This window comes from Coregonus clupeaformis, chromosome 33, assembly GCF_020615455.1.
Source record: "Coregonus clupeaformis isolate EN_2021a chromosome 33, ASM2061545v1, whole genome shotgun sequence".
In the NCBI taxonomy this organism is placed as follows: domain Eukaryota; kingdom Metazoa; phylum Chordata; class Actinopteri; order Salmoniformes; family Salmonidae; genus Coregonus; species Coregonus clupeaformis.
This window is the reverse complement of record NC_059224.1, coordinates 17473518-17578347: the sequence shown is the minus strand read 5'-3', so window position 1 is coordinate 17578347 and position 104830 is coordinate 17473518. Positions and strand designations below refer to the sequence as shown.

The 104830-nt window shown below is 45.2% G+C and overlaps 3 protein-coding genes across 4 annotated transcripts; 1 reads left to right on the top strand and 2 right to left on the bottom strand.

Moving 5' to 3' along the window:
* The first annotated feature begins 20030 nt into the window (after positions 1-20030).
* LOC121548710 (trichohyalin) lies at positions 20031-43034 on the top strand. Its single transcript, XM_041860246.1, has 7 exons — positions 20031-20231; positions 20470-20516; positions 20645-20738; positions 22398-24189; positions 24377-24524; positions 25595-25702; positions 42563-43034. Exons 1-7 carry the CDS (start codon positions 20183-20185, stop codon positions 42644-42646), a joined length of 2322 nt encoding a protein of 773 aa, XP_041716180.1. The 5' UTR covers positions 20031-20182; the 3' UTR covers positions 42647-43034.
* Positions 43035-43087: 53 nt separating this feature from the next.
* Positions 43088-57556, bottom strand: LOC121548711 (tRNA (adenine(58)-N(1))-methyltransferase non-catalytic subunit TRM6). Its single transcript, XM_041860247.1, has 12 exons — positions 57286-57556; positions 56801-56931; positions 56583-56692; positions 53986-54077; positions 53800-53883; positions 53519-53643; positions 45361-45531; positions 45103-45275; positions 44896-44981; positions 44086-44188; positions 43680-43766; positions 43088-43579 (listed from the first exon to the last, which is right to left on the bottom strand). Exons 1-12 carry the CDS (start codon positions 57390-57392, stop codon positions 43412-43414), a joined length of 1437 nt encoding a protein of 478 aa, XP_041716181.1. The 5' UTR covers positions 57393-57556; the 3' UTR covers positions 43088-43411.
* A 4172-nt stretch (positions 57557-61728) lies between these two features.
* On the bottom strand, positions 61729-79286 carry LOC121549247 (fermitin family homolog 1). 2 transcript variants are annotated; one of them, XM_041861102.2, is made up of 15 exons: positions 79128-79286; positions 72638-72795; positions 71484-71717; positions 70795-70938; positions 69703-69889; positions 69418-69520; positions 69179-69286; positions 68618-68746; positions 68335-68384; positions 67801-68032; positions 67604-67680; positions 67365-67512; positions 66447-66571; positions 66154-66295; positions 61729-62593 (listed from the first exon to the last, which is right to left on the bottom strand). In XM_041861102.2, exons 2-15 carry the CDS (start codon positions 72786-72788, stop codon positions 62420-62422), a joined length of 2004 nt encoding a protein of 667 aa, XP_041717036.1. In that variant the 5' UTR covers positions 72789-72795; positions 79128-79286; the 3' UTR covers positions 61729-62419. The 2 variants fall into 2 exon arrangements, with proteins under 2 accessions (XP_041717036.1, XP_041717037.1); XM_041861103.2 differs by having other exon boundaries at positions 72638-72792.
* Positions 79287-104830: the final 25544 nt, after the last annotated feature.

Below are 104830 nucleotides of genomic sequence, written 5' to 3'. Positions count from 1 at the left end.
ATGAGCTAGAGGAAAACTTGGCAGGCCTTAATCACATATTATTCCCAAACGTGACTTCTAACAAAAGTTTCTCTGGGGTGAACTAACCCTTTAACAGTGAGAAGGAAAGAGCAGGAAATTACTGGCTAGGCAAAATTCATTTTTCATTGATATAACTAAATATCAGACCAAATCTTTCAGTTTTTATGGTAATGCTGATGTGTTTGGGTTAATTTGCGGAGCAGCACAGTCAGGCACTTAGCAGTGATTTACACTGAGTGTACAAAACATTAGAACACCTTTTTAATATTGAGTTGCACCCCCTTTTGCCCTCAGAACCGACTCAATTTGTTGGGGCATGGCCTCTACAAGGTGTCGAAAGCATTCCACAGGGATGCTGGCCCATGTTGACTCCAATGCTTCCCACAGTTGTCAAGTTGGCTGGATATCCTTTGGGTGGTGGACCATTCTTGATGCACATGGGAAACTGTTGAGTGTGAAAAACCCAGCAGCATTGCAGTTCTTCAGACACTCAAACTGGTGTGCCTGGCACCTACTACCATACTCCATTCAAAGGCATTTAAATATTTTGTCTTGCCCATTCCTCTGAATGACATACATACACAATCCATGTCTCAATTGTCTCAAGGCTTAAAAATCCTTATTTAACCTGTCTCCTCCCCTTCATCTACACTGATTAAAGTGGATTTAACAAGTGACATCAATAAGGGATCATAGCTTTCCCCTAGATTCACCTGGTCAGTCTATGTCATGGAAAGAGCAGGTGTTCCTAATGTTTTGTACACTCAGTGAAGTGAAGATGCTCTTTACCAGAAAATGAAATGAAAATGTTAGGAGCTGAGACGGAGAAAAGCTATTATCCCTTGGTAGCATATTGTAAAGAAACTGTGCTACTTTAATGTTTAGGGCATTTAACATGACACTGTCGTTCTATTCAGTCCTACAGGAGAGGCCCAAACAAATATAAAATCCCACTTAATATCCCATTGTACATTATCCTAAGTGGCCAAAAACAAATGGGGTGAGCAATTCTGTGAACAGTTACAGTGTATAATATAGTGCCAGAACCACAACACATAAAAACATCAATTGAGAGAGAATCTCCATCATGGGTTCTGGTACTGTGGCTATTATCACCCAAGGATGAAAGATGCATGCATCACGCTGGACATTATAGGGAGCCATGGGGATTGTAAAGCACCCTGCCTTTCCTCAACACCTATGTTGATATGGTGATATTTTATAGCTGTTACCACACAGCATGTTGATATGGTGGTGTTTTATAGCTAGCTTCTACCACACATTGGTGTTTCCTGAAAGGAAGTTGGAGGGCTTGTAAGAACTTCTCTCAGACACGGGAGAGGATATTGATGCACTTGCCCCCAGGAGAAACTAGTTACTTTCTCCATCAGAGATCCATCTTCATCCAGCGTGTATCCTGCCTATAGTCCTGCAGCACAGGACCAGCTAGAAAACAAACCCCACGTCAACTCCAATCTGTGCCACAGTTTAGTGAGGGTAGAAACAAACTGGATTGTTCCTGGAAATTGCCATTGACCTGACTCCAGTGGTTAGTGTCAATCTCTGAGTTGTGAGACAGTCACTATTACTAAGACATGGGTGAAGAATCAGGTTTTTACCACATCATGTCCTAATGGTTGAGCTGTGTGCAGTCTCTACCTCCATCCCCATTCATCTCTACAGCCTGAGGGAAGAAGATGTTTAACAAAACAATCTAATTTACATCTCTCTCTCTCTCTCTCTCTCTCTCTCTCTCTCTCTCTCTCTCTCTCTCTCTCTCTCTCTCTCTCTCTCTCTCTCTCTCTCTCTCTCTCTCTCTCTCTCTCTCTCTCTCTCTCTCTCTCTCTCTCTCTCTCTCTCTCTCTCTCTCTCTCTCTCTCTCTCTCTCTCAATTCAATTAAATTAAATTCAATAGACTTTATTGACATGGCAAGTTAAATTATTTACATTGTCAAAGTATACATATAAAAAAAATGGTGGGACCAACAGCAATAATAATATTCACATTTACATAATTTAGCAGACGCTCTTATCCAGAGCGACTTACAAATTGGTGTATTCAACTTATGATAGCCAGTGGGAAAACCACTTTTTTTTTAAAATGGGGGGTGATGGGGGAGGGGGGGTGGTAGAAGGATTACTTTATACTATTCCAGGAATTCCTTAAAGAGGTAGGGTTTCAAGTGTCTCCGGAAGGTGGTCAGTGACTCCGCTGTCCTGGCGTCGTGGGGGAGCTTGTTCCACCATTGGGGTGCCAGAGCAGCAAATAGCTTTGACTGGGCTGAGCGGGAACTGTGCTTCCGTAGAGGTAGGGGAGCTAGCAGGCCAGAGGTGGATGAACGTAGTGCCCTCGTTTGGGTGTAGGGTCTGATCAGAGCCTGATGGTAAGGAGGTGCCGTTCCCCTCACAGCTCCGTAGGCAAGCACCATGGTCTTGTAGTAGATGCGAGCCTCAACTGGAAGCCAGTGGAGTGTGCGGAGGAGCGGGGTGACATGAGAGAACTTGGGAAGGTCGAACACCAGATGAGCTGCGGCGTTCTGGATAAGTTGTAGGGGTTTAATGGCACAGGCAGGGAGCCCAGCCAACAGCGAGTTGCAGTAATCCAGACGGGATTAGGACCTGTGCCGCTTTCTGTGTAAGGTAGGGTTGTACTCTGCGAATGTTGTAGAGCATGAACCTGCAGGATCGGGTCACCGCTTTGATGTTAGCGGAGAACGACAGGGTGTTGTCCAGGGTCACGCCAAGGTTCTTTGCACTCTGGGAGGAGGACACAATGGAGTTGTCAACCGTGATGGCGAGATCATGGAGCGGGCAGTCCTTCCCCGGGAGGAAGAGCAGCTCCGTCTTGCCGAGGTTCAACTTGAGGTGGTGATCCGACATCCACACTGATATGTCTGCCAGACATGCAGAGATGCGATTCGCCACCTGGTTATCAGAAGGGGGAAAGGAGAAAATTTATTGTGTGTCGTCTGCGTAGCAATGATAGGAGAGACCATGTGAGGATATGACAGAGCCATGAGTCATCAAGCCACGGAGCAGGAGGGGAGGACCGGGCCGGCCGGGAGGATAGGGGACAAAGAGAGTCAAAAGATGCAGAAAGAGAGGAGGGTTGAGGAGGCAGAATCAGGAGATCGGAGGGAGAAGGATTTAGCAGAGGGAAGAGATGATAGGATGGAAGAGGAGAGAGTAGCGGGAGAGAGAGAGCGAAGGTTGCGATGGCACATTACCATCTGAGTAGGGGCAGAGTGAGTAGTGTTGGAGGAGAGCGAGAGAGAAAAGGATACAAAGTAGTGGTCGGAGACTTATACTCCCCTATCATTAACATTGACATTTTAGTCATTTAGCAGACGCTCTTATCCAGAGCGACTTACAGTTAGTGAGTGCATACATTATTATTTTTTCATACTGACCCCCCGTGGGAATCGAACACACAACCATGGCGTTGCAAACGCCATGCTCTACCAATTGAGCTACATCCCTGTAGTTGCAGTGAGATTAGTAGAAGAACAGCATCTAGTAAAGATGAGGTCAAGCGTATTGCCTGCCTTGTGAGTAAGGGGGGACGTGAGAGGGTGAGGTCAAAAGAGGAAAGGAGTGGAAAGAAGGAGGCAGAGAGAAATGAGTCAAAGGCAGACGTAGGGAGGTTAAAGTCACCCAGAACTGTGAGGGGTGAGCCATCCTCAGGAAAGGAACTTATCAAGGCATAGTAGTAGTAGTGGAAATGGGATTTCCATTAATAGCAACTACAACAACAATATTAATGAGAATAACAATACATTAAAGCAATAGTAGTCGACCAGTCTCAACATGACTGAGAGGACACATGACATGGTATGAAAGCCAAAACAAAACAGGAAATATTATTGACATAACAGTACACTTTTCACTGGCTGTCCCTCAGGTAGTGGCAGGAGGACACATACAGTGGGGAGAACAAGTATTTGATACACTGCCGATTTTGCAGGTTTTCCTACTTACAAAGCATGTAGAGGTCTGTAATTTTCAAAATCCAGAAAATCACATTGTATGATTTTTAAGTAATTAATTTGCATTTTATTGCATGACATAAGTATTTGATCACCTACCAACCAGTAAGAATTCCGGCTCTCTTGGTACAGAAACCTTTGTTTGCAATTACAGAGATCATACATTTCCTGTAGGTCTTGACCAGGTTTGCACACACTGCAGCAGGGATTTTGGCCCACTCCTCCATACAGACCTTCTCCAGATCCTTCAGGTTTCGGGGCTGTCGCTGGGCAATGCAGACTTTCAGCTCCCTCCAAAGATTTTCTATTGGGTTCAGGTCTGGAGACTGGCTAGGCCACTCCAGGACCTTGAGATGCTTCCTACGGAGCCACCCCTTAGTTGCCCTGGCTGTGTGTTCAGGTCGTTGTCATGCTGGAAGACCCAGCCACGACCCATCTTCAATACTCTTACTGAGGGAAGGAGGTTGTTGGCCAAGATCTCACGATACATGGCCCCATCCATCCTCCCCTCAATACGGTGCAGTCGTCCATCCCCAAAGAATGATGTTTCCACCTCCATGCTTCACGGTTGGGATGGTGTTCTTGGGGTTGTACTCATCCTTCTTCTTCCTCCAAACACGGCGAGTGGAGTTTAGACCAAAAAGCTCTATTTTTGTCTCATCAGACCACATGACCTTCTCCCATTCCTCCTCTGGATCATCCAGATGGTCATTGGCAAACTTCAGAAGGGCCTGGACATGCGCTGGCTTGAGCAGAGGGACCTTGTGTGTGCTGCAGGATTTTAATCCATGACGGCGTAGTGTGTTACTAATGGTTTTCTTTGAGACTGTGGTCCCAGCTCTCTTCAGGTCATTGACCAGGTCCTGCCGTGTAGTTCTGGGCTGATCCCTCACCTTCCTCATGATCATTGATGCCCCACGAGGTGAGATCTTGCATGGAGCCCCAGACCGAGTGTGATTGACCGTCATCTTGAACTTCTTCCATTTTCTAATAATTGCGCCAACAGTTGTTGCCTTCTCACCAAGCTGCTTGCCTATTGTCCTGTAGCCCATCCCAGCCTTGTGCAGGTCTACAATTTTATCCCTGATGTCCTTACACAACTCTCTGGTCTTGTCCATTGTGGAGAGGTTGGAGTCTGTTTGATTGAGTGTGTGGACAGGTGTCTTTTATACAGGTAATGAGTTCAAACAGGTGCAGTTAATACAGGTAATGAGTGGAGAACAGGAGGGCTTCTTAAAGAAAAACTAACAGGTCTGTGAGAGCCGGAATTCTTACTGGTTGGTAGGTGATCAAATACTTATGTCATGCAATAAAATGCAAATTATTTACTTAAAAATCATACAATGTGATTTTCTGGATTTATGTTTTAGATTACGTCTCTCACAGTTGAAGCGTACCTATGATAAAAATTACAGACCTCTACATGCTTTGTAAGTAGGAAAACCTGCAAAATCGGCAGTGTATCAAATACTTGTTCTCCCCACTCTATTTGGCTGCCAAAATTGCACATTTTGGCTTTTCACCCAATAAATATTTGATTTTTTCTTCCTCTTTTATAGTTTCAAATTCTTTGTAGTGATTGATAATTTTGGGAAAGAAAGATTCTCTTAGGTCTGAGTATTTGTCACAGTGTAATAAGAAATGCAGCTCTGTTTAGAGCCAAATAGCATTGAAGTTTACTTAGATTTTTTGTGGTATCTTTCCAATAGGTGATATATTTTTATTTTTGCTTTGTGATGATTTGGTTGGGCCAGATTTTCTGAGTGCTGTCCTGAGGCTCTATGAGATTGGTTTTGGTTAGTGAACTGAGCCTCAGAACCAACTGGCTGAGGGGACTCTTCTCTTGTTTCATCTCTTGACATAGTAGAGCTGTGTGATGGAATGTTTTGGGGTCACTTGTTTTTAGATGGTTGTAAAATTTGATGGCTTTTTTTTCTATTCGAATAAGGAGGGGGTATTGGCCCAATTCTGCTCTACATGCGTTATTTTGAGTTTTTCTTTGCACTTGCAATACAGTCTTGCAAAACTCTGCATGCAGTATTTCGATTGGATGTTTGTCCCATTTGGTAAATTCTGTATTAGAGAACGGACCCCAAACTTCGCTGCCATATAGAGCAATTGGTTATATACCTCTCTCTCTCTCACACACACTCTCTCTCCCCTCACTCTCTTTCCATCACCCTCTCCAGGTCATAGAGACAGGTCTGCTGGCTCTCCTGTCTCCTCACCTCTCCACAGGCCTCTGAGAAAAGAAAAACCCTTAAGAATCAGTGTCAATTTAATCCAATGTGCTGAAAGGCCACTGCCTGTGGTATGGCCAGATTGGAAAGGCATCTGTCATTGTGAATGGTCCTCGTAAACAGAGAAGGGGGAACGACAGTGCCAATATCAATCAGTCATCCATCCCAAGGTGTTGGTTTTGGTGAATGTGTCTTATATCTAATCGTAACATGATCTGAGAGCTGTCAATAGTATCAAATTACAATCCAGTATCAATACGAGATTAATGACGATCTAGGATCAATACAATTAAGTTACGATGGAGAATCAACACAGCTAACTACCCAGGGTGAACACAACTAAATGGCAATACAGGAGCAACAGTATTATGTGGCAGCCCACACTAGTGGCTTGTATTTTATGAAAATAAAATATATAATGTAAGGTTAGGTAAAGTAAACTGAGATATTCCAGCATGGTCACACAGAGAGACCTGCGCAGGACCAAACAAATAAAGACCACTGCAGCAATTGCCTGTAAATAAAAGCCCAAAGCTCTCAAGTGTATGGATAGTGGTATGGTACCTTATCTTCACAAGCAATTAGTGCTTCAGATTTTAATATCATCAGGAGGGTCTGGGGTTATTTTTTATTACCAGATTGAATATATACATATACAGTACCAGTCAAAAGTTTGGACACACCTACTCATTCAAGGGGTTTTCTTTATTTTTTACTATTTTCTACATTGTAGAATAATAGTGAAGACATCAAAACTATGAAATTACACATATGGAATCATGTAGTAACCAAAAAAGTATTAAACAAATCAAAATATATTTGATATTCTTCAAAGTAGCCACCCTTTGCCTTGATGACAGCTTTTCACACTCTTGGCATTCTCTCAACCAGCTCATGAGGTAGTCACCTGGAATGCATTTCAATTAACAGGTGTGCCTTGTTAAAAGTTAATTTGTGGAATTTCTTTCCTTCTTAATGCGTTTGAGCCAATCAGTTGTGTTGTGACAAGGTAGGGTTGGTATACAGAAGATAGCCCTATTTGGTAAAAGACCAAGTCCATATTATGGCAAGAACAGCTCAAATAAGCAAAGAGAAACGACAGTCCATCATTACTTTAAGACATGAAGCTCAGTCAATACGGAAAATTCCAAGAACTTCGAAAGTTTCTTCAAGTGCAGTCGCAAAAACCATCAAGCGCTATGATGAAACTGGCTCTCATGAGGACCGCTACAGGAAAGGAAGACCCAGAGTTACCTCTGCTGCAGAGGATAAGTTCATTAGAGTTACCAGCCTCAGAAATCGAAAATGATTTACACCTCAGATTGCAGCCCAAGTAAATGCTTCACAGAGTTAAAGTAACAGACACATCTCAACATCAACTGTTCAGAGAAGACTGCGTGAATCAGGCCTTCATGGTCGAATTGCTGCAAAGAAACCACTACTAAAGGATACCAATAATAAGAAGAGACTTGCTTGGGCCAAGAAACACGAGCAATGGACATAAGACCGGTGGAAATCTGTCCTTTGGTCTGATGAGTCCAAATGTGAGATTTTTGGCTCCAACCGCCCTGTCTTTGTGAGATACAGAGTATGATCTCCGCATGTGTGGTTCCCACTGTGAAGCATGGAGGAGGAGGTGTGATGGTGTGGGGGTGCTTTGCTGGTGACACTGTCTGTGATTCATTTAGAATTCAAGGCACACTTAACCAGCATTGCTACCACAGCAATTTGTTGACTTCGGACTATCTGCGCTCTTCCAGTTGTGTAGTATGAGTCTAGCCGCAGCAAGAAAACCCACTGAGGCAAGACCAAACTCTTCTTTGCTAATACCTGGTGGTAAAATAGATATATCCCCTAATAAGCACAGCTGTGGGGACTCTGGGATAGGCTGTCCCACCCAGTCTTCAAGCTTATTACGAACCTCCTTCCAGAAAGGGAGCACCATGGGACATTCCCATATAGCATGCAAAAAGGTACCTACTTTACCCTTGCATTTCCAGCATAAATTATTTTGCAATAAACCCATTTTATGTATCTATGAACAATCTTATAATATGTACATTTCCCCTTTGTATCCCTGGTACACCACCCTACATTGGAAACAATATTTGTTCATACATCCTCCTCAATGTCACAATTAAGATCCCTCTGCCAAATCAACCTTACATTTTCACAGTTTCCATATTGTGCATACGAGTCTCTTTTATAAAACACTGAAGCGGAATGTGATATTCCTGGTAACATTAAATATTGTTCTAACAAGTTTTCATCTCTCTGGAGGTTAATACTCAAAAGAGACCCCATGCAGCTCCTTAGTTGTAAGTATTTCCAGAAATCTCCCTTATCTGGCAAATAAAATGTATCCTTCAGGTCCTGATAGGACATAAGCACTCCTCTCTCATATAGATCGCCTAGTGCATACAGGCCTTGTCTAAGCCATACCTCCCAGATAAATGAATGTTTTCCTATGCAAACTGATGAATTATGCCATATGGAAGAATATTTTTGTTTATTCTGGGAAATTCCAAGCATTTTATGAATCTTAACCCATACCTCTTTGGAATGTTGTATGATTGGGTTAGCGTCTTCAGTTGGCTGCCTCTGAATATTGTTTTGTGATAAGGCCTCAATAGGCTTTAAAGAGGCTGTGATAGACCTCTCAATCTGAGTCCATCCCAAATGGGAATCATAATTGCCCCAGTGTCTTGCCAATTTGGCTTCTTCAAATGATATGTTGTATAATTCTACATTGGGTAATGCTAGTCCTCCTCTATCCCTTGGAGCATATAACTTGTTCACATTTATTCTGGGTTTTTTCCCATCCCAAAGATAATCGTTAATCATTTGATTGTACTGCTTAAATAGTAAGAGAGAAATGGTCACAGGCAGCATCATGGATACATAATTAAACTGTGGTGCCACAACCATTTTAACAGTATTTATTTAGCCCCATAAAGTAATATTAAGCAACCTTCATTTATCAAGATTATTCTTTTATTTTTCTGTAGTAGTGGCATCATATTCATTTGCATGATATTCTGTAGTTCGTTGCTCAGTCTTATACCCAGGTATTTCATCCCTTATGGTACCCATTTGAACTGAAATGAAGTAATTGCAACAGGAGGACATCATTTGGATACAGGCATAGCCTCTGACTTCTTCCAAATAATCTTGTCAAAAAGCCCCACTCCACCCTATCGAATGCCTTCTCCGCATCTAGGGAAAGGGCTGCCACCTGAGTATACTCTTTTTGACTCAGCCACATGAGGTGAAGCAAATGTCTAAGATTGTCTGTGGAGGTTCTACTTTTTACAAATCCCACCTGATCTGTGTGAATAATATGAGGTAGAACCTTCTCCAGCCTCATGGCTAATACTTTGGAGAGCACCTTACAATCAACTCCGATTAAACTAATGGGGCGAAAACTCCCTGGGTCAGTGGGGTCTCTATCCTTCTTGAGAATTAATTAAATGAGTGCCGTATTAAACGTGTCAGGTAGCTGCTCCAGTTCCAGAACTTCTGCGTACATCCCATAACCTTATTAACCTTATGGAAAAACCCAGGATCCTCCTTGTTTGGTGCATAAATATTCCACATATTAACCTTACTACCATTTACCAGAGCCTCAACACAAATCATTCTACCTTCCTCATCCTTATGTTGTTTTAACATGACAAAATTAAACAACAGCATGTTTTTTTGCTTGAAAATGAGTTATGAAAAACCAGCCCAACCCAATCCCTTTTCAATTTAGCAGCCTCTGAATCAACCAAATTAGTTTCTTGGATAAAAGATATATCAGCTTTTTGGGTTTTGAGAAGACATAAACATTTCTTCCTCTTAATAGGATTATGTGATATTCCATGAAATTGTCTTTGTATATGTTTTAGACATTTTTCAAACCTTGCATATTGGGTGTTAGAATTATATTGAAAATCAAACCAGATCGAATATTAAAGTTCACAATCCTGGTAGATTTGTATTCTACTAAACTGCACATTTATAATTGTTAGACTGTCTGGGTTGAAGCAATGAAGCAATCTCTCATCAAGATGTGCAATCTCTATTTTAACCCTTGCGCTTGTGCATCTGGTTAACAAGTATATCAAGTTCATAACATATGTATTTTTTGTGTGTGTCTATAAAATTAGAAATTAGCTGAGAAAGAGAGGCATTCCTTTTCTGACAACCCACTAAAGTATTTGTGAAATAAAGTTAGTCTTTGTCTTCACAGTGAAAATGTAGTATAGCGAAAGCACAGGGAATCCGGACAAAGAATCAGATCAATTTCAATTTCCTAATTTCCGAAACCATCCAGGCGTATTTTTATTTTTATTTTTTATTAGGATCCCCATTAGCTGCTGATAAGGCTCTTCCTGGGGTCCAAACAGGAATAAAACAATACATCAATGTAAAACAATAACCTACAACATAAATAAAACAATACATCAAACCAGACATTGTGCATTATACATACAGTATGTACATTGCTCCATTACCACACATTTACAGTATAAAATGTACCACATTACAATATTACAATGTGTGGCTGTGTGTAGAGTGTGTGTAGAGTGCGTATATGCATGTGTGTGTGTCTCTTCACAGTCTGTAAGATCAAGATCGGAAACAACACAAGCCTATGAGGCTATAATTGTCATTTTAATAAGCTAATTGTGGCCCTGCTTCAGCTGTTGATTGACCAATCAGGGGACAGTTGAATTGGCTGTGGATATTGATTCCTGCTGGCCAGACAGTTTTGTGTTTATAAGGCTGCTATATTGCGTTAACACTTTGAGATCCATACTGATGTTGGTGTTATGAAAGCCCAGGGAAGGAGAGCACGTTTAGATGTAGCACAGATACACATTCCCCATTAATGTTTAATGGGCTTTCAAACCACAGAAGCTCAGTGTAGAGGGGGAATGTCTATGTGGACTGGGTGAAGGAATGACCTCACTCTTATGAAAACTACTGTTGTCCTAAAGGCACTATCATAATCTCTTCGTTTGAAACTACAACGGAAAGACTTTCTATTCTGCTTCTCTGCTGATGAGTTCACCCATATGGGCCAGCATAATTATAATGCTGACTTGGGGAAATGATATTGTCGATGTAATTACGGTAAATTACAGTATGTGTCTTGAAGAGTTAGAGCCATAAATACATAAATTGATCAGTGGGCAGAGAAAGATAATTCGGTAGAATATACCCCCGAGGCTTGTTGCATTGGATGTCAAGCATTAACAAAAAGGATTACTGTAAGCTTTGACAAAGAAAACATTAAGCACTATACAGTACGTTATTGAACTGGGATGCATCAGCTCCTGGAACATATGAAGAAATACACTTCCTTTGATATTTGTCCTAGTTATGTACCTCTATTATGTAATCATCACTAGATTTTTATCTCCCTTTCAACTCTTTTCAAGTATTAATTAGTACACTACACAACCAAAAGTATGTGGACACCTACTCGTCGAACATCTCATTCCAAATTCATGGCCATTAATATGGAGTTGGTCCCCCCTTTGCTGCTATAACAGCCTCCACTTTTCTGGGAAGGCTTTCCACTAGATGTTGGAACATTGCTGCGGGGACTTGCTTCCATTCAGCCACAAGAGCATTAGTGAGGTCGGGCACTGATGTTGGGCGATTAGGTCTGGCTCGCAGTCGGCGTTCCAATTCATCCCAAAGGTGTTCGATGGAGTTGAGGTCAGGCTTTGTGCAGGCCAGTCACACCAAACTCGAAAAACCATTTCTGTATGGACCTCACTTTGTGCACGGGGGCATTGTCATGCTGAAACAGGAAAGGGCCTTCCCCAAACTGTTGCCACAAAGATGGAAGCACAGAATCGTTTAGAATGTCATTGTATGTTGTAGCGTTAAGATTTCCCTTCACTGGAACTAAGGGGCCTAGCCCGAACCATGAAAAACAGCCCCAGACCATTATTCCTCCTCCACCTATCTTTACAGTTGGCACTATGCATTCGGGCAGGTAGCGTTTTCCTGGCATCCGCCAAACCCAGATTAGTCCGTCGGACTGCCAGATGGTGAAGCGTGATTCATCACTCCAGAGAACGTGCTTTCACTGCTCCTGAGTCCAATGGCAGCGAGCTTTACACCACTCTAGCCGACGCTTGGCATTGCGCATGGTGATCTTAGGCTTGTGTGCGGCTGCTCGGCCATGGAAAGCCATTTCATGAAGCTCCCGACAAACAGTTACAGTGGGGACATTTTTTATTTAGTCAGCCACCAATTGTGCAAGTTCTCCCACTTAAAAAGATGAGAGAGGCCTGTAATTTTCATCATAGGTACACGTCAACTATGACAGACAAATTGAGAAAAAGAAATCCAGAAAATCACATTGTAGGATTTGTAATGAATTTATTTGCAAATTATGGTGGGAAAAAAATATTTGGTCACCTACAAACAAGCAAGATTCCTGGCTCTCACAGACCTGTAACTTCTTCTTTAAGAGGCTCCTCTGTCCTCCACTCGTTACCTGTATTAATGGCACCTGTTTTAACTTGTTATCAGTATAAAAGACACCTGTCCACAACCTCAAACAGTCACACTCCAAACTCCACTATGGCCAAGACCAAAGAGCTGTCAAAGGACACCAGAAACAAAATTGTAGACCTGCACCAGGCTGGGAAGACTGAATCTGCAATAGGTAAGCAGCTTGGTTTGAAGAAATCAACTGTGGGAGCAATTATTAGGAAATGGAAGACATACAAGACCACTGATAATCTCCCTCGATCTGGGGCTCCACGCAAGATCTCACCCCGTGGGGTCAAAATGATCACAAGAACTGTCAGAATGCGACGGTGAAATGCGGTAGGCAAAGTCAAATGCAGGACACAGAGCTTACTGGAAACGTACTTTACTTGAAAGTAACCAGAGAAGAAAACATTCTCCATACAAGGAGGAAAAACAACCCGCACACGAACACTGCCGATGATGAATACAATAACACTCAACACGCAATGAACGACAAGAGGGTTAAATAGGGAATACAATACAACGTAATGGGAAACAGGTGTACACAATCAGGACAAAACAAGTCAAACACCGAAACATAGATCGGTGGCAGCTAGTGGCCTGCCCGAGCAAGGAGGAGGAGCAGCCTCGGCTGATTCCGTGACAAGAACGGTGAGCAAAAATCCCAGAACCACACGGGGGGACCTAGTGAATGACCTGCAGAGAGCTGGGACCAAAGTAACAAAGCCTACCATCAGTAACACACTACGCCGCCAGGGACTCAAATCCTGCAGTGCCAGACGTGTCCCCCTGCTTAAGCCAGTGCATGTCCAGGCCCGTCTGAAGTTTGCTAGAGTGCATTTGGATGATCCAGAAGAGGATTGGGAGAATGTCATATGGTCAGATGAAACCAAAATAGAACTTTTTGGTAAAAACTCAACTCGTCGTGTTTGGAGGACAAAGAATGCTGAGGACAAAGAATGCTGAGAACACCATACCTACTGTGAAGCATGGGGGTGGAAACATCATGCTTTGGGGCTGTTTTTCTGCAAAGGGACCAGGACGACTGATCCGTGTAAAGGAAAGAATGAATGGGGCCATGTATCGTGAGATTTTGAGTGAAAACCTCCTTCCATCAGCAAGGGCATTGAAGATTAAACGTGGCTGGGTCTTTCAGCATGACAATGATCCCAAACACACCGCCCGGGCAACGAAGGAGTGGCTTCGTAAGAAGCATTTCAAGGTCCTGGAGTGGCCTAGCCAGTCTGCAGATCACAACCCCATAGAAAATCTTTTGGAGGGAGTTGAAAGTCCGTGTTGCCCAGCGACAGCCCCAAAACATCACTGCTCTAGAGGAGATCTGCATGGAGGAATGGGCCAAAATACCAGCAACAGTGTGTGAAAACCTTGTGAAGACTTACAGAAAACGTTTGACCTGTGTCATTGCCAACAAAGGGTATATAACAAAGTATTGAGAAACTTTTGTTATTGACCAAATACTTATTTTCCACCATCATTTGCAAATAAATTCATTAAAAATCCTACAATGTGATTTTCTGGATTTTTTAAACTCATTTTGTCTGTCATAGTTGACGTGTACCTATGATGAAAATTACAGGCCTCTCTCATCTTTTTAAGTGGGAGAACTTGCACAATTGGTGGCTGACTAAATACTTTTTTCCCCCACTGTATTGTGCGGACGTTGCTTCCAGAGGAAATTTGGAACTCGTAGTGAGTGTTGCAACCGAGGACAGATTATTATTACGCGCTACGCGCTTCAAGACTCGGCGCTCATGGTCTGTGAGCTTGTGTGGCCTACCACTTTGCGGCTGATCTGTTGTTGCTACTAGACGTTTCCACTTTACAATAACAGCACTTACAGTTGACGGGGCAGCTCTAGCAGGGCAGAAATTTGAAGAACTGACTTGACGGTGCCACATTGAAAGTCACTGAGCTCTTCAGTAAGGCCATTCTACTGCTGATGTTTGTCTATGGAGATTGCATGGCTATGTGCTCAATTTTATACACCTGTCAGCAACAGGTGTGGCTGAAATAGCCGAATCCACTAATTTGAAGGGGTGTTCACGTACTTTTGTATATATAGTGTAAAACCCTCTCACAAAGACCTTAAAGGAGCAATCTGTGATTGCTACAGTCATGGTCAAAAGTTTTCAGAATGACACAAAAACTAATTTTCACAAAGTCTGCTGCCTCAGTTTTGATGATGGCAATTTGCATATACTCCAGAATGTCATGAAGAGTGATCAGATGAATTGAAATTAATTGCAAAGTCCCTCTTTGCCCAAAAAACATTTCCACTGCATTTCAGCCCTGCCACAAATGGACCAGCTGCCATCATGTCAGTGATTCTCTCATTAACACAGGTGAGAATGTTGACGAGGACAAGGCTGGAGATCACTCTGTCATGCTGATTGAGTTAGAATAACACACTGGAAGCTTTATAAGGAGGGTGGTGCTTGAAATCATTGTTCTTCCTCTGTTAACCATGGTTACCTGCAAGGAAACACGTGCGTCATCATTGCTTTGCACAAAAAGGGCTTCACAGGCAAGGATATTGCTGCTAGTAAGATTGCACCTAAATCAACCATTTATCGGATCATCAAGAACTTCAAGGAGAGAGGTTCAATTGTTGTGAAGAAGGCGTCAGGGCACCCAAGAAAGTCCAGCAAGCGCCAGGACCGTCTCCTAAAGTTGATTCAGCTGTGGGATCGGGGCACCACCAGTGCAGAGCTTGCTCTGGAATGGCAGCAGGCAGGTGTGAGTGCCTCTGCACGCACAGTGAGGCAAATACTTTTGGAGGATGGCCTGGTGTCAAGAAGGGCAGCAAAGAAGCCACTTCTCTCCAGGAAAAACATTTGGGACAGACTGATATTCTGCAAAAGGTACAGGGATTGGACTGCTGAGGACTGGGGTAAAGTAATTTTCTCTGATGAATCCCCTTTCCAATTGTTTGGGGCATCCGGAAAACACCTTGTCCGGAGAAGACAAGGTGAGCGCTACCATTAGTCCTGTGTCATGCCAACAGTAAAGCATCCTGAGACCATTCATGTGTGGGGTTGCTTCTCAGCCAAGGGAGTGGGCTCACTCACAATTTTGCCTAAGAACACAGTCATGAATAAAGAATGGTACCAACACCTCCTCCGAGAGCAACTTCTCCCAACCATCCAAGAACAGTTTGGTGATGACCAATACCTTTTCCAGCATGATGGAGCACCTTGCCATAAGGCAAAAGAGATAACTAAGTGGCTCGGGGAACAAAACATCGAAATGTTGGGTCCATGGCCAGGAAACTCCCCAGACCTTAATCCCATTGAGAACTTGTGGTCGATCCTCAAGAGGCGGGTGAACAAACAAAAACCCACAAATTCTGACAAACTTCAAGGATTGATTATGCAAGAATGGGCTGCCATCAGTCAGGATGTGGCCCAGAAGTTAATTGACGGCATGCCAGGGCAGATTGCAGAGGTCTTGAAAAAGAAGGGTCTTTGACTATTGGCTCTTTGCATAAACTTAATGTAATTGTCAATAAAAGCCTTTGACACTTATTTTGTATTCTGGCATCGGGACCACCAGTCCTTGTTTCACCATCTCTGCCTACTGCCTACTGTATATCCTGCACCACACCTGGGTCACACCTCACACCAACCCTTACACATAGGCACTTCTCACTTTCTCTGGTTCACACAGACCTACATATAGGACTGTGTATCACAGATACACCATTATCATTTTCCAATCGTTTTTTTATTTAGAGAGAGAGAGAGATTGTGATTCAAATGCAAAATGGAACCAGGTTTCTGCAGTCTCATTTCTATGAGTCATTCAAATCTGTGTCTGTCCATAATATATTCCAAGGGTGATGCTAATTTCTAACCAGGAGAACTGAATGACACAGAGATGAGATGGAAGGATCAGCTAGTAATTAACAGATACTATTGTAATCAGGCATCAGCTAGTCTAGTCTACATATTCATTGAGTATTACCCAACTGCTGCAAAATTATTATTCTCTGAATCTCCATGAGGTAACTGTGTACTAGTTTGGTCTCTGCTGATGGCCTGTTGCTATCATACAGACAGGTCCTGATGTGGAGTATATTGATAAGGCATCCTAAGTTACAATGGTGATTCTAGAAGCGTGGGGATTGTAGTCATCTGGTGTGGGAGTGGAGAGACAATAGCAGTGGGCACTACAAAGACACAGAGACAAAGCGGCCTGCTCCAATCGTCAGTTTCCTGAATGCATAAGTAATCAGAGAGCTTTGAAATCACACCTGCACAGGTCATAATGACCCTACTCCCAATTTGTCTCCTCCCTAGTCTCTCTCCTCCCCCACCTCCCACTCATCCCTCTCTAGCAACAGTCGATTCAACTGTATCTGAGAAGAGATCCTAGTGTTGCAGAGGGATTCATTATATGTTCTCTAAGTAATAATTTGATCGGAGTAGTAATCAAAGTTTTGCCCCCTTGCAGGCACAAAGTGGTGTTTCCACGGTTATTTCCAGATAACTGTAGATGTGCTTGTACTGTAGCTGAATGTTTTCTGAGGGAGTGAATTATTTTTGAGGGAGCTGAACATTTTCTAAGGGAGCTGAATGTTTTCTGAGGGAGCTAAACATTTTCTGAGGGAGCTGAATGTTTTCTGAGGGAACTGAATGTTTTCTAAAGGAGCTGAATGTTTTCTGAGGGAACTGAATGTTTTCTAAGGGAGCTAAATGTTTTCTGAACTAGCTGAATGGCCTACATGAATTTTCACACTGATAAGCCAAGAGGTAACACAAACAACCCTAAATTGAGATGGAGAGAAAAATGAATCTCCATTACAACAGAAAGTGCACTCAACTGAGAACTCACATAAAAACAAACAATGTATCTTTTGACCCTAGACAACATCACTACACAGACTGCTCCATTGTTGTAGTTGCCTGATGCATCATCATCTCTATCCCTCTTGAGTCGGAGAGGAGACAAGTGTAATGTATCGTCGGCACAACGATCAAAGCTCCAATTGGCTTTCATGGTTCCTTTCTTGTGCCTGGTGCTTTTTGTCCTTGCATGTTAATGCCTAACTGGGATGAAAGGCCAGAGTTGGTTACCGTACACGGGGACAGTTCAGAAGCTTGTTGACAGTATCTGTCTGAATGCTTTGGGCTCCTGTCCCAATCCCCCTCCACTATTTATGGATGGATGAAGTATTAATTGGGATCTGAGCACTGGGAGAACACGCTCACACAGAGGCATGTGCACACACACACACACACACAGGCATGGATGCACACACACACGCACACACGCACACTCACGTTCACACACACGTAGCCTTTGGGGAGCATGATAACTTTATAATTCATTGCATCTGAGCTCGTGAGATCCTGCGTGGGAACCTGTATAGGCATAGCAATAGGCTTCATTCACACTCATAGACATCTCTCTCTCTCTGTTTTTCTCTTTCTCCCCCCACCAACACTCTCTCTCTCTCTCTCTCTCTCTCTCTCTCTCTCTCTCTCTCTCTCTCTCTCTCTCTGTTTTCTCTTTCTCCCCCCACCAACACTCTCTCTCTCTCTCTCTCTCTCTCGCCTCTCTCTCTCTCTCTCTCTCTCTCTCTCTCTCTCTCTCTCTCTCTCTCTCTCTCTCTCTCTCTCTCTCTCTCTCTCTGTTTTCTCTTTCTCCCCCAACCAACAACCAACACTCTCTCTCTCTCTCTCTCTCTCTCTCTCTCTCTCTCTCTCTCTCTCTCTCTCTCTCTCTCTCTCTCTCTCTCTCTCTCTCTCTCTCTCTCTCTCTCTCTCTCTCTCTCTCTCTCTCTCTCTCTCTCTCTCTCTCTCTCTCTCTCTCTCTCTCTCTCTCTCTCTCTCTCTCTCTCTCTCTCTCTCTCTCTCTCTCTCTCTCTCTCTCTCTCTCTCTCTCTCCTCTCTTAAGCCCTAGATATTAATTTAAAATGTAATATTGGTGCCATATAGATTCAGACTTGGCAGAACCGTTAGTATATGTAAAAAAGGAGGCTTCAACTATTGAAAACCAAGAGATCATCATCAGATATCCAGCAAAACAGTATCACTACAAACCCCCACTCTTTCTCCTGCCAACCAGCTCTGAATAATGTATGCTTCTCTGTTAAATGCTCTGTTTTTTTTCACAACATTATCTGTCCTGACAGCCCTCACATCCCAGAAAAAGGCATGCTTTGAGCTGAGAGCATGACTTCCTGTGTATTTGTAAAAACTGCACTAGTTTGTTTGGTCGGCTAATTTATACAATATTGGATGAAACGGAATGAGATATGAGAAAATCAATAGATTAACTCAGTCAACAGGCATTCCATACAATATGAATGGTAAACATTAAGGAGATGAACATTTTAGAATCAGCAAATGCTGTTGAATACTATTGAGTTACAATTGCCATTCTTTAGGCTACATGTCTGCAATATTGTGTACCCTGCCTACTGCACTATTGTCGCCTATAGAATATTTACTGCTTACTTAAATGGCATGTTCTGATAGCCTACAGCTATGAATTACTCACAGATGGTTGGCTATATACTGAACATAGTGTCTCTGAAATGTATAAGAGATTATGTTTTACTTAGCTCTTGCCTCTACACACTCAGGGGAGGGGGGTTGGGATGGTTATGCTAAAATATTTAAACATATCCTAAGCAAAAGAGAGATGATGGAAGTATTGCATCACTGTGCTCAGATTGATGAAAACTACTGTAACTGGGGGACTCTGTCTTCCATGATTAGTTGTTGTTGTATTTCAAAAGCAGCATATAATGAGGATTGTGAAAAGATAGCATCATATTGGAATATATGTATTTCTTTATATTGTGGCTTCCCCAGCTGTGAAAGCAATATGATGTCAGTGTTTGTTTACAAGAACTTGGGTTAATTAACCTTGCACTTGCCTTTCATAAACTAACACTTGCACTTGACCCCCCCAGACCTGAACCTTTCTTTAATGAAATTAAACGTATTGTTTTGCACCCAATTCTGTGTTGCTGACCACTAGCCTGATGTAAACACACTGACACAGCTTAGAATTGTGTTGCCAGTTGTTGCATCCCTCAAACAACTTTATTAAAAATACTTTTGACATCTTGCTGTAGGCTATTGTCTCAAGCATTAATTTGGATGGATCTGATTAAGATTAAGCATTAATTAGATTAGATCTGATTAAGATCTAATCTAATAATGACGCAGGTGACGTCCACATCCCTCCTACACCTCTATCAGTTCAGTCCTGATATATGGTGTGCCTCCCCCTACTTCTCAGACAACAAGCGTCCAGCTACCGCAGCAGAACCCACACAACCGCTCCAATACGGACGGATGGAGAACGGGAGCTGGCTTGGCGGTGCTGTGTTTTGAGTTTTTGCTTTAGTTATCAGCTCTTTCTTATGTCATTTCTACGGGGAGATATTCTAATTCTTCCATGATGAAACTTGTGTTTGTTTTTGTTGTGGTTGCGTCTTTCTTTGCGGGTAAGCTATGGGTAAATTCAAAATGTTTCATTGTGCGTGTTCTGTAGGGGTTGCGTGTACTGTAACGTGTTTCAGAACTACGGAGAGCGCCACTGCGTGAGAGTAATGTTTTTATAATTGCTCATCTGTATCAAATATTTATTTTGCAAAACTAAATGGAATGTAATACCCTATAGTTATGGAGAAGTTATTTTCAACACAGAACCACATTCTGACCCATTTTCTCACGAATTTACAGAACATCTATCACTTCCCGTTGGAAAAGAACGACAGCGAGAAGATGTGGTACGGAACATGTTTTTTGTCTCTTGTTGAATAACTCAAATTGAAAAGAAATAGCATTATTATATAACGCAAATTGCACTGTATGCTTTAATGAGAATCGTGACAGGTTGTTGGTTACTGTATTTCAGGTAACACGGTGCTTGGTTGAGGTCCTGTCCAAAGCACTCACCAAACCTGACTCTCACCCTCTGGATCAGGAATGCAAAGATATTCTCAAAGCAGGCAAGTAGTCTTTACATGATTAGTTGTTGTATTTCAAAAGCAGCATATAATAAGGATTGTGAAAAGATAGCATCATATCATTTCAGAAACTGTGAAAGCAAGTGTTTGTTTACAAGACTGGGGTTAATGAACCTTGCACTTGCCTTTCATAAATGAACACTTGCACTTGATTCACTAGCCCCCTGCCCCTCCACTAGCACTGACTTTGCTGATAGCTACTTTATTGAGGAAAAATGTGGTTGTCCCACCTAGCTATCTTAATATTAATGTACTAACTGTAAGTTGCTCTGCATAAGAGCATCTGCTAAATGACTAAAATGTAATATGTTGGTCTGCTGTGATGCTACCAATAAATCACTTTCACCTGTCTTTCTCTGTAATGTCAATGGAAATTAAGGAAAGGAGACGAGCAGATGAAGCCACTTTAGACTATTGAGATGCAGCCCCCATGTTGACTGGAGGCAGAGATGGTGAAAGAATGAGTACAACCAGAGATACCAGTACTGTATATAATGACGAAATGGTCTTGTCCCAGCCCTAACAATGGGAGTCATTGTCCCAAAGGCGGGAAGGCAGGTGGTCTGCTTATCGGTCTGCTTATTGCTGTATTGCCACGTGGACAGATTTTGACGGGAGTGGACCATCTCGTTTGACAGTAATATTACACAGGGTTAATGCTGTAGGTCAGAGGACTCAGTGAGGCTTCGGCTACCACAGAGAATAGAGATGGAGAGCTACAACCTGGCAACCAGCTGAGGCTACCACAGAGAATAGAGATGTAGAGCTACAACCTGGCAACCAGCTGAGGCTACCACAGAGAATAGAGATGTAGAGCTACAACCTGGCAACCAGCTGAGGCTACCACAGAGAATAGAGATGTAGAGCTACAACCTGGCAACCAGCTGAGGCTACCACAGAGAATAGAGATGTAGAGCTACAACCTGGCAACCAGCTGAGGCTACCACAGAGAATAGAGATGTAGAGCTACAACCTGGCAACCAGCTGAGGCTACCACAGAGAATAGAGATGTAGAGCTACAACCTGGCAACCAGCTGAGGCTACCACAGAGAATAGAGATGTAGAGCTACAACCTGGCAACCAGCTGAGGAGATATGAATAGAGAAACCTACATTTGTCATTTAGCAGACGCTCTTATCCAGAGCGACTTACAGTTAGTGAGTGCATACATTTTTCATACTGGCCCCCCATGGAAAACGAACCCACAACCCTGGCGTTGCAAACGCCATGCTCTACCACTGAGCTACACGGGAGCCAGTAACCTAGATTAGCATTCGCTTCTGTATTGATGTAAATTCTACTTAGCTGAATTTAAATATGCCACTATGGGAGACAGATAATGCCTGGGCTTTCTCCCTACACTGTTGAGTGCCATTTTACAATGGTCACCTAAATTAACTAATCAAGGGTCTATGAGTAGCTGATTAGTTTAATCAGGTGTCAGTGCAGGGCTGGAACAAAAGTGGCAGTGCCTCTGAGTAGCTCTTCTGTCTCTGTAATGTTTTAATTGAGGGGGAACTTGCAGAGCGGGGCTTGAATTGGACAACATTAGACAATGACAGAGTAGTAGAAACTGTGGATATTGTCAATACACTATTGAATGCCCTTTGAGTGTCTCTTCTCTTTCCATCTCCTGTACAGGTGTCCAACATGCTGCTCCTGTGGAGAAGAAAAATGATGAGGTGCAGACCCATGAAGAGGAGGGCAAAGGTCCTGAACCTGAGCCTGAGGTTCCAGGGGCCAACGTGAAAGACATCGAGGCCCTCCTGAAGTCTGTGGAGGAGAAGAGAGAGACACCTGAGGACGAAGACCGCAGCCAGGAGTCATGGGACCTCAACGACGAGAAGGAGAAAAGGATTTGGAAACCAACGCACAGGTATCATCATAAGAAACCCAATCACAAACGTGATGAGGAGGTTTCTGAGGAAGTGAGAGAAGACCCGGACGAAGAACATAGTCAGGAATCCTGGAGCCTGGGCAATGAGAAGGAGAAGAGATATAGGCCTACCTATCGGTACACCCCAAAGAAACACCACAAACGAGATGAAGAGGGTTTAGAGGAAGAGAGAGAAGAGCCAGATGAGGAACGTAGTCAGGAATCCTGGAGCCTGGGCAATGAGAAGGAGAAGAGATATAGGCCTACCTATCGGTACACCCCAAAGAAACACCACAAACGAGATGAAGAGGGTTTAGAGGAAGAGAGAGAAGAGCCAGATGAGGAACGTAGTCAGGAATCCTGGAGCCTGGGCAATGAGAAGGAGAAGAGATATAGGCCTACCTATTGGTACACCCCAAAGAAACACCACAAACGAGATGAAGAGGGTTTAGAGGAAGTGAGAGAAGAGCCAGATGAGGAACGTAGTCAGGAATCCTGGAGCCTGGGCAATGAGAAGGAGAAGCGATATAGGCCTACCTATCGGTACACCCCAAAGAAACACCACAAACGAGATGAAGAGGGTTTAGAGGAAGAGAGAGAAGAGCCAGATGAGGAACGTAGTCAGGAATCCTGGAGCCTGGGCAATGAGAAGGAGAAGCGATATAGGCCTACCTATCGGTACACCCCAAAGAAACACCACAAACGAGATGAAGAGGGTTTAGAGGAAGTGAGAGAAGAGCCAGATGAGGAACGTAGTCAGGAATCCTGGAGCCTGGGCAATGAGAAGGAGAAGCGATATAGGCCTACCTATCGTTACACCCCAAAGAAACACCACAAACGAGATGAAGAGGGTTTAGAGGAAGAGAGAGAAGAGCCAGATGAGGAACGTAGTCAGGAATCCTGGAGCCTGGGCAATGAGAAGGAGAAGAGATATAGGCCTACCTATCGGTACACCCCAAAGAAACACCACAAACGAGATGAAGAGGGTTTAGAGGAAGAGAGAGAAGAGCCAGATGAGGAACGTAGTCAGGAATCCTGGAGCCTGGGCAATGAGAAGGAGAAGAGATATAGGCCTACCTATCGGTACACCCCAAAGAAACACCACAAACGAGATGAAGAGGGTTTAGAGGAAGAGAGAGAAGAGAGAGAAGAGCCAGATGAGGAACGTAGTCAGGAATCCTGGAGCCTGGGCAATGAGAAGGAGAAGAGATATAGGCCTACCTATCGGTACACCCCAAAGAAACACCACAAACGAGATGAAGAGGGTTTAGAGGAAGTGAGAGAAGAGCCAGATGAGGAACGCAGCCAAGAGTCCTGGAGTCTGGGAGATGAAAAGGAGAAGAGAGAGGAGGATGAGGATGACAGAGAGAAGAGGATTTGGAAACCAACTCACAGGTACCACCACAAGAAGCATCACAAACGCAATGGGGATTCCTCAGAGGAGGAAGAAGAGGAACGAAGGAGCGATTCCAATGAACACGAGGAGGAGAAGAGGCACGGAGATGCCGAGGAGGAGGAGGAGGAGGAGAGAGAGAGGGATAGGCAGGAGGCTCTGAGGTATGTACTGTATCTATGTATTCATATATTTTCCTTTCAGAAACTGTTTTCCAGGCTATAAATCTTCAACCATAAAAATGTTACCAAAGGACATTTTAGACACATGCTTTTGAGACCAAGGACTTGGCTTAATCTGTGTCCGGGAAACCGGCCCTGAGCATAAGTTGTGCTGGTGTTTGTGTGACAGATACCTGGCGGAGAAGAGGAGTGAGGTGGAGAGTCGTTTCCTGGGGGAGGGCGAGGTGTATGAGAAACGTACTCCATGGGCTTACAGAGGATACTACCACCCCGCCTGGTGGAAGAGAAGTACAGAGCCACACACACCATCGCATAAGGTTTCTATGTACAACCTATTATAACATACCTTGTTAGACTGGACTACTGCTGTATTAGTTTGTATAGTTTGAGCTATTTCATGATTTTTTCAATCACTTTTATTGTTCTTTAATCATTTATATATTAAGGTCCTACTTTAAATCACGTTCAGCTTATAAAGGCTTCATAAAGCCTTCACAATGCCTTTATAAGCACTACATAAATGTGCTACAAAGCCTCTATAACTGTATGTCATGCTTTATGAAGGGTTAATAAATGTGGCATAACTGTGTGACATAATCACCAATGTCGTGGATCCCAGGAAGAGTAGCTGCTGCTTTTTCAACAGGTAATGGGGATCCTAATAAGATACCAAATACCAAATGTCAAATATGATATATACCTGTGCTTTATAAAGGGTGACATGTTGTGCTGAAGGATTTAACACGCTCCAAAGTGAAGTCATGTTAGTCACATTACACCTAATCTCGTTCCAAGACACCGCCCAAATGCACGGAACGTCTACTGGACCAACACATAAAACTTGGCCTTCATTAGGGAAAGAGGTGGGCCATCCTATAAATGTTTTAGAGTAATATAATATACACAATTTAGCAGACGCTTTTATCCAAAGCGACTTACAGTCATACATGCATACATTTTTATGTATGGGTGGTCTCGGCAATCGAACTCACTATCCTGGCATTGCAATGCTCTACCAAGATGCATGACAAGGTTATAAATGCTTTGTGAAGCCTCAATTTAATATGATTTATAAAGCCTTTATTAAGCGGTGCTTATGCCACCTTTTATAAAGCACAGGTTTATGTCATATTTGACATTGGTGGTAATGTCACACAGTTATGCCACATTTATGATCCCTTTATAGCGCATGACATACAGTTATAGATGATTTGTGACACATTTATGTAGCGTTTATGAAGGCTTTCTGAAGCCTTTACGAGCTACACGTCATTTAAATCGGGACCTATATTAATCTATCGTTATGCTTATCAATGGTTTATTTTGATTGTTAATTGTACAGAGATGTTTTAATACACTAAAGTGTGATGTGATTTGATTGGCAAAGATGGAGGAACTGGCGAAGCTGCTGACCTATAAGGATCCCCAGCTGGCCAGTCAATCAGAACCGGCGGAGGAGGAAAAGAAGAAGAGTTTATCTCTAACCCCAGAGGAGGTAACATTTGAGCATCACAAATAACCTTTACGAAACATGACATGACACAGAACAATTAAATGGTGAATTACCATATCGTAAGCATCCTCTTCAACTTGTCAGATAAGATCTCTTGAAAGATGACATATCACAAGGTTTTGGATGTTTTATGCTCTTATAAACAGACACCAAAATCCTGTTTTTGTTTTGAAGTAAGAAAACCTTTTGCAAGCCAGGAAAATGATGAATCGGTCCAAAATTGGATGTTGCCCTCTCTGTAGTCTGCTTTGGGAAGAGACTCTAACCTCTCTGTAGTCTGCTGTGGGAAGAGACTCTAACCTCTCTGTAGTCTGCTTTGGGAAGAGACTCTAACCTCTCTGTAGTCTGCTGTGGGAAGAGACTCTAACCTCTCTGTAGTCTGCTGTGGGAAGAGACTCTAACCTCTCTGTAGTCTGCTGTGGGAAGAGACTCTAACCTCTCTGTAGTCTGCTGTGGGAAGAGACTCTAACCTCTCTGTAGTCTGCTGTGGGAAGAGACTAACCTCTCTGTAGTCTGCTGTGGGAAGAGACTCTAACCTCTCTGTAGTCTGCTGTGGGAAGAGACTCTAACCTCTCTGTAGTCTGCTGTGGGAAGAGACTCTAACCTCTCTGTAGTCTAATGTGGGAAGAGACTCTAACCTCTCTGTAGTCTGCTGTGGGAAGAGACTCTAACCTCTCTGTAGTCTGCTGTGGGAAGAGACCTTAACCTCTCTGTAGTCTGCTGTGGGAAGAGACTCTAACCTCTCTGTAGTCTGCTGTGGGAAGATACTCTAACCTCTCTGTAGTCTGCTGTGGGAAGAGACTCTAACCTCTCTGTAGTCTGCTGTGGGAATAGACTATAACCTCTCTGTAGTCTGCTGTGGGAAGAAACGCTACCCTCTCTGTAGTCTGCTGTGGGAAGAGACTCTAACCTCTCTGTAGTCTGCTGTGGGAAGAGACTCTAACCTCTCTGTAGTCTGCTGTGGGAAGAGACTCTAACCTCTCTTTAGTCTGCTGTGGGAAGAGACTCTAACCTCTCTGTAGTCTGCTGTGGGAAGAGACTCTAACCTCTCTGTAGTCTGCTGTGGGAAGAGACTCTAACCTCTCTGTAGTCTGCTGTGGGAAGAGACTCTAACCTCTCTGTAGTCTGCTGTGGGAAGAGACTCTAACCTCTCTGTAGTCTGCTGTGGGAAGATACTCTAACCTCTCTGTAGTATGCTGTGGGAAGAGACTCTAACCTCTCTGTAGTCTGCTGTGGGAATAGACTATAACCTCTCTGTAGTCTGCTGTGGGAAGAGACTCTACCCTCTCTGTAGTCTGCTGTGGGAAGAGACTCTAACCTCTCTGTAGTCTGCTGTGGGAAGAGACTCTAACCTCTCTGTAGTCTGCTTTGGGAAGAGACTCTAACCTCTCTGTAGTCTGCTGTGGGAAGAGACTCTAACCTCTCTGTAGTCTGCTGTGGGAAGAGACTCTACCCTCTCTGTAGTCCGCTGTGGGAAGAGACTCTAACCTCTCTGTAGTCTGCTGTGGGAAGAGACTAACCTCTCTGTAGTATGCTTTGCGAAGAGACTCTAACCTCTCTGTAGTCTGCTGTGGGAAGAGACTCTAACCTCTCTGTAGTCTGCTGTGGGAAGAGACTCTACCCTCTCTGTAGTCTGCTTTGGGAAGAGACTCTAACCTCCCTGTAGTCTGCTGTGGAAAGAGACTCTACCCTCTCTGTAGTCTGCTGTGGGAAGAGACTCTAACCTCTCTGTAGTCTGCTGTGGGAAGAGACTCTACCCTCTCTGTAGTCCGCTGTGGGAAGAGACTCTAACCTCTCTGTAGTCTGCTGTGGGAAGAGACTAACCTCTCTGTAGTATGCTTTGCGAAGAGACTCTAACCTCTCTGTAGTCTGCTGTGGGAAGAGACTCTAACCTCTCTGTAGTCTGCTGTGGGAAGAGACTCTACCCTCTCTGTAGTCTGCTTTGGGAAGAGACTCTAACCTCCCTGTAGTCTGCTGTGGAAAGAGACTCTACCCTCTCTGTAGTCTGCTTTGGGAAGAGACTCTAACCTCTCTGTAGTCTGCTGTGGGAAGAGACTCTACCCTCTCTTTAGTCTGCTGTGGGAAGAGACTCTAACCTCTCTGTAGTCTGCTGTGGGAAGAGACTCTAACCTCTCTGTAGTCTGCTTTAGGAAGAGACTCTAACCTCTCTGTAGTCTGCTGTGGGAAGAGACTCTACCCTCTCTGTAGTCTGCTGTGGGAAGAGACTCTAACCTCTCTGTAGTCTGCTGTGGGAAGAGACTCTAACCTCTCTGTAGTCTGCTGTGGGAAGAGACTCTAACCTCTCTGTAGTCTGCTGTGGGAAGAGACTCTAACCTCTCTGTAGTCTGCTGTGGGAAGAGACTCTAACCTCTCTGTAGTCTGCTGTGGGAAGAGACTCTAACCTCTCTGTAGTCTGCTGTGGGAAGAGACTCTAACCTCTCTGTAGTCTGCTGTGGGAAGATACTCTAACCTCTCTGTAGTCTGCTGTGGGAAGAGACTCTAACCTCTCTGTAGTCTGCTGTGGGAATAGACTCTAACCTCTCTGTAGTCTGCTGTGGGAAGAGACTCTACCCTCTCTGTAGTCTGCTGTGGGAAGAGACTCTAACCTCTCTGTAGTCTGCTGTGGGAAGAGACTAACCTCTCTGTAGTATGCTTTGCGAAGAGACTCTAACCTCTCTGTAGTCTGCTGTGGGAAGAGACTCTAACCTCTCTGTAGTCTGCTGTGGGAAGAGACTCTACCCTCTCTGTAGTCTGCTTTGGGAAGAGACTCTAACCTCCCTGTAGTCTGCTGTGGAAAGAGACTCTACCCTCTCTGTAGTCTGCTTTGGGAAGAGACTCTAACCTCTCTGTAGTCTGCTGTGGGAAGAGACTACCCTCTCTTTAGTCTGCTGTGGGGAAGAGACTCTAACCTCTCTGTAGTCTGCTGTGGGAAGAGACTCTAACCTCTCTGTAGTCTGCTTTGGGAAGAGACTCTAACCTCTCTGTAGTCTGCTGTGGGAAGAGACTCTAACCTCTCTGTAGTCTGCTGTGGGAAGAGACTAACCTCTCTGTAGTCTGCTTTGGGAAGAGACTCTAACCTCTCTGTAGTCTGCTGTGGGAAGAGACTCTAACCTCTCTGTAGTCTGCTGTGGGAAGAGACTCTACCCTCTCTGTAGTCTGCTGTGGGAAGAGACTCTAACCTCTCTGTAGTCTGCTGTGGGAAGAGACTCTACCCTCTCTGTAGTCTGCTGTGGGGAAGAGACTCTAACCTCTCTGTAGTCTGCTGTGGGAAGAGACTCTACCCTCTCTGTAGTCTGCTGTGGGAAGAGACTCTAACCTCTCTGTAGTCTGCTGTGGGAAGAGACTCTAACCTCTCTGTAGTCTGCTGTGGGAAGAGACTAACCTCTCTGTAGTCTGCTGTGGGAAGAGACTCTAACCTCTCTGTAGTCTGCTGTGGGAAGAGACTACCCTCTCTCTAGTCTGCTGTGGGAAGAGACTCTAACCTCTCTGTAGTCTGCTGTGGGAAGAGACTCTAACCTCTCTGTAGTCTGCTGTGGGAAGAGACTCTAACCTCTCTGTAGTCTGCTGTGGGAAGAGACTCTAACCTCTCTGTAGTCTGCTGTGGGAAGAGACTCTAACCTCTCTGTAGTCTGCTGTGGGAAGAGACTCTAACCTCTCTGTAGTCTGCTGTGGGAAGATACTCTAACCTCTCTGTAGTCTGCTGTGGGAAGAGACTCTAACCTCTCTGTAGTCTGCTGTGGGAATAGACTCTAACCTCTCTGTAGTCTGCTGTGGGAAGAGACTCTACCCTCTCTGTAGTCTGCTGTGGGAAGAGACTCTAACCTCTCTGTAGTCTGCTGTGGGAAGAGACTAACCTCTCTGTAGTATGCTTTGCGAAGAGACTCTAACCTCTCTGTAGTCTGCTGTGGGAAGAGACTCTAACCTCTCTGTAGTCTGCTGTGGGAAGAGACTCTACCCTCTCTGTAGTCTGCTTTGGGAAGAGACTCTAACCTCCCTGTAGTCTGCTGTGGAAAGAGACTCTACCCTCTCTGTAGTCTGCTTTGGGAAGAGACTCTAACCTCTCTGTAGTCTGCTGTGGGAAGAGACTCTAACCTCTCTGTAGTCTGCTTTGGGAAGAGACTCTAACCTCTCTGTAGTCTGCTGTGGGAAGAGACTCTAACCTCTCTGTAGTCTGCTGTGGGAAGAGACTAACCTCTCTGTAGTCTGCTTTGGGAAGAGACTCTAACCTCTCTGTAGTCTGCTGTGGGAAGAGACTCTAACCTCTCTGTAGTCTGCTGTGGGAAGAGACTCTACCCTCTCTGTAGTCTGCTGTGGGAAGAGACTCTAACCTCTCTGTAGTCTGCTGTGGGAAGAGACTCTACCCTCTCTGTAGTCTGCTGTGGGAAGAGACTCTAACCTCTCTGTAGTCTGCTGTGGGAAGAGACTCTAACCTCTCTGTAGTCTGCTGTGGGAAGAGACTAACCTCTCTGTAGTCTGCTGTGGGAAGAGACTCTAACCTCTCTGTAGTCTGCTGTGGGAAGAGACTACCCTCTCTCTAGTCTGCTGTGGGAAGAGACTCTAACCTCTCTGTAGTCTGCTGTGGGAAGAGACTCTAACCTCTCTGTAGTCTGCTGTGGGGAAGATACTCTAACCTCTCTGTAGTCTGCTGTGGGAAGAGACTACCCTCTCTGTAGTCTGCTGTGGGAAGAGACTCTAACCTCTCTGTAGTCTGCTGTGGGAATAGACTCTAACCTCTCTGTAGTCTGCTGTGGGAAGAGACTCTACCCTCTCTGTAGTCTGCTGTGGGAAGAGACTCTAACCTCTCTGTAGTCTGCTGTGGGAAGAGACTCTAACCTCTCTGTAGTCTGCTGTGGGAAGAGACTCTACCCTCTCTGTAGTCTGCTTTGGGAAGAGACTCTAACCTCCCTGTAGTCTGCTGTGGAAAGAGACTCTACCCTCTCTGTAGTCTGCTTTGGGAAGAGACTCTAACCTCTCTGTAGTCTGCTGTGGGAAGAGACTACCCTCTCTTTAGTCTGCTGTGGGAAGAGACTCTAACCTCTCTGTAGTCTGCTGTGGGAAGAGACTCTAACCTCTCTGTAGTCTGCTTTGGGAAGAGACTCTAACCTCTCTGTAGTCTGCTGTGGGAAGAGACTCTAACCTCTCTGTAGTCTGCTGTGGGAAGAGACTAACCTCTCTGTAGTCTGCTGTGGGAAGAGACTCTAACCTCTCTGTAGTCTGCTGTGGGAAGAGACTCTAACCTCTCTGTAGTCTGCTGTGGGAAGAGACTCTACCCTCTCTGTAGTCTGCTGTGGGAAGAGACTCTAACCTCTCTGTAGTCTGCTGTGGGAAGAGACTCTACCCTCTCTGTAGTCTGCTGTGGGAAGAGACTCTAACCTCTCTGTAGTCTGCTGTGGGAAGAGACTCTACCCTCTCTGTAGTCTGCTGTGGGAAGAGACTCTAACCTCTCTGTAGTCTGCTGTGGGAAGAGACTCTAACCTCTCTGTAGTCTGCTGTGGGAAGAGACTAACCTCTCTGTAGTCTGCTGTGGGAAGAGACTCTAACCTCTCTGTAGTCTGCTGTGGGAAGAGACTACCCTCTCTCTAGTCTGCTGTGGGAAGAGACTCTAACCTCTCTGTAGTCTGCTGTGGGAAGAGACTCTAACCTCTCTGTAGTCTGCTGTGGGAAGAGACTCTAACCTCTCTGTAGTCTGCTGTGGGAAGAGACTCTAACCTCTCTGTAGTCTGCTGTGGGAAGAGACTCTAACCTCTCTGTAGTCTGCTGTGGGAAGAGACTCTAACCTCTCTGTAGTCTGCTGTGGGAAGAGACTCTAACCTCTCTGTAGTCTGCTGTGGGAAGAGACTCTAACCTCTCTGTAGTCTGCTGTGGGAAGATACTCTAACCTCTCTGTAGTCTGCTGTGGGAAGAGACTCTAACCTCTCTGTAGTCTGCTGTGGGAATAGACTCTAACCTCTCTGTAGTCTGCTGTGGGAAGAGACTCTACCCTCTCTGTAGTCTGCTGTGGGAAGAGACTCTAACCTCTCTGTAGTCTGCTGTGGGAAGAGACTAACCTCTCTGTAGTATGCTTTGCGAAGAGACTCTAACCTCTCTGTAGTCTGCTGTGGGAAGAGACTCTAACCTCTCTGTAGTCTGCTGTGGGAAGAGACTCTACCCTCTCTGTAGTCTGCTTTGGGAAGAGACTCTAACCTCCCTGTAGTCTGCTGTGGAAAGAGACTCTACCCTCTCTGTAGTCTGCTTTGGGAAGAGACTCTAACCTCTCTGTAGTCTGCTGTGGGAAGAGACTCTAACCTCTCTGTAGTCTGCTTTGGGAAGAGACTCTAACCTCTCTGTAGTCTGCTGTGGGAAGAGACTCTAACCTCTCTGTAGTCTGCTGTGGGAAGAGACTAACCTCTCTGTAGTCTGCTTTGGGAAGAGACTCTAACCTCTCTGTAGTCTGCTGTGGGAAGAGACTCTAACCTCTCTGTAGTCTGCTGTGGGAAGAGACTCTACCCTCTCTGTAGTCTGCTGTGGGAAGAGACTCTAACCTCTCTGTAGTCTGCTGTGGGAAGAGACTCTACCCTCTCTGTAGTCTGCTGTGGGAAGAGACTCTAACCTCTCTGTAGTCTGCTGTGGGAAGAGACTCTAACCTCTCTGTAGTCTGCTGTGGGAAGAGACTAACCTCTCTGTAGTCTGCTGTGGGAAGAGACTAACCTCTCTGTAGTCTGCTGTGGGAAGAGACTACCCTCTCTCTAGTCTGCTGTGGGAAGAGACTCTAACCTCTCTGTAGTCTGCTGTGGGAAGAGACTCTAACCTCTCTGTAGTCTGCTGTGGGAAGAGACTCTAACCTCTCTGTAGTCTGCTGTGGGAAGAGACTACCCTCTCTGTAGTCTGCTGTGGGAAGAGACTCTAACCTCTCTGTAGTCTGCTGTGGGAATAGACTCTAACCTCTCTGTAGTCTGCTGTGGGAAGAGACTCTACCCTCTCTGTAGTCTGCTGTGGGAAGAGACTCTAACCTCTCTGTAGTCTGCTGTGGGAAGAGACTCTAACCTCTCTGTAGTCTGCTGTGGGAAGAGACTCTACCCTCTCTGTAGTCTGCTTTGGGAAGAGACTCTAACCTCCCTGTAGTCTGCTGTGGAAAGAGACTCTACCCTCTCTGTAGTCTGCTTTGGGAAGAGACTCTAACCTCTCTGTAGTCTGCTGTGGGAAGAGACTACCCTCTCTTTAGTCTGCTGTGGGAAGAGACTCTAACCTCTCTGTAGTCTGCTGTGGGAAGAGACTCTAACCTCTCTGTAGTCTGCTTTGGGAAGAGACTCTAACCTCTCTGTAGTCTGCTGTGGGAAGAGACTCTAACCTCTCTGTAGTCTGCTGTGGGAAGAGACTAACCTCTCTGTAGTCTGCTTTGGGAAGAGACTCTAACCTCTCTGTAGTCTGCTGTGGGAAGAGACTCTAACCTCTCTGTAGTCTGCTGTGGGAAGAGACTCTACCCTCTCTGTAGTCTGCTGTGGGAAGAGACTCTAACCTCTCTGTAGTCTGCTGTGGGAAGAGACTCTAACCTCTCTGTAGTCTGCTGTGGGAAGAGACTCTACCCTCTCTGTAGTCTGCTGTGGGAAGAGACTCTAACCTCTCTGTAGTCTGCTGTGGGAAGAGACTCTAACCTCTCTGTAGTCTGCTGTGGGAAGAGACTAACCTCTCTGTAGTCTGCTGTGGGAAGAGACTCTAACCTCTCTGTAGTCTGCTGTGGGAAGAGACTCTAACCTCTCTGTAGTCTGCTGTGGGAAGAGACTCTAACCTCTCTGTAGTCTGCTGTGGGAAGAGACTCTAACCTCTCTGTAGTCTGCTGTGGGAAGAGACTCTAACCTCTCTGTAGTCTGCTGTGGGAAGATACTCTAACCTCTCTGTAGTCTGCTGTGGGAAGAGACTCTAACCTCTCTGTAGTCTGCTGTGGGAATAGACTATAACCTCTCTGTAGTCTGCTGTGGGAAGAGACTCTACCCTCTCTGTAGTCTGCTGTGGGAAGAGACTCTAACCTCTCTGTAGTCTGCTGTGGGAAGAGACTCTAACCTCTCTGTAGTCTGCTTTGGGAAGAGACTCTAACCTCTCTGTAGTCTGCTGTGGGAAGAGACTCTAACCTCTCTGTAGTCTGCTGTGGGAAGAGACTCTACCCTCTCTGTAGTCCGCTGTGGAAAGAGACTCTAACCTCTCTGTAGTCTGCTGTGGGAAGAGACTAACCTCTCTGTAGTATGCTGCTGCGAAGAGACTCTAACCTCTCTGTAGTCTGCTGTGGGAAGAGACTCTAACCTCTCTGTAGTCTGCTGTGGGAAGAGACTCTACCCTCTCTGTAGTCTGCTTTGGGGAAGAGACTCTAACCTCCCCTGTAGTCTGCTGTGGGAAAGAGACTCTACCCTCTCTGTAGTCTGCTTTGGGAAGAGACTCTAACCTCTCTGTAGTCTGCTGTGGGAAGAGACTCTACCCTCTCTTTAGTCTGCTGTGGGAAGAGACTCTAACCTCTCTGTAGTCTGCTGTGGGAAGAGACTCTAACCTCTCTGTAGTCTGCTTTGGGAAGAGACTCTAACCTCTCTGTAGTCTGCTGTGGGAAGAGACTCTACCCTCTCTGTAGTCTGCTGTGGGAAGAGACTCTAACCTCTCTGTAGTCTGCTGTGGGAAGAGACTCTAACCTCTCTGTAGTCTGCTGTGGGAAGAGACTCTAACCTCTCTGTAGTCTGCTGTGGGAAGAGACTCTAACCTCTCTGTAGTCTGCTGTGGGAAGAGACTCTAACCTCTCTGTAGTCTGCTGTGGGAAGAGACTCTAACCTCTCTGTAGTCTGCTGTGGGAAGAGACTCTAACCTCTCTGTAGTCTGCTGTGGGAAGATACTCTAACCTCTCTGTAGTCTGCTGTGGGAAGAGACTCTAACCTCTCTGTAGTCTGCTGTGGGAATAGACTCTAACCTCTCTGTAGTCTGCTGTGGGAAGAGACTCTAACCTCTCTGTAGTCTGCTGTGGGAAGAGACTAACCTCTCTGTAGTATGCTTTGCGAAGAGACTCTAACCTCTCTGTAGTCTGCTGTGGGAAGAGACTCTAACCTCTCTGTAGTCTGCTGTGGGAAGAGACTCTACCCTCTCTGTAGTCTGCTTTGGGAAGAGACTCTAACCTCCCCTGTAGTCTGCTGTGGGAAAGAGACTCTACCCTCTCTGTAGTCTGCTTTGGGAAGAGACTCTAACCTCTCTGTAGTCTGCTGTGGGAAGAGACTACCCTCTCTTTAGTCTGCTGTGGGAAGAGACTCTAACCTCACTGTAGTCTGCTGTGGGAAGAGACTCTAACCTCTCTGTAGTCTGCTTTGGGAAGAGACTCTAACCTCTCTGTAGTCTGCTGTGGGAAGAGACTCTAACCTCTCTGTAGTCTGCTGTGGGAAGAGACTAACCTCTCTGTAGTCTGCTTTGGGAAGAGACTCTAACCTCTCTGTAGTCTGCTGTGGGAAGAGACTCTAACCTCTCTGTAGTCTGCTGTGGGAAGAGACTCTACCCTCTCTGTAGTCTGCTGTGGGAAGAGACTCTAACCTCTCTGTAGTCTGCTGTGGGAAGAGACTCTACCCTCTCTGTAGTCTGCTGTGGGAAGAGACTCTAACCTCTCTGTAGTCTGCTGTGGGAAGAGACTCTACCCTCTCTGTAGTCTGCTGTGGGAAGAGACTCTAACCTCTCTGTAGTCTGCTGTGGGAAGAGACTCTAACCTCTCTGTAGTCTGCTGTGGGAAGAGACTAACCTCTCTGTAGTCTGCTGTGGGAAGAGACTCTAACCTCTCTGTAGTCTGCTGTGGGAAGAGACTACCCTCTCTCTAGTCTGCTGTGGGAAGAGACTCTAACCTCTCTGTAGTCTGCTGTGGGAAGAGACTCTAACCTCTCTGTAGTCTGCTGTGGGAAGAGACTCTAACCTCTCTGTAGTCTGCTGTGGGAAGAGACTCTAACCTCTCTGTAGTCTGCTGTGGGAAGAGACTCTAACCTCTCTGTAGTCTGCTGTGGGAAGAGACTCTAACCTCTCTGTAGTCTGCTGTGGGAAGATACTCTAACCTCTCTGTAGTCTGCTGTGGGAAGAGACTCTAACCTCTCTGTAGTCTGCTGTGGGAATAGACTCTAACCTCTCTGTAGTCTGCTGTGGGAAGAGACTCTACCCTCTCTGTAGTCTGCTGTGGGAAGAGACTCTAACCTCTCTGTAGTCTGCTGTGGGAAGAGACTAACCTCTCTGTAGTATGCTTTGCGAAGAGACTCTAACCTCTCTGTAGTCTGCTGTGGGAAGAGACTCTAACCTCTCTGTAGTCTGCTGTGGGAAGAGACTCTACCCTCTCTGTAGTCTGCTTTGGGAAGAGACTCTAACCTCCCTGTAGTCTGCTGTGGAAAGAGACTCTACCCTCTCTGTAGTCTGCTTTGGGAAGAGACTCTAACCTCTCTGTAGTCTGCTGTGGGAAGAGACTCTAACCTCTCTGTAGTCTGCTTTGGGAAGAGACTCTAACCTCTCTGTAGTCTGCTGTGGGAAGAGACTCTAACCTCTCTGTAGTCTGCTGTGGGAAGAGACTAACCTCTCTGTAGTCTGCTTTGGGAAGAGACTCTAACCTCTCTGTAGTCTGCTGTGGGAAGAGACTCTAACCTCTCTGTAGTCTGCTGTGGGAAGAGACTCTACCCTCTCTGTAGTCTGCTGTGGGAAGAGACTCTAACCTCTCTGTAGTCTGCTGTGGGAAGAGACTCTACCCTCTCTGTAGTCTGCTGTGGGAAGAGACTCTAACCTCTCTGTAGTCTGCTGTGGGAAGAGACTCTAACCTCTCTGTAGTCTGCTGTGGGAAGAGACTAACCTTTCTGTAGTCTGCTGTGGGAAGAGACTCTAACCTCTCTGTAGTCTGCTGTGGGAAGAGACTACCCTCTCTCTAGTCTGCTGTGGGAAGAGACTCTAACCTCTCTGTAGTCTGCTGTGGGAAGAGACTCTAACCTCTCTGTAGTCTGCTGTGGGAAGAGACTCTAACCTCTCTGTAGTCTGCTGTGGGAAGAGACTACCCTCTCTGTAGTCTGCTGTGGGAAGAGACTCTAACCTCTCTGTAGTCTGCTGTGGGAATAGACTCTAACCTCTCTGTAGTCTGCTGTGGGAAGAGACTCTACCCTCTCTGTAGTCTGCTGTGGGAAGAGACTCTAACCTCTCTGTAGTCTGCTGTGGGAAGAGACTCTAACCTCTCTGTAGTCTGCTGTGGGAAGAGACTCTACCCTCTCTGTAGTCTGCTTTGGGAAGAGACTCTAACCTCCCTGTAGTCTGCTGTGGAAAGAGACTCTACCCTCTCTGTAGTCTGCTTTGGGAAGAGACTCTAACCTCTCTGTAGTCTGCTGTGGGAAGAGACTACCCTCTCTTTAGTCTGCTGTGGGAAGAGACTCTAACCTCTCTGTAGTCTGCTGTGGGAAGAGACTCTAACCTCTCTGTAGTCTGCTTTGGGAAGAGACTCTAACCTCTCTGTAGTCTGCTGTGGGAAGAGACTCTAACCTCTCTGTAGTCTGCTGTGGGAAGAGACTAACCTCTCTGTAGTCTGCTTTGGGAAGAGACTCTAACCTCTCTGTAGTCTGCTGTGGGAAGAGACTCTAACCTCTCTGTAGTCTGCTGTGGGAAGAGACTCTACCCTCTCTGTAGTCTGCTGTGGGAAGAGACTCTAACCTCTCTGTAGTCTGCTGTGGGAAGAGACTCTACCCTCTCTGTAGTCTGCTGTGGGAAGAGACTCTAACCTCTCTGTATTCTGCTGTGGGAAGAGACTCTACCCTCTCTGTAGTCTGCTGTGGGAAGAGACTCTAACCTCTCTGTAGTCTGCTGTGGGAAGAGACTCTAACCTCTCTGTAGTCTTCTGTGGGAAGAGACTAACCTCTCTGTAGTCTGCTGTGGGAAGAGACTCTAACCTCTCTGTAGTCTGCTGTGGGAAGAGACTACCCTCTCTCTAGTCTGCTGTGGGAAGAGACTCTAACCTCTCTGTAGTCTGCTGTGGGAAGAGACTCTAACCTCTCTGTAGTCTGCTGTGGGAAGAGACTCTAACCTCTCTGTAGTCTGCTGTGGGAAGAGACTCTAACCTCTCTGTAGTCTGCTGTGGGAAGAGACTCTAACCTCTCTGTAGTCTGCTGTGGGAAGAGACTCTAACCTCTCTGTAGTCTGCTGTGGGAAGAGACTCTAACCTCTCTGTAGTCTGCTGTGGGAAGAGACTCTAACCTCTCTGTAGTCTGCTGTGGGAAGATACTCTAACCTCTCTGTAGTCTGCTGTGGGAAGAGACTCTAACCTCTCTGTAGTCTGCTGTGGGAATAGACTCTAACCTCTCTGTAGTCTGCTGTGGGAAGAGACTCTACCCTCTCTGTAGTCTGCTGTGGGAAGAGACTCTAACCTCTCTGTAGTCTGCTGTGGGAAGAGACTAACCTCTCTGTAGTATGCTTTGCGAAGAGACTCTAACCTCTCTGTAGTCTGCTGTGGGAAGAGACTCTAACCTCTCTGTAGTCTGCTGTGGGAAGAGACTCTACCCTCTCTGTAGTCTGCTTTGGGAAGAGACTCTAACCTCCCTGTAGTCTGCTGTGGAAAGAGACTCTACCCTCTCTGTAGTCTGCTTTGGGAAGAGACTCTAACCTCTCTGTAGTCTGCTGTGGGAAGAGACTCTAACCTCTCTGTAGTCTGCTTTGGGAAGAGACTCTAACCTCTCTGTAGTCTGCTGTGGGAAGAGACTCTAACCTCTCTGTAGTCTGCTGTGGGAAGAGACTAACCTCTCTGTAGTCTGCTTTGGGAAGAGACTCTAACCTCTCTGTAGTCTGCTGTGGGAAGAGACTCTAACCTCTCTGTAGTCTGCTGTGGGAAGAGACTCTACCCTCTCTGTAGTCTGCTGTGGGAAGAGACTCTAACCTCTCTGTAGTCTGCTGTGGGAAGAGACTCTACCCTCTCTGTAGTCTGCTGTGGGAAGAGACTCTAACCTCTCTGTAGTCTGCTGTGGGAAGAGACTCTAACCTCTCTGTAGTCTGCTGTGGGAAGAGACTAACCTCTCTGTAGTCTGCTGTGGGAAGAGACTAACCTCTCTGTAGTCTGCTGTGGGAAGAGACTACCCTCTCTCTAGTCTGCTGTGGGAAGAGACTCTAACCTCTCTGTAGTCTGCTGTGGGAAGAGACTCTAACCTCTCTGTAGTCTGCTGTGGGAAGAGACTCTAACCTCTCTGTAGTCTGCTGTGGGAAGAGACTACCCTCTCTGTAGTCTGCTGTGGGAAGAGACTCTAACCTCTCTGTAGTCTGCTGTGGGAATAGACTCTAACCTCTCTGTAGTCTGCTGTGGGAAGAGACTCTACCCTCTCTGTAGTCTGCTGTGGGGAAGAGACTCTAACCTCTCTGTAGTCTGCTGTGGGAAGAGACTCTAACCTCTCTGTAGTCTGCTGTGGGAAGAGACTCTACCCTCTCTGTAGTCTGCTTTGGGAAGAGACTCTAACCTCCCTGTAGTCTGCTGTGGAAAGAGACTCTACCCTCTCTGTAGTCTGCTTTGGGAAGAGACTCTAACCTCTCTGTAGTCTGCTGTGGGAAGAGACTACCCTCTCTTTAGTCTGCTGTGGGAAGAGACTCTAACCTCTCTGTAGTCTGCTGTGGGAAGAGACTCTAACCTCTCTGTAGTCTGCTTTGGGAAGAGACTCTAACCTCTCTGTAGTCTGCTGTGGGAAGAGACTCTAACCTCTCTGTAGTCTGCTGTGGGAAGAGACTAACCTCTCTGTAGTCTGCTTTGGGAAGAGACTCTAACCTCTCTGTAGTCTGCTGTGGGAAGAGACTCTAACCTCTCTGTAGTCTGCTGTGGGAAGAGACTCTACCCTCTCTGTAGTCTGCTGTGGGAAGAGACTCTAACCTCTCTGTAGTCTGCTGTGGGAAGAGACTCTAACCTCTCTGTAGTCTGCTGTGGGAAGAGACTCTACCCTCTCTGTAGTCTGCTGTGGGAAGAGACTCTAACCTCTCTGTAGTCTGCTGTGGGAAGAGACTCTAACCTCTCTGTAGTCTGCTGTGGGAAGAGACTAACCTCTCTGTAGTCTGCTGTGGGAAGAGACTCTAACCTCTCTGTAGTCTGCTGTGGGAAGAGACTACCCTCTCTCTAGTCTGCTGTGGGAAGAGACTCTAACCTCTCTGTAGTCTGCTGTGGGAAGAGACTCTAACCTCTCTGTAGTCTGCTGTGGGAAGAGACTCTAACCTCTCTGTAGTCTGCTGTGGGAAGAGACTAACCTCTCTGTAGTCTGCTGTGGGAAGAGACTCTAACCTCTCTGTAGTCTGCTGTGGGAAGAGACTCTAACCTCTCTGTAGTCTGCTGTGGGAAGATACTCTAACCTCTCTGTAGTCTGCTGTGGGAAGAGACTCTAACCTCTCTGTAGTCTGCTGTGGGAAGAGACTCTAACCTCTCTGTAGTCTGCTGTGGGAAGATACTCTAACCTCTCTGTAGTCTGCTGTGGGAAGAGACTCTAACCTCTCTGTAGTCTGCTGTGGGAAGAGACTAACCTCTCTGTAGTCTGCTGTGGGAAGAGACTACCCTCTCTCTAGTCTGCTGTGGGAAGAGACTCTACCCTCTCTGTAGTCTGCTGTGGGAAGAGACTCTAACCTCTCTATAGTCTGCTGTGGGAAGAGACTCTAACCTCTCTGTAGTCTGCTGTGGGAAGAGACTCTAACCTCTCTGTAGTCTGCTGTGGGAAGAGACTCTAACCTCTCTGTAGTCTGCTGTGGGAAGAGACTACCCTCTCTGTAGTCTGCTGTGGGAAGAGACTCTAACCTCTCTGTAGTCTGCTGTGGGAAGAGACTACCCTCTCTCTAGTCTGCTGTGGGAAGAGACTCTAACCTCTCTGTAGTCTGCTGTGGGAAGAGACTCTAACCTCTCTGTAGTCTGCTGTGGGAAGAGACTACCCTCTCTGTAGTCTGCTGTGGGAAGAGACTCTACCCTCTCTGTAGTCTGCTGTGGGAAGAGACTCTACCCTCTCTTCTACATAACCATGCAGAAGCCATATGCTTATCTCTAGGAGACCTGGCTCTGGTTGAGGCTTCACAACTCAAAATGAGCCTTGATATTCTACAACGGAAACAGCCTGTGTGTGAATGAGCGTAGGTACAAATGCATAAAGAGAAAGGCCCCCTTTGACGCCAAGCATGTCCTGCTAGATAGTGGAGGTGGCTCACAAAGCAAATTAATAATGTAATGAATATATTATTCTGCAACTCATTGTTCTTTGGCACTGACAGTCTTCAAAGTGATGAGAGATAGTAGGCTAAACAAGAGATGTGTGTCCCTGAAAGAAATGGTGTCCTCTGCACTGTGGGATTCATCTGCAAGCAATAAAATGACAGGTTTTGAGAATGTGCATCTAGCTGCAGAGAAGAATGTTACAATTTTTCCTCTCTCTCTCCCTCTCTTGCTCCCATGGTTTTATTGGCTGCAGCAGCGATTGCACCAAAACCTAAGTTATTACATCCCCTCACAACCCACCCCTATTAGAGCTGATAGTGGCCGGCCCGGGTATAAACTCTCTATCATGCCACTTGCTCTGGATCGAAGAAATACAATGGGGAGGGGGGAGAAAGGATGACTCTAGGGTATTCTTTTTCATCCTGACAGTCTTCAGACTACACTGCAGCAGCATCCCCTACAATGGGACTCCGGTAGTGGGAATATCTACACTATTGACTGTTTTAAGATCCAGGGAAAGTAGTGGCTAATTAAGGGGATAGTCAGATTCCAAGAGCAAGGGGTTTAATTGAAGGGCTTGCACTTTGACAGAAGGGATCAATGCACACAATAAATGCTGTTTTGTGAGGTTTCACACTATTACCAATGTGTTCTTTCTTCCTTGGATAGAGGCCAAAATGAAGCTACACTGAACAAAAATAAACGCAACATGTAACAATTGCAAAGATTTTACTGAGTTACAGTTCATATAAGGAAATTAAAATAAATAAATTAGGCACGAATCTATGGATTTACATGGCTGGGAATACAGATATGCATCTGTTGGTCAGAGATACCTTTAAAAAAAGGTAGGGGCGTGGATCAGAAAACCAGTCAGTATCTGGTGTGACCACCATTTGCCTCATGATGAGACTGTTGATTGTGGCCTGTAGAATGTTGTCCCACTCCTCTTCAATGGCTGTGCGAAGTTCCTGGATATTGTCGGGAACTGGAACACGCTGTCATTCAGGTCGATCCAGAGCATCCCAAAAATGCTCAATGGTTGATGTCTGGTGAGTATGCAGGTCATGGAAGAACTGGGACATTTTCAGCTTCCAGGGATTGTGTACAGATCCTTGCGACATGGGGACTGTACATTATCATGCTGAAACAAGAGGTGATGGAGGCGGATTAATGTCATGACAATGGACCTCATGATCTCTTCACGGTATCTCTGTGAATTGATAAAATGCTATTGTGTTCATTGTACGTAGTTTTATGCCTGCCTATTCCATAACCCCACTGCCACAATGGGGCCTCTGTTCACAACATTGACATCAGCAAACATCGCCCACACGACGTCATACACAGTGTCTGCCATCTGCCCGATAAAGTTGAAACCGGGATGAATCCGTGAAGAGCATACTTCTCCAGCGTGCCAGTGGCCATCAAAGGTGAGCCCACTAGTTGGTTACGACGCCGAACTGCAGTCAGCTCAACACCTTTGTGAGGACGACGAGCACGCAGACGAGCATCCCTGAGACGGTTTCTGACAGTTTGTGCAGAAACTCTTTGGTTGCGCAAACCCAGTTTCATTAACCTTTTATTTCAGCTCATGAAACATGGGACCAACACTTTACATGTTGCGTTTATATTTTTGTTCAGTGTATTTAGCAGTAATAATGCTGTCTGTGTGTTTTCAGGAGAAGGAGCTGGAGAACATAGCAGCTATGGACATGGAGCTACAGAAAATCTCTCAGAAGATGAATGAGAACAGGAGTGACTAGATAGAGGACAGGCAGAGGCAGACAGACAGGGATGCTAAGCTACTATCTCAGTGTGCTAACCTTGTGTAACAAAATAGTAAAAAGAGAGCTGTAGACTGATCCGTCAGCGTTCCTGACTAAAAAACATACAAACATCTAAGAGCCTTGCCGCAGATTCTGCTGTGTTAACCTTTGCACCTGTGAAATGTTGATGTTATCAAAAGAATCAGCATGGAGACTGTTTAGTTTATATTAGATAATATATAAGTATAATAGTATAAAGATATATGCTTTGCTAATTTGTCCAGATTTCTATATATTTAAAGTATGCGTAACAGTTTTGTTCAAACTTTTGAATGGTTGTTTGTTTGTTTCTTCAGTCTGCATTTAATTAAATGAATTATTCTAACACGTATCTCAGGATTTTAATACCACAGGAACAGAGTTGGTTTTCAAGAGTAATAGTATTTTAACAGCACTGTATTTATTGAAATTCACAGATGCAGTACAGTTACGAGGCTGTGATAGCAAATGGCTGCTTTACATCATCACATGGCACTTTTCTGCTAAAATAATATTAAATACAAACAAAATGCTGCATTTGGGAGCTTAGAGCTTTGGAGAGCAGCTCCAGGGCTGAATAACAGCCGTGATAGTTTATAACTGGTCTCAGGAGGAGGGAGAGAGATTTTAGTGATTCTATCCCCACCTCCACAAGTACACGTATATCAAGTCATCAATGATTTAAATTCCACAACCTATGGGCACCCCTCAATAGTCTAACTGTCATCCCTCTGTGGTCTCTGTGAGTTTCAGTCTCTTTGCGGCCGGCTCTTCTGCAGTTGTTGAGCAGGTCTTCGCTTTAGTCGTATCCGTAGCAACTGTTGTCCCGGAGAGGAGGTAGCCCCCGCCCCCACTCATTAGCAGCATGGGGTGCGTCCTGTTAGGCAAGACCTACACACAGAGACAAGAAGAGGTCAGAGGTCAAAGCTAGTGCTGGTACTACAAACATGGACGCTTCCACAGGGACCGTTGTACAGTTTGATGCTTATACCTGGTAATGTCTGATCCATGAATCGGTGAGTCGCAGGCTGACTGCTCCGCCTTGTTCCCTGAGCTTTGAATAGCACTCTATCAGAGGCTGTAGAAGAGAGAGACAGACAGAAATGACAACAGTTTTAGTAACCACAGAAGAGCAACAGAGTGAACATGACAGCGTGAACATGACAGGGGTGAGAACACCTAATACAGACTAGACTACAGACTTATATCACTGAGCAATTACCCACTGGAGAAAGACAATAAATGTACTTCTGTATAAATGGCAGTACACTAGGGTCTACTAGAAACAATAATAACAGTAAAAAAGTAACAAGCTTATTAAATACACTACTTAATTAAGTACACAAGACACACTAGAGCACACTAGGAAGCATACTAGAGAACACTCAAATGCATACCTCTTTGTATTGAGAGTACACTACAAAGGGCCTGGAGGGGGCGAGGAACTTGATGAGGCCCAGTAGAACTGGACAGGGGTGGAACCGACTGGCTATCACCAATCTGAGGAGGAGAACCAGAGATATACTGTAGAACTAGACAGTAGAACCCAGTAGAACTGGACAGGGGTGGAACCGACTGGCTGTCACCAACCTGAGGAGGAGAACCAGAGATATACTGTAGAACTAGACAGTAGAACTGTTGCTTTCACCTAACCAATTTTGTGAGATTAGTAATTACTTCAAAGAAGGGAGGATGGAAGAAGGCCTGTTGAAAGTATCGGAACTCAGGTGTAGAGAAAGACTAGGGATGTAGACTAGTTGTTTCCATGTTAAAGGTGACCTGGAGAAACATGAGCTTCCCCCAATTCCTCAACAAACCAATCAATTATCATGGGTTCAGATAACATCTGCTGTAGGCCCCAACATCAATCATCTTTAACTAGACATGTCACACCTATCTCACTTCGGATCAAGATTACTGCTAAGCAATCATCTTTTGTTCCTCTTGTGTTGAAATGAAGATGTTAACATTGACATGTTTGACTGATTTCAGACAGCGCAAGACAACACCAACAGGCAACACCACGACAGAGTAGAAACTGTCAGGGGTGTGTAATCTTAGTGCCAAAAAGCTGTTATACAGTTTATTACTGCTTATACATGTCTATTAACAGCACATGAATGGTTTAGAGTTCTAGAATTCACTCTGTAACCTAGTGTCATTAAAACTAATTGAAGGAGGTGAGAGAGAGGAAAGAACAGACTGACCCGTCAGCGTTCCTCCCCTTCAGCACGCCGGCAGCAGCAGATAGTTTCTTCCTCTTCTCCTCAGTCTTCACAATCTTCTCCTGGGCCTGAAACACAACATACAGTTGCTTGTCAATTGTACACCGTTTAAATCTTTGGAGCACACAAGCACCAGGAAGTGACACAAATAACAGAGACTACTTGCTGCTTCACTATGTGTTGTCATACTCTGATCTCTCTGCGTTTCTCCCTCTCCTCTCTCTCCTTGTCCTCGGCAGGGTCTGTACTGGTACTAGTCTCCATACTCTGGTCTTCTGTGTCTGGACTGCCCCCCTTGCCTTCTGCCTTCTCTGGGTCAGTCTTGGTCAGGTTGGACTTGTCCCCATTGGCCTGTCCAGCATCTAGAGTTGTGACAATATTTCAATCAATTCAATAGATGAGACAGTATAGCATTGTTGGTCTGTCAAAGGATTATATCCCACACACCTGTGTCTATGTCTTTGGCCTCCGTGTCCAGTGTCCCTGCCAGCAGTGCGTTGACGTGACAGATGGGAAACTCATGGAGCGTGTCGTGGAAGTGGGAGGGGAACCCAAAGCTCTCTACCCCCGCCCTCACAGGACCTCCTCCTGGGTACATCTGCACCACTGACCCATAGCCTGGAGGAGAGAGGAGAGAGACACAATGTGAAGATGGATGTGTCTGTTTGGTTGTCTTCAGATGAATGCAACATTACAGGACATTCCGATTGAAATGTATTACATAAAATGTTGACTGCTGATATACACTACATGACCGAAAGTATGTGGACACCTGCTCGTCTAACATCTCATTCCAAAATCATGGGCATTAATATGGAGTTGGTCCCCCCTTTGCTGCTATAACAGCCTCCACTCTTCTGGGAAGGCTTTCCACTAGATGTTGGAACATTGGTGCCGGGACTTGCTTCCATTCAGCCACAAGAGCATTAGTGAGGTCGGCGTTCCAATTCATCCCAAAGGTGTTCGATGGAGTTGAGCTCAGGGCTCTGTGCAGGCCAGTCAAGTTCTTCCACACCGATGTCGACAAACCATTTCTGTGGACCTCGCTTTGTGCACGGGGGCATTGTCATGCTGAAACAGGAAAGGGCCTTCCCCAAACTGCTGCCACAAAGTTGGAAGCACAGAATAATCTAGAATGTCATTGTATGCTGTGGCGTTAAGATTTCCTTCCCTTCACTGGCCTAGTCCGAACCATTACCATTATTCCTCCTCCACCAAACTTTACAGTTGGCACTATGCATTTAGGCAGGTAGCGTTCTCCTGGCATCCGCCAAACCCAGATTCGTCCGTCAGACTGCCAGATGGTGAAGTGTGATTCCTCACTCCAGAGAACGCGTTTCCACTGGTCCAGAGTCCAATGGCGGCGAGCTTTACACCACTCCAGCTGACGCTTGGCACTGAGCTCTTCAGTAAGGCCATTCTACTGCCAATGCATTTCTATGGAGATTGCATGGCTGTGTGCTCAAACTTATACACCTGTCAGCAACGGGTGTGGCCGAAATAGCCGAATCCAATAATTTAAAGGTGTGTCCACATACTTTTGTATATATAGTGTACTTGCTATTCACGTCATGAAGAAGTAGTCCCCTAAACCATTCCCACCTTGAGGGAAAACCACTGCTGTTCGCCATCTGTGCCCATTCAAGATCCATTAAATCTAGATTTATGTAGTTATTACATCTAAACAAACACTTTTTTGGGTTCTCATCGGCTTACAGTGTTGTTTTGATTATTGCTTGAACAGTCGCTAAGATAATATTTTTTTCCCTTTATTCAGATTACAACCTCTCCCTTTCAGTTATTTGAAAAGGAAATCATCTCCCAAATATCACTATTTCTAAAACAACCATAGAAAGTTGGTTGCAATTTAAATGTAATCCTCCAGAAACGACAGAACAAATAATGCAACAAATATTGTGGTTAAACTCAAATATGCTAATTGATAAGAAACCTTTTTTTTTTTACAAAATGTTTAAAAAAGGTATAATCTTGACTGGTTGAGTTATGTCGCACACGCAGCTAACAAAAACATATGGAAATGTCTGCTCTACCCAAAATTACAACCAAATAATTGCAGCCTTACCGCAAAAATGGAAGAGGAAAGTGGAGGGGGAAAAGTAAGGAACTTGTCTGTCGGTCTTGCATTAAAGAACATAATTGGTTAAAGAAAACTGTGATAAATAAAAAAGTATACCAGTTTCATTTAAGGACCAAAGGATGACAGCCGTCCCATATAGATTGCAAAATAGTTGGGAAGAGATTTTTGACGTACCGATCCCATGGCATAGTGTTTATGAACTGATATGCAAAACGACGCCGGATTCAAAGCTTAGAATTTTTCAATTAAAATTATTATATAAAATTCTTGCTACCAATAGAATGTTATTTATATACAATCTTCCCAGCTCTGCAGATTTTGCTGCGAAGAGACAGAATCATTAGATCATTTGTTTTGGTACTGTCCATTTGTAGCTTGTTTTTGGACACAGGTCCAGGAATGGCTAAAGGATTGCAATATTTACCTGGAGCTAACCCTGCAGATAGCATTACTGGGTGATCTGAAAAGTCATAGTCAATCGATCAATAATATAATAATATTTTTGTTTCCAACAATATAGTTTTTTGTAAAACATCACAGTACAGTTGAAAAATATATGGCAAATAGAAATCCAATATGGATGGTGTTAAGAGATAGATGGGTGGTGTTGAATGGAGTTGAAAGATGGGACTAATAACAACAAGATAACTAATAATGTAAGCATACTGTGTCCATAATAAGTATATAGGTTATAGGTTGAGAGCTTTTGTGAAAGAGCACAGTTATAACGATATGGCATATAGAAGCAAACCGGATGGACATCATGAAAATGATCGGAGAGGTTGAGGAAGTTCAGGAGTAAAAACAAACAAAATATAATTATTGTAAAATTGACTGTGTCCATAAAATTTATATAGTATGTATAAGCTTGAAGTAGAAGAGGCCTAAGCATTGTTGTTCAGTAGTTTATTCCAATTAGGGAAGGGGTTGTGGGGTTGGAAAGTAATGAAGGGAAATAAAAATTTTGCAGTGGGGAAAAAAAGTATTAGTCAGCCACCAATTGTGCAAGTTCTTCCACTTAAAAAGATGAGAGAGGCCTGTAATTTTCATCATAGGTACACGTCAACTATGACAGACAAATTGAGGGAAAAAAATCCAGAAAATCACATTAATTTTTAATAAATTTATTTGCAAATTATGGTGGAAAATAAGTATTTGGTCACCTACAAACAAGCAAGATTTCTGGCTCTCACAGACCTGTAACTTCTTCTTTAAGAGGCTCCTCTGTCCTCCACTCGTTACCTGTATTAATGGCACCTGTTTTAACTTGTTATCAGTATAAAAGACACCTGTCCACAACCTCAAACAGTCACACTCCAAACTCCACTATGGCCAAGACCAAAGAGCTGTCAAAGGACACCAGAAACAAAATTGTAGACCTGCACCAGGCTGGGAAGACTGAATCTGCAATAGGTAAGCAGCTTGGTTTGAAGAAATCAACTGTGGGAGCAATTATTAGGAAATGGAAGACATACAAGACCACTGATAATCTCCCTCGATCAGGGGCTCCACGCAAGATCTCACCCCGTGGGGTCAAAATGATCACAAGAACGGTGAGCAAAAATCCCAGAACCACACGGGGGGACCTAGTGAATGACCTGCAGAGAGCTGGGACCAAAGTAACAAAGCTTACCATCAGTAACACACTACGCCGCCAGGGACTCAAATCCTGCATTGCCAGACGTACTGGCTTAAGCAGGGGGACACATGTCCAGGCCCGTCTGAAGTTTGCTAGAGTGCATTTGGATGATCCAGAAGAGGATTGGGAGAATGTCATATGGTCAGATGAAACCAAAATAGAACTTTTTGGTAAAAACTCAACTCGTCGTGTTTGGAGGACAAAGAATGCTGAGTTGCATCCAAAGAACACCATACCTACTGTGAAGCATGGGGGTGGAAACATCATGCTTTGGGGCTGTTTTTCAGCAAAGGGGCCAGGACGACTGATCCGTGTAAAGGAAAGAATGAATGGGGCCATGTATCGTGAGATTTTGAGTGAAAACCTCCTTCCATCAGCAAGGGCATTGAAGATGAAACGTGGCTGGGTTTTTCAGCATGACAATGATCCCAAACACACCGCCCGGGCAACGAAGGAGTGGCTTCGTAAGAAGCATTTCAAGGTTCTGGAGTGGCCTAGCCAGTCTCCAGATCTCAACCCCATAGAAAATCTTTGGAGGGGAGTTGAAAGTCTGTGTTGCCCAGCGACAGCCCCAAAACATCACTGCTCTAGAGGAGATCTGCATGGAGGAATGGGCCAAAATACCAGCAACAGTGTGTGAAAACCTTGTGAAGACTTACAGAAAACATTTGACCTGTGTCATTGCCAACAAAGGGTATATAACAAAGTATTGAGAAACTTTTGTTATTGACCAAATACTTATTTTCCACCATAATTTGCAAATAAATTCATAAAAAATCCTACAATGTGATTTTCTGGATATTTTTTTCACATTTTGTCTGTCAGTTGACGTGTACCTATGATGAAAATTACAGGCCTCTCTCATCTTTTTAAGTGGGAGAACTTGCACAATTGGTGGCTGACTAAATACTTTTTTCCCCACTGTATGTGGTGGAAGGGTTTAAGAAGTGTGGCCTCTTCCCTTTTGACCCTTCAGCCATTGAAGGGTCCCGTTTAATGCCGTCCCGGTCCCTACCGGGTCCCACCACCGCCTCTCCTGGAACCAGCAGCACCGTGCCGTCCATCAGCACCTCCTCCCCAGTGACCACAGAAGGACCCTCAGCCCCTGCTCCATTCCCAGCCCCTGCTCCAGTCCCAGCCCATGCTCCAGTCCCAGCCCCTGCTCCATTCCCAGCCCCTGCTCCATTCCCAGCCCCTGCTCCAGTCCCAGAAGAGCACCCCCTAATAGAGGGGGGGGCTGATAGCGAAGGACCTGGGGCACATCCTTACTGTCCTGAAGTATCGGCTGGACCGATACAGAAGACTCCCTGTGGTCGCCACATGCCTCACCGGGGAGGAATACACGCGCCAGTGGCAGGAGAGGGGTGAGAAGGAGAGGGCCGAGGTCCAAGGCAGAGGAGAAAGAGCGTTGGGCAGCCCTCAGAACACAGAGGGCACAGGAGAGGGCTGCCATGGATGAGACCATTGACGCCATCGCCTCTGGTGGACCCCCTGCTAGAACCACTCCTGACAGCTGCATCACCACTGCCAGTGCCTCCCAGTGTGCAACACCTGTAGGAGCGGCCGGAGTCCCCAGCTGCAGAAGAAGGCTACGTGCCTACTCTCCCGGCCACACCATCGTCGGCCCCTCAACCCCACCATTACAAACACCAGCTCCTCCAAGCCATCGTCGGCGGTTTTGTCCACCACCACCCCAATGCACACCACCCCCCGTCTGTCACCACCAACACGGCCTCCTCTGGACCAACTGCCTCCTCCATCTCCCCTGGTCACACCACCATAGCAGCCTCGTCTGGTGTCCCTGCCCCCTGTAATTTGAATACCGCCACCTCCACAGGTAAACAATTACAAAAAAATGACTGTTTTTATCTGTTTTAAAAAACAGCAATGTAAAAAAAAAAATCTCTTTACATATCTACAGTCTATAGCACCAGCACTCTAGTCATCTCCACCTCCTCCAAAAACCTCTGCAGCTTCCTCCAGAGGTATTGATGTAAATAAGTTGAAAAGGGTTTTCATGCAACATGCTCTGTCTAACACTACTTTTTCTCAAACTGCAGCACAGAAAAGGAAGAGAAAAGCTCCACCGGTCACGTCTGTCACACCACCACTCTCAGGTACTTCATAATCTGTTTTTCTCTCTCTCTCAGTTGTATCAATTACTATTGTTGTTGAAGAACTTCTACATTTTGTAAAACCATATTAATCAATTTTTAATCTTATTTTATTTTTTATAAAAGAAGACACCACCTGCTGTACTCGCTGCGGGGAGTGTGATCCGCCTGCAAGCTCCCCTCAGGAGTGTAGATCCGAGGTGCCATGGGTGTGCTGTGACTTCTGCCAGCACTGGTTCCACTGCAGGTGTGTGCAGTGGGATCCAGAGGTAGCGGTGGAGCTGGATTTTTATTGTGATTTTTGTGACAATATAGTGATGGAGGTCGAGATTTAATTTTTTGTTTTGTTTGTGTTCATATGAAATTATTTATTTGTACAAAAATTAATGTCTAAAATATAATACACTGCTCAAAAAAATAAAGGGAACACTAAAATAACACATCCTAGATCTGAATGAATGAAATAATCTTATTAAATAGTTTTTTCTTTACATAGTTGAATGTGCTGACAACAAAATCACACAAAAATTATCAATGGAAATCAAATTTATCAACCCATGGAGGTCTGGATTTGGAGTCACCCTCAAAATTAAAAGTGGAAAACCACACTACAGGCTGATCCAACTTTGATGTAATGTCCTTAAAACAAGAAAAAATTAGGCTCAGTAGTGTGTGTGGCCTCCACGTGCCTGTATGACCTCCCTACAACGCCTGGGCATGCTCCTGATGAGGTGGCGGATGGTCTCCTGAGGGATCTCCTCACAGACCTGGACTAAAGCATCCGCCAACTCCTGGACAGTCTGTGGTGCAACGTGGCGTTGGTGGATGGAGCGAGACATGATGTCCCAGATGTGCTCAATTGGATTCAGGTCTGGGGAACGGGCAGCCAGTCCATAGCATCAATGCCTTCCTCTTGCAGGAACTGCTGACACACTCCAGCCACATGAGGTCTAGCATTGTCTTGCATTAGGAGGAACCCAGGGCCAACCGCACCAGCATATGGTCTCACAAGGGGTCTGAGGATCTCATCTCGGTACCTAATGGCAGTCAGGCTACCTCTGGCGAGCACATGGAGGGCTGTGCGGCCCCCCAAAGAAATGCCACCCCACACCATGACTGACCCACCGCCAAACCGGTCATGCTGGAGGATGTTGCAGGCAGCAGAACGTTCTCCACGGTGTCTCCAGACTCTGTCACATCTGTCACATGTGCTCAGTGTGAACCTACTTTCATCTGTGAAGAGCACAGGGCGCCAGTGGCGAATTTGCCAATCTTGGTGTTCTCTGGCAAATGCCAAACGTCTTGCACGGTGTTGGGCTGTAAGCACAACCCCCACCAGTGGACGTCGGGCCCTCATACCACCCTCATGGAGTCTGTTTCTGACCGTTTGAGCAGACACATGCACATTTGTGGCCTGCTGGAGGTCATTTTGCAGGGCTCTGGCAGGGCTCCTCCTGCTCCTCCTTGCACAAAGGGGGAGGTAGCAGTCCTGCTGCTGGGTTGTTGCCCTCCTACGGCCTCCTCCACGTCTCCTGATGTACTGGCCTGTCTCCTGGTAGCGCCTCCATGCTCTGGACACTACGCTTACAGACACAGCAAACCTTCTTGCCACAGCTCGCATTGAAGTGCCATCCTGGATGAGCTGCACTACCTGAGCCACTTGTGTGGGTTGTAGACTCCGTCTCATGCTACCACTAGAGTGAAAGCACCGCCAGCATTCAAAAGTGACCAAAACATCAGCCAGGAAGCATAGGAACTGAGAAGTGGTCTGTGATCACCACCTGCAAAACCAGTCCTTTATTGGGGGTGTCTTGCTAATTGCCTATAATTTCCACCTGTTGTCTATTCCATTTGCACAACAGCATGTGAAATGTATTGTCAATCAGTGTTGCTTCCTAAGTGGACAGTTTGATTTCACAGAAGTGTGATTGACTTGGAGTTACATTGTGTTGTTTAAGTGTTCCCTTTATTTTTTTGAGCAGTGTATATATATATTAATTCAACCCATCTTGTGTATTTCTTCCTTTACTTTCCAAGTGCACCTCTGCAACAAACTCCAACAGTATTTTAATTGTTTATGTCAATGCACATTACTGAAATTAAAGTTTTATTTGATGTAAATTATTAATACTCATATTTTAGTATTCAACTGTTATCTACTTTCTCAAAGCATAAGATTAATCTGTAAAACAAATGATGAGACATTATTTGGTTACAACACTGAATATGTTGGTGAAGAACCATTTCTTAAGAGTCCACAGGAGGGCGCACCGGGCTACGCAATGAAAAGTTGACAGGCAAGTCATTATTTTTTACCGGAAGGCTAGCCAACTAGTCAATTATCTAGTAAACACTTCGGGTACGTGGTTGGAGTCTCTTTTTTGAACGAAATTAAACGGATATATCTTGTAAATGAACAAAATAGTAAGGTGGCCAATAACTGGGGACCGTATGCCGATAATACTGGACGTATTTATTTGCTAAACCGCTTATCAAAAAGCTGATAATAGTAGTATTTCCACTGAAATGTCAAACCTGCTAATTGCTTACCCGTTAGCTAACACTTTTACGACACCAATAATCACATAACATTGATGGCTTGATCACAAGATAACACTGTTGAAGGTAATATATTTCTTAAACGCTGTTGAATATGCCAATAATACGGGGTTCCACGCTAGCGTTCTATTTCAGATGCAGGTCATGACAACTCTATCCATATTTCCAGACATGGTATTTCTATAGTCCAGTTACCTCCCATCCTCTCTATGACGGCCCCCAGCACCAGTCCAGCGCAGGTCTCAAACACCAGCACCTTACTGCCTGCATGGATGTTGCCCAGCGTTAACATCTGGGCTAGGGTGTCGTACCGCAGGTGGCTAGAGGAGAAGAGGCAGAGACACAGTCTGGGTTACAACAACAATCTTATCTCAATAACAACATAATTTGGGCACAGAAGTTTTCCTGACTGCGTGACCTAGCCAGGAAAACCATCAGGCCCTACTAGTGACTGTCCCTCTGGTGATCTCACTCACCATATCTTCCCTGGTTCTCTGCCGTGGTACATCATAGCCAGGATACGACAAGAGGGCCTTAGAACCATCACACTGTTCTCATACCTGGAGGGAACAGAACACAAGACATTCAGAACCCACAAAGCCCATTTCATTCACCACTAACCCTGGTCCTGGAGTGTACAGGCCTACATTCCTCGGACTCACTTTTTCTTTTTTTTCTTGATGTATTTCTCCTGTGCAAACTCAGTCTTGTCCCTGAACGTCGTACTGTTCTCTATTAGATGCTGGACTATTTCCTGAGGAGAGGAGAGATGGGAAAGAGGAGCATCTTCAACATACACAAAAACAAACTTTCACAAATTAATACTTAATTTACTACCGGTACTGTTGTGTTACTTTGTGTACAGCAATTCTAAGCAAACTATTTACTCAGCACACATATAGCCATGTCGTTTAAATTGGATTAATATACAGTACCAGTCAAAAGCTTGGACACACCTACTCATTCCAGGGATTTACTTTGTTTTTACTATTTTCTACATTGTAGAATAATAGTGAAGACATCAAAACTATGAAATAACACATATGGAATCATGTAGTAACCAAAAAAGTGTTCAACAAATCAATTTATATTTTATACTTGAGAATCTTCAAAGTAGCCACCCTTTGCCTTGATGACAGCTTTTCACACTCTTGGCATTCTCTCAACCAGCTTCAAGAGGTAGTCACCTGGAATGCATTTCAATTAACAGGTGTGCCTTGTTAAAAGTTAATTTGTGGAATATCTTTCCTTCTTAATGCGCTTGAGCCAATCAGTTGTGTTGTGACAAGGTAGGGGTGTTATTTTTTACATTTAAGTAATTTAGCAGACGCTCTTATCCAGAGCGACTTACAAATTGGTGCATTCAACTTAGGATAGCCAGTGGGACAACCACATCTTGATCACAGTAAGTACACTTCTTCAAACAAGCAGCTGTGAGCAAAGTCAGTGCAATCAGGGACAACTACATCTCAATCACAATAAGTACATTTCTTTAAACAAGTCAGTGCTAGCAGGTGAAATAAGTCAGGTGTTAGTTTAGACAAATGACAGTGGTAGTAAAGGGGGGGTAGAAGGATTACTATTATACTATTCCAGGTATTCCTTAAAGAGGTTGGGTTTCAAGTGTCTCCGGAAGGTGGTCAGTGACTCCGCTGTCCTGGGGTCGTGGGGGAGCTTGTTCCACCATTGGGGTGCCAGAGCAGCGAATAGCTTTGACTGGGCTGAGCGGGAACTGTGCTTCCGTAGAGGTAGGGGGGCTAGCAGGCCAGAGGTGGATGAACGTAGTGCCCTCGTTTGGGTGTAGGGTCTGATCAGAGCCTGAAGGTAAGGAGGTGCTGTTCCCCTCACAGCTCCGTAGGCAAGCACCATGGTTTTGTAGTAGATGCGAGCTTCAACTGGAAGCCAGTGGAGTGTGCGGAGGAGCGGGGTGACGTGAGAGAACTTGGGAAGGTTGAACACCAGATGGGCTGCAGCGTTCTGGATAAGTTGCAGGGGTTTAATGGCACAGGCAGGGAGCCCAGCCAACAGCGAGTTGCAGTAATCCAGACGGGAGATGACAAGTGCCTGGATTACAGAAGATAGCCCTATTTGGTAAAAGACCAAGTCCATATTATGGCAAGAACAGCTCAAATAAGCAAAGAGAAACGACAGTCCATCATTACTTTAAGACATGAAGGTCAGTCAATCCGGAAAATCTCAAGAACTTTGAAAGTTTGTTAAAGTGCAGTCGCAAAAAACAAGCACTATGATGAAACTGGCTCTCATGAGGACCGCCACAGGAAAGGAAGACCCAGAGTTACCTCTGCTGCAGAGGATAAGTTCATTAGAGTTACCAGCCTCAGAAATTGCAGCCCAAATAAATGCTTCACTCAGTTCAAGTAACAGACACATCTCAACATCAACTGTTCAGAGGAGACTGCGTGAATCAGGCCTTCATGGTCAAATTGCTGCAAAGAAACCACTACTAAAGGATACCAATAAGAAGAGACTTGCTTGGGCCAAGAAACACGAGCAATAGACATAAGACCAATGGAAATATGTCCTTTGGTCTGATGAGTCCAAATTTCAGATTTTCTCTGCATGTGTGGAGCATGGAGGTGGTGGTGTGATGGTGCTTTGCTGGTGACACTGTCTGTGATTTTTTAGAATTCAAGGCACACTTAACCAGCATGGCTACCACAGCATTCTGCAGCGATATGCCATCCCATCTAGTTTGCGCTTACTGGGACTATCATTTGTTTTTCAACAGGACAATGACCCAACACACCTCCAGGCTGTGTAAGGGCTATTTGACCAATAAAGAGAGTGATGGAATGCTGCATCAGATGACCTGACCTCCACAATCACCCGACCTCAACCCAATTGAGACGTTTGGGATGAGTTGGACCGCAGAGTGAAGGAAAAGCAGCCAACAAGTGTTCAGCATATGTGGGAACTCCTTCAAGACTGTTGGAAAAGCATTCCAGGTGAAGATGGTTGAGAATGCCAAGCGTGTGAAAAGCTGTCATCAAGGCAAAGGGTGGCTACTTTGAAGAATCTCAAATATAAAATATATTTTGATTTTAATTTGTTTAATACTTTTTGGGTTACTACATGATTCCATGTGTTATTTCATAGTTTATGTCTTCACTACTATTCTACAATGTAGAAAATAGTAAAAATAAAGAAAAACTCTTGAATGAGTAGGTGTGTCCAAACTTTTGACTGGTACCGTATACTTTTGATCCCCCTGAGGGAGAAATGACAACTAATCATGTACCTGTCCATTTAGACCTTGCTCTTTGAGGGTCTCAATGTCATCTCTGGTGAGTTTCTGTGATTTCCCATCATCCTGAATGTTCCTGTTGTCTGTCCCTGCTTCCTTGGCATCTAAAGAGACACACAGAAACAAGACACAGACATCAACTCCGCACCTGGCCAACTGAATCCATACCTGAATTAGAGAATTGAAATAGTTGTTGTTTGGTAGGTAGGTACCTGCAGAGCTCTCGATGTGTTTAGGTTTCCGTGGCTGCAGTTTCCCATCAGTCACAACTTCAAAGGTGGTCCCATACAACTCCCCTACTGCATTGTCCAGGAAGAACCACTGCTTCTCAAAGACTGTTTTCCTGGGGTTACAAGACATGTCAGATCATTTCAATAAACGCACGATAACACACAGTGAGTCCACTATGATACACAAAACACTACACAACTGCAAATATGTCATCCAGCTTCAAGCTGGCATTATTACATTCTCGTCTACAAATGTGAAAATGAATGTTAAGTTACCTGGCTGTGTATCCTACTCCTATTTAGATAGCTAGAAAGCAATGATGGCAAGAGTGCAATACTAATCAACACGGCATAGCTTGCATGCTAGTCGTACAGGCAAATGTTTGACCTGACTGTCAAGAATTGTTAGCTAATGCAAACCAACAGATAATGTGATTGTGCATGAACACAGTTGTGTAACGACTAACTTTTTCTTTTGAATCTGCACAGCTTTGTAGATGTCTCCCCGTTTCAGTACAACGTAGTCACCCTCATTCACTCTGTGCTGGGAGTCATCATCTCCATTGTCCGCCATTAGAAAGCTTGTCTTCTGGCTTAATAGCCAGCAGAATAGTAAACTCAACTTTTAACCCACTAATATTAGTTTTTAATCACCAAAGATAACAGTCAAGTTGAAATAAAAGTTTTTTTTGGAGGTCCCCTATTGAACTAGCTAACCCACGTGCTAGCCTACGTGTCTTCTTCTTCTTCTTCTTCAGTGGGGTTTATCGGCGGTTGGCATCCAACGTTATTACCGCCACCTACTGTACTGGAGTGTGGCCCAGCGACAAGGAGAAACTAAATCCAACCTGCCAGCCCCGTTGCTCTTAAAAAAGATAACAAAATATTTGAGCCTATTCCTACTGACGTTCTACTCAATATACTCTTTAAACTAATTTCCTGTATCCCCTTCTCCCTCATACTAGATCTCATCCTCTCTCATTCCCTCTGATAGGGGCCCCGTGTAGCTCAGTTGATAGAGCATGGCGCTTGCAACACCAGGGTTGTGGGTTTGATTCCCACGGGGGGCCAGTATTAAAAATGTATGCACTCACTAACTGTAAGTTGCTCTGGATAAGAGTGTCTGCTAAATGACTAAAATGTAAATGATACTGCCCACACTGTAGCAATACATGCTCCACAGTCTCTATTTCCTGACAATAATCACACTTTCCTAACACATTTAATGTCTTATTCAACTGACTGTGTCCCACCCTTAATCTTCTAAAAATAGCCTCCTCTCTTCTGTCCCTTCCTGCTGTCCTCCCCTCCCCTCCCTTCCTCTGTACTTGAAATAAATGCCTTCCCTTATTATCTCTATTCCACTGCTCCTGCCATCTCTGCAACATCACTGTATATATCAGTCTTTTTGCCTCTGCCTTGCTCATTGAAACTTCAACATCAACATCCCCACTGCTAAGTGCTTGTATAGCCTGTTCATCTACTGCCTCGTTCCCCTCCACCCCCACATGGGCTGGGACCCAAGTAAATCTTATCTGAATACCCATCTGTTTAATCCTGCCATGGGTTTGTAGCACCTCATAAAGCAGGTCTTGTCTGCTATGTGAGGTAAAGGACTGGAAACTCATTAACACTGCACATGAATCAGAGCAAATAACTACTCTGTCTTGTTTGACTTCCTCCACCCACTGCAAGGCCAACAGTATGGCCATCAGCTCCGCCGTATATACAGCCAGATGATCTGTAATACGTTTCCTGACTTCCACCCCACATTCCTGCCCTACAAATGCTGACCCAGTAAGTCATGTCCTTGGATCTTTTGAACCATCTGTGTAAATGGCCACAAAATCCTGATACAGTTTCCAGACGTCTCTTAAAGAAATCAGATGGATCAACACCCTACCTATCTTTCTATAGTCTCTCCAACACTTCTATATCAACTACTGGAGGCGGGAGTAGCCATGGTGGATTTACAGGAATAACTACTGTTGGACTAAACTCCCTTCCTTACAGTCCCATCTCCTTCGCCTGGGTATTACCTACCCACCCAAAGCTCATGTTCTGTCTTCACTCATGTTCCCAGCATGCCTGTAAAATCCCTTTCGCAGGATGAGACACCCCATGTCCTTGTAGGTTGACCCAATAATTGATTGCCAGCTGCTGTCTCCTAATCTGCAATGGCATATCCCCCATCTCCACCTGTAACGCAGCCACTGGGGACGTCTGAAACGCCCCACTACATATTCTGAGTCCTTGCCCCGTATAACACCTTTCCAGTGAGGTTCGGGTTGCCAAACCATATGCTATACTGCCATATTCTATTACAGATCGGATCAATGCAACATACATGGTCCTCAATGAGGAACGCCCAGCCCCCCACTCCTTCCTCATCAGACAGCGCATCACATTTAGCACCTTCTTACACTTTTCCACCACTCTCTCAATGTGTTCTGCCCAGGTCAGTCTAGTATCAAAGTGTACCCCAAGGAACCTGAAGGCCCCCACCCTCTCCAAGTTTCTCCCATATAACCTCAAGCATACCTCATCTCCCACCTTCCTCCTGGTAAAGAACACTGTTTGAGTTTTCTCTACAGAGAACCTGAATCCCCACATTAATGCCCACTGCTCTACCTCATCAATTGCTTCCTGTACCTTCCTGACTATGTATGGCACATTTCTTCCCCTCTTCCATAAGGCCCCATCATCTGCAAATAACGACCTCCCTATATCCGGCTGTACCTGAGAGTAAACATCATTGATCATGATTGAGAACAACAGAGGACTAATCACGCTCCCCTGTGGTGTACCGTTATCCACCAAGTAGCTGCCTGATAAAGACTTCCCCACCTTCACCTGGATAGACCTTCCAAACAGGAAATCCTTTATCCAGTTGTACGTTCTTCCTCCTACCCCCATAATATCAAGCTTGATTAACAACCCCTCCTTCCACATCATAGCCTACGTTTCCTTAGCATTCAGGACGATCAGTCAATAGCAGATCTATCAATCGCTCACCGTACTCGGCTCTGATTGGCTTATTTGCTGTTCGTAGAGCGTATCCTCCAATGGTAGAGAAGTGCGATGATTTTCTAGGGTCTGATAGGTAAGTGTGAGAGCACAGAGGAAAAATCGACTTCAGAAATATCGATAGGTGTCAATTTTAGAATCAGCCTCCATCCATTCTTCTAATATCATGCACAGTCTACATATAATCTGTTTGACATACATTAGCAGACTGTACAGTCGTGGTCAAAAGTTTTGAGAATGACACAAATACACATTTTCAAGTCTACTGCCTCAGTTTTGATGATGGCAATTTGCATATACTCCAGAATGTCATGAAGAGTGATCAGATTAATTGAAATTAATTGCAAAGTCCCTCTTTGCCATGAAAATGAACTTTTGTGGCAGGGCATTTCAGCCCTGCCACAAAAGGACCAATCATGTCAGTGATCGTTAACACAGGTGAGAGTGTTGACGAGGACAAGGCTGGAGATCACTCTGTCATGCTGATTGATTTAGAATAACAGACTGGAAGCTTTAAAAGGAGGGTGGTGCTTGAAATCATTGTTCTTCCTCTGTTAACCATGGTTACCCGCAAGGAAACACGTGCCATCAACATTGCTTTGCACAAAAAGGGCTTCACAGGCAAGGATATTGTTGCTAGTAAGATTGCACCTAAATCAACCATTTATCGGATCATCAAGAACTTCAAGGAGAGAGGTTCAATTGTTGTGAAGAAGGCGTCAGGGCGCCCAAGAAAGTCCAGCAAGCGCCAGGACCGTCTCCTAAAGTTGATTCAGCTGCGGGATCGGGTCACCACCAGTGCAGAGCTTGCTCAGGAATGGCAGCAGGCAGGTGTGAGTGCATCTGCACGCACAGTGAGGTGAAGACTTTTGGAGGATGGCCTGGTGTCAAGAAGGGCAGCAAAGAAGCCACTTCTCTCCAGGAAAAACATCAGGGACAGACTGATATTCTGCAAAAGGTACAGTGATTGGACTGCTGAGGACTGGGGTAAAGTCATTTTCTCAGATGAATCCCCTTTCCGATTGTTTGGGGCATCTGGAAAACACCTTGTCTGGAGAAGACAAGGTGAGCACTACCATCAGTCCTGTGTCATGCCAACAGTAAAGCATCCTGAGACCATTCATGTGTGGGGTTGCTTCTCAGCCAAGGGAGTGGGCTCACTCACAATTTTGCCTAAGAACACAGCCATGAATAAAGAATGGTACCAACACATCCTCCGAGATCAACTTCTCCCAACCATCCAAGAACAGTTTGGTGATGACCAATGCCTTTTCCAGCATGATGGAGCACCTTGGCATAAGGCAAAAGTGATAACTAAGTGGCTTGGGGAACAAAACATTGACATTTTGGGTCCATGGCCAGGAAACTCCCCAGACCTCAATCCTATTGAGAATTTGTGGTCGATCCTCAAGAGGCAGGTGGACAAACAAAAACCCACAAATTCTGACAAACTCCAAGCATTGATTATGCAAGAATGGGCTGCCATCAGTCAGGATGTGGCCCAGAAGTTAATTGACAGCATGCCAAGGCGGATTGCAGAGGTCTTGAAAAAGAAGGGTCAAACACTGCAAATATTGACTATTTGCATAAACTTGATGTAATTGTCAATAAAAGCCTTTGACACTTATGGAATGCTTGTAATTATACTTCAGTATACCATAGTAACATCTGACAAAAATATCTCATAACACTGAAGCAGCGAACTTTGTGAAGACCAATACTTGACCACGACTGTAGAAGCCTTTTTGGTCTGCTTATGTGCTCATGTAGTCTACGGATGTTTTACCTTTCTCACATGGGGTTATACCTGATCTTAAGGCTGGAAAGCCAATTCTATGTGGACATGTCATGAATTGCTCCCAGGGAATCACCATTACAGAGAAAACAACTGACCAAAAGTTTATTTCAATGCATCTCAGTCAACAGAAATTCCAGTGTTTTCTCTGAAAACAAATGTCTCGTTCAACATGATAATAACCCACCACCAGAAATATCTCAGAAATTCTGTTGGACTTGTAATAAAATTGCAAACGTTACATTCTAAAACATCATACAAGTAATATGTATAAAACAGGGCAATGAACAGTCTGATACATTGATTGTGAAAGTAGCCTTCAACATTGAATTCAAAGACTAGGCTACACCAAGTCAAACAGGTGACAAGATGTACAGCCCATGTACTGAATTAATTGCTGTCTCTGCAGATGGACCATGCATTCAAAGCAGTAGGCCAGGCCTAACCGTCAGACGAAGTGGCCTTGTAGAGATGGTCTACCCATCCTGTAGAGATGGTCTACCCATCCTGTAGAGATGGTCTACCCATCCTGTAGAGATGGTCTACCCATCCTGTAGAGATGGTCTACCCATCCTGTAGAGATGGTCTACCCATCCTGTAGAGATGGTCTACCCATCCTGTAGAGATGGTCTTGGGATGAAATATAGTGACAAAGACGTCTACTTTTCTCTGCAATTTACAATATGAACAAATCATTGATGTAACCTACAAAACCATATCGACAACGAATTTCAATTCTTTCTTGACAGCGGCACTAAGTGAAAGCTGATGTCCCGGGTTCATTCCTTCCCTCCAGTGAGTTTGTGGAAGAGTTCCTCATCCAGTGTCTCGTTCTGGTCTTTGGAGCGTGTTGAGAGGAAGATGTATCCTCCAATGTACTCATGGACCACCTTACAGTCACAGCTCACACAGGAGAAGGCTATCGACACATTCTGGTCAAACTCTATGGCCACCTGAAGACATTAAACAATATGGATTATTATTGTTTAATGTACTTTATAGATACAGTGCCTTGCAAAAGTATTCATAACCCTTGGATTTCTTCCCATTTTATTGTGTTACAAAGTGGGATTAAAATAGATTGACTTGTAAATGTATGTAAACAATCTACACAAAATACTCTGTAGTGTCAAAGTGGAAGAACATTTGTAATTTTTGTAAAAGATTACTATAAATTAAATAACCAAAATGCAGTTGTTGCATAAGTATTCAGCTCCCTAAGTCAATACTGTCACGCCCTGGCTCTGGGGACTCTAGTATGTTGAGCCAGGGTGTGAGTTTTCATGTGTTTCTGTTCTAGTCAGTTGTATTTCTATGTTGGCCAGTGTGGTTCTCAATCAGAGGCAACGTGTATCAGCTGTTGCTTGTTGTCTCTGATTGAGAACCATACTTAAGCAGCCAGTTTTCCCACAGTGTTTGTGGGATCTTGTTCCGTGTTAGACAGAGGACGCCACGGTATCGTTTGTTGTTTTGTTCGTGTAAGCAGTTAATTAATAAATATGTTTGCATTCAACGCTGCGCCTTGGTCCTCCTCCTTCGATGATCGTGACAGAAGATCCCACCAAAACTGGACCAAGCAGCGTGTTCAGGAGCCATCGCCAGGGGAATCGCTAGCGGATCTCCGTGGCAACCTCGACTGGGTCAAGCCTAGTGAAGAGCAGAGAGGGTGGACTTGGGAGCAGTGGAGGAAGAGTCTTGACTGGGTCAAGCCAAATGAAGAGCAGAGTGGTTGGACTTTGGAGCAGTGGAGGAAGAGTCTGGCGAGAGATAGGGAGGCTTGGTCCACGGGGAGGAGAGACACCCAGACATTTTTTAGGGGGGGGCTCACGCTGTGGACGACGGGGCAGCAGGAGGCCGCGATGGAGCGGTCCAGCGGGTTTGCAGAGGAGGCCGCCAGGTTAAGGGGGCCACTGGTCACAGAGGAGAGGGAAAGTGTAGAGGCACGGCGAGAGGTACTGGGGTGTGTTACCAGTCCGGTCTAGCCCGTTCCTGATCCCTGCGTAGGGCCAGTGGTGTGTGTCCCCAGTACGGTCCGGCCTGTTCCTGTTCCTCGCATCGAGCCTGTGGTGCGTGTCGTCAGCCCGGCCCGGCCTGTTCCTGCTTCCCGCACCGAGCCTATGGTGCGCGTCGCCAGCCCGGCCCGGCCTGTTCCTGCTCCCCGCACCAAGCCTATGGTGCGCGTCGCCAGCCCGGCCCGGCCCGCTCCCCGCACCAAGTCAGTGGTGCGCTTCGTCAGCCCGGTCCGGCCCGTTCCTGCTCCCCGCACCAAGTCAGTGGTGCGCTTCGTCAGCCCGGTCCGGCCCGTTCCTGCTCCCCGCACCAAGCCTATGGTGCGCGTCGCCAGCCCGGTCCGGCCCGTTCCTGCTCCCCGCACCAAGTCAGTGGTGCGCGTCGCCAGCCCGGCCCGGTCCATTCCTGCTCTCTGCACCAAGTCACGGGGTGCGCTTCGTCAGCCCGGTCCGGCCCGCTCCTGCTCCCCGCACCAAGCCTATGGTGCACGTCGCCAGCCCGGCTCGGCCTGTTCCTGCTCCCCACACCAAGCCAGTGGTGTGCGTCGTCAGTCCGGCACAGCCCGTGCCTGTTCCACCGGTGCCTGGTCCGGTACCGGTCAGCTGCTCCACGCTGGAGCTAGAGCAATCCGCTCCACCAGTGTTCAGTCCAGCTCCGGCCAGCAGGGCCAGACCGGACCAGGGGTACTTTGGGGGGTTAGAGAGGGAGTGGGGATCATGCCCGGAGCCGGATCCGCCGCCAAGGCGGAGTGCCCACCCGGTCCCTCCCCTGTGGTGTTTGGTTGGCGCGGTCGGAGTCTGCGCCTTTGGGGGGGGGGGTACTGTCACGCCCTGGCTCTGGGGACTCTAGTATGTTGAGCCAGGGTGTGAGTTTTCATGTGTTTCTGTTCTAGTCAGTTGTATTTCTATGTTGGCCAGTGTGGTTCTCAATCAGAGGCAACGTGTATCAGCTGTTGCTTGTTGTCTCTGATTGAGAACCATACTTAAGCAGCCAGTTTTCCCACAGTGTTTGTGGGATCTTGTTCCGTGTTGGTTTGTGTTAGACAGAGGACGTCACGGTATCGTTTGTTGTTTTGTTCGTGTAAGCAGTTAATAAATATGTTTGCATTCAACGCTGCGCCTTGGTCCTCCTCCTTCGACGATCGTGACAAATACATGTTAGAAACACCTTTGGCAGTGATTACAGCTGCGAGTCTTCTTGCGTAAGTCTCTAAGAGCTTTCCGCACCTGGATTCATAGTTCTTCAAGCTCTGTCAAGATGTTGGGGATCATGGCTAGACAGCAATTTTCAAGTCTTGCCAGATTTACAAGCAGATTTAAGTCAAAACTGTAACTTTGCCACTCAGGAACATTCACTGTCTTCTTGGTAAACAACTCCAGTGTAGTTTTGGCCTTGTGTTGTAGGTTATTGTCCTGCTGAAAGGTGAATTCCTCTCCCAGTGTCTAGTGTGAAGCAGGTTTTCATCTAGAATTCTGCCTGTGCTTAGCTCCATCCCATTTTATTTTTGTCCTGAAACTCCCCAGTATTTGCCGATGTCAAGCATACCCATACCATGATGCAGCCAACACCATGCTTGAAAATAAGGAGGCAGTTACTCAGTGATGTGTCGTGTTGGATTTGCCCCAAACATAAGGCTTTGCATTTAGACCAAAAAGTGTATTCCTTTGCCGTATTACTTTAGTGCCTTGTTGCATACAAGATGTATGTTTTGGAATATTTTTATTCTGTATATTTGTATTCTTCTTTTCACTCTGGTGGATTCACTACAATGTTGTTAATCCATCCTCTCTTTTCTCCCATTACAGCCATTGAACTCTGTAACTGTTTTAAAATCACCAATGGCCTCATGATAACATCCCTGAGCAGTTTCCTTCCTGTCCTGCAGCTCAGTTCATAAGGACGACTGTATCTTTGATGTGTCTAGCTGGTTTAATGCATAATTTTACATTTACATTTTTAGTCATTTAGCAGACGCTCTTATCCAGAGCAACTTACAGTTAGTGAGTGCATACATTTTTCATACTGGTCCCCCGTGGGAATCAAACCCACAACCCTGGCGTTGCAAGCGCCACGCTCTACCAACTGAGCTACACGGGACCTTAATTCACAGCATAATTATTAACTTGACCATCATGCTTAAAGAGATGTCTGATTTGTTATTGTTACCCATCTACCAATCACTGCCCTTTATGAGGCTTTCGAAAAGCTCCCTGGTCTTTGTAGTATTTTTTATTTTTTTATTTAACCTTTATTTAACCAGGAAAGGTAGTATAATCTGTGCTTGAAATTTGTAGACAATTAAATTCATTTTAATCCCACTTTGTAACAAAATAAAATGTGAAGAAATCTAACGGGTCTGAATACTTTTGGAAGGCTAAGTACATTTTCAGGAGAAACTGGTTTCTGTTACTACAAAGGCAACTATTATCCTTACTTTCTAATCTGTAAAAAGTATCCAATCAAATTAATGAATTAATCAATCAATCAATCTAGAGCCATTTACCTGTCTGATTTCCCAGTTGACATTCCACTGTTTCATGTTGGCGAACCTCCAGGTGGTGACAGGCAAGCCAGTGGACATGTCAATACGGATCAGACGGTTATAGGAGATACCCAGCAGCTCATTCTTTTTACTGCCTCGGAACCTGGCACACACACACACACACACACGTGAACCATGATAAGTAACTTTACCTGGGACCTGAAGACTTGTATTAGCTCCCTGAGCTAAGGTGTTAGCTCAACAGGCTAACACAGTCTTGAGGTGTTTGAACCTGGTCGGTCACATTTACGTACCTGACAATGTAGTATTTGATACCAAACTCAGCCAGGGACTGCCAGGCATGGATGAAGCACATTTTAGCTTCAATAAGAGAGAGACTGGCAATGTTCTGATGGGCCTCCAAGATCCTCGCTGTCAGCTGGACAGGAGACAGAACAGGGACATTTACGCTACTTTACACAGACATTATGTCAGTCCTTTAACAAATACTGAGAGGGTAAGTGAATAGAATAGAATGGCCTGGATGTCAACAGATAAGCATTATTGTCAGTCAGAGATTATAAAACCACTCCATCCTAATATGGCTCCTTCTCTGGAGAGCTCTGATCAATCAAACAATCAATCAAATTGTATTTATAAAGCCCTTTTCACATCAACAGATGTCACAAAGTGCTATACAGAAACCCAGCCTAAAACCCCAAACAGCAAGCAATGCAGAGGTAGAAGCACGGTGGCTAGGAAAAACTCCCTAGGAAGGCAAAAACCTAGGAAGAAACCTAGAGAGGAACCAGGCTCTGAGGGGTGGCCAGTCCCCTTCTGGCTGTGCCGGGTGGAGATTATAACAGTACATGGCCATTAAGGCCCGATTTTTTCGATGTTTAAACGTTCATAGATGACCAGCAGGGTCAAATAATAATCACAGTGGTTATAGAGGTTGCAACAGGTCAGTACATCAGGAGTAAATGTCACTTGGCTTTTCATAGCCAGGCATTTAGAGGTTGAAATAGCAGGTGCGGTAGAGAGAGAGAGTTGAAAACAGCAGGTCTGGGACAAGGTAGCACGTCCGGTGAACAGGTCAGGGTTCCATAGCCGCAGGCAGAAGAGTGGAAACTGGAGCAGCAGCACTGATGACATCCTCTCCCTGTCTGTGGCTCACAAACACAGAATCATGCTTGATTGATCATCACCCTATATTGCAGATAGATACCCACCTGTTTGGTCTTGTACCTCTTGGTGTATCTGGGAGAGACAAAGCACTCAGCGTTCATCTCCATGGCATCCAGGTCTGGAGCAGCCTGACCAGGGGGGGGCGCCAGACTCTTCATCTGCAGGAACGACTGTATGTTCTTCACCTCCGACCTAGACCAATCACAGTTTCTCCTAGTCAGTTTACAGTCAGAACCCTATCAATGTGGTAAGGCATGGGAAGGATTCAGTAAGAAAGTCTGACCTGTAGGAGCTGTAAGCCATGGTCTTGCCCTTGGAGGCCAGAGTACACGCTGCCTTCCACTTGGCATACTGCGTCTCCTGGATAAAAACAGGAATATCATCACAATATGTAAGGTGAACAACAGAGTCATGTTCTTGGTGCCCCCCCCCAAAAAAAAATAAAAATAACATTTGGTTAAATAAGAAATAGCATCTTACATTGTCACAGCGGATGTAGACCTCGTTCATCCCATCAGCCACTGGGAGCAGCAGCTTGATACCAAACTTCTTGTCCGTCACATTCACATCAGGGACCACCTCACATCCTCGGAGATGCAACTGTTCTATGGGCTCTCCGCTAGCTGTATCTTTGTTCTTGTAGTAGGAGATGGTGGTGTCTTTAAACACGAACCAGTACTCCTTATACGGACGCAACGCCAGTCTTTTAGGCCTGAGGTACGAAACAAACAAAAAACTTGGTGAGGAAAAACCTGAACAGGTTGTGTCCCCACACAGTCACACTGTTGCACGAACGTTCAATGTTGCTGTGTGAACTGTCTGTGTCATGGACTATCTACAGTGTAACGTATTAACCTTTCCTTCTCTAAAGTGAAATGGCATTTTACTTCTACTACTTATCATTCAAGGTCTCTATGACCTATGTTTCCATTTGTTACAGAGATATAGAGTTACAGTATACAGTACCCTATTAATGTGTGTTCCTGGCCATATACAGGGGCCTTCAGGATTTACCTGAACAGCTTGAGGGAGTCTGCCAGCTTTGGAACATCTGTGATGTCTTCCTGGGGGGGCCGGGGACAAGCAACTCTAAATTATCCTGTGACTTAGTGACATCATCATGTTGAGACATGCAATCGAAGCAGACTACCCATCAACCCTTGCTTAAATACAGGTGTTGCACCCTCTGAAACTGTTGAAAACAAACTGCAGCTAAGAAATGACATACACACTTGTTTATCATTTATACTGTATGTAAAGAATATGAATAGTTTATATTCATAAAAACTACACTTACCAATATTCTGTCTGTTTTTCCTTCAAGTGTAACCTCTAGATTGGATAAGGCAGCCTCTACTTCATCTATCTCCGGTTCATTGGAGAAGTCCTGAGGTTCGGTGGACATGGTCATCTTGCATATGTGATACTGAAACAATATTAACATAATCATTAATAATCATCACTTAATGATGGGAATTGGGGGATATATCATACTAACAGCAACAGATTTTAGTTAAACACTTGAGGCCAGTTGATGACACAAGACTGGGAGAAGACAGAGACAGCCCTGTGATTCCAGTAACTATGCAGGTGAGAGCAATAACCATCTCAGGGATTTAACCGTTTTTATAGATCAGCTGAGAATAAATCAAAGTCAGAGATGAAGTACAGTTTTTCGCTTAATACTTTTGTGTTCTTTATATTTTCTCATATTTTCTCACCCAAAGGAGTTCAGGATAATAACCAGACTCCCTCCCTCCCTCCCTCTCTCCTCCTGTGGGATTGTCCTCTTGTCCCATCATGCCTCCTCTGGGACTAAGACACCAAACCAGATGGATAATAGTGTGTGCGTGTGTACCTGTAAGGAGGCGAACATGAGCATCTCCTCCTCAGTGCAGTCGATCTCCTCCAGTAGGATGGACCAGCGAGCCTGCTCATACAGCTGGGTTATCCTCACAGCATCATACTGAAACACACATCAATCAGTCAATGTTAGGGTTAGAGGTGGCGTTATGGTTACAGTTAGTCTCACCTTAGGGTTGAGGTTCAGTTGTATTCAAACACTCACTTAGGTTTAAGGTTAGGGGTTAGTGTTACCTTTGGGTTGAGGTCGAAGAAGCAGTGGTATTTGAAGCGTAGCTGCAGTCTGTCATCTTCTCCAATTCCCTGTTCCATCAAGGAGCGGGAGGAGTCCAGCCACCTGTCAATCACATCAGCAGCCTATCACAGTAAACCAGGAAGTGTTCAGGGGAGAGACAGAGAATTGCCCTCCAGCATAGCAAAGCCAACAACTAGTAACTATTCTACGTGTCCAGCTATAGTCTGGATAATCTCAAGGTTTTCTTCCTTCCAATGGAGTTTTTGTTTCTGAGTAACTCTTACCCTGCGTTGATGATGGCTTTGTCCACCATGGACAACTGCTGGTACATCTTGGCCAGCTCCACAGGGGGCAGGTTGGGCTGGCTGGAGGTCAGGGGGTTGTCCCCAAACCACAGGCTGGTGGCCGAGGCTGGAGTCCCGTTCTCTGGGTCATAGGTGGGCACCATGGTCTTACTGTACAAGGGACTGCCTGGAGGGGTCAGGTGGAGGAGACAGTTCAGGGACCATATTCATAATGAGAGTGCTGATCTAGAATCAGTTTTGTCTTTTAGATCATAAGAAATAAGATTATATCATGGGGACCTGATCCTGGACCAGCACTCCTACTCTGACACACTTTATGAATTCAGCCCCAGGAGTGGGAACAGAGAGCATTATGGGAGAAATGGGCCGGTCTTCATTTGCTTTGAAACGGTTCAGAGCTACAGTCAAAAGGAGGCTGGTTTTATGAGTTGGTATGGAATCCTCAGCTGCCCTATACCGTAGCTACTGTACACTCACACAGACTCAGAAAGTGTGTGTGTCTGCGTTTCAGAGTATGCGTTAAATGAAAGCCTTGAGAACATAGCAGCGTACTGTACTATTCTTTCAGATATCCGTCATAATCGCTCTATTCTTTTAGATCTTCAGAAGCACTATAGAATTCTTCATCCCTTCTTAGATTGTTCCAGAAGTCTACAGAAGCCATCATGTGGGCTGAATCTGTCGGTGGTGTGAGACATAAAAGTCTATCCACATTGAGTTAGCCAGAGGTTCTAAACCTTGACTGTGTTGCCATAGTGATGAATGAAATCCCTTCACAGCATGATTCAAGCTGACCTTCGCGATATGAGGAAAGTTTACACCAGGCTAACTTCACCATGAGGATAACTTACCATGAGGGCCTGATGGTTTCTGTGATTCAATAAAGGTATATTGACAGAGACAACCACAAAGGGGTTGGGTAAAGCAGAAACAGGCTGCCACCTAGGATATGGCTAACTTGGTTGAAAAGTCTTTACATGAAAATAGATGGGAAGAATCTGACCCTCTACTGAAAATATCCATGTCTAATAACACATGATTAACACATTATTATAACACTGTGTCTCTCACCTGTTCCCCCAGAGCCTCCATTGATGATGTCCATGTCTAAGATGTCATCCAGCGCTGGGTTCTTGTCTTTCTTATTCTTATTCTTCTTCTTGGACGGGTTATCTGGAGGCTTCAGCAGAGACAGCTCCTCTGGCCTCCTGATGTCTAGAGGAGAGAGAGGGCGTCAAGGAGAGATTCTACCCCTAGACCCTACACCCTAGCCCCAAGACCAGTGGTTCTCAAATTTCTTCTCGGGACCCCCAGACGTTTCCCAATTTTGTTGTAGAGCTGAACTAGCTCACCTGATTCACCTATTCAAGGGCTTGATGATTAGTTGACAAGTTGAATCAGGTGTGCTAGCTCTGGAATAGATCATGGAACGGCTGGGGGTCTCTGAGGAGAGGTTTGAGAACCACTTCCTTAGACTCCTAGCCCTAAATCCCTACACCTACCTTTAAATCCCTAACCCTTAGGTCGTAGCCCCTACCCCCCTCAGCCCTGGTGACCTGGTGAAGATGTGAGAGGACTGGAATAGTATGAACAATATGGCAAACATTCTCCTTGCCACCAATCAGTAATGGAAACTTGACCATATTAAACACTGATCCAATCCTTTCAGATCTACAGTACACTAGTACATAGGGACTAGTGCTTACGGACTAGAGGCTAGGGGGTGTGGATAGGGCATCAGACCCAGATAAAGTACTCACTGAGTGCTCTGCAGATCTCTGCGACGGTCTTGAAGACGACGGCAGAGTAGCTGACGGTAAGTTTGACTGTTTTCATGTTGGGCAGCTGCAGGCACAGGGGTTTGTGCTGGGGGGTGTAGCGCAGGTCAGCATCTGCCTGGACACCATACTTGTCCAGGGTCCAGTGGGTCTTCAGCAGCCAACAGCTTCTCTTCTCCCACCACAGAGCATGGTCTGACCAGTCCTGAGGGGCCTCTGACAGAGAGAGGGAGAGGGGGGAAAGAGAGAGAAAGAGAGGGTTTATGGTTGGGTAAAAGGACAGAATTTTCACAAGGCACAAACATTGCCATTAAACATGTACAGCTGTATCTATTATCCACAATTAAAACCGATATTCACTCGTCTAATAACTTGACAGACCACCTGCAGCAGGCATAAAAAATCCCCACAGGAAGCAGAGGGGTTGTGCTTGATGATTGTGAATGACAACATGTTGTGGCATTATTATGGCTAAACCCAGACCACTGCTGTGCTGGTCCAGTCTGATGACTGGCCACTGAGTCATATATGGCTTAGTCATATAAAGTACATGTTGTCATACACCCACTTACCTCCACTGTAACAAACACAACACACCTCATATCTATGTGAAATAAACCGAAGCTTAGGTCACTTTCATGCTGTCTTCCCCTAGGGGAATTCCATAGTGTCTAATCCTCCTGGATGAACACAGAATGTGTCTTAAATCACACCCTATTCTCCATGTAGTACACTCATTTTGTAGACGTAATAACTGTCAAAGGTAGCGCACTACACAGGGAATAGGGTGTCTTTTGAAATTTCTCCCAGGTGAATAAACATGAGATAAAGTGGTGGACTTCAGCACCTCTGGCTGTGGTACTGAAGCATTGTGGGAGAACAATACTACTCAGCACTATAGATGAATGTAGGGCAAACAAGGGTGTGTTCTTCAGGCTAGTACTGTGGCTGAGAGAAGGGGGGAGAGACATAGAGAGAGAGAGAGAGAGAGAGAGAGAGAGAGAGAGAGAGAGAGAGAGAGAGAGAGAGAGAGAGAGCGACAGAGAGAGAGAGCGACAGAGAGAGAGAGCGACAGAGAGAGCGACAGAGAGACAGAGAGGGGTGGAAGAGAGAATAAAAGAGAGAGAGAGACTTACTGATCTTCTCCACCAGTTTGAGCATGAGTCCTCCAATGTGCAGGTCTCCCTTGACTCTGAGTTTAAACCTCATGCCCTCATCTCCATCTTTCTGGTCCACCTGGACTGACAGCTCCCACGACATGTTGCCATACTCTGCCGTGTTTATCATGGCCCTGCTGGAGAGGAGGGAGGTTAGGAGAGAGATAGAGGATTTATTAACAAATGTTTTTGTGAAAAGAGTGCTGTATGAATAAAATATGATTGAGGACTGATCCTGCTGTGGCTTCCCCAAAACACTGACTGAAGAGACAGGTCCGTGAAAGGGCATGTTTAGTCTCATCTGCAGTACTGACTGACTAAAATAAATATACATTCCCTATATAGTAGGGCTGTCCCTGACTAAAACAAATCCTGGTCAACCGAAAGTCGCCTGTTCTTTCGACCAATCGACTGGTTGAAATGTTAAAACGTGTATTTTTTCATATATAGACACACCCTATGTGTTTTAATAAAATCAACTATATACAGTGCATTCGGAAAAACTATTCATACCCCTTCCCTTTTTCCACATTTTGTTACGTTACAGCCGTATTCTAAAATGGATTAAATTATTTATTTTTCCTCATCAATCTACACACAATACCCCACAACGATAAAGCAAAAACCTGGTTTTTAGAAATGTTTGCACATTTATTAAAAATAAAAGAACAGAAATACCTTATTTACATAAGTATTCAGACCTTTTGCTATGAGACTCGAAATTGAGCTCAGGTGCATCCTATTTCCATTGATCATCCTTGAGATGTTTCTACAACTTGATATAAGTCCACCTATGGTAAATTCAATTGGACATGATTTGGAAAGGCACACACCTGTCTATATAAGGTCCCACAGTTGACAGTGCATGTCAGAGCAAAAACCAAGCCATGAGGTTGAAGGAATTGTCTCTACAGCTCCGAGACAAGATTGTGTCAAGGCACAGATCTGGGGAAGAGTACCAAAAAATGTCTGCAGCATTGAAGGTCCCCAAGAACACAGTTGCTTCCATCATTCTTAAATGGAAGAACTTTGGAACCACCAAGACTCTTCCTAGAGCTGGCAGCTCAGCCGAACTGAACAATCGGGGGAGAAGGGCCTTGGTCAGGAAGTTGACCAAGAACCCAATGGTCACTCTGAAAGAGCTCCAGAATTCCTCTGTGGAGATGGGAGAATCTTCCAGAAGGACAACCATCTCTGCAGCACTCCACAAATCAGGCTTTATGGTAGTGGCCAGACGGAAGCCACTCCTCAGTAAAAGTCACATAAAGGACTCTCAGCCCATGAGAAACAAGATTCTCTGGTCTGATGAAACCAAGATTGAACTCTTTGGCCTGAATGCCAAGCGTCACGTCTGGAAGGAAACCTGGCACCATCCCTACGGTGAAGCATGGTGGTGGCAGCATCATGCTGTGGGGATGTTTTTCAGTGGCAGGGACTGGGAGACTAGTCAGGATTGAGGGAAAGATGAACAGAGCAAAGTACAGAGAGATCCTTGATGAAAACCTGCTCCAGAGAGCTCAGGACCTCAGACTGGGGCGAAGGTTCACCTTCCAACAGGACAATGACCCTAATCACACAGCCAAGACAACACAGGAGTGGCTTTGGGACAAGTCTCTGAATGTCCTTGAGTGGCCCAGCCAGAGCCCGGACTTGAACCCGATCTAACATCTCTGGAGAGACCTGAAAATAGCTGTGCAGCGACGCTCCCCATCTAACCTGACATAGCTTGAGAGGTTCTGCAGAGAAGAATGGGAGAAACAACCCAAATACAGGTGTGCCAAGCTTGTAGCGTCATACCCAAGAAGACTCGAGGCTGTAATCGCTGCCAACGGTGCTTCAACAAAGTACTGGGTCAAGGGTCTGAATACTTGTGTAACTGTGATATTTCTGTTTTTTAAAGTTTTTTTATTTGCAAACATGTCTAAAAACCAGGTTTTGCTTTGTCATTATGGGTTATTGTGTGTAGATTGATGAGAAAAAAATTATTTAATCAATTTTAGAATAAGGCTGTAACGTAACAAAATGTGGAAAACGTCAAGGGGTCTGAATACTTTCCAAATGCACTGTAGTTGATATGATTAAAATACATAGGATGTGTTTATATATTGCAAAATACACATTTTGGTCGAAAGAACAGACAACTATTTTGTCGGGGACAGCCCTAATTGGCCATATACCACAAACCCCTGAGGTACCTTATTGCTATTATAAACTGGTTACCAACGTAATTAGAACAGTCAAAAGTAATTTTGTGTCATACCCATGTTATAGGTCTAATATAACACGGCTTTCAGCCAATCAGCATTCATTGCTCAAACCACCCGGTTTATAATTATGAATAAAACATCACCATTCACACATAAATCTATGTGTAGAAACCATTGGCCTACTGCCAGAGGTAAGGCAACATACAGTAACGTACAGTTAAATACTCTGGGTTCTTAAATGCCCAGTGCAGTCAAAAACGTGATTTTCCTGTGTTTTATATACATTTCCACACTATGAGGTTGGAATAATACTGTGAAATTGTGAAAATGATCATAATGCCATTTTAGTGTAAGAGCTGTTTGAAAAGAGTGCCTGGAATGTTCAGTTTTCCCCTCCCCACTCAGACCAGTCCCAGACAGTCCTAGCTAAATTCTTGCTTGAGAAATGTCTCTTTGCTAAGAAGCTTTTATTTTCTTCTCAATTTTAAATGAAAACAATCACAGTAAAGTACTTCATTGTTACCCAGAAATGATTTGATATTGAGATAAAAATTGATGCATTGAACCTTTAATGGAATTTCTTAGAATGTCTGCCACGGCTGGTTTGGAGGAGAAAACCACTTCTGCTCTAAATTGTTCTGAAGTTGTTCTGAAGGGCTACTGCAAACAGAGGAGATCAAAGAGAAAGAAAGAAAGAAAGAAAGAAAGAAAGAAAGAAAGAAAGAAAGAAAGAAAGAAAGAAAGAAAGAAAGAAAGAAAGAAAGAAAGAAAGAAAGAAAGAAAGAAAGAAAGAAAGAAAGAAAGAAAGAAAGAAAGAAAGAAAGAAAGAAAGAAAGAAAGAAAGAAAGAAAGAAAGAAAGAAAGAAAGAAAGAAAGAAAGAAAGAAAGAAAGAAAGAAAGAAAGGGATACAGTAAAATGTAGTTCTTGGACAGAAGGTAATAGAGAGAGGAGGGAGATAGAGACTGCAAATATCTCCCACTCCATGAATGAGTGGTAGAGGGGAAGCTAGGGAGAAGATGAGGAGATAGGGAGGGAGGTGGAGGCAGGGAGGACTACACTCTTTAAAAAAAGGGTTCCAAAAGGGTTATTTTCGGAGGGATAGGGTTCTACGGAAGAATAATTTTTTGGAAGACAAGGGTTCTTGGTAAGGTAAAGGGTCCTACTTAGAACCTTTAACATCCTTAAAACCCTTTTTGTAAGAACAGGTTATTTGATGATTCTTTGGAAGGCAAGAAGGGTTCTACATATAACCAAATATCATATTTCCCAGCATGCTCTATTGCAGGTTGATTTTTAGAATTGTTTGTTTTAATATCTGCTTTTGCATGTACATTGATTGGTTGATTAATCTTATGTTACACAAAGATAAATAGCATACATTTTTCTAAACTAATCCCAATCTGTTAGTAGTTGGATTTATTGGACCTGTTACTGAGATGGTTGTTCCAGTTTAGATGATTGAGGTAGTCTCAGTATTCAACCTTCCCTACCCTGACAGTCATTCTGAATGCAGGTTGCGGGTGATAAAAATTCCACTTGTTGAATATCCTGACTCTGGCTGGACTCAATAGGAATTACACATCACTTTGCAAGCCAGCATAATGTGACTTGCAGGTCTGATATGGCCTGTAAACCAGGAGTTTCCTAACACCACTGTGTTAGAGTATAACTAGGCACTCAAAGAAAGGCCAGATGATATATGTAATGTATTGTCATAAAGAATGACATTTTAAAGGGTAATAAGGCTGGTGGAACTGTTCATAGAAGGTTCTAGGATAAAATCCTCTACAGATAAAAAAGGGTTATTGGTAAAACCCTTCATAGAGGGTTCTAGGAAGAACCTTTAGATGATAAAATGGTTGTTGGTAGAACCCATAGAGGGTTCTAGGCAAAACCCTACATAAAGGGTTCTAGGTAGAACCCTCTGCAAATGGGTTCTTCTACCTAGCACCAAAAAGGGTTCCCCTATGGGGACAAACGGAAGAACCCTACTTGGTTGTACATAGCACCTTTTTTTCTAAGAGTGTATGGATCCATTCATGGAATGTGTGATGAGCAGGGACACGAATCTGGCGCAGGAGAGAGACCCTGCAAAACAACCACATGACCTAGATCTCCCTTCATCTCTCTCTCTCTCTCTCTCTCATATTTTTACATTGCCAAAGCAAGTGAAATAGATAATAAACAAAAGTGAAATAAACATTACACTCACAAAAGTTCCAAAAGAATAAAGAAATGTCAAATGTCATATTATGTCTATATACAGTGTTATAACGATGTGCAAATAGTTAAAAGTACAAAAGGAGGAACAATTAACATACATATGGGTTCTCTCTCTCTCTCATCTATCCCTGTCTTAATTCCTGGTAAAACAATGGGTCTTTTAAAAATAGTTGTTTTCTGGTTAATACTTGCTAAAGCCTTAATAAGAGTTATTGTGAAGAATAGAGTTATTATAGTGTTCACATTGTGTTGTTGTGATCCTCTCTCCCACTCCACATTCTGTAGCTGTGGGCACAGGAGGTGGGTGGCACCTTAATTGGGGAGGACTGGCTCATAGTAATGGCTGGAACGGAATCAGTAGAATGGTATTGAACTCATCAAACACATGGTTTCCATGTGTTTGATACCATTCCATATACTCCATTCCAGCCATTATTATGAGCTGTCCTCCCCTCAGTAGCCTCCTGTGGCTGTGGGGTACAGTTGAAGTCTAAACCTGTCAATACTAATGTCTGCAGGGTACAGAGATGTGTGCTGTGAATTCACACCTTCACAGAGAGCCCACAGGCCTACTGCAGCAAGCGTTAATAAATTACCCCACCAGGACAAAATATGGAGCACTCTTTGCACTTATAGCCAGTCCTTGGGGAAAAAATCGGTCAATAGTTGTAGCCTACAGTAGGTATTTGCAAAGATGCTGCATAGTTCTGAGATACTGTGTACTTCGCAAATATAAAACAAGGGCTGTAGACCACATTAATATTAAACCCAGATTCCATGTTTGTTTAGCATCAATAGCTTGGCTTCCATCCAATTGGCGACATATTTTCCTGCGAATATTCTAAAAATCCGCATAAAAAAATATGTGCATTTCCCCTCCAGAGATGTTTCCATCAAACTGACTTGTTGCAGGTCAATGGCTGTGCTCGATGACACAGGGCATACAAAATACCTTTAGCGCTTAAATTCCCATGTACCGACCAACAAATATAAGTTAAATGGGTTTTTATCGCATTTTCAACTCTACTGATGGTTTTCTTACAAAAAATGTTGCGTTATGTAGCTGGTGTGCCCACTCGGGTATTGGCACGTGCTCTGCGCAACTATAGCCTACATGATGCCATTATTTTTATGGACGAGCAATAGTATTTTTATTTGCCAAGCATCGATTAACATGTCACCAGAATAAGACCTTGGAAAGGAGCATCAAGCTCATCACCTTGCACTTTCACCACCCTGTGAAGTTTATCATAATTTATTTCATCTGTAGTTTAATACACTGCATGCTTTTCGACGTCGTAGTGGGAGAACCACACAACACGTCATCGCGTGACTACAAGTTTACTTCGATGTGATGGCTATTATATCAATATTTGCGCAAAAAAGCGTTTCAACCGACATTTCTCGCATAATTCATTTCACCGACACAAACGGATCCCACCTTGTCTAGCGTAAAAAAAGTTTCCATCAGGTCTGTCATTACATTTTCTAAAATCCGATATGTACTTTACTCGCATAAAACGTTTTGATGGAAACCTGGCTATTAAATAAGTGTTATTTTTATTCGCATGAGGAAATCTGGAACAAAAAAAAACGTTTTTAGCACTCATAAAACTGTTCTGAGAAACATCTATGGTGAAATATGAATTTAAGAAAATCTATAAGGACTATAAGGTCGATTTATAAGAGAGTAGGTTAAATTTAGTAGCACACGCTACTAAACACAAATGTGTTATGTAGGCTTACATTATAAACGATAGGCTAGACTGTATACTAGCCCAGTTGTTTCTCAAACCTCTCCTCGGGGATCCCCAGACGTTTCACAATTTTGTTGTAGCCCTGAACTAGCTCACCTGGTTGAACTAGTCATAGGCTTGATGATTAAGTTAGCCTATACTGCATGTAGGTTTACAAAACTAAAACGGCTCAACTGCGAATGAGCCGCAACCCATCACCGATAAAACCAAAACCTCAGCCATGTGTAGGCTACAATCTCTAATCTCTTGCTAAAACCGTAACAGAACACAGGTAAACTCACCTTGATAAAAGTTTGAAACCTCTTTTCTATACTTTTTTCTGTGGAGTGTGTGGTATGGTGCGGTCTCATGCGGTCTGCTGTCCCGTTCGCTCAGGACAGGTACCCGCCCCATACACACAGGTAAGGAAGTAGGCTAGCTTAGACGCTTCAGCCTTGCCTTGTAAAATGTGTTAGTAGCATTACGTTTTGCTGTCTGTATTACTCTTAAAACTATCAACAACTACACAACATCGCCAAAAGTATATGGACGCCCCTTCAAATTAGTGGATTCGGCTATTTCAGCCACACCCGTTGCTGACAGGTGTATAAAATCGAGCACACAGCAATCTCCATAGACAAACATTGCCAGTAGAATGGCCTGTACTGAAGAGTTCAGTGACTTTCAACGTGGCACCATCATAGGATGCCACCTTTCCAACAAGTCAGTTTATCACATTTCTGCCATGCTAGAGCTGCCCCTGTCAAATGTAAGCACTGTTATTGTGAAGTGGAAACGTCTAGGAGCAACAAAGGCTCAGCGAAGTGGTAGGTCACACATCTCACAGAACTGGATCACCGAGTGCTGAATTGTGTAGTGCGTAAAAATTGTCTGTCCTCGGTTGCAACACTCACTACCGAGTTCTAAACTGCCTCTGGAAGCAACATCAGCACAATAACTGTTAGTCGGGAGCTTCATGAAATGGGTTTCCATGGCCGAGCAGCCGCACACAATCCTAAAATCACCATGCGTGGTATAAAGCTTGCCACCATTGGGCTCTGGAGCAGTGGAAACGTCTTCTCTGGAGTGATGAATCATGCTTCACCATCTGGCAGTCCAACGGACAAATCTGGGTTTGGAGGATGCCAGGAGCACGCTACGCTACCTGCTCGAATGCACTGTAAAGTTTGGTGGAGGAGGATAATGGTCTGGGGCTGTTTTTCATGGTTTGGGCCCCTTAGTTCCACTGAAGGGAAATCTTAACGCTACAGCATACAATGACATTCTAGACGATTCTGTGCTTCCAACTTTGTTTCTACAGTTTGGGGAAGGCCCTTTCAGCATAATAATGCACCAGTGCACAAAGCGAGGTCCATACAGAAATGGTTTGTCGAGATCAGTTTGGAAGAACTTGACTGGCCTGCACAGAGCCCTGACCCCAACCCCATCTAATACCTTTGTAATGAATTGGAATGCCGACTGCCAGCCGGGCCTAATCGCCCAACATCAGTGCCTGACCTCACTAATGCTCTTGTGGCTGAATGGAAGCAAGACCCCTCAGCAATGTTCCATCATCTAGTGGAAAGCTTTCCCAGAAGAGTGGAGGCTGTTATAGCTGCAAAGGGGGGACCAACTCCATATTAATGCCCATGATTTTGGAATGAGATGTTCGACGAGCAGGTGTCCACATACATTTGGCCATGTAGCGTATTTTATAGTCTTATTACTTCTCAAAGGCTGACTATAATTTGCAATAGGTGTGAGGAAGAAGCACAGGTAGCGTAACCTACCTATTTAGGCTAGTCTGAGTTTAATGAATCAGACAGTCAGTGCACCTTCCCTTACTTTAATAACATCCTGTCTCCATGTTTAAGTCCGTATGAATCATAACACTACACTTACAGTATGTGATATAGCCTATTTGTATATTTATTGATGTAGTGGCATTACACATCCATTCACAAAACTAAAGATCAAGTATAATTTGAGTTACTCTCCAACATGTTACATAAGAATGTAAACATTTTGAAACTCCAGTCACTGAAACACAGAAAAATAATTGAATAGTAGGACTACAGAGGTAATAATGACTCAAGCCTGCCATCCACTGGATACTTGTGGTGGACAGACAGCATACAGGAGTGGCCAACACTCCTCCTACAGAACTACTGGGGAATGCAGGCTCTAAAACACCTGATACTACTAATCATCTGCACATTTGGTCCGTGATTAGCTGAATCAAATGTGTTAGAGCAGGGCTGGAGCTAAAGCCCCAGGTTGAGAATCTACAGTCACTCAGATGGCATCCATGAAATACTTACTAGTATATTATAAAGCTATCAGTGTGTTGGAGGATCCTAAATGGGAGTGGATCAAAGAGTTTCTTTCCCCCTCAAACTTATAAAGCAGTGCGTCAGTCATGCCGGGCAGGCCAAACTACTACTTAGTGAATATAAGCAGTTCAAAGCCATGAGGGATGTGGTTGAGCCTCTAAAAATAACAAGGCTTTCAAGTGAAGAGTTCCATGTCTTATTATGTGACGATGTGGTGGTGTGACCAGCAGAGGGAGCTATTACATCATTCTGAAACAAACTAGGAAGGCCTTCTTCTTGATATTAGGACTTATTTTTATTATTTTTATTTCACCTTTATTTAACCAGGTAAGCCAGTTGAGAACAAGTTCTCATTTACAACTGAGACCTGGCCAAGATAAAGCAAAGCAGTGCGATAAAAACAACAACAGAGTTACATATGGGGTAAACAAAACATAAAGTCAAAAATACAACAGAAAAGATATATATACAGTGAGTGCGAATGTAGTAAGTTATGGAGGTAAAGCAATAAATAGGCCATAGTGCAAAATAGTTACAATTTCGTATTAACACTGGAATGATAGATGTGCAAAAGATGATGTGCAAATGGAGATACTGGGGTGCAAATTAGCAAAAATAAATAACAATAAGGGGATGAGGTAGTTGAGTGGGCTAATTTCAGAAGGGCTGTGTACAGGTGCAGTGATCGGTAAGGTGCTCTGACAACTGACACTTAAAGTTAGTGAGGGAGATAAGAGTCTCCAACTTCAGATATTTTTGCAGTTCGTTCCAGTCATTGGCAGCAGAGAACTGGAAGGAATGGCGGCCAAAGGAGGTGTTGGCTTTGGGGATGACCAGTGAGATATACTTGCTGGAGCGCAGACTACGGGTGGGTGTTGCTATGGTGACCAGTGAGCTAAGGTAAGACTGGGATTTGCCTAGCAGTGATTTATAGATGACCTGGAGCCAGTGGGTTTGGCGACGAATATGTAGTGAGGGCCAGCCAACAAGAGCGTACAGGTCACAATGGTGGGTAGTATATGGGGCTTTGGTGACAACACGGATGGCACTGTGATAGACTACATCCAATTTGCTGAGTAGAGTGTTGGAAGCTATTTTGTAAATGACATCGCCGAAGTCAAGCATCGGTAGGATAGTCAGTTTTACGAGGGCATGTTTGGCAACATGAGTGAAGGAGGCTTTGTTGCGAAATAGGAAGCTGATTCTAGATTTAACTTTTGATTGGATATGCTTAATGTAAGTCTGGAAGGAGAGTTTACAGACTAACCAGACACCTAGGTATTTGTAGTTGTCCACATACTCTAGGTCAGACCCGCCGAGAGTAGTGATTCTAGTCGGGTGGGCGGGTGCAAGCAGTGTTCGGTTGAAGAGCATGCATTTAGTTTTACTAGTGTTTAAGAGCAGTTGGAGGCTACGGAAGGAGTGTTGTATGGCATTGAAGCTCGTTTGGAGGTTTGTTAACACAGTGTCCAATGAAGGGCCAGATGTATACAAAATGGTGTCGTCCGCATAGAGGTGGATCCGAGCGTCACCAGCAGCAAGAGCGACATGATATACACAGAGAATAGAGTCGGCCCGATAATTGAACCCTGTGGCACCCCCATAGAGACTGCCAGAGGTCCAGACAACAGGCCCTCCGATTTGACACATTGAACTCTATCTAAGAAGTAGTTGGTGAACCAGGCGAGGCAGTCATTTGAGAAACCAAGGCTATTTAGTCTGCCAATAAGAATGCGGTGGTTGATAGAGTCGAAAGCCTTGGCCAGGTCGATGAAGACGGCTGCGCAGTACTGTATTTAATCGATCGCGGTTATAATATCGTTTAGGACCTTGAGCGTGGCTGAGGTGCACCCATGACCAGCTCGGAAACCGGATTGCATAGCGGAGAAGGTACGGTGGGATTCGAAATGGTTGGTGATCTCTTTGTTAACTTGGCTTTCAAATACTTTCGAAAGGCAGGGCAGGATGGATATAGGTCTGTAACAGTTTGGATCTAGAGTGTCACCCCCTTTGAAGAGGGGGATGACCGCGGCAGCTTTCCAATCTCTGGGGATCTCAGACGTTACGAAAGAGAGGTTGAACAGGCTAGTAATAGGGGTTACGACAATTTTGGCGGCTAATTTGAGAAAGAAAGGGTCCAGATTGTCTAGCCCAGCTGATTTGTAGGGGTCCAGATTTTTCAGCTCTTTCAGAACATCAGCTGTTAGTGGGGGGGGGGGGCATGGGCAGGTTGCAGCTGAGGGTGCAGAGCTGGTGGCCGGGGTAGTGGTAGCCAGCTAATCTCCCCCTCTCTCTCTCTCTCTCTCTCTCTCTTCAATAACTTCACTGTCCATTAACTCCACATTCTTCCTCAGTGACTAGCATAACATGGACCATGTGCACTTGAAAATGATACATCGAAAACTTAACAGCTTGCAGAGCTGCAACCAACCCGGCACAGTTCAAGTGAAATTATGAGTTTGGGGGCAAATGCTGAACGTTTTTTGGTCCCCAATGCTGCTTGCATGAAAGACAATGTATTTTGTAGCATTTTTCCAACCTGGTGTGTGGAGGCGACCTTGTGGGTGAGACAGGAGAGGTTTACAGTGTCTGGACCCTGCTCTGCCTCTCTCTGTCTGTAACAAGACACCTCTACAGATCCTATTGTCTTATCTCAGATTTACCTAGAAAAAACCTGGTAGGAGTTCTTACCTTCAGGCTATAGACTTCAGAACTGAAGGAAATAGGGGGTGGGAGAAGGAATGAAAGAGAACACACGGAGCACGCGCACACACACACACAGGTCTCAGTCAGTCCATGCTGTTACATGCAGTATAAACAGAGGGAGATGTGTGAGGGTTTGTATTATTAGTAGTCATTAAGATTACCTGAACACCACTTTGAGAGAGAGAGAGAACGCAAACAGGACTACCGGGCAGTAGAAGGAAGGAAGGCAGGGGGGCGAGGAACCTCTGACCTGTGACTAACTCAGGTCACACTGCTCAGCTCAGAAGGTACAAGGAGCTGGGGCTGTTGCTGTTCAACTCTCTGATTGACCAATCCAACCTTAAATCTGCGTGTGTAATGCACATATGGATTTCAATAGAACTTTTGGGCATGAAGTCAATATATCAAGTATTTCGTTTTTTTAGGGGGATCCTTCGTATTTTAAGCATTATTAATCTTTCTGTTCAGTTACACAGGCATATTTTCACAACACACATTTTCACACATCGCAGCAGCTGAAGGATCTCCAATTGACTTCAATTAGTAAATCATTTGCCCTGAAGTCCCAAGATATGCACATGTATCTAAAGATAGGAAGTGCCCCTGAGGGTAGTGAAACTCTCAGATCACACAGAGGTCATTCACAGCTACATCTTGATGTAGACAGACACCTATCTACCCTGACTACAATACAGTACACATCTGTCCTGAGACACTCACCTGGCCTGGGACAGCAGCCGCAGCTGTGGGAATTTCACTCTCTGCTTTCTGACGTCATCAACAATCTCATAATAGGAGAATAAAACGTAGTCCATAACTTATTTTTGAACCTTAAAGAATGTCTCTTCTTAAAGGGATAGTTCAATTTAGTCAATGTATAAACTATAAATGTCTTCTTATGTAATCATTGAAAGCATGCATGTTCAAGATAGCATGCAAAGGTTGCAGGTCTGTGGAGATCTTCACAATTGCTGTAATAATCTGTGCAGAACAGCATTGATCATTTGCACTATGTACTTTTAATGTAATCTCAACGGGCAATTCAGGTCATTTGGTTGTGCTATTAGATGAAATACAGTGATAACACATTAAAGGGATACTTCGGGATTTTGGTAACTACCTCTAACTCCCCCAGAGTCAGATGAACTCGTGGATACCATTTTTATGTCTCTGCGTCCAGTTTGAAGGAAGTTAGAGGTAGATTCGCGAGCCAATGCTAACTAGCTTAGATTGCGAAACTACCTCTAACTTCCTTCATACTGGACGCAGAGACATAAAACTGGTATCCACGAGTTCATCTGACTCTGGGGAAGTAGATAAAGGGCTTCGTTGCCAAAATCCTGAACTATCCCTTGAAAGGGGAAATCTGGGCTTGGTAAATTGTTGTTGTTGTTGTTATTGTTTGAGTCGCAGATTGCCCCTTTAAGGAAGTGGAGTCAGTTAGCAGTGTGTCAAGGCATCAGTGTAATGCGGTAGGACAAAGTCAGGCGCAGGACATAGAGCTGATCAAAAAACATACTTTACTCGTAGGTATCTCAATGAACATACCTCCACGCAGGGAGAAACAAACCCGCTCACATACGACAACCAAAACATGGACAAACATGCACAACACACAGTGTGAGCCAGAGGGTTAAATAGGGAAGACAATATTACATGATGGGAAACAGGTGAGACCAATACAGACAAAACAAGTAGAACATAGAAACATGGATCGGTAGCAGCTAGTACTCCGGTGACAACGAATGCCGAAACCTGCCCGAGCAAGGAGGAGGGGCAGCCTCGGCTGAATTTGTGACAGTACCCCCCCCTTGACCCCGGCCTTGGGGACGGCCAGGAGGACGAGGAGCAGGGCGAGTCAGATGACTACGATGGAAATCCCTCAACATGGAGGGATCGAGGATGTCCCTCCTAGGGACACAGCACCGTTCCTCCGGACCGTACCCCTCCCACTCCACGAGATACTGCAGGCCCCCCACCTGACGTCTCGAATCCAAGATGGAACGGACCGAGTACGCCGGTGACTTTAAATGGCCCCACAAACCGCCGACCCAGCTTCCGGCAGGGCAGGCGAAGGGGCAGGTTTCGGGTCGAGAGCCAGACCCGGTCCCCTGATGCATACACCGGGGCCTCACTGCGGTGAAACCACTCATCCACCGCAGGAGCCTCGATCTGGCTCTGATGCCAAGGTGCCAGGACTGGCTGATAACCTAACACACACTGAAAGGGAGAAAGGTTAGTGGATGAGTGGCGGAGTGAGTTTTGGGCCATCTCTGCCCAGGGGATAAAACCCGACCACTCCCCCGGCCGGTCCTGGCAATAGGACCGCAGAAACCTACCCACATCCTGGTTAACTCTCTCCACCTGCCCATTACTCTCGGGGTGAAAACCTGAGGTCAGGCTGATCGAGACCCCCAGACGTTCCATGAACACCCTTCAGACCCTTGAGGTGAACTGGGGACCCCGATCCGATCCAATATCCTCAGGCACCTGACGCACCAGAGACACATGCGCGGCCCGTGTAGCGGAGTATACACCACTACACCCTGTCCATGCAGGTCCCTGAAAATCTCATCAACAAAGGATTGGAAGACTGATGGAGCATTCATCAACCCGTATGGCATGACGAGGTACTCATAGTGCCCAGAGGTGGTACTGAATGCTGTCTTCCACTCATCTCCCTCCTGGATACACACCAGGTTGTACGCGCTCCTGAGATCCAATTTAGTGAAGAAGCGCGCCCCGTGCAATGACTCCGTCATACTAGCAATCAGAGGTAGTGGATAGCTGTACTTCACAGTGATCTGATTAAGACCACGGTAGTCAATGCACGGGCGTAAGCCACCATCCTTCTTCTTCACAAAAAAGAAACTCGAGGAGACAGGGGAAGTGGAAGGCCAAATGTATCCCTGCCTCAGAGATTCGGTGACATATGTTTCCATAGCCGCCGTCTCCTCCTGTGACAGAGGATACACGTGACTCCGGGGAAGTGCAGTGCCTACCTGGAGGTTTATCGCACAATCCCCCTGTCGATGGTGTGGTAATTGAGTCACCTTCTTTTTACAGAAGGCGAGAGCCAAATCGGCATATTCAGGCAGAATGTGCATGGTGGAAACCTGGTTTGGACTTTCCACCATAGTTGCCCCTACGGAAACACCTACACACCTCCCCGAGCACTGACTTGACCATCCCTTGAGAGACCTCTGTTGCCATGAAATAGTGGGGTCATGAGAGGTTAACCAGGGAAGTCCCAACACCACTGGAAACGCAGGAGAATCAATCAGATAGAGACACATTTTTTCCTCATGACCCTCCTGCGTCTTCATCCAGAGTGGAGCTGTGACCTCCCTAATCAGACCTGACCCTAAAGGGCGACTATCTAGGGCATGTATAGGGAAGGGCACAATAGGAATCCCTAAACTACGGGAAAACTGACGATCAATAAAGTTCCCAGCTGCGCCTGAATCTACTAGCGTCTTATGCTGGGAATGAGGAAAAAACTCTGGAAATACATCTATACACATAAGCGCAACAGGAAGCTCTGGGTGAGTCGGGTGCCTACTCACCTGAAACGGTCCACCAGTGCTCTGTCTACTGCCTCGACTCCTTAAAGACCCTCCCCAGCACCGACCAGCAGTGTGTCCTCTGCGGCCACAGTTGGTGCAGGGGACGGCCCCTCTACCGGTCTCCCTAAGAGCAGCACCTCCGAGCTCCATAGGGGTAGGGTCGGAGGGGCTGGGGGATGGAATGGACGGCCCCTGATCCGGACGTCCGCGGGTGGCCAACAGGTTATTCAGCCTGATTGACATATCCACCAGTTGGTCCAGGTTAAGGTTGGTGTCCCTGCAGGCCAGTCCCCGACGAACGTCCTCCCTTAGGCTGCATCGGTAGTGGTCGATAAGGGCCCTCTCATTCCATCCTACGCTCGCAGCCAGAGTCCTAAAGTCCAGTGCAAAATCCTGTGCGCTCCTCTTCCCCTGTCTGAGGTGGAATAGACGCTCACCCGCCGCTCTTCCCTCCGTTGATGACGACGAACACCGAAGCCTGCCCGAGCAAGGAGGAGGGGCAGCCTCGGCTGAATTCGTGATACAGTGTATCTGTGAGCCACATTGCTCCCACACACTGATCTAAAATCAGTTTGAGGTTTCCTTACCTTATGGTTTTGGGTTGAATTCTGGATCATGACCTGATCCTAGATCTGTGTTTAAGGCCAGCCTCTACCTGGTACAGTGGCTTGCGAAAGTATTCACCCCCGTTGACATTTTTCCTATTTTGTTGCCTTACAACCTGGAATTAAAATTGATTTTTGGGGGGTTTGTATCATTTGATTTACACGACATGCCTACCACTTTGAAGATGCAAAATATTTTTTGTGTGTGAAACAAACAAGAAATAACACAAAAAAAACAGAACTTGAGCGTGCATCCCCCCAAGTTGGATGGGTTCCGCTGGTGTACAGCAATCTTTAAGTCATACCACAGATTCTCAATTGGATTGAGGTCTGGGCTTTGACTAGGCCATTCCAAGACATTTAAATGTTTCCCCTTAAACCACTCGAGTGTTGCTTTAGCAGAATGCTTACGGTCATTGTCCTGCTGGAAGGTGAACCTCCGTCCCAGTCTCAAATCTCTGGAAGACTGAAACAGGTTTCCCTCAAGAATTTCCCTGTATTTAGCGCCATCCATCATTCCTTCAATTCTGACCAGTTTCCCAGTCCCTGCCGATGAAAAACATCCCCACAGCATGATGCTGCCACCACCATGCTTCACTGTGGGGATGGTGTTCTCGGGGTGATGAGAGGTGTTGGGTTTGCGCCAGACATAGCGTTTTCCTTGATGGCCAAAAAGCTCAATTTTAGTCTCATCAGACCAGAGTACCTTCTTCCATATGTTTGGGGAGTCTCCCACATGCTTTTTAACGAACACCAAACGTGTTTGCTTATTTTTTTCTTTAAGCAATGGCTTTTTTCTGGCCACTCTTCCGTAAAGCCCAGCTCTGTGGAGAGTATGGCTTAAAGTGGTCCTATGGACAGATACTCCAATCTCCGCTGTGGAGCTTTGCAGCTCCTTCAGGGTTATCTTTGGTCTCTTTGTTGCCTCTGATTAATGCCCTCCTTGCCTAGTCCGTGAGTTTTGGTGTGCGGCCCTCTCTTGGCAGGTTTGTTGTGGTGCCATATTCTTTCAATTTTTTAATAATGGATTTAATGGTGCTCTGTGGGATGTTCAAAGTTTCAGATATTTTTTTATAACCCAACCCTGATCTGTACTTCTCCACAACTTTGTCCCTGACCTGTTTGGAGAGCTCCTTGGTCTTCATGGTGCCGCTTGCTTGGTGGTGCCCCCTTGCTTAGTGGTGTTGCAGACTCTGGGGCCTTTCAGAACAGGTGTATATATACTGAGATCATGTGACAGATCATGTGACACTTAGATTGCACACAGGTGGACTTTATTTAACTAATTATGTGACTTCTGAAGGTAATTGGTTACACCAGATCTTATTTAGGGGCTTCATAGCAAAGGGGGTGAATAGATATGCACGCACCACTTTTCCATTATTTATTTTTTAGAATAAAAAAAAAAATCATTTCACTTCACCAATTTGGACTATTTTGTGTATGTCCATTACATGAAATCCAAATAAAAATCTATTTACAGGTTGTAATGCAATAAAAAAATATTTAAAAAATCATTTCACTTCACCAATTTGGACTATTTTGTGTATGTCCATTACATGAAATCCAAATAAAAATCAATTTACAGGTTGTAATGCAACAAAATAGGAAAAACGCCAAGGGGGATGAATACTTTTGCAAGTCACTGTAGTGTGTAATGCAACAGTAGATGGGGCTGAAGGTCCATAGCAGTATACTAGGCTGCCAGTCTATGTCCTGGGCTTTCTCATAGTGCAACAAGTCCCTACGGACACAATGTTTATGGTTTGGTAAACCTAACACGGAGCGCCGGGGAGTTGACCAACATATCAAGTGTCAGGGCCCTGTCAGAATTTCTATATCTGCATCATTACAAACCATCCCCAGAGGACTAGGGTCAGTATGTATGGTTGATTCAAACCATGTCAACAGGGTCAGGTTCAGTAGATCAGGTAGTACCTCCCCTTTTCACTCTATTTCAAAATGTTTTTAGCTGTTTAGTGCCTATTGAATGTGGGGGGAGCAAATGTTTTATGGTCATTACAACAATACTGACAGTCATCTAACTTTTACCAGGTGGTAATTGTAAAAGAGAACTTGTTCTCAATGATTTGTCTGGCTAAATAAAGGATTAATGAAAGTTACAGAGTTGTAAATCGCTGGTACAACACTAAACCCTGTTTTGAGCTCAAACAACATCCACTTCGCATTCTGAAAACCGACAGCTCGACATGAAGCCAAAAAACGTTCAGTTGTGACTGAGAGCCTTTTTCTTTACCCCCCACATTGACTTACCCATTTAGTGTGTTTGTGATGATCAGATAGTCACAAAGGATCTATTGTCCGCTCCCTGCCATGGCCCTGCTCCAGAGAGGGTGTTAAACCCTGACTGTTCTGATAGCCATCTCAGGGTAAAGCCCCTCTCCCAATCCCTGACCGCATGGGCAATCGCCAACCGCCCACGGAGTATATATAGGATGAAGCTGTCCCTAGATGCTGATTCATGGTCAGTTTGGCATTTTCCGCCCTAATGGTTAAGTTTAGGATTTAGGGAGGGTTTAATCTAGATTCTAGATCGGTGCCTCAGGGCGACTTTTAGCAATTGGATCAGGCTTTCTACTGCTGTAGGGGCCTTTCCTTTCAAGTGGCCTAAGTCCATTTAAGAAAGAAATTGTTGATGTTTACATCCTGGTGGTGACCCCTCCTGGCCTCTCCTCTCAGCATTCCTGCAATAGCTGTGACATTTAAACATCAGGACACGCAGAGGACAGAGACATTCTCTTAATCACAGCCATAGGGCACGGACAGCAGAAATAAAACAACCTCTTAACCCCCCAAGGAGTGTGTGTGTGTAGATATAATACAACCTCTTAACCCCTCCGTTCAGGGGCCAACGCACGGTAACCCATGTGTGAGTCCGTCACTCGTTTGATTTCCTCGTTCCTGAATGCACGGCTCAGTCAGGACGAATCCCTCACAGATTTAATCCCCCAATCTGAAAACCTGCAGGTTATTCCTAGAAAATATATTTTTAACGCATTTTACAGTTTCTAAGCCAGGAAAGGTTTATTATAGAAGGATTATTATAGCCACAGACTCTTCAAGTCATGACCTGGCCCTACAGGACGCTACAGCATTTAGATCAGATTATATTCCGAATCTACACAGGTGGAGATTTGTTGTTAATGTTGTTTTGGATCTTGGTCCGGGCAGAGAGGGCTGAGGCTGAACAGAGAGGTCGCAGCAGGTCAACCAAGTCCAGCTACACAAACACACACTATCACAGAAGACATTTCCTGTCAATCCACAGGCTTTTCCTTCACAGTCCGACAACATCTACCGCTTTAACCTCTGTAGATGAAAGGTGTGCTCAGCCAGCCTCTAATCCACTGTAAATCCTATAAAAGGATTCTTTCATTATTTGCACCTACATCAGTTTGACATGACTTGAACTGAAAATAATGTATTTAATGACACATTTTGGTCACTTTCAAGGCCATGTTTGTGTGTAAAAATATCAAACATTATTACACATAAATAAAAAATCATATTTGCATTAAATGCAAACATATGTGCACAGTTGTGTCACAGTGTTAGGTTACCAAACAGCGAGCGTTTGGCTGTGTAAAGCCGTGCAGCGTTTCAAGTTGCCTCCCTGCCATAATTCCTCCTACCTATCTGCCTCAATTACCAGTCACCTGCAACACAAAGGACACACTATGGAGGTCTATTTCTTATTCACAAACACAAACATACACACACACACACACACACTCACACTCACACTCACACTCACACACACACACACACACACACACACACACACACACACACACACACACACACACACACTCACACACACACACTCAACACACACACACACACACACACACACACACACACACACACACACACACACACACACACACACACACTGGCATCATACAATTGCTCTTATGGTTGCTAGGCGCTGTAGTAATTTATGGCTGGATAGAGTTGCAGGCTTAGCGCCATGCCAGTGTTTTAGGGCCAGGTGATGAACGTTTCAGACTCTCTGGTTGAACTCGAAGAAGACACAAGCCCCACTACACACAACACTCCCAGAGTCCCTACCATTCACAAGTACAATGTCAATAACTTGTGAACACTATCACATAATTAAACCAATCGGTAGCTAAAACTTGAATTCATGTGTCCACATAGGAACCAGTGTTTATGAGCTGCTATAAACACTTCCTTCAATTATGTATGTAGTGTTTTTGTAGCAATTCTAACAGATATGGAAACAGACAAAGAAAAGTTCCACAATGCCATTAAAAATATATATATATTAAATTGATTAAATTATAAATGATGAAATTAACTATTATGGGTGTATACATATTGTATAAGCAATTCCTTAGAGCTATTTCTCAACTCTCTATAAATGTGTTTTTCAACATTAATTGAACTATTTTCTCTTTCAGTGACACCACGTGCTTTTTAGACCATGGTAAACATTTGGGCGGACTGTAGTAAACATGCCAATCTTATCAGCGTTGTCATAAGTATTGCATGGCTATTTCACAGTACGTAACCCCTCTAACTCCAGCTGTGGAACATCTATCTTCTAAAGGTCAAACAATTCCTCTTTCTCTCTGCTGCTGGACCTGGGGGGTGAGTGAGCTTGTGCATACGCGTGCGTGCATGTGTATGCACGTGTACATGTGTACATACATGTGTGTGTATGTGTGTATGTGTTGCTGGGTGGACCACCCCACCCACCACCACCCATGCAGCAGAGATTTTCGATCACATGAAAGCCAACAGGGGGTGGTATGCAGGAAGGGCGAGCAACTTCCATCTGCCCTGTCCACTTCAGTTAGTGGGGCCTCGCATCCAGCAGCATCTGGTTCCAATATGGACCGGCGGAAGGGTGGGTGCCCCGCTGCACAGCGGAAAATATAGCCTACTCTACCTTTAAATAGCCCAGGGGAGGTTGGTGCTGGACCATATCGGCCTATCACAAGACTCTCAGTATCTGGCCCTAGCACCTCTTCTTCTTCTCTTCTTTGAAAAGACGACAAAATGTACAATTAGGAAGGAATGCCTGCAATGCTGTTTTTGAGCCTGCCATTGGCCTGTACAGAAGCTTGTGAGAGGGCTAGCAGTAACCTCCTCTTTACCTCACACACACACTACGCACGCATACAAGCACACACACAAACACACAAACACTTATGCGCACATACAAGCACGCTCAAGCACACAAACACTGTCGAAAACAATCAATGTTTCTGGGCGTTTGTTGAGTATAGTTCTATAGTGAGTGCTGTGCCACAAGGCTGTAGACATCTCTTTCTCTGTATCTCTGTCTCTGTCTCTCTCTCTCTGTCTCTCTCTCTCTCTCTCTCTCTCTCTCTCTCTCTCTCTCTCTCTCTCTCTCTCTCTCTCTCTCTCTCTCTCTCTCTCTCTCTCTCTCTCTCTCTCTCTCTCTCTCTCTCTCTCTCTCTCTCTCTCTCTCTCCCTCCCTCCCTCCTCCCACAGACAAGAGTCCCTGCAGCTCACCCGTAATTCCACAGTTTCCATTTCGAGACCATAACTCACACACTGTTCGGCCCTAACTAAAGGGGCTGTCTGTAGCGAGGTTGATTGCATGTTTGTCCACCAAATTGTCGGTGCAGCAGAGAGACTGCAGAGAGGAAGAGAGGAGAGCCAGAAACATGAAGATGACATGGTTACACAGGACGAATATCCAGAGCAGTCCTTTCTCTCTCAGTCATATAAATCACCTAGTGACACCAAGCCAGACCCACAGAGACAGAGAGAATAAAGCCTGCACTGTAGACTGTAGACACACGTAGCCTGGACATGCCAGGAGCCAGGAGTAGTGTTGCTGAGGCCGGAGTGGGTGTTTGGTTATAGTTTCCATGTGATTGGAACCCACTTCCAAGTACATGGTGCATGAAGGACTCATCTCCTACACCACAGAGATGGTCTAGGCCACAGTGTAACTGGAGTTTTAACATTAGAGCATTCAAACCTTGTACAATTAAACATATTAAGGCTTTTCACAATGTATTATGTATGAAAAGAAAAAAAAAGGGAAAAAAATGTATGCACTCACTAACTGTAAGTCGCTCTGGATAAGAACGTCTGCTAAATGACTAAAATGTAAATAACAATATGGTCTATTAAGGGTAGCTAAGGTGCCATTGAGAAAATATTAGCATATTCTGTACTCAAAACAGCAGACGTAAAACGTGAAGCCCTCTGGTGAAAATCTACAATTTAAAAAAATTCTAACATTTCTTTGTTGTTCTAGTACATACTTTACATTTCCCATGAGGACAGATTCCATTTTTCAATTTGGGGGGATGGGAGGAAGAGGAGAAGCAGGAGCAGGAGGAGAAAGGCATTGAGGAAGAGGAGGGCACGAGGAAGAGGAGGAGGATGGCATTGAGGAAGAGGAGGAGGAGGGCATTGAGGAAGAGGAAGAGGAGGGCATGAGGAAGAGGAGGAGGATGGCATTGAGGAGGAGGAGGAGGGCATGGAGGAGGAAGAGGAGGAGTGCATGGAGGAAGAGGAGGATGAGGGCATTGAGGAAGAGGAGGGCATGGAGGAAGAGGAGGAGGAGGGCATTAAGGAAGAGGAGGGCATGGAGGAAGAGGAGGAAGAGGGCATTAAGGAAGAGGAGGGCATGGAGGAAGAGGAGGAGGAGGGCATTAAGGAAGAGGAGGGCATGGAGGAAGAGGAGGAGGAGGGCATTAAGGAAGAGGAGGGCATGGAGGAGGAGGGCATTAAGGAAGAGGAGGGCATGGAGGAAGAGGAGGAGGAGGGCATTAAGGAAGAGGAGGACATGGAGGATGAAGAGGACATGGATGGAAGCAGAAATGTAACAGGATCAGATAAGGTGGATGACAAGGCGGAGGGATCGATGACAAATTCCCTGACAGGTTTGGCTGGTCTCTTCAGACCTCGGCTCAGCAGGCTGGCTGCTGACATGTAGATCACTCACACAGCCCCTTCTCTCAGCTCTACAGATACCCCTGTAATGTGGGAGAGAGATAACACTAGCCACTAGCAGACAGTGCCAAGCCATTCAGCCTGCCTTGTCAGAAGTTACATAGTTACAGACATACCAGTGTAAATGCTCAGGGGGTTTGATTCCAGTATGACTGTTTGTTTGTTTAGAGCTGGAAAATGTGTGCGGGGCTAACCTATACTGAGAGTAGTAAGTGTTTGAAAGTTAATGGTTGCTTATGTTGGAACGGTTCTAGCTGGTTGAGTTTGTGCATTAAACTAACTGACCGTGTCATAGTATTATTGATGCTTACATGTATGATAGTTTTATATGTGTTTAGCTGTTGATTCCAATCTCAATGTAATGCTATAACTTGTGTTTACTGGTGAAGTTAACTGTCTGTGATTCAGCGTCAGTTCAAACTACTTGAGTATGTGTGTGCCAATGCTAACAACCTGTGATTCAGCCATGAAGTCAGTCACTTGAGCTTGAGTGGAAATATTTACTGCATACATTCGAGCATTCAAATACAAACTCACTGCTTAGGTCACATCACTGCATGTGTTTAAGTGTAAAAACTAACCACCTGTCCACTGCTCTTTGACTGGGTGGGTTGGAGTAGCCTACCAAAAGGTTACACAGTGAACTACCAAAGGGTAGAATGCAAAAGAACAGGGATGCAGACTAATGCAAGGTATTGAAGATAGAAGCACAGGTTTTAAACTGCAGAATATTTAGCCATTTCTGCTTTGTTGAGTTGGGTTCACTGTTGAGACAAACACTCATCAAAGTCGGAATCCTTTGATCATCTTTGTGACATTAATTAATTAGCTCTGTCCTAAATGGTTGCAGTCAAAGTACCGCCACCTTCTCTACAACAGAGACCCCTGCTGAACCCTGACCTATGAGGTTGTTTTATTAAGTTGTCACTTCCTGTCATTCCTCCCTTACATCCAGGGGTCAGAGGTGAAGAGGATCTGTCGATGTTGACACGGGATTATGGGAACAGGCAGTCAATTGGCAGTCATTACCTTCAGTCAGTCAGCGCAGAGGGATCTCCTCTCTCTCTCTCTCTCTCTCTCTCTCTCTCTCTCTCTCTCTCTCTCTCTCTCTCTCTCTCTCTCTCTCTCTCTCTCTCTCTCTCTCTCTCTCTCTCTCTCTCTCTCTCTCTCTCTCTCTCTCTCTCTGTCTGTCTGTCTGTCTTTGTCTCTGTCTTTCTCTCTCCGTTTCTTTCTGGAGAAATTATCTCTTTATTCCCCTTTCTCTCTTTCTTTTTCTCCTTTTCTTTCTCTCTCTCCATCTCTCCCTCTCTCCGTCTCTCCCTCTCTCTCCAGCATGAAGGAGCAATTGCTGTTGTATTACTGATAAGCAGAGCCTGTTACTAATCTGTCGCCCCAAACAGCTACTCATCTTTCTTATGAGGCTTAGGCTTCCTTAGGCTTTCTCCTCTATGGCCAGATAGGTAGCTACAGTCCCTCATGGAGTCACGTGGGTCATTCTAATTAGCCCAAAGGTTGCCTTGTTAAATCTTGTTCATTCTCGTAGATGAAATACCATGACTGTTTTCTCATTAGCTGGGAATGTTGTTTGAAATGTCCGATACAACATACTTTGGTGATCGTTATCAACCTACTGCATACCCCTTAAAAATATAAATGTTTGAGTGCAGGATGTGCTATTACCATGCTAAGACTCATTAAGACACCGGTGTGATTACTATCTCTGAGGGTTTAGAGCTTGAGGTAGTCACCTCATACAAGTACTTGGGAGTATGGCTAGACGGTACACTGTCCTTCTCTCAGCACATATCAAAGCTGCAGGCTAAGGATAAATCTAGACTTGGTTTCCTCTATCGTAATCGCTCCTCTTTCAATCCAGCTGCCAAACTAATCCTGATTCAGATGACCATCCTACCCATGCTAGATTACGGAGACGTAATTTATAGATCGGCAGGTAAGGGTGCTCTCGAGCGGCTAGATGTTCTTTACCATTCGGCCATCAGATTTGCCACCAATGCTCATTATAGGACACATCACTGCACTTTATACTCCTCTGTAAACTGGTCATCTCTGTATACCCGTCGCAAGACCCACTGGTTGATGCTTATTTATAAAACCCTCTTAGGCCTCACTCTCCCCTATCTGAGATACCTACTGCAGCCTTCATCCTCCACATACAACACCAGTTCTGCTAGTCACATTGTCACGCCCTGGCTCTGGGGACTCTTTAATGTTGAGCCAGGGTGTTAGTTTCTATGTTTTGTGTTTCTATGTTGGCCGGGGTGGTTCTCAATCAGAGGCAACGTGAATCAGCTGTTGCTTGTGGTCTCTGATTGGGAACCATACTTAGGTAGTCATTTGGCATTTGTGTGGTGTGGTATCTTGTTCTGTGTAGGTTTGTTTGGTAACCGAGGACTTCACGTTTCATTTTGTTAGTTGTGTAAGTACTCTAATAAAAGATGTACGCATTCCACGCTGCGCCTTGGTCTACTCCTTTTGACGATCGTGACAGAAGATACCACCTCGACTGGGTCAAGCAGCGTGAAGAGGAGAGAGGTTGGACTTGGGAGCAGAGGATGGAGAGTCTGGCGAGAGCCATGGAGGCCATATCCACAGGGGAGAGACAAGCCCAAGACATTTTTAGGGGGGGGCTCACACCGTGGACGACGGGGCTGCTGGAGGCAGATAAGGGGCGAATTTGTGGACAAGGAGAGAAGGCCACTGGGTTACGGGAGCCATTGGTGATTAGAGGGAAGGAAAGTGTAGAGGCACGGCGAGAGGTACTGAAGTGTGTTGCCAGTACGGTCCGGCCCGTTCCTGATCCCCGTATAAGGCCAGTGGTGTGTGTTCCCAGTGCGGTCCGGCCTGTTCCTGGCCCTCGCACCAAGCCTGTGATGCACGTCGCCAGCCCGGCCCGGCCTGTTCCTGCCCCTCGCACCAAGCCAATGGTGCGCGTCGCCAGCCCGGCCCGGCCTGTTCCTGCCCCTCGCACCAAGCCTATGGTGCGCGTCGCCAGCCCGGCCCGGCCTGTTCCTGCCCCTCGCACCAAGCCAATGGTGCGCGTCGCCAGTCCGGTCCGGCCTGTTCCTGCTCCCCGCACCAAGTCGATGGTGCGCATCGCCAGCCCGGCCCGGCCTGTTCCTGCTCCCCGCACCAAGCCTATGGTGCGCGTCGCCAGCCCGGCCCGGCCTGTTCCTGCTCCCCACACCAAGCCTATGGTGCACGTCGCCAGCCCGGCCTGTTCCTGCTCCCCGCACCAAGCCTATGGTGCGTGTCGCCAGCCCGGTCCGGCCTGTTCCTGCTCCCCGCACCAAGCCAGTGGTGCGCTTCGTCAGCCCGGTTCGGCCCGTCCCTGCTCTCCGCACCAAGCCAATGGTGCGCGTCGTCAGCCCGGTCCAGCCCGTCCCTGCTTCCCGCACCAAGCCTGTGGTGCGCGTCGTCAGTCCGGCACAGCCCGTGCCCGTTTCACAGGTGCCTGGTCAGGTACCGGTCAGCTGCTCCACACCGGAGCCTAAGCAATCCGCTCCACCGATGTCCAGTCCAGCTCCAGCCAGCGGGGCCAGACCAGACCAGGGGCACTACGGGGGGGTTGTTAGAGGGTGGGGGTCACGCCCGGAGCCGGATCCGCCGCCGAGGTGGAATGCCCACCCGGTCCCTCCCTTGTGGTGTTTGGTTGGCGCGGTCGCAGTCCGCGCCTTTGGGGGGGTACTGTCACGCCCTGGCTCTGGGGACTCTTTAATGTTGAGCCAGGGTTTTAGTTTCTATGTTTTGTGTTTCTATGTTGGCCGGGGTGGTTCTCAATCAGAGGCAACGTGAATCAGCTGTTGCTTGTTATCTCTGATTGGGAACCATACTTAGGTAGTCGTTTGGCATTTGTGTGGTGTGGTATCTTGTTCCGTGTAGGTTTGTTTGGTAACTGAGGACTTCACGTTTCGTTTTGTTGTTTTGTTAGTTGTGTAAGTACTCTAATAAAAGATGTACGCATTCCACGCTGCGCCTTGGTCTACTCCTTTTGACGATCATGACACACATTCTGTTAAAGGTCCGCAAAGCACACACATCCCTGGGTCACTCCTCTTTTCAGTTCGTTGCAGCTAGCGACTGGAACGAGCTGCAAAAAACACTCAAACTGGACAGTTTTATCTCCAGCTCTTCATTGAAATACTAAATCATGGACACTCTTACTGACAGTTGTGGCTGCTTCGCGTGATGTATTGTTGTCCTTTTGCCTTTTGGTAGGCCGTCATTGTAAATACGAATTTGTTCTTAACTGACTTGCCTAGTTAAATAAAGGTTAAATAAAATAAAATAAAAAGACAGACTGTAAATGCTATCGCTAGCATTTACTGGTTGAAGTTGAAGTAACTTTTGAGTGTAATTGTCACGCCCTGGCTCTGGGGACACTGTTATGTTGAGCCAGGGTGTGTAGATCATGTGTTTTGTTTCTATGGGAGCCATATTTAAACAGTCTGTTTTTCATTCGTGTTTGTGGGATTTTGTTTCTAGTCTGTTTATGGTAGACCGTGAACTGTCACGTATCGTTTGTTGTTTTGATCGTGTCTCTTAATAAAGAGTATGTTTGCCTGCAACGCTGCGCCTTGGTCCTCCTCTATATATGACGATCGTGACAGTAATGAAGTTGACAGGTGACTTTGACATGAATATATATCATTCACAACATTTTGACGGGTTATAAAACCCCCAAAAGTAAACGATGAAGGTTTGGCTGAACTGCTTTCAAAGGGAAAGATTGCTTCCATACCCAGCTTCTGTGATTTTGGTTGAAAACGTAACTTTCCCGTGTGGACCTATAGCTCCTCAGATCCTTTTGCCGGTGCTATTGAGCAGAAACAGGACAGAAAACTGGAGAAACTGAGGATGAACACAGTATTAGGTCCAGATTGGACTCTGGTGTTGAGGTTGGAGTCCCAGCAGCCTGGGAGGATTCCTGACATTCCTGTAGGGGCTGCTATGTAATGTAGGATGGTAATGGATCTGGGAGACCAGCTGGGCTGGTGCTTTGTAGCTCGTCTTCATCCTACCATAACGCAGGACATTTGTTATTCTCTTACTTCACTTTTTCTACTATGTTCCACTGTTCTCCCTTTAGACAACTAGCTGAGAACAGCCCCAGGTACCATAAGACAGAAGGTTACTTAAGGTAAAAACAAAAGTAAGATGGTTGGTCGGGTTGGATGGGTAGGCATATAACGCAAACATCTAGCAACCCAAAGGTTGCATGTTCGAATCTCATCATGGACAACTTTAGCTATTTAGCAACTTTGCAGCTACTTACTACTTCTTAGCTACTTTGCAACTACTTAGCATGTTAGCTAAACCTTCCCCTAACCCTTTAACCTAACTCCTGACCCTAACCTTAACCCTCACCTTAACCCCTAACCCTAACCCCTAGCTTAGCTAACGTCAGCCACCTACCTAACATTACCGTTAGCCACCTAGCTAACATCAGCCACAACAAATTGGAATTCGTAACATACTGTATTATACGTTTATCAAATTCGTAAATTATCACACGAAATGGATGATGGACATCCACAAATTAATATATACCATACGAAACTGAACATATCATACTAATTGGAGTGTCTCTGATTTATATTTACAATGTTATGTCTACTCCTGAGTCCAGGTTGCAGCTACAGGCCCACCCTGCCTCTCTCCCTCCCTGTCCTCAAAACCAGGCATGAATATCTTCCTGTCTTTTTGTCATCTGTCAGTTTCACTGGCTAATGTAACTGTAATGTGATAGTGGGAGGTAGTTTACATCATGGCAGGAACAAGGGAAGGGTGTTTTGACAGTAATGTAATTAAGGGACTTGTTTATCTAACCTCGTGGGTCGTGGTGCAGTTCAGCATGGAATGAATGACTTCATTTTTCAGGCTTAAATTAAAGGGTTCCTCCTCCCTTGAACTTAAAACGGGCAGATTTGTAGGCTGCAGTCTTTTGAGTGAATAGGCACACATAGCTACAATTTATGTGCATTTCATAGCTGTAAAACCAAAGCACAAAATTTAACGATTATGGTGTCTTTCAGAGCAAACTCTAAACTTTGTACTCGTTTAATCAATCCCTAAAGTCCCTCATATATTACATTATTTGCATTTGTAATGTATCATACATGAATGCTAATGTATGATGCCTCAATAATGCAACATACTTATCTGAGATATCTATTTGATTTACACTGACACTGTGTCAGTTTCTTCAACACTTGTTAGGCTATACCATATTTTGGGGGTAATTGTTACCTTATGTCCCGTTTGTAAAAAGCCACAGGGTTTTGAATGGGACCTTTAAAAGCGGGGTAGTGTTTAATTTGGAGTTGGTGGTAATTCTGGTAACGTGATTTTACTGCCAGGGAGCTTTGGAACCATTTACACTCACACATGGCTTCAAGGCCTGTGAGCTGTGCTGGGCTGCACTGGGGTGATGATCACGTAGTCTTCAGATGCCCTGACACCCTGAGAAGACAAATTAGAGCCCATCTCTTCCCTTCTACACCCACCAGCCCCTGTTGGTTAGAGCTAGGACGACCCCACTCCCCATTCTCCTCTCGTCTCTCCTCTTCTCTCTGGCCTTTCATGCTGCTCGTTCCCCTCATTCGTCAAAGAGAAATTGATTAAAGGCAGTTTTTAAATTACTTCCTCTTCAGTGCTATTATTTCTCAATAACCAGAGGAGGCTAGATTGAGATCAGAGCTCTAATCTGTTGTTTCCCGCTCCACTCACTCTTCTCCGTCCTATTGGTGTTTTTGTTAGAAGCTGGTCGAAGGGAGCTCACCCATTTTTCCTGTCAGTCGTCGGGTTGTAATGCTAGAGCTCCTGGCCGTAACTTTAGACCGCCTCAGACACACACGCACTGGGCCCTTTCAGAAAGCAGAGTGAAACAAGTCACCCTACGAACCCTCTGACAAATAGCCCACGCCACTCAGGGGAAAATGCTTTGAAGCTGCAGCAGAGAAGAGGGTTTCTTCAGTACATGGATAGACCTAGAAACTCTGGATTACAATGACACAGGGTTACCTACCCACAGAGTCCAGGGGAACTCTGACTAAGGTCAGGGTGGATAACTACATCTGGATGTAAGAGGCTGAGGAATATGCAGCATGGGTAGATTTTATCTGTCCCCATGAAAAGGATGATTGACAAAAAATATGGTTTGGATTGCTGGAAATAATATGATGTAAACAAGTTCGGAAAGATGTTATGTTGTTGTCATCGGTAGTCATACAGTAACACCAACACACCGTTTGTCTTCCTCAGCCTCCAATCTGAACGCTCCATCTCTCTCCTTTACCTTCAAACACTCCTTAAATCTCCCTTCTTTACCTTCAAACACAAACACCTGCTTTCATCTCTGACCTCATGGGAAATATTTCCCATTCTTGTTCATTTGTGTACAGACAAGACATCCGCTCCACTAGGCTAGCTACAACTTCTGCCTGCCCAGTCAGTCAGTCGTTTCTTCTATAGCAACGAGTCGTCACATCTCCCCCTCTGTAGATGAAGAAGCCAGTAATGATAAAAAGCTTAAACTGTAAAGGAGGAGGAAAGCCCATTGTAAAAAAATATATATACACTGCTCAAAAAAATAAAGGGAACACTAAAATAACACATCGTAGATCTGAATGAATGAAATAATCTTATTAAATACTTTTTTCTTTACATAGTTGAATGTGCTGACAACAAAATCACACAAAAATTATCAATGGAAATCAAATGTATCAACCCATGGAGGTCTGGATTTGGAGTCACCCTCAATATTAAAGTGGAAAACCACACTACAGGCTGATCCAACTTTGATGTAATGTCCTTAAAACAAGTCAAAATGAGGCTCAGTAGTGTGTGTGGCCTCCACGTGCCTGTATGACCTCCCTACAACGCCTGGGCATGCTCCTGATGAGGTGGCGGATGGTCTCCTGAGGGATCTCCTCCCAGACCTGGACTAAAGCATCCGCCAACTCCTGGACAGTCTGTGGTGCAACATGGCGTTGGTGGATGGAGCGAGACATGATGTCCCAGATGTGCTCAATTGGATTCAGGTCTGGGGAACGGGCGGGCCAGTCCATAGCATCAATGCCTTCCTCTTGCAGGAACTGCTGACACACTCCAGTCACATGAGGTCTAGCATTGTCTTGCATTAGGAGGAACCCAGGGCCAACCGCACCAGCATATGGTCTCACAAGGGGTCTGAGGATCTCATCTCGGTACCTAATGGCAGTCAGGCTACCTCTGGCGAGCACATGGAGGGCTGTGCGGCCCCCCAAAGAAATGCCACCCCACACCATGACTGACCCACCGCCAAACTTGTCATGCTGGAGGATGTTGCAGGCAGCAGAACGTTCTCCACGGCGTCTCCAGACCCTGTCACGTCTGTCACGTGCTCAGTGTGAACCTGCTTTCATCTGTGAAGAGCACAGGGCACCAGTGGCGAATTTGCCAATCTTGGTGTTCTCTGGCAAATGCCAAACGTCCTGCACGGTGTTGGGCTGTAAGCACAACCCCCACCTGTGGACGTCGGGCCCTCATACCACCCTCATGGAGTCTGTTTCTGACCGTTTGAGCAGACACATGCACATTTGTGGCCTGCTGGAGGTCATTTTGCAGGGCTCTGGCAGTGCTCTTCCTGCTTCTCCTTGCACAAAGGCGGAGGTAGCAGTCCTGCTGCTGGGATGTTGCCCTCCTATGGCCTCCTCCACGTCTCCTGATGTACTGGCCTGTCTCCTGGTAGCGCCTCCATGTTCTGGACACTACGCTGACAGACACAGCAAACCTTCTTGCCACAGCTCGCATTGATGTGCCATCCTGGATGAGCTGCACTACCTGAGCCACTTGTGTAGGTTGTAGACTCCGTCTCATGCTACCACTAGAGTGAAAGCACCGCCAGCATTCAAAAGTGACCAAAACATCAGCCAGGAAGCATAGGAACTGAGAAGTGGTCTGTGGTCACCACCTGCGAAACCAGTCCTTTATTGGGGGGTGTCTTGCTAATTGCCTATAATTTCCACCTGTTGTCTATTCCATTTGCACAACAGCATGTGAAATGTATTGTCAATCAGTGTTGCTTCCTAAGTGGACAGTTTGATTTCACAGAAGTGTGATTGACTTGGAGTTACATTGTGTTGTTTAAGTGTTCCCTTTATTTTTTTGAGCAGTGTATATAAAAATAAAAAAACTACAGGTGTGCAACGTGTGGTTTGGTAAACAAAAGTTACATTCGTCCAGGTGGTCCCAGACACCTTATCCCAACAGAGCCCTCGCTGGCTTCGATCTAGTGGCGGCAGGATGATTGTGTAACAACAATAAGGAGGTGGGAGACATATCGCTCTTTAATGATTCATCTGATCGAGGCCCAACTTTCATCTGAAGACGCCATGTCGTTCTGGGAACATCACTGAGTTGTCAACTAGACAGGTAATAACAGGAGCTGTTTTGTCTCAAAGCTTCTACAATGAAACTTTATAATCAATCGAGGTCAGTGGGCCTGACCCACTGGGCACAGACGTCGGTTCAACCATACGAAACTTAGTTTTGATTTATATTTGGTTGAGTTGTCAACTAACTTGAATTCAAGGTGAATTCAACAAAAAAATGTGGTTGAAAGTTGAGTGAAAAAAATACCAAATTCCCTTACGTTGATGACTTTTTGCAAATCCAATATGTTTTCCAAATTGATTCAACGTCATCACGTTGCATTTTTTTGTTGAAATGACGTGGAAACAACATTGTTTCAACCAGTTTTTGGCCAGTGGGGAGTGAAACCTTAGATGACTAAAATGGTTGGATCTAAGTC

Bases quoted from the DNA above. Each gene is read 5' to 3' on its own strand.
- LOC121548710 (XM_041860246.1), top strand. From the start codon at position 20,183: ATGATGAAACTTGTGTTTGTTTTTGTTGTGGTTGCGTCTTTCTTTGCG. The intron at 24,525-25,594 runs GTTTCTATGTAC...TGATTGGCAAAG, and splicing joins CACACACACCATCGCATAAG to ATGGAGGAACTGGCGAAGCT. The intron at 25,703-42,562 runs GTAACATTTGAG...GTGTGTTTTCAG, and splicing joins TATCTCTAACCCCAGAGGAG to GAGAAGGAGCTGGAGAACAT.
- LOC121549247 (XM_041861102.2), bottom strand. From the start codon at position 72,788: ATGATAAACACGGCAGAGTATGGCAACATGTCGTGGGAGCTGTCAGTC. The intron at 71,718-72,637 runs GTAAGTCTCTCT...TCTCTCTGTCAG, and splicing joins CAAACTGGTGGAGAAGATCA to AGGCCCCTCAGGACTGGTCA. The intron at 70,939-71,483 runs GTGAGTACTTTA...TCTCTCCTCTAG, and splicing joins AGAGATCTGCAGAGCACTCA to ACATCAGGAGGCCAGAGGAG.
- LOC121548711 (XM_041860247.1), bottom strand. From the start codon at position 57,392: ATGGCGGACAATGGAGATGATGACTCCCAGCACAGAGTGAATGAGGGT. The intron at 54,078-56,582 runs GTACATGATTAG...TCCTCTCCTCAG, and splicing joins AGCAAGGTCTAAATGGACAG to GAAATAGTCCAGCATCTAAT. The intron at 45,532-53,518 runs GTAACTGGACTA...TCTCTCCTCCAG, and splicing joins CGTCATAGAGAGGATGGGAG to GCTATGGGTCAGTGGTGCAG.